Below are 114,731 nucleotides of genomic sequence, written 5' to 3' on the forward strand. Positions count from 1 at the left end.
TTGGAAGGACTATACGGACGTAGAGGATATGTTGGGAATATGTATATTGGATTTTAGGGGCAAATGTGAAGGAACAGGTTTTAAGGATTAAGACGGTCCCGTTGGTCTAAGTTGTGTGGGAATATTACGGAAGTAAGGATAATAAGACGTCATCTCCCCACCTGTTTGGATAGCAGTATAGTTGTAAATTTCGAGGACGAAATTTTTATTAGGGGGAAGAATTGTAACAGTCTGAATTTTCGATCCTTTTCCCGGGATCTATGAAATGAATATTTTGGCCAATGCACTTGTAGTGAAATCTCACCCGGAAATGCGCATTCACGGGATGCTAACCTTAGGGGGTAGGGCCGTTACGGGATTGAGTTCGCACGACCAAAGAACTCGACCTGGGTTCGACTTCGACCATATCGATTGACGAGGGAATGTTTTGAGCCAACCGAGACCGATCTATTTGATTGATCGTGTCCAAAGGGCACTAGTGACAGACCCTCGCAATTATATGACAACCGAGGTCGTCCCGGGTGGAGTAAACTTAAACGTGATTTGACTTAGTGTCGGTCACGGGTCGAGAGCGCGTAATTCCAGAGAGCCACCCGTTAGCCAGAGATAAGCTAAAGTTGCTATTGCTCGATTTTAGTCATTTCTTGGAATTCGGGCCCGGGAATCGAGAATTTTGAAAGTGACAATTTTGGACGGCCGATGACGTTTTTGGCTTGGCCAACCTTGGGGCCACCCATTTCTGCAAAAAAATGGATTTCGGTCCGGGGCCGGAAAAATTACGGTTTTGCCCCTGTGGGCACCGAGGCTGGATTCGGAGGCCGTTTGAGGTTATTTTTCGCGGCCAAGGTCATTTTGGGGTGGCCACGCACATTTAGAGTGGTTTTGGCCAAAAATTGGAATTTCGACAAAAATTGGAAAAATAATATTATTTTATTCCCGAGACTTTGACGTGGATTTTCGAGGGCTTGCGCGATGAATTTCGCGATTCCGACGCCATATTATGTTGGCCACGCATATATGGAACGCGTATGTGCAAAAATTGGAATTTCGGTTCGGGATCGGAAAATTACGAAAATGCCCCTAGGCCATTTTTGATTAATTCCGAAAATTGGATTTAATTTTGGGATTAACCAAGGTGAGTTAGGCTTAACTCAGGTCTGGTCAACCATGGTTAAGAGCAAATGACCATTCTACCCCTAAATTATTGGATTGGATCATTTTTGGGCCCTTGGATTAGGGGCAAAATTGTCCAATGGGCCTAGATTGTGACACTTGGATCCCACTAAGCTATCTTTGACCTATTTGACCAGACCCTCTCTCTCTCCTCTCGGCTATTTGGTTATTTTCCCCGTGCAAGTTCTTCTTCTTCTCCGTTTCTTGTTCTCGATTACGTTTACGCCATTTTCGAGATCTTGTTCACTTAGGAACATCACCGGCCGTCTTGCCCCACCAAGCCAACATCACCAGCAACCATTTCCACCTGCTGCAGCCACCACGGCCCGAGTTTTGTCCAAAACAGCCTTGTTTCTCCGTTTTCTCTTTCTCGTCCGCAAACAAGATCACGGAGCTCCGATCGCTGTTAATCGACACCCGGCCTGCCAGCCTCGCCGTACGTCGCCGTCCGGCGTAGTCCGTACGGTGTCCGCACGGTATCGTGTTCACCCGTCCGTACGGATCACATTGTTCACGCCGGACCGTCGGCGCGCCCATGGCTGTCACCGGCACCTCTCCGGCCACCGTCCTGACTGTCCCCGTACAGTGTCCGTACGGAGCTGTGCGTTCATCGCGTCCGTACGGGGACACTTGTTCACTCCCGTCCGTACATCGCCGGCGACGCTGCTGCCGCTGTCCCGGCCCGTTCCAGCCCCGTTCTGTCTCGCCTTTTGAGTAAGTGTTTTCCCCAAATGTCATTTAGGACCTCGGGTATTTCTAGGCTCGTTTGAAGTTCGGTTTAAGTGATTTTAGGGACTGTTTGCTGGCTGTGATATGCCGTGTGATGTGCTGTGAGTGGCTGTTCGATACGCAGTTAGTACCATTAGGACCGGCTCGTAATTTTATGAAAGTGCCGTGAAGAGCCGGGAGTGAGATATGGTGATTTTGAGGGCGAAAAAGACTGATTGATGGCTGTGATGTGTGGTTTTAGGTGCTGTGGGGTGCTGTTTGTCGTGTGGTTGGTACTGTTAGGTCCGGCCCGAGATTTTGTGAAATTGTCGTGAAGGGCCTGAACTGATTTGATAACGTTTGGGTGTGGAGAAATGCCAGTTTGTGTGTTGATCGTGTGTGTTGTGATATGACTGTGTGGTTGTGGCTGATTTGGGATTGTGCTTGGGCTGATTGTGGACTGGCCATGTGTCGTGTGTGTTTGGCCGTGAAGTGTGGTGGTGTGGTAGTGCATTCGCGTATTGTATTCGCGTGCCAACAATGTGTGATTGGGTGTTCGTGCGGTGTTTGTGTGACGAGGTTGTGTAAATGTGAAATGTGTGTGAAGTGTGTATGTTTGGCAGTGTGTTTGTGTGGTGGCGTGGCAAGTGTGGTTTGAGTGGAACGAGGATATGGAAATGTGGTTTGGTTGGAAAGGTCCGTCCTGAGGCGTGTACGTTTACGCGGGACGATGCCGTCCCTGACGAGGTGACGATGCCCGGCCCGACGGGGTGTCGATGCCTGACGTGGTCAGAAGACCGTTGGCCTGATGCGTTTTACGCGGGCGCGGTAGAAGGAAAGTGTGTGTAGGATTCCGTCCTGAGGCGTGTACGTTTACGCGGGACGATGCCGTCCCTGACGAGGTGACGATGCCCGGCCCGACGGGGTGACGATGCCTGACGAGGTCAGAAGACCGTTGGCCTGATGCGTTTTACGCGGGCGCGGTAGTGGTGGAAAGGTTGAGAATGAGTAGATTTGGCAAGACAAGCGAGAGGATTGTGGAAAGTGACGCATGGTGTGAGTAGCGTGCGAGTGTGTTTGTATCGCGTGATGTGATGCTTAATTATGGGGTAGAAACTGCTAGGCACGGTATGGGACGTGCCCAAGTGGTTTCTGTCTTATAATTGAGGCACGCGCGCGTCTGTGATTCCTTGCTGTGATGTGTTGGCTGTGTTATTGTCTAACGTGCAGGAACGTGCGTGATGGATTCCAGGTAGGGTCGCATGTGATTGTTAGTTTGGCCGATCGTTGTGTGTTATGTGTGTTTTCGTCTGGCGGTACGTGAGTGCCTACGTGGGGTTTGGGGTTGTACACTTATTGAGATTCGTCTCACGGTTGTATAACCGCCACTTTCAGACCCCCGGCCCTAAACCCGGGAAGTGCGCCTTTTCTTTTGGAAGTCCGGGAGCTGCTGTTGGTGCCAGTGGAGCGCAGTGAGTTCCGAGTTTCAAGCCAGAAATTGAAGCGGGATCGGACGAGGGCGATCCTTAGGTTTTTCCCTAGGATGTTTTAGGGGTTGTGTAAATCGGGTTGACCCATAGGGAAGTTAAGTTAACCGGACCTCGATCTTTTGTTTAAACGGTGACTGAGGATGTTAGTCTGTATTTATGTCTGGAATATGATGTTTGTATATTTGGTGTTGTATGAATATGTGGTTGCTTGGATTGTTCTGTTGTTCTACCCCGTTGTCGTCATTATTTGTCCGGGGTTTTATTATTCGCTTCCGCATGTGGCTCTGATGTTTGGGTTGGGTCGGCGACGTTCCTGGGACGTCGCATCATTTCGACCGGAGCAGGGGATGTCGCGAGCTCGATGGGGTTCGGGGCGTGACACTTCGTCTGTTCCTTTATTCAATGAAATGAAATTCTCTAATTGGAGTGAACAAGTCTAGTTTCACTTAGGTGTTCTGGATCTTGATTTAGCATTTCAAGTTGAAGAACTGATTTTTATCATTGATGAGAGTAGCGATGATGAAAGGTCTTTCCATAAACCTTGGGAAAGATCGAACAAATTAAGTTTAATGTTTATGTGAATGACAATTGCAAACAACTTAAGTAATGGACGTGGAGTCGTAGTCTGCTCCTAGTAGAGATTAAGCCATGAATGCATGTGTTGTATTGGAATAATAATATTGAGAGGTTTAGGGTTTTGTGATAGGGAAGAAGGAGGACGAGGACGAGGACATACTAAGTTAGATTGCAGTAATATTATGTGCCAGTTAATGCATGTGTTGTATTGGAATAAGTGACTTTCACTTTAATTTCAAGGGATAATTACCAAAAACATCGTAAACTTATTGCATTTATGTCACTTCAATCCTAAACTTTTTAATTTGAGCAATTAAATTCTAAACATTTTAATAATTTGCCAATATAGTTCATCTGGTCAATTTTGCCCAGAATTTGCAGATGTAAATGTAGATCATCCTGCGTGGCATGACCAACGCTGACATGAACAATTTTTTTTATTTTTTACTATTTTTCTATTTTTTATTAATATATTTTTATTTTTCCTTATGTTTATTATTTCTCTTTTTCCTTCTTTTCTTTTTTGTTTTTCACCATGGCTGGCAAGGGTCGCCGGAGCTCGTCGGCCGCTGGGTGAGGGCCGTGAAGTCCTCACCCAGCCACGAGCGAGGCCAGCCTCGCCGTCCATTGGTGAAGGCAGCCTCACCCACTGCTGGTGAAGCTCGCCCGCGACCGCTATGGCCTCCCCCAGATCTAGGCGAGGCCAGGCGAGGGTTGCCGACAGCCAGCGAGGGCTTCTTAGTCCTCACCCCGTGGCCGGCAAGCTCCAGCAACCCTTACCAGTCACAGTGAAAAACTAAAAAGAAAAGAAGGAAGAAAGAAAGAAAAGATAAAATAATCGAAACAATAATCAAAAAATATTTAAAAATTAAAAAAAAAATTGTTCACGTCAGTGCTGGCGTGCCATGTAGGACGGCTGGCATCCACGTGAGCGATTTCAAATCAAAATTGATCGGATGAATTACATTGGCAAATTGTCAAAATGTTTATGATTCGGTTGGTCAAATTAAACAGTTTAGGATTGAATTGACACATATGCTATAAGTTTATGACTTTTTTGGTAATTTTCTCTAGAATTAAATCCCATATACATGACAAGGACAATAGGGATAGTACTTCTCCCTAATCGTTAGGCTATCATTTATCATACAAAGATTATAGGATTAATACCATGAAAAATCCTAAACTGGTATATATATGGTAAATTTACCCTAAATTAATTTTTGACCACAAAAAATCCAAAACTGGTATACCTGTGATAATTTTACCCTCCGTTAGTTTTTGTTAAATTTTACCATCAAATTTTTGAGTTGGATGACACGTGACAGTTAATGGATGTACCAGTTTGGAGATTTACCAGGTGTATGGATTCGTAATTTTTCGTGGTATTAATTTAATTTAATGAAAGGTAAATTTATCACAAATGTACCAGTTTGGGGTTTTTGGTAATCAACAAATTAGTTTAGAGTAAATTTGTCATATGTGTACCAGTTTGAGGTTTTTTGTAGTGAAAAAATTAGTTTAGGTTAAATTTGTCACAAGCATACCAGTTTGGGGTTTTTCATAGTATCAACCCAAGATTATATTCATAGTTTCGTGAATGAAACTTGATAGTGGGAGAGTTTTAAAAATTGGGTATTATGATTCGAGTGAATATGATTATACAATCTTGAATGAATCTACAGTCGTGAAAGTTCGGTTGCCTCACATCTACATTTCTCATCATTTCTCTTGTTTATAAGAGTGAGCATGGTTTTAGGGTAGAACATGAGAACCTGACGGTAGGAATATGTAGGTTCCAGGTTCCAAGATATGCATGGTAGGTTCTAGGTTCAAAAAATTAAGGAATTTATTTCGACGAGTAGGTTCCAGGTTCCAGGTTCCAGAGTAGGTTCCAGGTTCTAAGTAGTGGAATCTGGAACTTGGAATCTGAAACATAAATAAGTTTGTTGTGTTTTTTCTTGGTCTACGTCTTCACGTGATTCTGCGATGTTTCTTAGCGCTAAATGATGAGTGTATAATCTGGAACCACTAGTCTGAGCTTTCATTTTATGACTTGTTAATATTTCATATTCTTCTTATATCTAAATATAAGTTATGGTCAGTGGATAATAGCAGCAAGTGGTGGTTATTAAATGTGATGATTCACTACAATTGTTCAATTACTAATATAGGCGGAGTTTAGGTAGACCCTAGAATCTGTGATAAGATAGGTTCCAAGTTCCAAAAAATGATGAATATATTCTCATGGGTAAGTTATAAGTGGACTGTACAGAACATAAAATCGCTTACCCCTAGTATCAATTCACGCAATGACTTCTCATTTTAATTGTGTTTATTTGAATCGTAATGCCAAGAAAACTAGTCTTTTATATTCTCTTTGGTGAATAACAAGCTTGTTCAATATTGTTACGCTCATTTTTGTTTTGTTTAACTAAAAATGAAATAAAATAGAAACAGAACCTGTTAAATCCTGAAATTTGTGACAGGGTAGGTTGTAAGTTCCAGGTTCCGACGAGTAGATTTTAGGTTCCAAAAAACGAGGAACTTGTACCCAAGGGTAGATTTCAGATTCCAGGTGGAACATATAAGGAACTTGGAACTGCTCATTCTTACTTGTTTATCTACAGGGTTGAGACGACGATCCTACTGCTCCAATTTCAAAATAAAAAGAAGAAGATTTCTTTAGCTACTATGACGTCCAAGACCCTATCCTCTCTCTCTCTCTCTCTCTCTCTCTCTCTCTCTCTCTCTCTCTCTCTCTATCTACAGGGTTGAGACGACGATCCTACTGCTCCAATTTCAAAATAAAAAGAAGAAGATTTCTTTAGCTACTATGACGTCCAAGACCCTCTCTCTCTCTCTCTCTCTCTCTCTCTCTCTCTCTCTCGTTGCAACTTATATAGGTAGTCGTATTGATTCGTTCTCAATATTAATTTATCTGATATGTTTCGTGTTTTCTTAATTAAATTTAATTAAATCTGTGTGTTTTCAAAGCTCTACAATTAATGATCCAAAAATTTAATATTTTTTACAAAATTAAAAAAACATATATCTAATTAAATTTAATTAAGAAAGTACAAATTACAAAACCTTAAAAATTTTATCATTTTAAAAAGTTAGGAACAAAGATTCGATTGATATAAGTACAAGTCTAGATATCCTTACGAAAACATTTAAACCGTGTTTGGTCGTCTAGATTTTTAATCGGGATATAATATGAAATGTACATAATTTCCCTTGTTATAAAATTTCTTACAGTTTATATAATTTAAGGAGATATAAGCGAGTAGCTCAAAGGGGGAAAAAATAAAATGAGGTGGTATACGAGCGTAATGTCAGAGATATTAAGCTAGTTTATCAAAATCCACGGAGAGGTGTGACTAAATTCATTTTGTAGTTCTTGAATTACATATTGTTTTTTTATGTATATATATATACATACATTAATTCAAAAAAAGAGCACACCAACTCTACCTTGAGTGACAATTCTGATTTAAACTTTTTTCTGTCTCATAAAAATCTTCAATTTTCACTTTAATCCAAAATTTGATCCAAATAATTTGAAAATTTCACATTATAGGGGTAGATATAGGACTCGAGTAAAATTTGATGCTCTTTATTGAGATAAAAAAAAGCTCGGGTCAGAATTGTCATTCAACGTTAAGTCGGTGTTTTTTTGAATTAGCCCTATAATATATATATATATATATATATATATATATATATATATATATGCGCGCGCGCGCGTATGTGTGTGTGTGTATGTAGTTATTTTCAATAGTATCTCGGGTCGGGCAGAGCTAATTCAGGCTTTTGGGCTCTCCGGCCCGGCCCAATTTGGCCACAAAACCCGGCGGACTCTGCAGAGCCATCAGAGCAGCGACGACCGGCGAACGCTTGGCGGCCCAGCCTCTCCTCTGAGCTGAAGCTTGCGGTAGCCGCCGTCTCGAAGGGTTTTAGCATCCGCCGAGGAAGTCGCCGGGTTTCTCTCTCTCTCGCTCTCTCTGATATCTACTATGTATGTGTTCGTGCGAGGATGTTCTTGGTCTTCTTCTTTGTTCCTGTCGGCGTTTTCGTCTGATGCCTGTTTTTATGCGGTGTTGCTGGATCCAGAGGCGAAGGGAAGGGGGAGAAGATGCAGCGGTCGCTGTCGGCGCTGGCTCGGCCGGCGCGTGGGTTTTGCACCAAGCCCGAGAAGATCGTCGCGTCCGTGCTGTTCGAGAGGTTGCCCGTCGTCGTCCCGAAGATGGACCCCGTGGTCTACGCATTTCAGGAGTTCTCGTGAGTCACTACACTTACTTTACTCTGTTTCGGAGCTAAGGGATGATGCTCGTAGTAGCAGAGCCATTTTGTCAACTGGGTAGTCTTTTGAATTCGTTTTCTTCTGAAAATGAAGTATTTTGGCGGAGGGTTGGTTCAGCTAAATGCTCCTTGCTTCTTTACTCGCAAATGAACTGATGGTCATCTCAATCGGCTCCAAGATTGGCGGGGATTTATTTCGAGACTAACATATTGAATTTTACCTTAGCACTTTGCAGCTACATTCCAATTTCTCATGATATGTAGCTTTAAGAGAGTGAAGATTCGACATTTCCTTATTCATTCTTACTTTAAGCTGAGAAAAAAATGGATTCACACGGCTCCTGGTGGATGCTAATTAGGGGTTTTCGCTTTTGGGACAAATTCGTTGGGAGACTTGAGTTTGGGGACCGGGGTCTGAATCAGTAAGATGGGCTGGTGACTGGAATGAAAAATGTTTGCTAATAATATGTGTCGGTTTTGCTTGTTTTTCATTTGTGCTTAGATTTCGTTGGTGTCAGCAGTATCGGAGGAGATACCCAGATGAGTTTCTAGACAAGTCTAATGCCAGGTACATTTCTTTATACATTGATTGAATCATTTCGACCTAGTGTTGTCTTGTTAGCAATTAGTTCTGGCTTGCTAGTTCCTGGTGTAATGGCAAATCGGCAATTGTTTCTCGTTACTTCCATTGACTTTAATCTGATGTGCACCTGTCTAAGTGAATTATTTTGACATTGTGCTTGTTGCTTGTCATTCATATGCCCCTTTTTTTTGGTACCTAAAGTCTTATCTGGGTTTGTGAAATCAACATCTTCGTCTATGTTATCCGTATAATGTCTCTGAGACCTAGCTTGGATAGTGTTAGTTGTCTGGTGAACTGACTTCTTGTTCGGTGTCTTTGGGCTTAAACTTCAAACCAATATGCTGATATCGTTAATCTTGTAAAACATTGCCTCCTCAACATGCATAAACTTTGAATGAATTAGTTCGAGGTATTTAGTCTTGGTGACAGTTGACGCACTTTCATTCGATATTTCTACTATTCATGTTTTTTTTAAGTATATAATTTTCTTTAGTGGTGCTTTTACATCGTTTAATTATAGTTTCAAAAGAAAATTACTGCAGAGGCTTGCTAAATAAATAAAGAAATATCTAAATGTTTGAGCAAGCTCAATCTACGGTTACAGAATTGCCCACACCCCCCTAATGAGGAGATGCTGTAAAGTAGAACTATGGTGAATACATGGAGCTGAAACTGTGGTCCAGTAATAATTGCATCAAATGCTACTGTTAAGAGAATTTCCAAATCCTCCTTTTTATTCATGGTCCCCTTAGAAGACTTAAGAGACTAGTCATTGACGCAAATTGTGATTATCTTGAACTCTGCGAGTGCCAATCTCTCTTGACCTATTTTATGTCATTTTGACCCCTCTCGTGAGGCTTGAAGCTAATCGGCATAAATTTATTTCGAAAGTTGAGTGGCAAGTTCTCTTTATCTATTATTTGTCTTTTTCAGTCTCTATTGTAAGGCCTGAAGCTAAATTGTCATGTACTTTCTTTTTTCCATTAATATGTGGGTTTGCTAACTGTTCAATGTTTTACCACATGATCACAGATAGTGGCCCGTTCTCTCTCTGGGTCATTTGATTTAATCATGGTTGTGGTAGCTGAATCGAACGCATTAGTTGCTTGGAAGATTACATTCTTATTTTTTCTTTTGTTTATCATTGCTCTCTCTCTCTCTCTCTCTCTCACATATTATTGAACGATCCATCAATTTTCAATTCACAAACTTTGTCCTCTTCTTTCAACTAGGGGAAAAGGTGATTACCAGATTGACTATGTACCATCTCCTCGGATCACTGAAGCTGACAAAACAAATGATAGAAAGTATGGAGATTCCTATGCGGTGCATGTTTGATGCTGTTACTGGTATTTGTTGGAGTAGAATAGTCCGTGTTGCTTTTCTTGGATATCTTTTATTTTGTTTCTTTGAGTGGCATTCCTCAATATTTGTCTCCAATTCTTTTGGGCCTTCTTTGCTTTTGTGGATCATGATAGACCTCTAAATTAATATCCCGTTTGGGATAGTCTACGCGTGGTACTAGGATTCCTATGTGAAACTCCTTTCTGCATTACAGCTGTGTAAAATGGAGATAAATACTCTTGTACAGGGGATTGTTTCTTTGATAATGAATTTATATATTGTGAACTACACAGGAATTGTCTGCATGAATTCTCGATTTGCTGGTTTTCTTCGGACATTGCAAACTCTTTGGTGATGAAAAACAAGCAAATATGTTCTGTTGTAAAAAAATGTGGTCCAATTTGGTCGTACTTAATGTTCTGTGATGAGAGGTTGGTATTGATAATAAGTTGAATATGACAAACAATGCGATGGGTGTTCCTTTTATTTCCAGATTGTGGGTTCATTAACTAGTTTGGATCTTATATTCTGAGATCAAAGAATGTTTACTGTTAGAATCAGTTATATGATGATATAATAGGCATTTTGGGATCTACTTATTTTGCATGCCCTCTTATGGCACGTGTCTGTTTAAATGTATAATAGGTCTTTACAAAGAGCGCTAGACAGGAGATTGTATCTTCTTCTTTATGGTAATGCGTACAGTTCTCCTGCTGGTGATCCCGCCTGGCATTTTCCTGAAAAGGTTTATGAAACTGAGGAGACATTGCGCAAGGTGGTGACCAAAATTTGCATCATCTACATTTCTTCCTCACTTATCTTCCCTTCTCTCACAGTGGCTCATTTCTCCAGTGTGCAGAGTCAGCACTGGAATCTGTCTTAGGAGATCTGTCACATACTTATTTTGTTGGAAATGCTCCTATGGGTCATACAGTCATACAGCGAACAGAAGATTCAGTGGAAGTGCCATCTCTTAAGGTATGACTTTAGTTCAGCAGACGAACAAGCACACGAATTTATCACAAAGGAATATCTATATGTATGTTATATAGTCCGTTTCTGCTGTAGAAATGATATACTGTCCTTGTTCTGGAAGAACTTGAAATAGAGATTACTTAGCCTTCGGTTTGCTGATTCTTCCATCTTTTTCAGAGATTCTTCTTTAAGTCTCAAGTTATTGCAACAAACAAGTTTAACATTCAGAAGTGCAAGGATTTTGTTTGGGTCACCAAGGATGAATTGCTGGAGTATTTCCCGGAGCAAGCCGAATTCCTCAATAAGATGATCATTAGCTGATGCAGTTCTATAGTCTCGTAGTTAAGCAAAATCCCTTTCAAGAGTATCTTCTCTGATTTATCTTACCCATCCTTATTTTTTATTTGAGCTGACGGACTGATGGTGTTGAAAAATAGGATATTCGGCTCCAGCGAGAGATTTTTGCTAGACATTTAGGATTTTGTTAAGTTTCCTGTTCACATTTAGTAACCTTTCGATCTGTTTATAGGGGGCCAAAATTCGTCAAGAGACGAGACGTGGCTAATGCTGTTTGATCTTGAGTTGAGCCTTGATCTGTCGAATAAAAGCATCAAAGATTTGTTGTTGTTGTTGTTGTTGTTTTTTGGCTGGGTAAGTAGTGAGTTTTATTGACTTCATAAACCAAAGCAGAGGATCTCTGCTAGAGAAAATGTTCAAAATGCGACAAATCTCGTATGGCATCAACCTCCAGCTCCTACAAATGGCTATTTGCTGAGGAAAACTGCACTCCAGGCAACCTTGAAGATGAGACAGGGAAGAAATTTGCCTTTTCCAAGTATTACATGCCCATTGCAACTCAGAATCCCAGTTGAGCAAGGCCTCTATATATCCCACATCTCCATCTTGCTCCAGACCTCCTTGGCAATTTACACTCCATAAACAATTGATTCTTTGATTCAACACCAGCAACCCACATCACATAAATATCGTTGACAGCAACCGCACACGAATATCATCCTATCCTTAGTTGAGAGCTTGTTCAAATAGCAAGCCAGCAAAATCAGTATACTGATCTGACCAAAAAAAAAACAAATCAGTATACTGCCAAAATACTCTGCTTGCTCTAGCTCTAAAAGAACTCCATGCTGTGTTGACTGAGAAATTGCTTTGAAGGAGTTTCCTTCCATAGCTCCCTAAATATCTGCTTGCTCTGCGTTAGGAGAAATAAGCCCACCAAATGCTGATTGAATCGATAACATATCATCTAATCTAGCAGCTGCTCAATTCCACCTTCCATCCTCAATAACTTCTGCTACTATAACTTGCAGAGATGAGCCCTAAGTATGGACAACTCTAGCAGAGAACCTATTGAGCAAGATAGCCCCACAGGATGCCCAGAATCAAACCATAGAAAGAAATCTTTGCCATCACCTACAACTTATGGTATCAAAGGGTTAATATCAGCTCTCAAGTTTAAGATTTTCACCCCAGATATAAGAGGAAGAAGTATTGATTTCTGCCAAAAGAGATTTCTAGTTCATACACCCTCTTTTGCACTTTCAGGTTCAGCTACGTTGTCGGACACTTGTTTTCGAATACTGAACTTCAATTATTCTAGTCTGTATCCTCAGGTATATTGATCCTCGAACGGGAAGATATTTGGTACAGAACTGTCAATTCGTATGGAAGAGAGTGTTGCACTAGCTTTTTGGTTTGTATTGGCTGTGTCCTGTTCTTTGTATCACCTCTTCTTCCGAGGTTAATCTGCAAACAAAACCTACTGCGTCGAGATAGTATGGTCGTAATGGGCATTTGAGCGCCTGCCACCGAATCAGACTTGCCTTGACAAGATGAATGGAGAAACTCAGTGCAGAAGAGCGACGACTAAATGATCTGTTTCTTGATTTGCTTTCTTGTTTCCTCTTCACCTGTTCTGATCTCTAAGTTCGAATAAGCTCCGAAAGATTGCACTCTTGCTGTACTAGCAAGAGTGCCAACCTGCTTTGTGCTTTGGGAGGATCCACACCACTCCCATGCCCGCTTGTGATATGTTTGAATCATCATTTCTGATCCATTTCTGCCATATATAACGCAAATTTGAAAGACGAGTTCAACCTCAAATTTTTCACGTAAAATTCAATGAAATCCTAGTCAAGTTATTGAGGTCAACTTTTATTAATCATTTTTAAATCATAGATAGAGTCATAATTCAAAAGTTAACAAAACAATCAAAGGGGCCACATCAAATGATTATTCGTTTCATTTTATTATATCGAATAGCTTCATGAGCTATTTTACCTGGGTTCGCATTAAGAACTCCTCAGCCAACCTCTGGTATCTTACAGACAAGGCCAAATTCATTAATCCAAACATATACTCGGTCACAGCAAAAATCGCCCTCAGGTTCTTTTCCCATTGGTATCAGCGTGCCCGTCACGTATGGATTGTCCTTCTCGATTGCCTTCTTTGCGTTATCTCCACTCTGTCCCATCAACTCGGGCCACTTGACTTTACCCCCTACAAGCACTGCAATCAATCCTTTGTCAACCTCGACCTCAGATTATGCCGTCGAAACTCAACTAGTATTGCATGCCTTGTCGTCTATGCATACTACTAAATTTCACATGCTCGAATATTCAAATAATTAACGGCTCAAATTATGAAAAGCATTGATGTAAATTAACAATATTGTATGCTAGAAATATAAATATAAAAATGAAAAAAAGGGACATAAGCCTTTTGGGGGCATACGAAGACAGCATTCGAGGGTAGTGCATCCGCGATCATCACAAGGTGGGTAATGGTGTTTTTTCTTATTTGTCTCCATGCTTCTGACCTTCTTTGTAATAAAGCAAGATGTAAATTGTATGAAGTGTTGTAGCAAGCACAACCCCTTTTTATACCCATTTTCGCATATTATACGCAATAAATACCTTGACTACTTTTATGAGATCTAAGAGAAAATCTGGCTATAATGACTCTCGTTGAATTTGATGAGATTCACCAGTTTTAATGATGCACAACACTTTATACACCCATTTTCGCATATTAGAGGAGTAAATGCTTTGACTACTTTTATGAGATCTAAGAGAAAATCTGGCTTTAATGGCTCTCGTTAAATTTTATGGCATTCGCCAGTTTTAATGATGCACAACCCTATATATATATATATCCATTTTCGCATATTATAGGCAGTAAATACTTTGACTACTTTTATGAGATGTGAGAAAAAATATGGCTTTGATGATTCTCGTTAAATTTGATGGGATTCACCAGTTTTAATGAGGCATACGGTGAACGGTGCATCCCCTCCTCTCATCCCAAAAATGCAAAACCACCAAAGACAAAGCATGGGGTCTTCAGTAATATGACAAGGGACCGATCAACCGGTCACAGGTACATGCATTTTTATATTAATCTTATGACGTGTTGGATAATTCAAAAACCAATAGTGAAATCTATGAAATCATTTCGGTGATCATAAAATCTTGTTAAAGTATTTAATGAGTTCTCTGGGTGAATGCAGAAGGAGTATCGCGTGATAAAGATCTTCTGCAAGTCTGTCCTATCTCAAGTGATCAAAACTAATGGAGATATCAAAGGGAAGTAATAGAACATTAGAAATTACTATGAAACTAGAAAAATCACGTGCCTTCGATTTGTCTTCTCTGCTTCATACATCTTATATTCTCCACTTAAAGTCTCTCGTCTCCACTGATGACAGACCCTGCATTCGCCAAGAACGACGTTCTAACCACCACGAGTGAAGTTTCGAGCATCATGAGCACAGTTTCTGCATCGGACGATCGGGGCTGGATTTTTTTTTGAAAAGAAAATTCTCTTTTTTTTTTTTAGGATGTAAAATCTTACTAATAATTGAGTTCTTCAGAAGAGATCTTGCTAAAATCTCGACGTGTCTTGGTATCACTCGTCTGCGAGACGTGATTTTTTGTTTTCGATTAAATAATATTATGTAGCAACAATTGGCCCTTCTTTCTCAAAGTAAAGAAAGCTTTCCGACCCGCAGCTCAACTGAAAAATTAAAGCGAAAAGGAAAGGGTCGAACGTAGCAATTCAACATATAAATTATCGATAGGCGAAACTGCGGCTTGTTTTCACTTCGTAGAACAACCTATAAAAAAATAATTTCATGAAAACAAATTAAGTGCAACAGAGGAAATTGCACCAACTGAAATAAACAAATCAATTTAATCGAAGAACGAAAAAGCAATGAACACAGGCCCGGCCCGGCCCGGCCCGGACCGGCCCGCAACCAAACAGGAGAAGAGCCCTAACCCCCTTTTTCCTTCTGTCCTCTGTTCTTTTCGGCGGTTTTAAAACGTCGTCAGAGAGAGAGAGGTGTTCGGACAAGCGCGCAGCAGAAGCACGCTTTCGCTCTCTCAAACTTCACACGGTCGCAAGCCGAACCCACAGGGAGAGAGAGAGAGAGAGACGGGCGAAGGGTGTCGCCGGCGAAGATGATTATCCCCGTCCGCTGCTTCACCTGCGGCAAGGTATTGCCGCTGTCCGTGGGACTTCGCGTTCGGTCCTCGTCCGCGAAATCTGTTGCCTTTCTTGTTTTTCGTGGGATGATTTTTTTTGCAAAGTTTTGTGTTTTTGACCGTCTATTTTGTATAGACCTTGAAGGGTTCTGTTGTCTGCTGTGATATGCTGGAGAGGTTATGTGCTTTCTTGTTTTTTGTGGGATGGTTTTACAAAGTTTGTGTTTTTGACGCTCTATTTTGTATAGACCTTTAAGGGTTCTGTTTTCTGCTGTGGTATATGCTCGAGTGGGTTATGCGCTTTCTTGTTTTTGTGGGATGGTTTTGCAAAGTATGTGTTTTTGACGCTCTATAATGTATAGACCTTTAAGGTTTCTGTTATGTTCTGTGATATGCTGGTGAGGTCACGTGCTTTCTTGTTTTTGTGTGATGGTTTTACTAAGTTTGTGTGCTTTCATTTTTTTGTGGGATGGTTTTGCAAAGTTTGTATTTTTGACGCTCTATATTGTATAGACCTTTAAGGGTTCTGTTTTCTGCTGTGATATATGCTCGAGTGGGTTATGTGCTTTCTTGTTTTTGTGGGATGGTTTTGCATAGTTTGGTTTTTGACGCTCTATATTGTATAGACCTTTAAGGTTTCTGTTAGGTGCTGTGATATGCTGGAGAGGTTACGTGCTTTCTTGTTTTTGTGGGATGGTTTTACGAAGTTTGTGTTTTTGACACTCTATTTTGCATAGACCTTGAAGGGTTCTGTTTTCTGCTGTGATATATACTCCAGTGGGTTATGTGCTTATGGTTGCTGCTGGTTTCAGGTGATTGGAAACAAGTGGGACCAGTATCTCGATCTCCTCCAGGCTGATTATCCGGAAGGGTGATGCTCTCATTCAATTTCGTTTTCTTTTGCTACTTTTTTTTATGTTATTGAAGCTAGAAAGTTTCATATTGTTGTGATTATTTGATTTTGATGGTACAATTTGTGAATATGTGATAGGAGAGCTATACATATTTTATATATAGTGAAAGCAGGAGCAGAGGTGATGCTTAGAACTTTTAGGAACTTTCTTCGTTAGGTTCTATGATCTGTCATGAATAAGCATGATGATTTAGTTTCCTTATGGTTGTTTCTTCGACAAGGTCGTCTGGATTTCACAGTGTTTGCCACTAGTTTTAGAACGGTAATAGATATGGTTAAGAGATTGAAGTAAGGAACTTTATTTGGTCAGAATGGCCATTTGTTGTTGGCACTCAGTAAAAATGCAGTTAGAAGTGGTTCAGAGTCCGGAGTGGGTGAGATTTCTCTATTTCTGGTTTCTAGATGTCTTTGCTTCTGTACAGACGGTTTTGTTCCTCGATTACGATACGAGTTTCGAATGCTTGTAGTGAATGCAGCAATAAATTTTGTGATGGATTTTCCAGTCTTGAAAGTTTGGTGTTTTGGCATGCAGAGATGCTCTTGATGCATTGGGATTGGTCCGGTATTGCTGTAGGCGAATGCTGATGACTCATGTTGACCTCATTGAGAAGCTTTTGAACTACAATAGTAATATCTCTCTCTCTCTCTCTCTCTCTCTCTCTCTCTCTCTCTCTCTCTCTCTCTCTCTCAGGCACATGCACACCCTCACACATTTGCATGTGTACAAACATAACTCTCTTGCTCACGCACTACATTCCAGAGGTTATGTGCATGATTTTTTCTGTGTTGCTTCTTAAGATGTTATATCTGTATGTATTTATATGTATCTTTTTCTGATTTGATGCAGCCTTGGAGAAGTCCGAAACCAGTTGACTTGGAATTACCAGTGAAGGATGTTCTGCACCATGTTGCTTTGGTATCTTCTAATTGAGCGATATCTCGACAACTATTCTATGAGGCGCATTAGAACTTTTAGTTGAGATGTAGATGTGGTGTTGACATATTCTGGACTGAGGTTTCATATGGTCTTGTGCTTTCTCCTATTGTTCTTTGAAGTGACACTTGGTGTACCATTTGGGTTATTTCCCTATTGTATAAATCCAGTCGCCCAAAGTATGTCCTCATTTTGATTTTTGTGTGGAAGCTTTAAAGTACCAAGAAGCAGAATATTGAGACACAATTTGTGGAATCAAGCAATCGTCCAAAGATTGCAGTCATTAAGGAGGAAATGAAGCATGCTTTATTATTTTGCTTGTAGTTTCAAGTGACGGTGATAGGTGCGTTATGTGGTGATTGATCTGTTTAGGAGTTTTTTTAAACTTCAGGTTGGAACAATTTGACTTGCAACATGCAAAATCCAAGAAGCTATTCCTTGATTGGAATTTCATGGTATCATTTAACTCTTGTGCCATGAACATCATCATCAACCAATCCATTATTTCTGGACAAAAAAGTTTGTAGTGTTGTGTCTCCTCTTGTAATGTATTTGGAATTTAAAGAAGCCTTTTAGAGAGCACCTTTGCGTGGTTATGTTCTTTGATAGGTGAAATGCCACAGGTTCCAATTTTCACTACCCAATAACTAATTTGGTACTAAAACAAGAAAGAGCCCTTAGACATGATGGATTTTTTAATAATTTTGTTGTTGAGCTTGCCTTTTATATCAGTTAAGCTAAAGTCAAAAGCAAAGCAGCTAAGCCTCTTCCTGCTTCTGAGTTCATTAGAGATAAAGAAGTCCCACTTCTTTCCTCCAATTAGGGGCCACTTGGTAGATAAGCAATTTTTTGGGACGATTTGGCTTGCAAGATCCAAGAAATCATGTGATGTGCTGTTGAATCAGCTGTTTGCTTTGGCTAGAATAGATCCTTACGGATACTGCATTTACATATGTATGACGTGTCACATTGCGCTGGTCGTCTAGTTCCACTAACTATTGTAATTTTGGTTGTGGATTTTTTAGCTTCTTTTGGGATCTGAAACTTGTGGAGAGCTTTTACTTTTTAGTTCTTTTACTCTTTGTCGAGACAGCCAGATGTACAATATTGAGACACCTTATCGACATAATAGCGTATGCATGTAACTGTGCACACTGCCTTTCAGTAATCTATGTCTCCTAGTACTTGGTATTCTCATTTGAAAGATGTCATTTTATGCATGTTTCTTAGAATTGATATTTTTCTGCTGCTTGGAGAGATGGTCTTCTGCCTCTGGTATGTTTTAGCATGTTCACAGTAGCAATCTCTTAGTTAATTGCTATTCTACTAGAATGAGTAGCTTTCATTTTCCCTGTCCAATAGAAGCCAATTGTGCCTATTCTTAGCTTCAAAGTTATCAGGTTCAACCACTTACCAAAGGAGAGTCAGTTGGACTCATGGTCGAGCGGTAGAAAAGAAAAGGAAATAATAATGTAAAGGTTGGGTTTTTTGGGATGGGTTTGTCCATTGGTTGATTTACTTAATCTTGGTGGACTCTGTATTGGATCTGAGGCTGCTGGCTTTGTAATGGCGCGCTTGTTTTTCTTTTATTGAGGTTGTTTTGGTGCTTCTGTTTCTGTGTTCTCTGTGGTTGTGAGATAGTTCGTTGGAAGGAGGTTAAGAGTGTTGTTCACTGAAAGTTTCAGATCGTTGGCGTTCTTTGTTCTTTGTCATTCTTTATAGCATAGCTGCGAATTTATTGCCTATCTAATTTAATCCCATGTTTTAGGATAAGATTTTGTCGTTGTAGCTTGACGTCATTTTTATGTGTTGCAAATGCAGACTAATTCAAAAGTTTGTATTTTTCGTTCCTTTTTATGAAGATTTTCTTGTACAGCAAATAATAGTAGTTTGCATGCATGGTATGTTCCCTGCTGCTATGGTCAATTGATCGTTTGACTAAACTATGCTTGCCTTGTCAAGCTGTTTGCTTTGCAAAGTCCTGCTTCTTCTGCCCTACAGTTTGCGTTTGTTTCTCACTTCTTGATGTTCATACGAGTCTTTATGATTTCCATCTTTCATTATATTCTTTCTTAGCTTGACTTCCAGTGTTTTCTGTCTATAAACTCTGGAGATGCGGGCACTGTGGTTTCTGGTGCTCAAGGAGTCATTCCTAATAATATCAGATAGCCAACTGCCCTTCATAGTTCTTCCGAAATTGAAACGGAATTTAATGCTTGTAGTCCTTTACTATATGGGCTGCAAGTTTGGCTTTTCTGTAACATTTTTCTGCATTAGAAGCAATGTCTCGTGTGCAGATAGAACTCTCTCCTCACGCCCAAGCGCAAACACTCAAACATGCACCCATCTATGCAGGCACACGATTGATATCTTGATATTGAATATACCGCCCTTCCCTTTTTAGCTTCCCCGCGTTTTAATTTTTGCAATTCACCTCCTGAATCTTAGAAATTGGTTAATGTTTTGGACCTCCGACCATGCGGCAGTATGATTTGTCTTATACGGATGTGCACATAAAAAAGGTAAAAGAATAGCTCAGAAATTTTTTGGATTAAGAACATGTGACTATAGTTCCAACAAGAATTTGATAGGAGTCAATGCCAAATGTACATCGGTATATACAGTTGTGAAATACATTTATCAGTAGTCTTTATATTTTTCCTCACATATATAAATAATATACGACCAAGTTGCCTCTCATAGCTATATACATGGTCAGATACGTGAGAAAGGTTGGAGTCAACACGGGGTCACTTTGTCACAAATTTCAGAAAGTCGGGGGGCAAATTGCAAAAATTGAGAGGCAAGATGTAATTCTCCTCTTGGTTGAGTCGCTAATTCACGAGATTAGCCTTGAGGAGAGTATGCACAACGGTCGCCACAGACATTTCAAACGGGACAAAATTTGGTTTCTCGTTGTTGTAGCACCTACGGCTACGAAGGTTGTCTACAGCAACAAACTAGATTTTGTGGCCGGAGGTTGTCTAAAGCCGACGGAAGGCAATTTCATCCCAGTCGGTTGTCTGTGGCGATGGAAATGTTTTCGTTGCCTTAACTTATAGGGACCAAAATGTTCTTCGTCATGAATTTTTGTCATTTTTAATTACTTTCTGATTTTGGTTTTTGATTTCCGATTTCACCTATAAATTTTGTCAAGAGAGAGTGTATTCCTCAAAGGCCTCTCATTTTCTCTCTAAACTTGGCTAGTTGGCCACAGTTAGTTCTCACTTTGCTCTCTAACCTTCACCCTCAGGCTCAAGAAAATTTGGGTAGGGAATTTCCTCCAAAGCCCACGTCCAAGCTCCCCTTCTATTTCTATTCGGTTTTGTATAGTTTTTGTGTCCGGTTTGCTGTCACTTTTGCTCTTCAATGTTCACTTTGAAGCTTAAGAGTATTTTCAGTAGAGAATGGCCAAGAAGTAGGGGTGAGCGGTTTCAGGTTCCTTACAGGTTCCACATGGAACCTGTAACCTACCCTCAGGTACAGATTTCCCATTTTTTGGAACCTAGAACTTACCCGTCGAAACCTGGAACCTAGAATCTACCCTGTCACAGGTTCCAGGGTTTAACAGGTTTTTTTTATTGCATTTTTAGTTAAACAAAACAAAATGAATGAAATAATATTGAACAAACTTGTCATTCATCAAAGAGAATACAAAAAACTAGTTTTCCTGGTATTATGGTTAAAATAAATATAACTGAAATGGGAAGTTATTGCATGAATCAATACTAGGGGTGAGTAGTTTCATGTTCCGTACAGATTCTACTCATGATAATAGGTTCCTCATTTTTTGGAACTTGGAATTTACCCTGTCACGGGTTCGAGGGTCAGTTCCAGAGTCTACTCAGGTTCTATCTGTATTATTAATTGAACAATTACAGTGAATCATCACCTTTAATAACCACCACTTGCTGTTATGATCCACTAACCACAACTTATATTTACACACGAAGAATATAAAATATTAACAAGTCATAAAATGAAAGTTCAGACTAGTGGGTCCAGATCATACACTCATCATCTAATACCATGAAATACCGCAGGATAACGAGAAGACAGGTTTCAGGTTTTAAGTTCCGCCTACCTAGAACCTGAAACTTACCCGTCAAAATAAATTCCTCAATTTTTAAAATCTAAAACTTATCCTGCATACTTTAAAATAAAAAACCTACAAATTCTCATTAATCCGGTTCTCAAATTTCGGGATTCTACTTGGAATCATGTTCACCCCCTGCCAAGAAGAGGCCACCAAAACTCACGCCCAAGCTCCCGTCTGCTCTTGCCAGCTGCTGCAGCTTTTGTGTCCATTTTTCTGACATCATTGTCACATTGGACGACCAGCTCGCGCTTATGCCCGTCGGTATTTCCTTCTTAGTTCCAGCTTGTATCCACCGGTTTTTGGGCTTGAATTGTCACCTCAAATCAGCCCCAATCACACTTCAATCAATCCCGAGTCAATCCAGCAGCTGCAGCCCTCTCCCCTCCACGTTTTCTCTTCACATTTCCAGCTGAAAATCAGCTGAGGTTGTCCTTGGTTGCATGCTGTTCACGCCTGCTCCAACTGCAGATTTTGGACCTATTTGGTGGCTGCGCATGACAACGATTCTGTGCCCGAGAACAGATTCTGCTAAAAAATGATTCTTTTTTATTCCGTGTCCGGAATTGATTCTGAATATTTTAAAGCGTTTATTAACGGCCCAAAATTCCATCCCTGTAATAGAAAAATAACAGAAATGCGTTTGGTAACGCCATAAAATTTCTTTTCATTAATAATATTTTTAAATATTTTAATATTTCTTTCTTTTTTTCTTTTCTTTTTTTTTCCTCCTTGGCCATGGCCTGCTCGCCGGCCATGACCGGTAAAATATTTTTTTATTAATAATATTTTTATTAAAAGTATTTTTTCTTTTTTTTTGCCATGGCCTGGTCGCCGGCCATGACCGTTAAAATATTATTTTTTTTAATAATTTTTTTATTAAAATTTTTTTTTAAAATATATATATATATATTTTTTTTTTTACCATGGCCTGGTTGCCGGCCATGGTCGGTAAAATATTTTTTTTATTAAAAATATACATTTTTATTTTTTTGGGCCATGGCTGGTAAAATAATTTTTTTATTAATAATATTTTTATTAAAAATATATATATATTTTTTGCCATGACCTGGTCGCCGGCCATGGCTGGTAAAATATTTTTATTAAAAATATATTTTTTTCTTTTTTTTGGCCATGGCCTGATCGTCGGCCATGGCCTGTAAAATATTTTTTTATTAAAATATTTTTATTAAAAATATACATTTTTATTTTTTTTGGCCATGGCCTGATCGCTGGCCATGGCCGGTTAAATATTTTTTTTATTAAAAATATATATTTTTTATTTTTTTGCCATGGCAAGTAAAATATTTTTTTATTAAAAATATATTTTTTCCTTTTTTTGGCCATGGCCTGATCGCCAGCCATGGCCGGTAAAATATTTTTTATTTTAATAATATTTTTTGTTAAAATATTTTATTCTCGTCAGATCCGGCGAGAGCGATCCTCAGGCCGGACATTAGAAGCTACATTAAAAATCAAGAAAAGGAAGAAGAAAAAAATTGATTCTCAAAATTGTTCCCAGAATCAAGAAGCTACTTTTTTTTAATTCTTGAAAACTGATTCTGTTGTGCCCAGAATCAAAAAATTAAACAAACGTATTTCTGTTCCCAAACTGATTTTGGGAACAAAAGAACAGAATCAAACACTGTTTGGCAAGTTGTCATGCGCAGCCTAATTTGGCCCACTTTCAACTCAAGTCTTCTAAGATGTATTAGGGGATGCGATCTCGAATTAATTGGCTAAAGTGGGGGGACAAAAATACAAAATATTTCCATGCAACGACCATCCAAAGGCGACAGAGAAACAGAATTTCCATGCTGAAAAATCCAGAAGAGATGTGGGTAAGCAACCCGAGCCAGTTGAAGGTGATCCAGAATTACTACACTGACTTGTATAAATCAGTAGGAGAGCGAAACTTGCAGCCTTTACTGGACATTTGCCCATGTTTGGTAACGGAAGAAATGAATCAAAGTCTAACTAAGAAAGTCACCATGGACGAAGTTAAAACTGTTGTTTCCCAGCTTGGAGCAGCAAAAGCGCCTGGCCCTGATGGTCTCAATGGTCAATTTTACCAACACTATTGGGAAACTCTTAAACAGAAGATTTTTGACGAGGTAGAGGAATTCTTTGCTTCAGGGAGGATGCAGCCAGGCTTAAACGAGACATACTTATCCCTTGTGCCAAAAGTTCAAAACCCAGAAAAGTTAGACCACTTCAGACCCATCAGCCTCTGCAACTTTTCCTTTAAGATAATTTCAAAAATCTTGGCAAACAGATTAAAACCATGGCTTCCAGTCTTGATTAAGGAGGAGCAAAGTGCCTTTGTGGGTGGTCGATTAATCCAAGATAATATAATGATTGTCCAAGAGATCCTTCACCAGCTAAGGATTCGGAAGAGGAAAAAACGATTTCAGGCGGTTCTTAAGTTAGACATGAGGAAAGCTTATGACCGAATTGAGTGGGACTTCTTGGAAGCAAGTCTAATGAAAATGGGGTTTGATGAGAGGTGGGTGAATTGGATAATGCAATGCGTGACAACATCTCTTAGTGTAAAGTTCAATGGTGAACCCCTTAATTTCTTCCAACCCACAAGGGGAATTAGGCAAGGGGATCCCCTTTCCCCTTATCTATTCATACTGGTTGCTAACTCCCTGTCTATCCTGATGTCAAAAGCGATAGAAGATGAAAGTATTAAAGGGATAAGGCTGAACAGCAGTTGCCCAATATTATCCCACTTGCTATTCGCTGATGATTCTATTTTTTTCCTAGATGGATCGGTGCTGGAATGCCAAAACTTGGCGAATATCTTGAATCAATATTGCTATGCAACTGGACAGGAGATTAATCTGAACAAATCAGGGATTTTCTTTAGTGCTGGCTGTCCGCAAAGGCTGAGAAGCAACATGGCGGAAGCCCTACGAGTCCCGGAAATTGCAAAAATAGGGAAATACCTTGGAATCCCATCTGATTGGGGAGCGTACAAGAAGCAAATGTTTGCTTGGATACTAGCTAGGGTAAATTCTAAATTAGAAGGATGGAAGGAAAATCTCATGTCAAGAGTGGCAAAGGAACTTCTCATTAAAGCTGTGGTTCAAGCCTTGCCTCAATACGCCATGTCGATCTTTAAAATTCCAGCTTCAATATGTCGTGCCATTGAACAGAAAATAGCTCAATTTTGGTGGAGAAGTAACGGTTCAAAATCTGGGCTACATTGGAAGAGGTGGGACGTGCTAAAAACAAGGAAAGATGACGGGGGCTTGGGGTTTAGAGACCTAATGTCCTTCAACAAGGCCATGTTTGGAAAGCAAGCTTGGAGATTAACCCAACAACCCACGACTTTATGGAGTAAACTCTTTAAGGGTCTCTATTTCCCTCGAAGGAACTTCATGCAGGCAGTAAAGGGCTTTTGACCTTCTTGGGGATGGCAGAGCCTTATTATAGGCAGAGACGCAATTGCTAATTCCATTATGTGGTCGGTGGGTACAGGAGAACGTATCCAAATCAGAGAAGATAAATGGTTAAAGAGGGGTATCATAGGAGGACCAGCGAACAGGCATGACCCTACAACTGTTTGTGAGCTGTTGAACAGAGAGGAAAATGCATGGAATGAGCAGGTGCTTCAGGGACTCTTTGGTGACCAAATAGCAAATGAAATACTAACAATCCCTCTGAGAACTGATATTTTAGAAGACAAAATTGTGTGGACAGGAACTAAATCAGGTGATTTTTCAGTGAAAAGTGCCTACCATGTCATCAGAACAGAAGCCTCAAAACTGAATAGCAATCAAACATCAACCTCTTTTCAGCCCCCACGGAAGCTATGGAACAGAATTTGGCATATGTTATCCCCCCCAAAAATTAAATCTTTTGTCTGGAGTTTTTGTCAAAATGCCCTTCCGACAAAGGACAACCTGTTTGGTAGAAGAATCATATCCGATCCATTGTGCCCGATCTGTCGAAGCCTCCCAGAGACTAGCGAGCATTTGTTTTTGCTTTGCCCTTGGACGAAGCCTATCTAGGAGAACCCAGCCCTGCAAATCAATATCCAAAGCCAAGGTTTGACCAGTGTAGAAGAGTGGCTGTTGAGTTTTGTAAGAAATCAAGGAAATTCACCGAAATTTGAACTGGTCTCGGGAGTCCTATGGCTTATCTGGAAGACACGAAACAACACCGTATTCCGAGCTCTCCGACCAGAATCGTCTAATATTGTCCAATCTGCCCAAACTCTGCTTGAAAATTATGCAAAATGGAATGACAGGCGAAATTTAACAAGGAATCAATGCGACAACCCCCGAGCTCCCAGTACGACGGATCAAGCATGGAAACCACTGACGAAGGACACTTTAAAAGTAAATATTGATGGAGCTTACTCTCCCAGCTCAAACGAAGGCGTTGTAGCCTGCATTGTGCGCAATACCGCCGGGTCCCTAATTGATGGATTTGCTAGATCGGTGAGGGCTGCATCGGCGTATCAGGCGGAAACTCTAGCTCTTGTCCATGCATTGCGCTTTCTCTCTCCTCGAAGAAGTTTTAAGCTGGAACTCAACTCCGACTGGTTGAGTTTAATCTCCTCTTTGAAGTCAGCTGATCAGCAAGGGTGGGAAGAGCGAGCACTAATCATCGAAGCTTCTCATCTGTTGTCTTGCTTTTCGGATATTAAAGTTGAGTTTTGTAATAGGGAGCAAAATAGAGCTGTGGATTGGGTTGTCAAAGCCCAATACACGAATTCTCTCCCTTCGAATTGGATAGCCAATCCCCCCGGAACTTTTTTGGACTTACTATGTTTAGATGCCCCTGCTACGGGCTTTGTTTCTTAAGTTATTAATAATAATACTTTGTGTTTCTAGACCAAAAAAAAAAAAAAAACTCAAGTCTTCTAGTTTATTTAGGATTGGATATGGCTGATTCTTAAGGGCTTAATGATGTTAAAAAAGGTGGGTTAATCGGGTAATTAGAGTAATGAAAATGGAAGATGTGCATCTGAGGTTTGGTAGGGGCATACTGCGCAGTCGCGCGGATTCGGCGACTACGCACTCGTTCGTCCAATTGAGCTGAAATGTTGTGGAGGATGAGTTAACATATCAGCGTAGCTTGTGTTAAAATTTCGCGCCAAACGGATATCGGGAAGCCCACTTTCAAAGCCCATACATCACCGGTTTTCATTCAGGAGCATCAACCGACATCAGCTTGGAAAAAGGAAAAACTAGGAAGCTTTGCTTAGAGCTAGCTCACGGGCCATATATCGTTGGAAAAAAAAACTCAGAGACGCTCGTCATGACACATGGTTTGCAATTTTCTAGGTTCATTTGGGCCTTTAATTTATCGGGGAAAGACAGGTCAAATTTGCCGGAGAGAAGATTGAGTCTAATTGTGACTCGGGGCAATCGTTGACCAAAATTTTAGCCATCAGGCCCGAGGTTCTAATACTGCAATGTCCCTTGCTTAAAAGTGTAGAAGAAACGCAGTGGAAAAAATGAACGTAGGATGACGTGATACAGACGTTTTCGATTAGAGGTCGAATTGCACCTAATTGGATCGCTAATCTTCACGAGACGCATGGATGGGCTACACGAAATGAACCATAGCTATTAATGAACTATCATGCTTATAGTATGCACATGCAGAAGGAACACGGCGAGAATAAGGAAAGCAGAGTCGCATATAAACTGACTGTTTTTTCACAGGGGTCAACTCTGCTGTTACGGGCGAACTTGATTCCTGAAATGATTTTCTTTGGAAAATACTCGCCCATCGGTGATTTAAGTGGGGGTTCGTGGCGGTGAGATGCTGCGCTAGCCCCCCCTCGAGGACTAGTCGGGCATCACCGCTGGTTTGAGCCCTAGCTCGCCGGCCGCGCGGACACCTCGGTTATCAAAAAAAAAAACTCGGCAGCGAAACTTAGGTGTCGAGAATTGTATAAGGGAAAATCGTGAACCGTCTCAATAAGCGCAGCATGCATTTCAAAAGTGCGTTCTTCAACCTGATCATAAGTTGCGCATTTCTCCACCCAAAGAACCCTTAACTCGTCGTATAATGCCTCGAAATGCACGTCTATATCCCTTCCAGGAGCATGAGGCCCGGGAATCAACATAATTACCATATTAAGGAGCGACTTCATGCACTTCGAAGGCGATAAGTCAAACAAAAATTGACGCCGACCACATAGGGGACATCGTGCTAAGCTTGACATACCACGAATCGACATGATTTAGAATTTTTGATTCTCTGCGAACTTTGGTGGATAAAACCTTTCCGGGAGCAAACGAATCGTAATGATTTTTGTATCCATTTTCAGTCGTCCTTTGATGTCTTGCACTGGATTTGTCCAAACTAGTCTTAACAACATAACGTTTTTCTCGGTACCTCCAATTAATTTTGGGCTTACTCTTATGAACCAATGACATATTTAGAGTTTGATACATAACAAATTGCCCATAATTTTTTGTAGACAAACGAACTAGTTCGATAATTAATATCCCCATTTTCATTGATTTTGTAAGAGTTAAAATCCTTTTAAGTTATTAGAATATCTAAACTTGTTTCTCCCCTTTGAATAGAGGATATAGCGATCAGTCTAAGCAGGAGACAATATTCTTTAATATTATTGATCATTCTATAATTTTAACAATCATTCCCTCTCAATTGGAAAAGTAAAAACCTCCTTAAAAAGAAATCAAGCTTTTGCTTCCTTGTTGCTCTTATATTGCTTTTCCTTTCTACGATTTTTCATGTCTGAGCTTGCATAATCTTCTTCAATATCATTTTCTTGGTTTGCGAGACGTGATCCAAATCCAAGATTCGCTTGATTTTGTGCATCTAATTCAAGATTATCTGGACTCATTTGCTTCTTGATTATTCTCTAATTCAATATTTCTTTAATTCGATAATTGAAAAAGATCCCTTTTGTTCTTTCCAGTCACGTTTTTACTTTCACTAACATTTTCATTAAAAAGCCTCAGTCGACATTTCCAACCTCGCGTTGCGTGCATCCGTGTCAAACCTAGGAAATTCTCTATTAAAATGTTTCCAAGCATCACTTTGAAGTTTTCCAATAGGACACTAATTCATAAAATGATTGTGATTCTTTTTATCAGATCGGAGGGTGCCGTTAAAATGTCGACGCACTTGAAGTAGAGTAGAAACCATTACTTCCATCATCTAGTTTTTTTTTTAATTATGGTTTTATTAGGATAGTTACAAAAAAAGTCCTAAAGATTTTGAATAAATGTCAATTCATTTCTAAATCCTTTAATCTGGCTAATCTAATCTTAAACCTTTTGACAATTTACCAATGTAGTCATTCCGGCCAATTTTGATTAGCACTAACATGGATAACTTTTTAAATTTTTTTAAAATGTTCTTTTCTTTTCTTTTTCCTTTCATTTTTTTCTTTTTCATATTTCCTCATTGTGGCTGGAGAGAGCTTGCAAGCCTTGACGTAGATTTGGCGAGGATTGCCGGTGACCCTTGCCGGCCACAATAAAGAAAAAAAGAAAAGAGACAAAAGGAATAGAAAAAAGAAATAAAAAAATACAAGATAAAAGAAAAAATTATTAAAAATAATAAAAAAAAGTCAAAGAAATGTTAAAGCAAATTACGAAAATTGTTTACGTCAGCAAAAGCCTTCCTACGTGGCACACTCGACGTCCACATCAGCAAATTTTCAGCAAAAGTTGAACAGAAAAACTAAAATGGTAAATTGTCAAAAGTTTATGACTAAATTGGCCAAAGTAAAAGGGTTATGATTGAATTGGCATTTGTTTAAAAGGTTTACAACTTTTTTGGTAATTTTCCCTAATTTTATCCTATTTGACCAAACATTGTATATGGAGGCTATATTGGACTTTTCGGTATTTATATGAAATTAAAATCCTGGCTTTATTTATACTGGTTTTTATGCACACATAACGCGAGCGCGATGAATTTTTATCCATTATGCAACATTAGAAGTTAATAACAAAATCCATAAGTTTAATTACATGGAGATTAAAAAAAAACTTGACATTATATTCACGTGTTATACAAATCCTAATCTAAAAATAAATCATTAAATGAATGTTTTCTATTTTTTTATAAATGAAAATAAAACTTATTTAGAATTAAAAATATAAAAGAATATAAGAGAAGCATTTCAATTTTCTCACAAAGAAGTGTAAAGATGGGTTTGCTTTTTGTTGTATATGCAAAATTAAATAATTTTATCAAGCACACTAATAGAAAACGGATAATTGATTTTTTTTTTGTTTTACCTTTTTGGTCCTTCTTCTTTGTTCAATTTTATATATTTTTCTCTTTGCTTAACAATTACAAAAATAAGTTTGGTAAGATTAAATGGAAAATATAAAAGTACGATAAGTGTCACTTTTGGAATAAATAAATACATGTGTTAATAGTAAGAGAGAACAGTGGAATCACGTAGCTGAGCGTGAACAAAAAGTGAAAGAAGAAAAAATGTTAAATTCTAAGTTGGAAAAATAACACATATGGTCCCTCAATTTTGGCATAATATGTAATATCATCCCAAAACTTTAAATTTGTTCAATGAGATGTTCAATGTAGTTATTTCCTTTCTTTTTTTGATTTGAGATGAATATCTTATACGGTTAATATCACGAAAAACCTCAAATTGGTACACTTGTGACAAATTTAGCTCAAATTAATTTTTTTACTACAAAAATCCAAACTGGTAAATCTGTGACAAATTTACCATAAACTAATTTTTTAACTATCAAAAACCCAAAACTGGTATATTTATGATAAATTTACCCTTCGTAATTAATACCACGAAAAACCAAAAACTGGTAAACATGTAACAAACGGAGGGTAAAACCCCAAACTGATACACCCGTCAACTGTCACCTGTTGTCCAACTCAGAAATTTGACGGTAAAATTTAAAGGAAACTAGTAGTGGGTAAAATTGTCACAAGTGTATCAGTTTTGAGTAAATTTATCATAAATGTACTAGTTTAAGATTTTTCGTAGTATTAATCCTACCTTTTTTACCAATAGTTCAAACTTAACAAATTCGAAGCTACGTCAGCAGATTCTATTAATTTGAATTAATAGAAGAATGATATTGAAAATCTTCACATGATCTAGAGACCAAATTGAATATTTACTGATAGTTCAGAGATCATATTGAATAAATTGAAAGGTGGAAGATGATAATGCATATTATATTAAAGTTTAGAGACTACTTGTATCATTTTGCCTTTAGTAATCTTTATGAACTGTTCAAGTTACTTTCCAGTTTCCCAGAAAGCAAGCATTTCTGAAGCCATGATCATTCCATAAGTCGCGATCAAACTCACAGTTCACGAGTCCTCTCGAAACCTAAAGTCCAAACACTTCCTCCTTCTCGCCGGTCGATTTCGCGAAGCTCAGGTAACGAAGCAAGTCACATCACCCAGTTGATGAGCAACCACTTAGTCTCGCATTCACTTTCTGGGTTGTCTTGCAAGTTCATCGTGTTTGATTTCCTCTGACTTCATACAACATCCGGCATTTAAGATGTCGCTCGTTAGACTGACTAGACATAGTTTTCTGTTCATCGACTGTGAAGAGAAGTTGCTCGATGTTTTTTTTTTTTTTGGGTTTTTATCTGTTTTTTGGGTAAGTACTGGCATGCTCGTTTGTAGGATGAATTGGTTAATGCTGGAGTTCGTAAAATCTTCTTGCTATGAGGCAATGATTTAGCGGGTATTGTGTTAGAAGTTGAAGTTAGAAATCGAAGTTATAAAAAATGAGAATAGTGCGGAAAAGAGGATCGTGAAATTTCTGTATATTATAATAAAGATAATATGGCGAGGATAATATCAATTATAATCAATCATAATCAAGAGAATTATATGCATGATCCAGAAAGATATGAAGAATCCAAGGAAATATCCTTATTATCTTTAACATAAGAAAATATCCTAGAGGAGTATTCTTCAACATTGAAGAAAAATTGGGAGGTGAATGTTGAGCGAATTGAATCAAAAGTTGCGTTTCTTCGCCTTTGAAAAGTAGGTGCAACGTGCAATTTCTTTGTCCGATTATACTGAACCACTGTAATTTCTTTCGAAACAGGATACCACTTTAATCCGTTCATTTGCCCTGGTTTCTAAGTAGGTGCATTTGCCTCTGTTGGTCTGATCCTGTTGTACAAGGAATTGTTGCTCTTACCTTCGGTTTTGTGTAACGAAAAATGTGATGGAGCCGGTGTAGCAATAATCTTTAGATATTTTCTTCATTTCGTATTTTTAAAGAATGTTTCAATGGTCCGTGCCGCATGAGCGTAAACTTAGGAGCCTTTTACTTTAGCTGGAGGGTGAATACATTCTTTGACTTAATGAATTGAAATGTGGTTAAACACAAGACTGTCTTCCAAATTCACGGTCTAGAAGCTCATGGAGATGTGTATTGAGTTTGGGCTCAAATACTCTGAAGTTCCAGAATTGTATACGATGCAGAACTTCTACTCAGTTTAGACTGTAGGAAGAAGCCAAGGTTGAATTCAGTGTTGAACTTTGAGGACATATTGTTCTTTTGCCTTTTCAGTTCTGTTTTGACGCACTATCTGTCTAAGTAGCTTGTGGTAAAGTCCAATATAAACGTGAAATGGGAAATTTTGGACTCTCTCCTTGGTCTCGATTATTTTCTCGTATGATGTTACTTACACATGTAGCATTCTATAGGTGTGGATTCACAGACTGCTTTCTCCTTGAGCAACTATTGGTCTTGTAGATATCATCGATGGCTGGATATAGTTCAGATGACGGTGATTATTATTCAGATGGTGGTTGGGGAGAGGAAGACAGCGGTGGCTATTGTTCAGATGATCGTTCAGAGCAGCAAGAATTCAGCGATTACGACAATGTTAGTGAATCCCATGAAGGGACCGGCAGGGAAGATAACCATGAAGCGCAGGATGATGATGAGGGCTCTTATGATGAAAATGAAGGCAAGTGCAAATCTATGTTCACTGTGGTCATCAGGAGCAGCACTGAATTTTTGCTTGCTATATGACTGCTTGAATTGAAGTTTTTCCTGTGTTGCTGTTCATATTTCGAGCTTCCATATTGACAGGAACGGAGTCAGAGGAATTGAATGATGAACTGGAACATCAAGTTGGGGGCTATGGGGCGCCAGGAAATGTGATTGTGAATCCGGGGCAGGATGGACCGCAACAAACTATGACTGGAAGCATTGGGAAGCAATCGGGAGTTGATGGAGGGCGACATCCCGTGACTAGCTATGAATGGAGTTCAAGGACCAGGCATCAGGATAAGCGAACTGGGGACTATGCGCGCGCGACCACGAAGCATACTTTCGCCAGTGGCAATACATTAAAGGAGAGATCCACGGGGAGAGTCGGATTCAAGGATGAGTACAAGCAGAGCACCACCGTCACGATCGGCAACAAGGGAGGCTACTCTGAGTATCACCGGGAAGAGAGGTTTCGGACCGTTGAGTTTGGGAAAAGCAGCGGCAACTGCAGTGGCAGCAGCATCTCAGGCCGACCAACAAGAAGAAATGAGGATCATAAATGACCTCATCTGATCCGCCGCTTTATCTAGTGATGTTTGAAGACTCGGTTTCTGCTTCTAGGGGTTAGTAACTAGACGTGCGATCTGTCTTACATATGCTTTAGTTTGTGAACTCGCCCATTTCACTTTTGGTTTGCTAAACTTCTGACCTTGCTTGTTGGGACTTTACAACAAGCCACGCGAGCCTATGTGAGAACTCGGAGAACCGGGGTGTTTGTTATTTGATCTCTCTTGTTGATTACTCTTGCCTTTTGGAGAGATGGATCTGAAGTTCGTGGCGATACAATCATAGAGCCAAAAGGTTTTTCTGAAATTCTGATCCTGAACATGTACCGCGAGCTTGTTCCTCGAATTGGGTGCTTCCGTTTGCCAGATTTTGTGATTTGCTCCTTCCGTTTGCCTGATTTTGGGGCTAATGGGCCCAATCATCATTAGGGTGGTTTTACTTTTGGACGATACCTTTTGACCCATCAATCTTGTTAGTTCAATGTCCGACCAAAAAAAAAAAAAATCTTGTTAGTTCAATGATCTAAGGTTCCTCTCCTTGAATTGTCATTTCCTTTTGTTTGAGACAACTAAGTAAATAGACTCTATTGATAATATTCCTAAAAAGCTCGCCTTGTCAATAGAAAGAGTAGCGTTCCCCGTAGGAGTGCATCTCGATAGTTGGATTCCTTCTCCATGCCAATCTTAATTCCTTTATGTCAGTCTCTATTTCCCTTAAGCAATCAGATAAGATATTGAATTTGTCTTGCTAGCCCCCTTTCTCCTCCTCTTTAGAAGTTATCTAATCCAGGCTTAGGTCGATAATACGCTACTAGAAAAAAAATTGTTTGAGAACAGGCAAGCACCTCTTTCTCTATAATAAGTATTCTTTGCATGTCTCTTAGTCAAATACCCTTGCTCCTATTCTCTTTTTCATTGCCTTAAGCCTTCAAAGGAAGAATTAGAACTCACGAATCTATGTGAAAAGAGGTTTTTCTCCTGGCTGACCTATGAGGAAATCTAATCCCAGGGTTAGTTCCTACTTTGAGGTTGGTTTATCAAAGACCTGCTTTTAGTGTGCCTCGTTATGGAGCTTTCATTTTTACTAGTTGACATGGTTTAATTCAAGTTGTCGAAAAGGAAGAATTTTCATTGTTTAGGTTGTCCTTATTTGTTCCCCAATTGGTAGTTTCAAACATTTTGGTCTCCAACTTGATAGTTATGATATGTAGTTAGGTTCGGCCCAGAAGACGGTAGCGTGCAACCATCAGGTAAGAGGTTTTCCCAGAAAGAAAATCCGACGGTTAGCCTCGCATGTACTAGGGAACATAGAACTTTATAATACAACGAAAAAAGAAAAAAAAAAACAAACAAAACTACTCAAATTCCCTCTGCAAAGTGCATATGGTGAGCGTAGTGCAAGTCTTCTGTTCTACTGTTTCAATTCTGATAAAGTTGTTCACTATTCTAGATATACCCAGTTGAAAACATAATTGTCATACATAAAATTGGCATTCATGTCGAGAATAAATAACTCATCATTAATATAAATACATGGAAAACAATCGAGCTTCATTAACATCATTGACGCCCGATAACTTGTGTTGACACTTCTAACATGTATCAACATGTTTCTACACATGAGTAATTTCACTTTGCATTGCACCTAGAGTGTCTTATTGAGTCAACTTTTTTTTTATATTCTATTATTCTTATCCCTAATATTGTTTTTCATTCTGTGATTATATTGATAGTTTAAAACTTTCAAAATATATATTATAAAGATAGAAACAGAAAATCCTTACCAAAAAAAAAAAGATAGAAATAGAAAATTCTCCAAATTGCATAGTTTATCGATATATACATAAATACGTGGAAAATTGTGGAGCTTCATTAATATCAAAATTGAGTAGAAAACTATGAAACCCAATTATGGATATTACGCGACGAAATGAGGAATTCGTCGCCTTAGGCTCGTTTATTTATATCAAAGCAATAAAAATTAATTTCGTGGTGTTTGCTTGGATCTAAGGCGACGAACCAACATTGCTTGTCACCCTTGCTCATTCCATAGGCAACGAAAAGAAAGTTCATCGCTATTGCTCAAACAAACAAGGATGAAATTTTACTTCCATTGCCTTCGGCCGTTACCATATTCGTGACCAAAACCCACTTTCGTCGCCATAGACATAACCTATGGCGACAACTTTCCACTTTCGTTGCCAAAGAACTGATCCGGTATACTCTAATGCAAACGAAGCTTAAATTTTATCGCCCTTGGTTGGAGCAATGGGATGGAATGTTAGTTTTGCTGCGCTTGATAAATTCCTGCCTTATCAAAGGTGACGAAAATAGAAATGGGTTGCTGTTTCTCAGTGTAACGGCAACGAGCTTTTGATTTTGTTTCGTCGCCGTTGATCAAGGCAACGCCGACGAAATAAAAATTTTGTCGCCTTAAGTCTATTCTGAAGCGACGAAACTGATATTTCGTCGCTATAGGGTGAATCAATAGCGACGAAATGCATGTTGTGTCGTCGCAGCTGGTCTATGTATGGCAACGAAGTTTGTGTTTCATCGCCATTGCTTGGCCCATGGTGACAAAGTCGGCTTTCGTCGCGGTACGGTGTCAACTCATAACCCCTGATTTCTTGTGAATGTTAGTAATTTCCTGAAATGCTTGGACGAAAATGTTGATATGGCATCCATGTCAGTGCCACATCAGGGACTAAAAGAAAAGAAAAAAAAAAACCCCAAAAATAAAATTGAAAAAAGTTAGAGAGAATCACCTCGAATTCTAATCTATTTGGATTATTCAAGTTTTGAGTGCCATGCAAGACACCGGCGTGAGTAAACATTATTCGAATGTGTTGAAGTATCGTCCCACATCGCTTAACAACAGATCCTCAATGCGCTTTATATTCATGTGGTCTCTCTTCACTTATCAGTTTGAACTTTTGAATGAAGGTGAGTTTAACTGGATAAGTTAACAGGCTCAAACTTTGACTTCCTCTTGGTGATCTCCTCTAGTGAAATCTGCTGCGCGCTCCCAACAATTTGGTATCAGAGCCGATAGTCGATTGGATTTGGCTATTTGGTGGATGAAGTTGGGCGTGTAATAATGCAAGCGGAAGGATACCTGGATTAAGGAGAGCAGACTTAACACTGAGCTCATACGTGAGGGCACATCATAAAATTGGCATGGTGTAGAGCAGTTAATATATCATAGTTGACCTATAACTCATCAATATAAACTTTTGGGCTATACTTTCTAACATAATATCAAAGCCAGTGCTCTCTTTTTGCGAATGTGCGTCCGCTCACCATTAGTCAAATTCCATGTGCTACTCATAATCCGGCTTGCATGTAGAGGGGGTGTCGAAGTATTGTCTCATATCGCTTGACAATTAGACATCGCTTGATAATGGGTCATAAATACTATTTATATTCATGTGGTCTCCCTCCATTTATTAGCTTAAGTTTTTGAGTGAAGGTGGATCCAACTAGATAGGTTAATAGGCTCAAACTTGGGCTCTCTTTTAGTGATCTCCCCAGGGGAAATGTATAGAGCTTCTGCCGCGCGCTCCCAATAATTCCAAGATAAGAATAATAATGCGGAAAATAGAAATATGAAATTTGTGTATATTTCGATATATCACAATAAAGACTACATCAACCTATTTATAGGCTTTATGAGATGACTATATAAGGTAATATATATATCAATCAAGATATGTATAATCAAAGTAGATATAAGCGCAATCTGAGAGATACAAAAAACCAACATAAATATTCTAATTACCTCTAATATAGGAAAATATCTTAGAGAATTATCCTACTTGTCTCTAACATCTTCTCTCAAACTCAAGCTAACTGGATAAAAATAAAAATCCAAAAAAAATGCTTAGATTGTAGATTTCAGGATCTGGCTCGTCTGAGAGCGGCGAGTCTGGTGGTGATGTTAATTCTTCAATATGAGCAGCGGAAGGTCATGAATCAAAGGTAAAATAGCAAGCAGCCGATACGGCTGGCTTTGTTGACAAAAATAGTAACTAGACGAGTGTGATCAATGCGGCTAGTGTCATAATAGCAAGCGACTTGATGCGGCTAGCTTTGCTTTCAAAATAGTTACCGAATGACATGGCTTGTGCAACTGGCGTCGTAATGACCAAGCTGATAATCAATATGAGAAATGTTATCATTTGCGCCCTAAGTGCCCACCTCCACATTTTTGCACACCCTGAGCAGCAAAGAACCGGCCATCCTCTAGTCCAAATGAGGCTAGAAATTGAGCTAAACAGAACTAGAAATGAACTTGAGCAAGAGAACTAAACTAGGAGAAAATGCTTAGCGCCCAAACTGGCCCCAATGCTTCTGACCAAAAAAAAAAAATACCGGCGCCAATGCTTGGTGAGCTCCAGCTGGAACGGCCTGAAGACGGGGCCTGCAACAGGCTGTAATTTCAAGGTAAAAAGCGGAAGCAATGACACATGGTTGCATTGTGGCAGCATTTACAGTTGACTAGACCCGAGAGAACCTGTTGCTATGTCAGCCAAGAACAGCTACTAGCTCAGTCCCAAGAAGCTGAACTGCTGCAGGTGCAGACACGGGCAGAGCAAAGTGGACTGATTTGACAGCAGTCGTGAGCTAGACATAGAGGGGAAATGCAGCTAGCTTTGTTGACTAACCAAGAGCTGTTTTGAAAGGACAAAACAAAAAAAGGACGTGCTGGCTACAGCAATTAAAAAAAAATTTAATACAAAAATTCTAAACTAATATATTTATAATAAATTTATTTTAAATTAATTTTTTAATCATAAAAAATTTTAAAATGCTATGCTTATGATAAATTTTATTCCCAATTAATATATATGTGACGAATTTATTTTTTATTAATTTTCGTTAAATTAAATTAGTATATTAAAAAATCACAAATCACCGTATCTCTAACAAAGAGAGGCTAACACTCCAAACCGATAACGCTCATCAATTGACATGTATCATCTAATTTAATAATTTAATAATAAAATTTAACGAAAATTAATAGAGAGTAAATTTATTAAAGATATACGAGTTTGAAATTTTTGATAATTAAAAAATTAATTTGGGAGGTATTTAGTTAAGTTTAGTCCTAAAGAAACGCCAGAGTAAAAAACCAGAGGGGGAGCGGTGGATTTCACGCGGGCAAGCAAATGGAGGGGCTGGAGACTTAAAGAGAGGAGAGGTTAGAGTAGAAAAAGGGGTGGTGGGATCTTGAAAGTGAAGAAGCTGTTTGAGTTCATCCATCTTCATTCACCAATTCAAGGTAGGACTCGGGCCCCGTTTTGTTAGTTCTGATGCCCGCTCGTTGTGTGACTGAGCGCAAAGCCGGAGTTCACTTGCCCCGGTCACAATGTTCGGCGTCCAATCTTTAAAGCTACGAATGTTTTTCTCTTTGAAAGTTATTCCCCCGTTCACTTTTGGAACCAAGCTTCTCTTTTTCTCTAGCCGCGAGCCTCACCTGATGTTGGCCTAAACTTCGTTGCTCGCTCCTGCTCATGTTCGCTTCGGCGTTTTTATGTGCCTTGGTTTGGACCTTGTGAAGTGCTTGGCCAACTCCTCATTAGCGCTCGATTAGATTGATTGTGTTAGTTTTTCTCGTCTGCTCCTGTTACTGCCATTGTGGGTAGTCTTCCGTCGCTTCCCCCCCCTTTGGTTTTCTTCCATCTAGCTACTCCCATTCAGGTGCACGAATGTCTCATTTTTTCAGTCGCGAGGATGATATTATCGTCGTCCAAGTGTTGTGCTGCGATAATCTTCTTGTCTTTCTCAAGCAAGCTGAACTGCTGGATGGTGTTTCTCTTCTTCTTCTCTCTGTATCTACTGGCATTGCACTAGGAGAACGTTTTGGCTGGTAAAAGTAAAGTGGGGAATTGAAAGAACACAGAAGGGGAAGAAGAAGACTGGGAGGAGTTTAGTCAACAGTGTAAAACTACAATTGGTGCTTGCTGGTCAGATTAGTTTAGTGCATTTGGTTCAGTTAGATTTAAGATTTAAGTCTTGCACGCCTTTAAATAAAAAATGGAAAAAAAGAAAATGATAAAAAAGTAGCTTTGCTTTGATTAGATGTCTTTTAGAGATCAAAGCTTGGTGCATGTTGTCTCTTTGAGTTTCGTTTAGCAGTTTATCTCTCAATGACTATGGTTTAGAGCTAGGCCTAGATTTAATTTTGAATTTAGGTCATGGGAATCCCCCTTTCCCCCACATTGTATCGGGTTATTTACTGTACTTCCAACATTTTTTTGCCTTTCATTACTATTTTTAACGTGTTGGTTGTGATTCCTCTGTTACTTTTGTGTTGTGATTTCGCTTATCTTAGTTGGATGGTTAAGTTACACTCTAGGATCGTTATCAACATAAAAAATATTATTTAAATAATATAAAATTGATTGTCGGATTTGGGCACGTTTATGACTGGGGGTTCTAGATTTGGAAGTGTTGATTTATGGTGGGTGTCAGAAGAAGATCGAAGACAAATGAATATCAGCGGAATTTATGGTGGGCTATCTTTGACTAGACCCTCCGCCATTAAATTCTTTCGTAAGGAAAAGGGGAGCTCTTGTTCCGTTTTTTGTCATAGAGGGTGAAGTTCTAACATTGTCAGATGGAGCAAAGACTTCATGGTCTCTGGCTCATTTAATGTTTGTGTTTGTTATCTTGTTGACATTTTGTCCTTCGGAAAGTAAGTGTGTGGGATGTTTTTCTTTATCATTAAATGTAGCGTGATTATTACGCTTTTATATAAAGATTTGAGATGAATGTTATATACGAATTGAATCTATTAAAAAATATTTTTAATAACAATTTCTTTGTCCAATTTGTGCGCTTATTATAAATTTCCATAATTGTCATTATTCTTTTTGGTTCCAACAAATATTGCATCGACCCTTAGCACACGAGAACCTTAGGATTCATAATTTGGTAAAAAAGATTGCGTGGACATCTTAGTTGTCAAATAATCAAGTCCATAGTGTGCAACCATCGAATAAGAGGTTTTCCCACAAAGAAAACCTATAAGTTAGCCTTGCATGAATTAGATTACGGAGAACTCTACACGACGTCTCGAAAAAGAATGATTCAGGCTACTCAAAATTCCCTTGCATGAGGTGCGCGTAGTCCTTGTGTTTGGTTCTAGTGGTTTTCTTAAATACTTAATATAGTCGTTCATTTTTCTAGATACACACAGCTGTGAACATAATTGTGATGCGTAAAATGGCATGCATGTCGAGAATGGACCATCGCAATCGCACCCTATCTCCCTTTTGAATCTTTCCTCATTTTCCCAGATTTTGTCTGAGTTACATAAAGGTTTCTGCGAAATATTAGCAAAATTAAAAAATTTAAATCTCCGGAAAATATTCCTCCTCTTTCATTCGAAATGACTTTCCTTTATCGATCTACTTTCTGGCATATTAAAAGCATGATATCTAACCTTTTATATTGGCCATTCACAGCCACGGTGCTTCATTTCCTGTCAAACCCTAGAGCCAAATACTCTTCTCCTGCGAGGCAAGTCACAGAAACAGGTAAGTTTCATTAATTCAAAGCCTCTTCTGAGATTTTGAGCGCAGCAGTAATCAATTTTTTCACTTCTTTATGCATACGTTCATGGCGATTGATTGAGCAGATGACTTAATGATGTGTGTTTTGGAGGATGATGATGAGCTAGTGTGGATGTGTTTGCTTGTTGGTCTTAATCCAGCGATACAATTTTAGGGTGCGTTTGCCTTGCAGAGAACTTCATGATGAAGGAAGACACGTTCCATGGAAATAATTTTCAAGGGAAACCGTTAGCTTTCATGGTTTAGGAAAAGTGCTTTTCTTCTTGTTAGAAGCGGAAATTTGTTTCCTGCCATTTAAGCCTGTTGTTTTCAGGAAATTATTTTCTGACTTTCCAGTAGAGGGAGACCACTTGTTTGGGTTGGATCATTCATATCTTCCTTGATTCATTCTATCGAACCTTTTAACGGATTAATTACTTTTAACCCGAAAATTCTGCAACCAGAATAGGTGTATTTTGAGTTGATACAAAATTTGATCTGCTTAATCAAATATGGATTGTTATTCACTTATGAATAGGTGACGTGGTAAAATTCGTGGGCGCTAGAATTTTTTGTCATGCTATAAATTTGATTTTGATAAAAAGAAATGTCATTCCCTCAATTTAATTTTCTAAGCTTTGGTAATAATAGGATGGATTCAGACTCAGAGGAATCAGGCTACGATGCACCGGTGCATTACATGACCGGGTTCGCGGTGGTGGAGCCGAGAAACGAATCCCCGAAGCAATTGGGAGTCAGCGCAGGGCGTTCGGCGAGCAGCTATGAGTGGACCTCGAGGGCCGGGCATCAGGACAAGCAGTCCGGGGACTACGCGCGCGCGACGACCAAGCAGACTTTCTCCAGCGGGGACACGATCAAGGAGAGGTCCACGGGGAGGGTCGGGTACAAGGATGAGTTCAAGGAGACGTCCACCGTCAGGGTCGGGAACAAGAGTGGCTACTCCGAGTATCAGGTCCAGGAGAGGCTCCGGACTGTCACGTACGGCGAGGGCAGCAGCGGGCGCAACGTCAATGGTCATAACAACAGCCTGACCCAAAAGAAGTACTGAGTATTCACCATGTGAGTACGATGGATCTAGTGCCGCTCTAGGAGTTTCTCGTGACATTTTCATTGAATAATCGGATACCGTCTTCGTTCATTTTGTAAGTCGTTGGATTGGCTGGTTCATTTGGGATTTCGAGACAGATTGTATGTGAACTTGTGGTCTTTGTTGCTTCTAGTTCTTTCCCCTTCTTTTAGACAGATTATCGTAGTAGTGACTAGCATTCCACTTCACATTTTGACACGGCCATGTATCATTCCATTACCGTTAACCCTAGGGATCCTTGCCTTGAAAGGTGGAGAGTAAAACCCTTTTGGGGCTCTCTCCTACGCGTTTTGTTTTGTGTCCCCGCGACTGAAACCCCTCGAGTCTCCTTGTTTCCTTCATATATTTGTCTTTTTTAGGATGAGGGAATACACCTTTGTGCTTTATATTTCGAGAATTTGGATGAAGCCTTTTAAGGACATACTTAGGTTCAATTTCGCTTCACATTTTGACATGGCCAAGTATCACTCGGGTTCTTAATAAGCTAATAAGACTAAGAAAATAGTCCCACCATGTCATGTGGCACTTCCACATATTACCAGCTCATCGGGAGATGGATGTGTGAGCAAGAGGGTCGTCACATTTTGGAGGGTGTCGGTTTGCTATTATTGATCACGTAACTATCATTTGGGAATTGGATAACTTGCTCTTCCAGTTCCAAAGGAGTTGGATCTGTTAAAATACTATATAGCTTTCGGAAGGTTTTTTAGTCTTAGTTTACGCTTAATTAAACAAAAAAACTTAATGATGATGGCCAATACACCTACGTAGGGAAAAGTACTAAAAATGTCTTAAACCTATTATATTGGTGTCAATTCAGTTCTAAATATTTTAAATGAGGCAATTTAGTTATAAACATTTTACGTTTGTGTCAATTGAGTCCATTCGGTCAATTTAGGATGGAAGTCATTAACGTGGACGCTGACCATCCTCTGTGGAACACCTGGCGATGGTCAGGGTGAGCCAGGCGAGTGTGGGCAAGGCCACCTCGCTAGGGCCTCGCCGGCCACTGGTGAAGGCGGCTTGGACCTCACTAGCCGCAGGCGAGACCATGGCCGACTTTGCCCATGGTTGGCTAGGCCTTGGCGAGGCTCGCCTCCACCTCGTTCAGTGGCCAGCGAGGGGGTCAGTGAGCTTTGGTGACCCTCGCCAGCCACAAAACCACAAAAAAATAAAATAAGGAAAAAGAAAAAATAAATTAATAAAAAATAAATTTTCTAAAAAAATAATAAAGAAAGATAGAATATTATTAAAAGTGTTCACCTTGGCACCGGCTATCCTAATGGCCATGCCATTTAGGATGGCTAATGTCCACATCAGCAATTTTAAGTCTAAACTAGCCGAATCGACTCAATTAGCACAAATGCAAAATGTTTATGACTAAATTAGCCCAATTGAAAGGTTTAGAACTGAATTGATACAAATGCAATAGGCTTAAGATTTTTTGGTACTTTGTGCACCTACATATTGATGCAATAAAGGTGCCTACAGTTTATCAGAATTAACAAATTGTGCTGTGTAAGTCCAATCATGCACATTTTCTATAATGTGTCTCATCTTATATCACTGACAAAACATATTTATGGGACATCATCATTCACTAACATGAATTGCAATCAGCGCAATCAATTTATCTCATTTTGTATCTTTTGAAACTAATGGTTATTACTATTTTTTTGTCTTGCCTTTCGAAATAATTCTTCCTATGCTATTGCTACTTGGACTTGACCTCGTCTCATAAGAATAGATCTGTATAAATATTAAGTTACTGAATTAATCTAAAAAACTCATTTCCCATTGGCATAAAATGCTCGCAATCTTTTACTAATTTCTCTTAGTTAGAGATTGCGACAAGGTAGATTTGGGAGGACCGATCCTATTTCAAACTCAAAACTAGTTTCTCCTATAACCGTCCCAAATCCCAATTGAGTTTCCAAAAAGGTATCTCGGTCACATCCTGCTTAAATATGTGGGAGCTTGGAAACTTTGCTAATTTACATTTTTTGAAATTTTTCGATAAATACGTATATCAACTCAAAAATCAAATATTACCGAAATAATTTAGTGCCTCACGATCTGACATCCGAAAACCGATCACATCGTTATAGGGTTTTGGACAAGTTAGAAACTCAATTTAACCCAATTCACTAGCATTCGTAATAACAGCACACAGCACAAAAGCTATAAAAAGGAAGGATTTCACGTCAAATTTCTTTGCAATAGGTTTTCAATATTGTTCTAAATGACAAGTTTTTGGTATCCTTGCATAAGGGCTGGAAGTCAATCTTGGAAATTCTTTTGTTCCGGTTCCCCAAATCCCATGATGTATTTCTTGTTGGTAGGTCGCATAGCAAAATTAAAATTCGTGACTTGTCATCCCTTTAATGCTTGATTATATTTGGCTTTTCCTAAAGAAAGGACACGCTCAGGCTCAAATAAGCTCGACTATGGTCACCTATTGTATTTAGGATATATAAAGAAAATGCCATTCGTCATCTTAAGAAATATTTGCTTAATCTTGAGATTCTCAAATTGAAATGATCTACATTGTAAGCAAACGCTTTGCCCTGGTATTTGGAGATAATCAAGAGTTATTAGAAATGGAACAAACAGGTCGAATTTGGTTTCGCAAGGTTTACCTGTAGTGTTTGTGATAGCAGAACTATAACTACCCATTCATCATTTCAAAGGTAATCGCTTGTCCTAACTTTTTCCAACACTGAAATTATTATGAATGCTGGCTGATCCATGCAAATGATTTAAAGAGATAAACACCCAAGTGCGGGGTGCTCCTTGACAGGGTTTGTCTGAGAAATGAATCCGTAGCACACAAATTGTGAAGACCCAAAGGGGTTGGCAACGGTCTATATGTATTGGGATAGAAAAATGAATTGCCTCTTGTCTTGGTCGGCAAGATTTGCCCCAATGGAAGCTGAATTATGTTCTGGAGCAGGCGCTTGATTTTCTCTAATGAAGATGACGTTCGGTGTGCTCCCTCAACTGCATCTAGCCGTCATCGGAGAGGAGGGTGGTTTACTCAATCTGGGTGAGCCACTTCATCCTGTACTTGGATTTGGGGTTCGGGGATTTGATGACGATAGCGTCAAACCAAAAGCATTAAAAATGCTCAAGGCTCTCTTTTACTTTTGGTAAAAATCTGAAACTTTTTTAAGACATGAAGGGCCACTCCTCAAGTTCACTCGCAAATTAAGGAGACTCTAGGTTCATAAATGCACTCTCGGAGACCTTGGTTTTGGGCGCCCATCGAGGTCAAGTACACTAAATTCCTACCCCTTTCCGTTCCGTTCATGTGTTGGTTTTGACTATAATCAGATCACATGCTTGATTCTCTAGATTTGTCTGCAAAATCCAAAAGCCATGCGGATGTGGATCATAGGATGTTCTAAAGGGTCGACATGAATCGAGAATTTCTGTTCTCGTTTCTCGATTTTATGGTTCGTTTTGTCATCCTGATTGGATCTAAAGTCCACTATGTTTTTTTATCCCATTTGCATAGATTCATCTAAGGATGAATTATGCTGTCTAATGGTTTTCCTTGGCATGTCAATATTGGATCGAGCATGTTTCCATCATGTTCGGCCCCTTCGATATATCTCGATCTAATCCACTTGTTTGTCTGCATGTTTTTCCATCGTCTAGCTTGTTTTCCTTGAATTTAGATACGTTTTTACATTAAATTAAGCACGATTGTCTTTAATTTGCATAGCTGACGGGTAACACAATAACATGGCCTTGTTAATCTTTGCTTGGTATAGCTCGAGTTCTTTCTTTTCCTCGCACTTTATTTCATTTACTTATTGATTGATTTAATATTAATAATTTGAACAATTATGCACGGACACTTAGATGGATGTTTGGAATAAAATTGAAAAAGATTGCATTGAAAGCGTTTCCGTAAAAGAGAAAAAGGTACCTATTATGGGCATTAGACAATTTCGGCGTAACCAAGTCTTTAGGTTCACGAATCTCTGATTTGTAGGAATAAGGCATGAATAGTTCATTAAAGATAGGTCAGGAATTGAATTGAGGATAGATATTCAACGACCAATCATCGCAAAGCATCAATCACCACATACACAAGCAATCAAGAAATCAAGATAGCATGAAGAGCACATCAAATTTTGAAAATAGGAAGATCGTTCATAATGCATTGACTTATAATAGATTATCTATAAAGTTTGAATTTGAAATTTGAATTATATTATATTTTTTAATTACAATATCACCTTTGATTATAGAAGCTTTCCATTCGTTATGGTAATCTTTTTTACTTTCTTTTTGCATCGGAGTCATCTCCATCATTCAATTTCAACTATCGAGCAAGCATGGCCCCCAAAATTCAATAAACTATCGTACAATTTTCTCGTGGTTTTCAATTATTTGCCCGCGTATCATTTAGTAATTTGAGTTACACAAAGTCATTGAGGCTTTTCAAGGAATATTGGAACTCAGTCTCTTTTGATTTGAAGTCAAATTTGATATCACCGATCGTCTTCGATCGGACTTCAATCATTGAAGCCATCGAATTTTTCAGCGACCGCAAATTGACAAAAATACGAGTAACACCCGGCTTGGTAGCTGGTAAAAACAAATAACAGCACTTGTTACGAAATTACGTCCATGTTTGCAAAATCCGTCATCGAAGGACACAAGAATAATGATGACTCTTTTAGCTAGTATAAGAATTATTTCAAGGGAAAAAAAAAGTAGAAAGACGATTTTGAATTTCCGACAAGAGTAGATAGGGTGGAGATATCGTTTATAATTGTTATGAGTGAACATGGTGGGTAACATACCAATATCGCGGCCTTTTTGCAAATCAAGTAGCCGATTGGGTAGCTAAGACCTGGACGCTTGAATTCCGTCCTCTCTTTATGGGTCACTCGTCCCCCCAACCTCTTTTTGATCTTTTATGTTTGGATGCCCATTGGTCGGGTTTTTTGTTTAAGAACTCTCGAGATTAAATAATAGGGTCAATATCACAAAAAATATTAAACTGGGACATTTGCGATAAATTTACCCAAAATTAATTTTTTTTATTAGCTAAAAACCCCAAACTGGTACATATGTGACAAATTTTATCATAAACTAATTTTTTGATCACCAAAAATCCCAAACTAGTACATTTATGACAAAATTACTCTCCGTTAGTTTATATTAAATTGAATTAACGCCACAAAAAATCATAAATTGGTACACTTGTCGTTTAAAACCCCAAACTGATACACTCATTAATTGCCGCATGTCATTCAACTAAGCCATTTGACGGTAAAATTTAACGGAGACTAATGAAGGGTAAATTTGTCACAGATGATCGGTTTAAGGTTTTTTGTAGTTAAAAAATTAATTTGTGGTAAATTTATTACAGATGTATACTTGCTTGAGATTTTTCGTGATATTAATCCAAAATAGCATGGACGAGGTTTTCGAGAAAAAAAAATGGGGGGTAAGAAAAGGGAAAATAAAGGAGGAGACAAAGAAAAAACAAAAAAAAAATCACAACCAGAGCTTCATTCAGCAGAAAGCACCGAGCCCAAGCGATTGCTCCTCCAGCAAACTTTGTCAAACCCCTGAGAAAGAAAAAGCTTCCGGCGGAGGAGGATGGCCATGGCGGCGAGGAGGTGCGTACTGTTCGCGGCATTGTCGCTGCTGGTGTTGGGATCTTCCCTGGGATCGTCTGCCGCAAGCCCCGAATCATCTTTCGTGAAGAAGACCATCTCCTCTCACCAGATCGTCATCTTCTCCAAGTCCTACTGCCCGTACGTACAAATCTCTCTCCCCCCTCCCTCTCTCTCTCTATCTCTATCTCTCTCTCGCTTGAGATTTCAGTTCTAGGAGCATAGACTGATTAGACCCACCCCCCGTGTGCGAAGTCATATCGTGCCTGATCTTGAAGCTACTTCAAGTATGTTGTGGGGAAGGCATGGTTTGATTGATGGGCATAGATGGAGTAATGGGTTATGTTCATCTTTAGCTTCCCTGATGCTGGTACTTGTGAATTGTGATTGGGTTTTGGGTTTTGGGTTTTGGGTGGTGGTCCCTGGCACGTTAATCACCGACCCTTGTTTCTTCGTCCACGGAAGTTTCAATCTTCAAGCTGAGAACCGGTTTAGATTCAACTTTGGATTTACGGGTGACGCGTGAAGCTCTAGGCTACATCGGCAGTGCAATAGGTATTCCTTTGTATGTGGGTAAATCCACGCGATTGATGCGGACATCGGATTTCGCTAGAATATGTGTGGAGGTTCCTCTTGATTCCCTGTTGGTTGATTCAGTTCCCCTTTTTTTCTTGAGGATGGCACTTCCTTTGAGTTAAACCTGAGTACTTATGGAAGCCTATCACTTGTAAGAGATGTAATGAGATTGGGCATGGTGAAGATTTTTGTTGAAAGAAGGAATTTGAGGTTGATTAGGATATCCAAAAGGCTCGTAATGCAGTTTCACAAGCTAAATCTACACATATTTCTGAACCTGTTGAAACTAGGCAAGCACTAAGCAGGGCGAGACATGTATGAAAAATGCCTTCTCCTGTTTGGATTCAAGTAATGATGCTGAGATGGTGAAAATGGTTGATCAAACAGTGCTTTGACCTTCCAAGAATAGGGTGTCATCTTCTGTTACCATGCTGATGTAACTGATCCTGTTCTAATTTCTGTCACCTCTAAGTTGGCATGTTCTACTGGAGAGTGGTATAAAGAATAGCTACTTACCTGCTGTAGTCTTATAGATTAAACATGAAATTTGTCCCTGTGCTTTTTAAATCTTTAAGTGACCAAGGCCCAGGGAAGGGAACACCGTAGTAGTAGTTTATGGTCTCTCTTGTTTAAAGTGAAGTTTCATGTGGTTATTGGCAATTATACTGAAACTTTGAACTTGTGAATTGCTCTGGGCGAGACTAGTTTAGGGAAATAAGATTAACATCTTTAACTGTATATTATTCTTGTTTCTTTTTCTTCTACCTGTAGTTGTAATTGCTGCGCTCGTAGTGAAGTTGTCTGTCGTGCCTGCTATCCCTTGTTATGTATGACAAATGCAATCAATCTTTCAATCTTCTTTTTCAGTCATATAGATGATATGAACTATAAACCAGAATATATTTGCTTATTCTTAAACTTTAAAAAAAAAAGTTGGACAAATCATGGGATGTCTCTTTTCCATTTGTGATAGGCAGCCTCCCATCAAAACCAGTAAATTGTTGTGGATGTGATGACCTCTTGGGAGGACCTTCAGATGTCATAGTATTATTGTTATCATATGATAGATTCAAGTGACTGCTTAGTTATCCATCACATTGACTGGGTTTAGTTCGATGCTTTTGCTGGATTGTCTTATGGACATATTAGAAAAACATCGGATTTGTAACACCTTTCATGGATAAATGCAGGTATTGCAGGAGGGCAAAGGCTGTATTCAAGGAATTGAACCAGACACCTCATGTTGTCGAGCTTGATGAGAGAGGTTTGTTTGCAAATTGCTAGTTCTTTGGTGATTTCTTCAGTGTTGGCAGGACAACTAAGTAGTGGCCTTTTGTCCCTAAAACAAGGATTATGCGAAGCTATTTACAAGAAAAGCAAAACGGGGTTGACTTATATATAAAGCCTAATGTTTTTACAACTGAAATAAAGTAGGCAAAATGATACAAACAGTCCTTGAACCTTGACCCAATGTGCAATTTGGTCCTTGAACTTTTAATTTGTTCAATGTAGTACTTGAACTTTAACCCAATGTGCAATGTGGTCCCTAAACTTTTAATTTGTTCAATATTATCCTTAAACTTTTGGTACATGTTCAATTCAGTCCTTGAACTATATGAAAATATTCAATGCAGTCCTTTCCATTAATTCAAGTTCAGGGACTACATTGAACATTTTCATATAGTTCAGGGACTAAATTGAACATATACCAAAAGTTCAGGGATAACATTGAACAAAATAAAAGTTCAGGGACCACATTGAACATTAGCCTAAAGTTCAGGGACTAGATTGAACAAATTAAAAGTTCAAGGACCAAATTGCACATTGGGTCAAAGTTCAGGGACTGTTTGTGTCATTATCCCAATAAAGTAACTGTAGGTTTGTCCAACCTTTCAATCCTCCAAAGCTTTTCTTGGCAGAAAACTTGTAGATCAAGCTTTCTACTGCAGCGTTGTAACTGAAATGTGGTTGAATATGTCAAAGTATGTCTTGTGAATAGTTAATTGGAGCTCACTTTATGTCCACAGATGATGGATGGAAAATTCAGGATGCCTTAAGTCAAAGAATAGGAAGGCGTACTGTACCCCAGGTGTTTATAAATGGGAAGCACATTGGAGGTTCCGATGGTAAATTGCTTATTTACCTTGTAAAGTGCTTTTTAATGATAACAGGTCAAACAAAGAATTTGAGCTTATTGTTGGTCATCATTGCAGATACAGTCGAAGCATATGAAAGTGGTGAATTAAGTAAGCTCCTTGGAATTGATGGAAAACAGGAGGAGGAACTATGAGGAATTGTATTGTCAATGGATAACTGAGCAATACTTCCAAGTAATTCTTCAAGTAAGCTTTCATATGAACAATGCATTGAAGTTTAATATTTTCTTTACAATTCATGTTTGCCAAGCAGTGTATATTCAATCATATGAGTAACGTGATCACGAATGATATGATGCAGTGCCTTTTGCAATTACAGTCATGACTAATGGTAGAACTATTAGCTTAATATCTAAATCAGGTCCTTATTTCAAACTGAGCAAACACATTTGTATTTAAATATATTAATGGTCTTACAGACATAGTTGAAAATGTACAAGATAACCATTCTATGATTTTACCTTTCCTCTCTTATGTTGCTCCATGTAAATGAATTCCCTGCAAATCCCCAGTTGAGAAGACCCATATCAAAGACAAAATTCCTATAGACCTCTCAGTTGAGCTACTTTCCTCTCAACGTCCTTTCATTCCATTACTCCATAACATGAGTTAGAAATATGTTATTATCACAGAGGCTCTTCCAAACACTTTCACCTCATTATTGATGTCTCTCCAAAATTATCTGGCAAATGTATGTATGGCAACGATTCTGTGCCCGAGAACTAATTCTGCTCAGAAAAGATTCTTTTTAATTCTGTGCCCGGGAACTGATTCTGAGTATTTGAAGGCGTTTGGTAATGGCCCAAAATTTCCATTCCTGAAATAGTAAAAGAACAAAAATGCGTTTGGTAACGGCATAAAATTTCTTTTTATTAATAATATTTTAAATATTTTAATATTTCTTTCTTTTTTTCTTTTCTTTTTTTCTTCTCCTCCTTGGCCATGGACGGTAAAATATTTTTTTATTAATAATACTTTTATTAAAAATAATTTTTTTTATTTTTTTTGGCCATGGCCGGTAAAATATTTTTTTATTAATAATTTTTTTTATTAAAAATATTTTATTATTGAAAATATTTTTTTCTTTTTTTTTGCCATGGCCTGGTCGCTGGCCATGGCCAGTAAAATATTTTTTTTATTAATAATAATTTTTATTAAAATATTTTAATAAAATATATTTTTTATTTATTTCGCCATGGCCTGTCGTTGGCCATGGCCGGCAAATTTTTTTTTATTAATAATATTTTTTTATTAAAATATTTTAATCTCGCCAAATACGGCGAGAGTGGACCTCGCGCCGGACATTAGAAGCTATATTAAAAACCAAGAAAAAGAAGAAGAAAAAAAAAACTGATTCTCATTTTTGTTCCCAGAATCAAGAAGCTACTTTTTTTTTATTCTTGATTCTGCTCCAAAACTGATTCTGGGCACAAATTTTTTGCGAATTTGTGCCCATAATCAAAAAATTAAACAAACGGATTTTTGTTCCCAAACTGATTCTGGGAATTAAAGAACAGAATCAAATACTATTTGGCAAGTTGCCATGCGCAACCTTAGAGTTAGAATGAATGTGGGCAGTTTTCCTGGAATAGTTCTGTTGGTTCATTGAGACGTCTCAACTAACTCAACTAACCAGACACGCCTGTCCGTTCTCTCTCAATGAACCCCCAAAGACTTTAATGGGCTAGAACCGGACAGAATTAGGAGAGTGAATGAGGGGGAAGAAAAAGTCTCAGAAACACAGATGAGCTTCGTACTTTTGTACAGTTCTTTAGATCCAAAAGTTTGTTTAGTTTAAAATTAAAAGAGTTTCCTGATTTAACAGCAGGAGTTGATTTAAAGGCACTAGCTACCTGCAAACTGCTTAAGAAGAATAAGTAGAAAGAAACTGTTGGCAATTTTAGCTTTGATATTTACTCATCCTACTATCATAAAGTTTACCAAACGCTATATGGGATTGAGAAGGGGTGTACTGTTGTATTCATTGCATTTGTTATATTTTTTTCTCACTGAGCATTGACTTCGTCGTTTGTTTTGAGGTTACTGTGAAGATTGACTAAACTGCACTGACGATCGTGTAATGTGATTATTTTTCTTGCAGTACTGGGCTTATTCTGCTGAGGATATGGATAAGTACACATGGCTCGAAATACATCGGCTCTTTGATTGTTCTATGTTCTAATTGTAGCAAGTGCTATATTATGTGAACTTTTTTTTTTTTATGGAACATTTTGGACTTCTAGGAAGTGACTTGCTCTTTTTGCAATTTCATCCCATCTATCTAAGGTGTTTCCTCTTTCAATCAGTTTGACCGCCCGTATGGTGGCTATATGCAACGGCGGCACCGTCATTGTCTTATTTTTATTTTGGTTCAAGCCTTAGGAAAACACGTCTATTAACTGTTTAGCTTCTTTCGACCAAAAAAAAAAAACCTGTTTAGCTTCTTTATAACATGTCAAATCCAAGAGCTTTTCACTCGTAATTCCCAAAAGTGGAATGTTTAAAAGAAAGAAACTTTAGTCCTTGATGATTCTGGTTGTGGTGACGGAGGTTTTGTTAGCGCGGTGGTTTGTCCTGGGTGGCAGCAATGTCAATGGGTTGTCGTTTCCGAACTGTTTGTAATAAGATCGCGTGACATGCTTCTCGTGACCGTTTCTTGTTCTTCCAAGACGCACCCTTGTCATCGTTGTTTGCGAAACAAAGCGGGCGCTTTTCTCATGAGTTTGGGGCGAGGGCCCTTTTTGTAGCGCGGTTTGTTCGCTGGCTATTCCATCTTGCAATCTGACCTTGTTAGCCGTTGGAGAAGCTCTTGATTTCTAAGAAAAATTACTCAACTTTTTCATGAAAAATTAGTTTGATCTATTGAATGTGTTAGTTTAAGTTTTAAGACAAAGCACGGAGAAGGGTCGGGCTTATGTGGATTTGTAGTTGAATAGAGTGCTTAACTGTCCCCTCATATTGTTCTCTTCTCATTGGCTGTTTCTTTAAATTTGGTAATACGACACTCCAGAAGTTGGATGCAGAAACTTGTTTTTTGGCAGTTCAGGCCTCAAAGTGGCTCTGCAAGTTGTTTCTTTATGTTGCAGGCAAGTCGAGGTTGGAGTATAAAAGGTCACCAACCGCTGTTCTGAGTCCGGTACTATAAATTATAATCTTGTTTGAGGATTTATCAATGCGAGATTAGATATGTGATGTTATTTATTTTGCAGGGCTCATCAGATTCTTGTCAATGTCCCATGACAAGTATGGCCAAATGAGACTTTGGGACTTGACAATGAAGGGTCACATGGTGATTCGTGATTAGTTTTATTCATTGTGTTTTCCAGACATCGAGGGGATCCGGCTTTGTTAGTTTCATTCATTTTTTTATGTTCTTTTTGGGTATAGATATGTAAATGTCATTAATCAGATGAAGTATAGAAGCTTAGGAGCATCCCAGCATTACAAACACAACTAATTGTGCAAGAATATGGAGGTAGGAAGCCTTCATATAGTTGCCAACAAAATATTTGCCTAGAAGGGTCTACAATTCAGGAAAAGTGAAGCCCTACCTCTTACAATTTTACGTATCCTAGCCAAAAGAAAATGCATCTCAATTGACTTATCGTGAAAATGCCTACGATTGCACTCCATCCAAATACAATACATGGTCGCTAAAAAGGATACCTTTAGGAGTCATGCTTCCAAATTCTTGCCCTTTGGGGCTTTTATCATCCAATGAAGTTCAAAATCCCATCCTCCTGAGGAATGCCGGATACCATTTTGTGCAAGGATACTTCGCCATATACTCCCTTTGTGGCTCTTATCATCCAATAAATTCTTGCCCTTTGTGTTTTATGTTATATCATTTAAAACCTTTTGAAGATCTACGTTGCTCAGAGTTACGAAAAAAGCTCACTGCTAAAGATGCAAAATAAATATTTTTACTTCGTCGTAGGCAACATAAGTAACAATTCAAAATAAGCAGAGCCATATGTCACTGTAAGATCTACACATTGATAGTCTAATTACTTCCTGCAAGGCACTAGAGTTGATAAAATAACATAAAATGCGTAACAAAGAAACACACATTCGTGAATCTAAATGACCTGAAACCAAGTCCTAGAGATCAAAACTCATTCAAATACAAATGAATTTCGGCTGACTGGCTTTCATGAAATTTTCTCTTGGAGTTTGGATTTAGGGATTTGAAGAAGAGGAAGAGGATGTTTTGGAAAGTGGCATGTGAGTGCCCTCTAGGATCTTGTTCGAGAAAACGGTTTCACTATAGATCCTTATTTGAAGTTTCTCAAGAAATTTGAAATGTTTTCACGATTTTTTATGCAGCCAGATGTGGGGCCCATCCGTACATTGTATAGCAACTTTGTCTTTTGGTCTAGATTAGGGGTGAGCAGTTCCACTTGGAACTTGAAATCTATATTCGGGTACAGGTTCCTCATTTTTTGGAACCTGGAACCTACCCGTCGGAACCTGAAACCTAGAACCTACCCTGTCAGAGGTTCCATGGTCAGTTCTAGGGTCCAACAGGTTCTTTTTTTTTGTTTCATGTTTAGTTAAACAAAACGAAAATGAAAGCAACAATACCGAACAAGCATATCATTCACCAAAGAGAATACAAAAAACTAATTTTCCTAGCATTATGGTTCAAATAAGTACAATTAAAATGCGAAGTCATTGCGTGAATTGATGCGCAACAAAATTCACGAGGGATTAGCATGTCGATCAAGACAATATCCATATTCAGGACCACAAACAAAATGAGAAGCAGGAAAAAGGAAAGAAAGATGAGCTTTTGGTCCTCAAACATTCATGAAAATTTGTTCTAAATTCTGACCACCTAAAATTAAAAAGAAATAACAATCATAGTTGATAATTTAATAATAGTTTTAAATTTAAAATTGAAGTGTCACGTATCGATTATTTGCAACTACAACTATAACTTTTTCTTTGTTCCTTCCACCATCCATTATCACCATGATTCTAACTATGCAACCATCAAGCTTAAGATGTTTCTTGAAAGAGTGAATAACGAAAACAATCAACCTCACTAAAAAACAAAAACTTCGTATATACATGACAATGAATACCCAAACATAACAAGTTAAGCAAAGTAATGAGCATGCGAATGGTGGGTACTCCAAAACCATAATAAATCAAAGGTCTAAACAAATCTTAGGAAATGTTCTACATGACAAGATAAGCAAAGCAATGAGTATGCAGACAGAGATGAAAATTTGAGAGCTAAGAAGTGAGAAGTGAGGAGTAGTAAGAAAATTAGAGATTTTAGATTTAGGGTTCCTGGTTCCCGTTTTCATTCTCGGTTCTCTATTTCTGTTCTTGGTTCCGGGTCCGGTTCTAGTTCCTATAGGAACCGGGAACCAAACCGAAACCAGTGGTTCCTAAAAAAATGGAACCGGAAATCGGAACCTCCCTCCCTAGAACCGGGAACCGATGGGTCAAGTTCTCCGATTCCCAGTTCTACCTTGGACCCGTGCTCACCCGTAATCCATATGACTTTGTACATAGTGAATCCCACATGACATTTAGATCTTAAATAAAAAGAAAATAAACTGGTCCTAGTCTGCACACATGACAACCGGTGAGTGGATTTGCAGAAAGCCTCATGCGGCGCTCAAGGAGCACCCGATATTTTCTCCTAGAAGACCATGTCTAATGAAATGCAAAGAAATTCCAAGGAATCCTAATTAACACGTGCAGTTCTTTAACTGAAGTTATTATCAGAAGAATTACGAAAGAGGTGCAATATTTATGAAAAATTAAATTCAACGGACTCATTCCACAATCACCGAACGAAATGCAATGAAGGTTCGTCTCTGTAGCTAACTGAGACTTGTCAAAAAGATGCAACGGCAATGACAAGTGAATTCCTCCGATCGAGTGAAAGGGGACCAAACCGGAGCCCCTTTAGTGGGACATTTTTAGAAGCAACAGAAAAACCTGCAGGCGCGACGTCGGAGAAGAGGCTGGACACACACAGACGACGGTGATGGAGACCAGCGAGGACTTCATCGAGACACTCATTTCTATGCAAGATGGAGAGAGAGAGAGAGAGAAGGAGGGTTAATTAGAACCGCTTTGGCATCGCAACATTCGTGCATGGGATATCTGAATTTTAAGTAGTATGGGTTGAAAATGAGTATGTTGCAGACCCGTTAAAACAGCTAGGCTTTGCTACTTTAATCTATAACTTCATGTCCTTCATACTTTAATAAACTTACATATGATTCAGTCCACTAAATATGAGTTAAAAAGTGGGTCTTGGGCTCATTTTGCCACATATAGTAATATCTTTAAAAAGTTGGTTAATTAAGAAAGGTTCCTTAGAAATGCAAATAAATGTTTGTAAATGATAAAAAAGTTGGCAAATTAAAAAAACAGATAAATGTCGTTAAGTAATTTAAATGAGAGTTGGAAACTCAACACTAGGCGGTTATTCGAAGAGAGAAAAGTTTGTAAGCCACACTAATGAAGTTGGTAATTTCTAAAAAGCATTAGTAAATATAAAGATTGCTAACTAAGACATACAATTTGGTAAGTCAACAAAATAGTTAATAAATTAAAAAAAAATCAATTAAATATTGGTAATTAACTCAAATAAGAGTTAGTATTCCAAAACCAGTTCATAAATTAATTTGACAAAAGTTGGGAAATCACCTTTATCTAGATTCGTAATTTCATATAAGAGTTACTAAGTTTGAAGGGCCGGTTTATTATGTAAATAACAGTCGATAAGTTAGTACAAAAATCATTAACTTGTAAATGATAATTAAATAGGTAATTGGATTTGGCAAGTTTTTAACAAATTACCTAAATAAAAAGTATCATCGGTCATTTTTTATCAACAGTTTTTTTGCATTCACCAACATTTACTGAAATTTACTAGTTCGGAAAAAGAATTTGTATTTCTTGGCAGGAAACAACAGGATTGTGCAGCCCAGGAAATTAGAGAAGGAGATTAAGGTTTTTAAAAATGAAAAGACATTATTTTTGCAGTTATAGAATCGAGTAGTTAGGTCTTCGTCGCAAATATTTTGGGTTGCAAATGAAATCTGGATCTGTATTCACATTCAAACATTAGGCTTAGTTGGTTTCGCGAAAAATATGATATTTATGGAAAATAAGAAAGTCATTTTAAAGGAAAATGACAATATTTTTCAGTGTTAGAACTGAAACTTAAAAATACACCGGAAGATATTTGTCATTGTTTAATAAGGAAAACTTACTTTTATTTTTCTAAAGAGACATGCACCATCCAAGTGCTAGTAACTTGGGTATGGGTAGTCTAGGAATCGGGCACGAGCACCTGATCCGGAGATCAACCTCTGTGGGGTAGCTTGCCAACAATAAACTCGGACTTGGGCACTAGTCTTGGGTCTATAGAAGTCGACTCGAGACCTAGTGTCTGTGCTTGACTCCAAGTCTCTCAAGCCAGGCCCCTTGAGGCTGATTTTGAGACATCGGTGGGTGCCCCTAGTCCCCAGCACGTGGGTGCCCCTGGTCCCCAGCACTTGGGACATGGTTCATGGAGGCCAAGGTCGAGCCGAGATCCATAGAGGCTAGGCCTAGAATCTTGGTGCCCGCTCAAGTACCCAGCACCCGGCCCTACGTCTATTTAGGCAGGCCACAACCCATGGAGGCCGAGCCCGAGATCCTGGTGCCTGTGCTTGGGTCCCGGCTCATGGGCTTGGGTCCATCGAGGATAGGCCTGAGACCTTGATGCCCATGCTCGGACTCTAGGTGTTTGGGCTCGGGTCTATGTGTATTGGAGCTAGGAGCTCGGTGCATGTGCTCGGTTCCCCAGTGCTCAGGCTAGGGTCCAGAGATGCCTGGCCCGTGACTATGGTGCCCAAACTCGAATCCCCCGATTCCTAGGCCCAAGTTTATTGAGGCCGGGCTCGTGACCCCAAGAGTGTTCCACGCTCGAGCCTGAAGACACGAGCTGGGCGTCAATGGACCTAAGCTAAGGCATCGGGGAACCAGGCACGGACAACGAGCCTAGCCTCCATGGACTTGGGCCATGCCTCAACGCACTTGGGCCCATGTGTCGGGGACTCGGGCACGAGCACTAAAGTCCTCAAGCGCCGAGCCTGGCTTAACTGGCCCAATGCCATTTAATGATAATTACTATATCAAGTATGTGAATAATATTTGGGAGTTTGTTTGCAATGGGTCACAGCGTGAATAAGCTAAAGTCAAGCAATGCGGCCCCCCCCTTTTTTCTTTCATTGACTTCCGAGGTCCTCCTTGTCCTTCACGCGTTTTGATCGGCTCTCTCCTTGATGAGTGATGTGAAGCTACACCGACACAGGCGATTTGTAGACGTCCATGCATGAATAGGGAGCAAATGTCGAATCGGTTCTTAATAGCGTTATCATTCAACAACGAGCTTTTGAAGTATCAAATAGATAGATTGAATCATTTAGAATTTTGACATTAGTTGAATTACAACCTTAAGCGTTTCACTTTCGCAAGTCATCTGTTCCGCAATTCTCGATATTCCCACAAAGAAGTGGAAAAGCTACCCAAATAATGGAGGAATGGGCCCATGTATAATCATAAGGTTCTGGAAAAGTTGGAGTCCATTGCGTACGAAATGATAAAGACGAACCGCGAATTCCAGAAACAAGTACCAGCATCACGTCGTGGATGAATAATTCCAAGGACAATAAATGAACGCAACATCGACCAATGACGAGCAAGTATTTCGGTTATCTAATACGTCAACTAGCCTCTATCGGGTCGTCCGATCTGATTAGCGAGATCCATATTGAATCCATTATTTTTAGTTTCGGTTTAGTATATATATGTTACACTCATGTATAATAATTTCACATTAGCAGTAGTAATCCATGAGCCAGAGGATGAAAGAAAAACTATATACAATTGATAATGATGTTCGATCCAAGTATGTTGGCATCATGCATATCCTTTTAGTGTGAAATCATATGGAATCTTCTCTTCATGAGAGGGGCGACTTAGGTGATAACTTTACCAATAACGAATGAATCAACACTTATATATATATGTTACACTCATGTATAATAATTTCACATTAGCAGTAGTAATCCATGAGCCAGAGGATGAAAGAAAAACTATATACAATTGATAATGATGTTCGATCCAAGTGTGCTGGCATCATGCATATCCTTTTAGTGTGAAATCATATGGAATCTTCTCTTCATGAGAGGGGCGACTTAGGTGATAACTTTACCAATAACGAATGAATCAACACTTATTTTTATCCAACAAACAAACTCTAGTATCCAGAAGATGCTATAGTTGGTCCTTTCTTTTTCTGCAATGTTTTCGATATTAGGTGCTGTTGTGAATATAGACAAGTGAATCAATAAAATAATCGGAAGGAAAGAAAGGAAATCGGACACTGTATTTACATAGTTCGATCTGAATATCGGAACCTACTTTTTATGGGGAGAGAGTAGTATGGAATTCCACTATAAAAACAAGAGATACAACGAAGATTACAATCACTTGAGCACTCAAACACTCTATCGGTATTTCTCAGCCCCTAATTACACCCAATAACTTATTCAGTATTTAACCCATCACAATTTCTAGTGACAACTTACTCAAGGAATTACACAAATTCTAATCACAAGAATTTAACTAGCTGGATCATTACAGGATGGAATTACAACAAGAAAGTTTCCCTACTCCGAGAGCTCCTACGTTTTGCTTGAGGATGCTCTAATTCTCTAGTCCTCTGTGCCCCTTTTATACACAATCAAGGGCCCATTCATATATCATATTTGTTGCCCAGCGAATCTCCACATTCGTTATAGCATGTGAGCAGATGAAGAAAGTCCATGAAAGTCAAACGTAGCCTGTGGCTCCCTCCATAATCATTTCTGGGCTCTTTCAATTATTGTATAGGTAGTGGGATTTCCATATTGTCTTATACGCATGCAGAGAAATAAATGCAAAATGAAATCCATGCGCAATTTTCTTCTTTTCACAATTGCATCTGAACATAGATGCAACCATGTGCAGCTGGACCGAAGAAAAAGTCCCATGGAATGGCGAAGTCGGCCAGTCTAATTTATTTTAGATTGAGTACTGTGTAATGGGCTCAAACTCGAAATATATTTTCAACAGGCGTTATTGAGATTCACTTGGCATTCAAATCTCAACAAAACCCATCCCAATAGAATCACCACCATTCCAGCTATTCACCGAAATTTCCTGGGAAAATCCAATTTTACTTGTGAAAGAGAAACAGGGAAAGGGCAAAACAAAAAAGGTTAATAATGAAGATGTATGGAGCAGCCCCATTGGTTGGCCCTAATAATTTCTCCTTCCAAACAAATGCATCGCGACCGCGATCATGGAGATAACATATGCCTCCACGAACTCTCTCGATCTCACGACCATCAATCACTCCCTGAACCAATCCTCTTCCTCCTTCTCCATGCCTCACTTCCCACCCTGTCAAGGTCATTTCCTGTAGCACCTGATTGCGTAGTCGGCGGCAGCGGCTCCTAGTTTGTCTAAACATTTTGCAACAGTTCAGATACTCCCATATCTTTACTTTTTTTTTTTGTCTTTTGTATGCGTGTGATAAGGCTCATCGATCAACTTACACAAGGTCAATAACCCATGCAATGTACAGCACTATCAATAATTATTTCGGGAATGATATTTCCTCAAGCTTTGAAGCTTCAATGACTACTTGTATCCACTACTGAATGTTGTAGGTAAGACATCTTGCATAATGGCATGAACGTCTAGTCTAGAAATGTAAGCTCCGCTACGTAATCATCATGCATTCACATGCAAGAGCCCAAAATACGATATGACTACCGGTCTTGACAAACCAAATAATAAATAAAAAATATATTTTTATTGATTATAAGTTATTTCCTGGAAATTAAGAGGAAAAAGGAACAAAAATAATTAAAGCAGAAAGGGAAGTGAGATGGCAATCACCAAATGGCCCCATGTCAAATTGAAGGGTTGGTCCGTGTGGGGCTCCTAAACTGAGTAAAAAAGACCCCTGGTAATTGGGGTCTGATCTGGGCCCCGTGATTGGAGAAAGTCTATAAGAACGTAGAAATGCACATATGAGAGCTAGAGTTGGAAACCCCGATCAGATAGCAAACGTCCTGCGGAAGCGCATTAACCATCATCAGCTCTTTCGATGGCTGCTTCTTCTTCGAATCCGAAAAGAAATTACCATGTGTTCCTAAGCTTCAGAGGCACGGATGTCCGCAACAACTTCCTCGGCCATCTTTATGCGGCTCTGGACCAGAAAGGAATACACACTTTCATGGACAGCAAGAAGCTCAGGAAAGGAGAGCAGATATCGCCGGCGCTTATGAAGGCGATCGAGGAATCGCGTGCCGCGATAATCATTTTTTCCGAGGACTATGCTTCCTCTCCGTGGTGCTTGGAAGAGTTGGCTAGAATTATGGAGTGCAAGGAGCAAAGAGACCTCAAGGTCTTTCCCGTGTTTTACAAAGTGAAACCCAGGGAAGTGAGAACACCAAGAAAGAGTTACAGAGAAGCTATGGATAAGCATGAGTCCAAGTTTGGGAAGGATCCAGAGAAAGTGAAGAGATGGGAGAAGGCTCTCTTTGATGCCGGCAGCTTGTCTGGGTGGAGTTTCCTTGAGGGGTAAGCATTTTTGTCCTTTTGATAAACACTATAATATCTCTTCTAAAGTCTCAATCTCATGCTTTGTTTTTATCTTGTTTTCTACCCTCCCCTTACTAGTTGCATGCGTGAATTTGAGGGGTGTGCGCTTACTGTGCCCACACCTTGAACGCATGTACTGTTCCCATTTGACGGATTGCCGGATCTGTCCCACAGTGCCCACCAGAGATCCAACCAAAACCTCCTCTCTCAGCTTGCATAGACCTGCAGCCAAACCACCATGGCGCGTTCACCATCGCCTCATTCCAGCCATCGTCTCTGGCCTTCGCCCGCCAGCACTGTAAGGCCGATCGCCTGGCCTTGTCTGGCCGGGTGCAAGGCCAATAGCCATTCCAGGCCAGTGGTTGGCTGTCTGGCCTGGTCTCCGGACCAGGCTCCTCCAACTCCGCCATGACGCCTTGTATTGTCCAACTGATCCTCCGGGGTCCCAAACCTTTCACAAACCTTTGCAAATATTTGCTCTTGCCAAAAATTTGAGACATCAACATCTTTCATGCCTCTAAACGTTGAATTTAGAAGCTAATTAGATATGTTATATAATTAATTCAATCACCCAAGAATAGAAAAGATACACTGCCACTTAGAAACTGATAGATATTGTCAAATTGATCTTTTGATTGAAGATACAAAGCGGAAATATACTAGACAGTCGACAAAAATTCGAATAACCAAAACTGCAAGCTAGCAGATTCTTTGAATTCGATTCTTGCTGTCTAGATAATGGAAATTTTGTTTTAGATTAAAAGTGCGGTTCATAGTACCCGAGTCGTCATTGTCTTTAGGCTTAGGTTCTTTATAATTTTTCCTTGTGCAGATGTTGGCGCAGGTTTACCCAAATGTGTTATTTCTTTTCATCTCATTTTTAGCTAATCTTCTTGTGAGATTTTCCTTGTGACGTTAGAGGTCGAATTCCTGCCATTACTCGGACATGCTAAAACATGTTTATCTTTCTTTTGGGTGCTTATCAGAGATGAAGCGGAGCTCATACAATACATCGTGAAGGAATTATCCATTCATCTAGAGCATACACCCTTACATGTCGCTAAGTATCCAGTCGGAATAGATTCTCAAGTTCAAACACTGATATCGTTGTCACAAAAAGAGTCAGGTGATAATGATGTTCTCATGATAGGTCTATGGGGACTTGGAGGCATAGGGAAGACAACGATTGCGAAAGCCTTATATAATGCTATTGAGAGACAATTCCAAGGTTCTAGCTTTTTGGCACGAGTTAGAGAAAGTTCGGACAAAGGCAATGGTCTTGTTGCGTTGCAAGAAAAACTTCTATCTGAGATCTTATCGCATAGACATTTAACGGTATATAGTGTCGACGGAGGAATTAATTTGATACGGGAAAGACTTTGTTGCAAAAAGGTTCTCTTAGTTCTTGATGATGTTGACCAGTTGGATCAACTGAATGCATTAGCTGGAGAAGGCCATTGGTTTGGCAAAGGAAGTAGAATTATTGTTACGTCAAGAGATAAACATTTGCTAAATTCTCATGGCATAAATTTTGTGTACGAAGTTAAGACTTTAGATGACAATGAAGCACTAGAGCTTTTTGGTCGGTATGCCTTTCCAAATAGCAAGAAAGTTGAAATAAGGAGGGATCTCATAGATAGAGCACTGCGTTATGCTAACGGCCTTCCGTTAGCCCTCGAAGTGTTGGGCTCATTCTTATTTGGAAGAAATGAACCTGCATGGGAAAGTACATTGCGTAAACTCTCCAAAAGTCCTGACAAAACTATCAAAGGAGTTCTCAAGACAAGCTTCGATGGGGTGAGGGATAATGAGAGGGAAATTTTCCTTGATATCGCTTGTTTCTTTAAGGGGAAAAGAATAGAAGATATCAAGGAAATTCTCGACAGCTGTGATTTTAACACAACTATAGGAATAGAAATTCTCGTGGAGAGGTCCTTGATAACATATGAGCATGGGTACCTGGAAATGCACGATTTGGTTCAGTCAATGGGTAAGGATATTGTTAATCAGGAATGTCCCGATGATCCTGGGAAACGCAGTAGATTATGGACTTTTGAAGATGTTCAAGACATTCTATTTGAAGATACGGTAAAAGTTGTTTTATGTCAATGTTGCTACATCTTAGTTTTTATATTACTCTAATTTGAACCGTCAATGTAAATCTCAACGGAAATTTTCTGTGACCATTGAATTTGCTCTGTTATGGATAGGGAACGACTGCAGTAAAGGCCATAGTATTGGACTCGCCCGAACCAGAAGAGATAACTATTAGTCCTCATGCTTTCACAAACACGAAAAGGTTGAGAATGCTCATTTTGCATGAAGTGCATATCTCTTCACAAGGTCCTGTACGTCTCCCTAATGAGCTAAGATGGCTTAAATGGGCCAATGCCCCGGATCTAGAATTTGGCCCTGGCCGAAAGAAACTTGTTGCAATTGATGTCCAGGGAAGTCCTATCAAACGGTTGGAAGGCAAGTTTATGGTAAGCCCTTGTGATGATTAGCTGTCCCTTTTATAGCTATAAGTATTTGCAGAACTTAATGATTGCGCTGTTATGTTTTTGCAGAATTTTGGAAGGTTGAAGTCCATAAATTTCTCGCGATGCGAGTCCCTTGCTAGTGTTCCTGACCTTTCAATGGCTCCAAATCTGGAGAGCTTGAATCTCGATTACTGCGAAAGCTTGGTGGAGGTTCACCAATCCGTCGGATACCTTGACAAGTTAAGGTTATTGTCACTAACATCGTGCTCTAATCTTAGTATCTTTCCCAGCAAACTCAAGACAAAATCTCTTCGACACCTTAGTCTCTCTGGTTGCTCTAAACTCGAGAAGTTCCCTGATATTTTGGGAAAGATGGAACATGTAGAAGAATTTCATCTGGGATGGACGGCTATTAAAGAGCTCCCTGCATCAATTGAAAATCTTGTCTCTTTGAAACGGATGCATTTATTTCGATGCGACAACCTTACAAGGCTTCCATTGAACATTTATAAGTTGCACAATCTCGAGGTTCTGAGTCTTCAACGATGCTTGAATTTAGTCATGTTTCCAAAGAACTTGGAGGATTCAACTAACCCCGATGACCATTTAAGATTCCCAAATCTATACAGTTTAGACATTACTGGCTGCAATCTATCGGAAGTAGACTTCCTTGAGAGTTTTCCCAAATTGAAATACCTATATCTTTCAGAAAACAAGTTTACTCATCTACCAACATGCATCAACAAATACGATAATTTGAAACGGTTGGATGTGGAGCGATGCCCGCAACTACAAGAGATTCCTCAGCTTCCATCAAATATGCATATCCTAAGAGCAAATGGTTGCAAATCTCTGCAGAAACTCCCCAATTTGTCGAGGCTCTCCTCCGACTACCTTAAAGTTGACTTGTCGTCATGCTGTGAATTATTCCGCAGAGGGGTCAAGATGGGTGATGTGCCATTACTCGAGGTCAGACTCTCTCTCTCTCTCTCTCGCACTCGCGCGCAAACACTTGATATGCGTACCATCTGTATGACAGGGACTCCCGAAGATGGGGGGTGTCGACGTTCGCCTGATTGGAGGAGAAATGCCAGAGTGGTTTCTCTACTGTAAAGAGGATTCCATATCTTTCATGGTTCCCCGAGACTTGTATGACAAGTTCTTGGGACTAGCGCTCTGCGTTGTTCTTGGCCTGGAGGAAGGAAAAATGGTCTATGCGTCATGCAACATCCAAATATTTGTTAATGGCCGAAGGGTGATTTCGCTAGAAGAGAATGTCTTTTATTCGTTGGAATCCGATAATGTGTGGCTTATATATTTCCCACGCCCTCAGCTGTTTGAAGTGGAGAAGCATCTGCGAAACGAAGAGAGCCTATTCCAAGTTTGCCTCAGACCATGGGGAGCAAGCATAAAAAAGTGGGGATTCCGTCTAATATGCGAGCAGCAGGAGGATGATATGAGGGTCGTGCTCCAACACCATCAGCCGATTGAAAACAAATTGGAAAGAGGCTCGGAAGAAGACAACTCGTACAATCTCTCTCCCTCTCTCTCGCTTTAACTTTACTGTGTTTCCTCGTTTGTAGTGTTTGGATTCCGACGAGTCCAGAGGAACAACGGCTGCCATTGTTTTTTTGCTTGTCCGGAGGTTCGCTCTTCGTGTTTTCCACTTCGATCACTGCGAATGCATGTTCTCCGTCCTGGAATCGATTGATTCTACTCGAATTAACTCTGTTGAGTCCTTCTACTTCGAGATTAGAGGGTTCGTCTGTCCATCGGTTACTGAATCCTTTCCCGTTCCATTCTGGTTTAGCTGGAGGGATCTGAGGATGAAATTGCTGAACCCTCGGTGCCGATACGTTCGGTTATCGGAAATCCTTCTATGCGGTTGTTTTCCCCATGCTATACCTGCTTCACAGCCGGTTATGGAGGTTAGAACTTTGGGAGAATGTCTGGATGGATGATGTTGGTATTCTGGGGATTCTTGATTAGTCGACCCTGATGAATGGACTGCTGTCTGATGTTTCTAGTTCATCCTCTCCTCAATTGTGTAACCATGAGCCTGTACTTATCAATTAATGTTGTTTGTTACTGTTAAAGTTTCTGGGCAAATTGTGGTTGATGGTTAGGCTCTTCGGTACAACTGTTTGTTTGATAGTCATATTCGAGCTACTGCAATTATGTTACGGGGAACAAATGGTTCGATTGATGGGCATAGATGGAATAATGACTTGTTTATCTTTAAATTCCCTGATGCTAGTACTTGTGATTGGGTTTAGGCTGGTGGTCCCTGGCACATTAATCACCAAACCTTAGTTCTTCGTTGATGGCCGTTCGATCTTTAATGTGAGAAGATGAGTTCTGTTCCAGTTTGCATTAAACTTTGGGTTTACAGATTGCAACTAACGACAAATGAAGCTCTAAGCTATACTGGCAGTGCAATAAGTATTACTTTGTAAGTGGATGAAAACACACAAATGATGTAGACATGGGATTTTGTTAGAATATGTGTAGAGGTTCCTCTTGTTTCCCTGTTGGTTGATTCAGTTCCTGTTGTTCTTGAGGAGGGCACTTCCTTTGAGTTAAACCTGAGTATTTATGGAAGCCTATCACTTGTAAGAGATGAAATGAGATTGGGCATGATGTTGACGTTTGTAGAAAGAAGAAAATTTGACATTGATTAAATAATTCACAAGGCTTGGAATGCTGTTTGGCGACCTAAATCTACACATATTTCTCAACCTGTTAGAACTAGGCAAGCACTAATCAGGGTGAGACATGTATGAAAAATGCTTTCTGCTGTTTGGATTCAAGTCACGACGCTGAGATGGTAAATGTGGTTGATCCATCAGTACTTAAACCTTCGAACAACAGGGTGTCATCTCCTGTTACATTATCCTGTTCTAACTTCTGTCACGTCTAAGTTGGCATGTTCCACTGGAGAGTGGTATAAAGAACAGCTAATTACCTAATGTAGTCTTACAGATTAAACATGAAATTGGTCCCTCTGCTTTTTAAATCTAAGGCCCAGGGAAAAGAATATCCTAGAGGTAGTTTATGACCTTTCTTGTTTAAAGAAGGTTCATGTAGTTATTTTGCAATCACTCTGAAATTTCGAACTTGTGGATTGCTTTGGGCGACACTAGTTCAGGGAAATAAGATTAACATCTTTAACTGCATTTCTTATTCGTGTTTCTTTTTCTTCTACCTGTTGTTGTAATGGCTGTGCTCACAGGAAAGTTGTCTTTCGTGCCTGCTATCCCATGTTATGTATTTATAGATAGATTGACAAATCCAATCAATCTGTAAATTCTTCTATTTCAGTCATATAGATGATATGAACCATAAACTAGAATATATTTTCTTTTTTGTAAAATTAAAAGGAAGTCGGACAAATCATGGGATGTCTCTTTTCCATTTGTGATATGCAGCCTCCCACTGAATCCAGTGTATTGTGGTAGATGTGATGACCTCTTGGGAGAAACTCCGGATGTCATAGTTTAATTGTTCTCATTTGATAGATTCAAGTAACTGCTTGCTTATTCATCCAACTGATTGGGTTTAGCTCGATGCTTTTGCTGGATTGTCTTCTTCTTTTCATGTTCAATGCAGCTAATGGACATAGTAGTCAGACATGGATCTGTAACACCTTTCATGGATAAATGCAGGTACTGCTCAGAAGAAGATAACTCAATAGACACCACAGAAGAAGATAGTCCAAGTGAAACAGATGCAGGGCAAAGCAAATCAACTTGAAAAAAGAAGAGAAGATTGTCTTAACCATGGCGGGACTATGGGTTGCACTCGTGCCAATCTATTATGAGGGTTGGCTTGCGAAGCATGCCCGTTGAATTGGTTCGTGGGTTGCTGAGGAAGTGAACTGGGTCATTTCGATTTCAATGCCTTTATCTTGTCCCCTTTTTCGGTCTCTACTAGAAGTTTTCTAACGTGTGCACCTTCAAGTAGAATTCGAAACCACTATCAGGTTTCACATCATGCTACTGATATGGTTGAGGAACTTTTTCCTCTCCTTCTTTATGATTTGTGATGCAGAGTGCATTAATCCAAAGTTATGTGGATTCTTGTTGAATGGCCATGGTCTCCCAAGTTGCTCTGTGAAATTTATCATATAGACCTCTGTTACCTGTCTTAATCCAATTAATGATGCCAATGCTTCATACTTTGAGATAGTAGTGTTGATCTAATTGTCTCAAAGGTCAAAAGTTCTATACAGGGAAGATTAGTTGATGTCTCTACTGTTGCTAGGCTGATTGCATTGGATGGGTACAAAGCCTTGTGTCACAACTGGTGGCTTCTTTGAACCCTAATGTTTGAGCTTGTAGCAGGTCGCTCACTGGTTTTTGTGCCATCGACAAAATTTATAGAGGGATGTTGATACCTAAATTTTTTGCCCTGGAGGACTCATCCGAGGGCTTGATTTAGATCAATAAATCGTACGGCTCATGAAAAAAGGGATTGTATTAATGTTGCAGGACACATAGATTGGTCCTGGAGTGGAAAATCAAGGCTTTATATTAATATTGTCCAATATGGATCAAGTTTGTGCACATTTGCTTTAACTATATGTTTATTATTACGAAGTGATTTTTATTGTTTGCGCACTTAAGCCTGGCCTTACGGATTTGCATGTTTAGGAATAAAAATCGAAAAAGATTGCATGAAATTAGCTTTTACGAAAAGAAAAAGGTAGCAATTTATGGTAGTTTGTTCACCATAACGTATTTAAGTGCCCGTGTCCAATGGTCTGGACCGTAGAGGTTAATTGAGCTCTCACGCTCTCCTAGGCTTCAAACTGGCTTGGTTAAAGGTTAGTGGCAATTCTGGTCCTGTTCAATTGATAATAGACGAAAATCTAAGTTGTTGTCGCTAGGGCTTGGAAGAATCCATGCGAAGTGTGAGTGCTGCCTCACATGAGGACTATTTGCGCCCGCCTAGCAATCCATTAGCTCTCTCAACTTTCACGTCAAGAGGATCGCCACAAGGCAAAAGGAAAAAAAAAGAGTAGATAGAATGGAATTTTACCATTGAACGGCATTATAACAAAGCCCCGTTCCCTCCCAGTTAACATTAATTGGACACATTACTCACAGTCTTCGCTGCGAAGTGCCTGACCATGTCCGTGTTGATTCTCAAGTTTCAGCTACAGTTTTGAGTTGCTCCCTGTTGAGAGGAACTCCAAAGTTTCATGGCTAAACATTGCTTGAATGACAAGTTACTAGGATTAGCTTTCTGTTCCGGATTCGGACCAGGAGGAGGAAAAGAGGTTGCCCCCAGTCCAGATCCTACCGCCACACATCAATGGCAAAGGGGGGGTGGGGGGGGGGGGGGGGAGTGTTGCAGAAGTCCTAAACCTTTTTTTAGTACCAATTAAGTCCTAAACCTTTTGTTTTGATGCTAATTCAGTCCTTCCGGCTAACTTTGGCCGGATTTTGCTGACGTGAACGCCGGCCAGCCGGTCACTGGAGCTGACGTGGACAATTTTAATAATATTTTAATATATCTTTTTCTTTTTTTTCTTTTATCGTCGGAGGGCCAACTGGTCAGAGCCCCGAGGCCGGCAAGGTCGACCTCGCCGGCCTCGGGCGAGCATCGCCGACCACTGGCGAGGCGGGACCTCGCCAGATTTGGTGAGGTCGTGTCTCGCCCAGCCGTCGGCGAGGTCGAGCCTCGCCGGATCTGGCAAGGTCGAGCCTCGCCGATGATTGGGCGAGGTCGACCTCGCCGGAATCGTGCCTCTGACCGGTCGCCGCTCCGGCGACCGGCTGGAGGAAGAGGAGAAGGAAAAAAAGAAAAGAAAAAAGAAAAAGAATGCAAAAAAAATATTAAAATATTATTAAAATTTGTCCACGACAGTTCCGGTGATCGGCCGCTAGCCAGCCGGAGTTTACGTCAGCAAAATCCGGCTAAAGTTAGCTGGAAGGACTGAATTGGCACTAAAAACAAAAGGTTTATGACTCAATTGGCATCAAAAAGAAGTTTAGGACTAAATTGGCATCATCTCAAAAGGTTTAGGACTTTTTCAACACTTTTCCCGCAAAAGGGGAGAGGGAGGGCTCTATATGCAGAATATGATCAGGTGAATTTTTCTGGTGATAGAGGTGATTGAGGACCGGTATTGTGTTGGTGAGGCCACATCTGCGACTAGGCGAGGAAAGGCCAATTAGCCATGCTTAGTCTCCAATTTTTCTCACAATCGGATCAAAGGTAAGCCCATAGTTCCTCCATTAGGGGGTTGGATTAGGGCGAAGATCTTGCCGGAAAATGACTTGCCGCTGTTGATATTGTGCCTTTCCAATGGGTGGGGACAAATGGGTCGGATCAGGTCGGGTCAATCGATCATATATTGGTTTGGACCGGATTGATCCATGTTCATTCTTTCATCCTAATTGGCTCATATTCAACCTATCCCGACCAAACCTATATACAAATCTACCGAAAATGGGTTTTATTTTGAATATCATAGAGTATTTAAAAATTGGATCTGAACGGTATTTATTCTCATATGCCTAGTGGCCCTAGCCTAAGCAGATGAGTTGTACATTTATTCAAGTCCTGGTGCCTTTTATTTAGAAGATGAAAATGTCCACGTCAACCCATAACATTATTTCTGACGCGAAAATTACCAAAAAAGTCCTAAATCTATTGCATTTTTATCAATTTAGTCCTAAATCTTTTAAGTTTGTCTATTAAGTTCTAAACCTTAACATATCTTGCCAATTGAGTCCTAAAACTTTACACTTTTTGTCAATTCAGTCTATCAGGCCAATTTTAGCTGGAAATCGCTGACGTGGATGTCGGCCGGCCACGAGGCCCTGACATGAACATTTTTAAATAATATTTTGAAATTTTTATGATTTTTTTTTTTCCTTTTCTCCGTTTTTTTTTTTTCGATTTTAGAGTTAGCCAGGGAGGGTGGCCGATCGACCCTCGCCGGCCATAGGCGAGGGCCGGCGACCTTCACCGGCTCTAGATGAGGGCTGTGACGGCCTCATCGGCCAAAGCGAGGGCGTGCTAGCCCTCGCCCAGATCTGGCGAGGGCCGCGACACCCTCGCCAGATCTGGCTAGGCGAGGGCTGGGTGGCCCTCGCCGGTTCTAAGGCAAGTGTGTCGCGGGCCCGAGAACTTGTATACTAGCGCTCTGCGTTGTTCTTAGCGTCGAGGAAGCAAAAGTGGGCGATGCGTCATGCGAGATCCAAATATTTGTTAATGGCCGAAGGGTGATTTGGCAATCGAATGACTTTTATTCGTTGGAATCCGATAATGTGTGGCTTATATATTTCCCACGCCCTCAGCTGTATGAAGTGGAGAAGCATCTGCGAGACGAATGGAGCCAATTCCAAGTTTGCCTCAGACCATCGGAAGCAAGCATAAAAAAGTGCGGATTCCGTCTAATATGCGAGCAGCAGGAGGATGATACGAGGGTCGTGCTCCAACACCATCAGCCGCTTGAAAACAAATTGGAAAGAGACTCGGAAGAAGAAAACTCGTACAATCTCTCTCCCTCTCTCTCGCTTGAACTTTACTGTGTTTCCTCGTTTGTAGTGTTTGGATTCCGACGAGTCCAGAGGAACAGCGGCTGCCATTGTTTTTGTGTTTGTCGGGAGCTTCGCTCTTCGTGTTTTTCACTTCGATTCCTGCGAATGCATGTTCTCCGTCCTGGAACCGATTGATTCTACTCGAATTAACTATGTTAAATCCTTCTACTTCAAGATTAGAGGGTTCGTCTGTTCATCGGTTACTGAATCCTTTCCCGTTCCATTCTGGTTTAGCTGGGGGGATCTGAGGATGAAATTGCTGAACCCTTGGTGCCGATACATTCGGTTATCGGAAATCCATCTATGCGGTTGTTTTCCCCATGCTATACCTGTTTGACAGCCGGTTATGGAGGTTATCCATATAGGCAAGCACTAACCAGGGTGAGACATGTATGAAAAATGCCTTCTGCTGTTTGGATTCAAATAATGACGCTGAGATGGTAAATGTGGTTGATCCGGCAGTGCTTAAACCTTCGAACAACAGGGTGTCATCTCCTGTTACATTATCCTGTTCTAACTTCTGTCACGTCTAAGTTGGCATGTTCCACTGGAGAGTGGTATAAAGAACAGCTAATTACCTAATGTAGTCTTACGGATTAAACACCTCTGCTTTTTAAATCTGAGGCCCGGGGAAAAGAACATGCTAGAGGTAATTTATGACCTTTCTTGTTTAAAGAAGGTTCATGTGGTTATTTTGCAATTACTCTGAAGTTTCGAACTTGTGAATTGCTTTGGGCAACACTAGTTCAGGGAAATAAGATTAACATCTTTAACTGCATTTTTTATTCTTGTTTCTTTTTCTTCTACCTGTAATTGTAATGGCTGCGCTCACAGGAAAGTTGTCTTTCGTGCCTGCCATCCCTTGTTATGTATTTATAGAGAGATCGACAAATCCAATCAATCTGTAAATTCTTCTATTTCAGTCATATAGATGATATGAACCATAAACCAGAATATATTTTCTTTTTTATAAAATTAAAAGAAAGTTGGACAAATCATGGGATGTCTCTTTTCCATTCGTGATATGCAGCCTCCCATTGAATCCAGTCTATTTTGGTAGATGTAATGACCTCTTGGACGGGATTGAGAAGGGGTGTACTGTCGTACTCTTTGCATTTATTATATTTTCTTCTCATTGAGAATTGACTTCCTCTTCTGTTTTGAGATTACTGTGGAAGCTTATGGGTGCGTTTGGTAACTTGCTAAATAGTGACTGATTTTATTATTTTGTTTTCGAAAACAAAAAAAGAGCGGAAATCCGTTTGGTAATTTTTTGTTACCGGTCACAAATTTGTTTTCAGAATCAGTTTTGGAACTAAATTAAGAAGCAAAAAAAAGTTGCTTCTTGATTCTGGGAACAAGAATTAGAAATAGAAGAGGATTTTTTTTTTCTTTCCTTCCTAGCTATGGCCAGTTCTTCTTCTTTCTTGGCCTATGACCGGTGATCGGCGAGGGCGTCGTGGCCCTTGCCGACCTTTTTCAGTCCTCGCCCGAGCCGGCGGGGTTCCAGTCCTCTCTAGATCCGGCGAGGGCGGCCCTCGCCTAGGCCGTGAGCCTCAACGGCGGCCCTCAACCTCCCCGGCAAGGGATGAAAAAGGCAAGTGGGGGCCGCCCTCGTCGGATCTGGCGAGGGCCGCCCTTGTCGGATCTGGCGAGGGAGGCGAGGGTCCAGCCCTTGCTAGATCCGGTGAGGGCGGCCCTCGCCCAAGCCGTGAGGTTCCAACCCTCGCCCTCATTGGCCAACCAGCCATGGCCGGCGACCCGGCCACGGCCAAGAAGGAGAAGAAGAAAAAAAGAAGAGAAAAAAAAGAGAAAGAAATATTAAAAAAATTATTAATAAAAAGAAATTTTGTGCAGTTACTAAACGCATTTCTGTTCTTTTTTCTATTCCAGGAATGAAAATTTTGGGTTGTTCCAAACGCCTTCAAATGCTTAGAAATTATTTTCGGGAACAGAATAAAAAAATCGTTTATGAGTAGAAATTATTTTCGGGAATAGAATGGTTACCAAACGCACCCTAAACTGCATTGATGATTGTGTAATGTGATTATTTTTCTTGCAGTACTAGGCTTATTCTGCTGAGGATATGGATAAGTACACATGGCTCGAAATACATCAGCTCTATGATTGTTCTATGTTAGAATTGTAGCAAGTGCTATATTATGTGAACTTTTTTTTTTGTTTTATGGAACATTTTGGACATTGGGTAGGGACTAGCTCTTTTTGCAATTGCATCCCGTCTAAGGTGTTTGCCCGTTTGGTGGTTATATGCAACAGTGACACACCATTATTGTCTTATTTTTACTTTGGTGCAGGCCTAAGGAAACACGACTATTAACTGTTTAGCTTCTTTGTAACATGTTAAATCCAAAGTGGGAGTGCTAAAAAGAAAAAAACTTTAGTCCTTGATGATTCTGGTTGCGGTGATGGAGGTTGTGTTAGCTCGGTGGTTTGTCCTGGGTGGAGGCAATGCAGATGGCAACAGTGGAGCGGACAATCGGCATGGAAGAAGGGTGATGATTATTGAGAGATTGTAGTGTTGGTGTGATGGTGAATAGATCCATTAAACCGGTGGGTTGAGTTTGATTTGAGTGGGTCGAAAATAGATTCGATTCAAATTATTTCATATAACCCATATTAATCCAATTTTATGTAATATGATTTTAGCAACCTATATCCGATCCGGTATCAAATCCATGTTCAACCAAATTTATAATACTAGAAAACATTCATATTTAATCCAATATATTAAAACTTATACTCACTCGTTTAATGCATTTTAAGCTCTTCACGTGAGTAGGCTATTTGGAGAGAATTTTATATCAAATTAAAAAAGAGAATTAACAAAATAAAATGATGTTAGTAAATAAAAAAAATGGTAAGAAAACTTAAAAAAATGAAAAGCTTATAAAAAAAATTAGACAATTATGCATGTGTTGTGACGAGCACTAATTAAAGAAGACGGAGATAGTGATGAAGTATGAGTCATAGATAATAATAATAATACAGGGTGGAACTAAATTAACAAAATTATCTAAATACAGTACAAATTTGCTCAATAATTTTCTCAATAGAATCCATCTTAGAACTGGAAAATACAGAAGAATTAGCCCCGAAGTGAATTATAAGATCAAAGCCTTCAGCAAGAAAATGAAAGTTGGTTCGTATTGCCAAGGTTACGTCAATACGACGAGACAAAAAAATATTGGGTATTTATTGAGTGACATATGGGATGTATGCAAATCCACTCATCATTTACCATGTGTGCACGGAGGCCTACTCATTTTTTTATTATTTAAGATGTAAATGCCAAGTGGAATCCATTTTGCACAAAGCTGGCTGGACCAAACGAAAAACTACCGCACACTATACTAATGTGCCTCACATCTGACTTCACAAAAAAATTGTGAAAACATTTCAAATTTCTTTTTCCTTTCCACAATCGACAATTACATCTCTCTCTCTCTCTCTCTCAAAACCCTAAATCCAAACTCCAAAAGAAAAATTTATTAAAATGATGCAATCGGCCACATCGTAATTGTAGCCATCTCAGTTGTAGTCGTGACAAGATGTCGTTCGGGGGATGTGGTTTGCAACCGTATCCATGATGGGTTGTGGTTTGCGAGTTGTTTGTAGTAAGATCGTGTGACATGCTTCTCATGACCATTTCTTGTGCTTCCATGACGCACCCTCGTCATTGTTGCTCGTGAAACAGAGCGGCCGTGCTTCTCACGAGTTATGGGGTGAGGTCACTCTCTTTAGCACCTTCGGTTTTGCTGGCTATTCCAACTTGCAATCTGACCTTGTTAGCCATGTGAGAAGCTCTTGATTTCTAAGGAAAATTAATTCATTTAATCATGAAAAATTAGTTTGATCTATTGATTGTGTTGAGATTCTTCAGGTTTAAGTTTTAAGATAAGGGACAGAGAAGGGCCGGGCTTATGTGAACTGTACCCTCATACTGTTCTCTTCACATTGGCTGTTTCTTTAAATTTGGTAATGCGACACTCCAGAAGTTGGATGCAGAAACTTTGTTTTTTGCAGTTCAGGCCTCAAAGTGGCTCTGCAGGTTGTCCCTTTGTGTCGTAGGCGAGTCGATGTTGGAGTATAACAGGCCATAAACGATAGTTCTGGGTCCTCTGGGTCCGGTACTCTAAATTATATTTTTGATTGAGGATTTATCAATACGAGATTAGGCATGTGATGCTATTTATTATGCAGGGCTCATCAGATTTTGGGATAATTATCCAAAAAGTCTTAAACTTATTGTACGACGGCCAATTTAATCCTAAACCTTTCAATTGTACCAATTTAGTGCTAAATCTTTTGACAAATTGCCAATTTAGTTCTAAACCTTTCAATTGTGTTAATTTAGTCCTAAAACTTTTGAAAATTCGCCAATTCAGTCTTAAACCTATTATTTGGATAATTGGCAGGAAGGACTACATTGGCAATTCGTCAAAATGTTTATGACTAAATTAGTAAATCGTCAAAATATTTAGGATTAAATTAGCCAGTCGTCAAAAAGTTTAGGAGTGATACGGCATAATTGAAAGGTTTATGATTGAATTGGCCACCGTATAATAGGTTTAAGACTTTTTAGGCAATTTTCCCTTATATTCTTGTCAATGTCCCATGACAAGTATGGCCAAATGAGACTCTGGTACTTGACAATGAAGGTCACATGGTGATTCGTGATTAGTTTTATTGATTGTGTTTTCGAGACGTCAAGGGGATCTCTCTCTGTTAGTTTCATTCATTGTGTTTTTTGTTATATCATTTAAACCTTTTGAAGATCTATGATGGTCAAAGCTGCGTAAAAATCGAAGAATCCCTCTAATTAGTCTGCGAGCTTGAAAATTTGGTTGCGAGATGTCGAAGAAGATTGGAGGAGGCGCAGGCTTGGAAAGTGTGAAAAAGAAAAGAACGACGAAAACGATGAAAGAAGAAAGAGGGAAAGTAAAAGGAGAAAAAGAAAGAAAGAAAAAAGCCCTAGACGAGAATGTCCCTGGCCATGTTTGGGAAAGTGGCATGTGAGTGCACTCTAGGAACTCGTTCGAGCAAATGGATTCACTATATGTCCTTATTTGAAGTTTCTCAAGAAATTTAGAATGTTTTCGCGATTTTTTTATGAAGTCAGATGATTTTGTGCATAATGAATCCCACTTGATATTTACATCTCAAATAAAAAGAAAATGAATTGGTATGAGTATGCACACACGACAACTGGTGAGTGGATTTTCATAGCCCCATGCGGCACTCAAGTAGCACCCAATATTTTCTCCTAGAAGACCATGTCCAATGAAATGCAAAGAAATTCCAAAGAATCCTAATTAACAAGTGCAGTTGTTTAACTGATTTTATTATCAACTGAATAACAAAAGAGGCGCAATATTTATGAAAAATTAAATTCAACGGACTCATTCCACAATTACCAAAACGAAAATGCAATGAAGGCTTGTCTCTAGAGCTTACCGACTCCTCGTCAAAAGATGCAAAGGCAAATGACAATTGAATTCCTCCTATCGAGTGAAAGGGGACCAAACCGGAGCCCCTTTAGTGGGACATTTTTAGAAGAAACAGAAAACCTGCAGGCGCGACGTCGGAGAAGAGGCTCGCTACACAAAGACGACGGTGATGGAGAAGTGGCGGTTCACCGGAGAGGCAAGGAGGTGGAGTTGAGGCTAGGGTTTTTGACCAACAAGGACTTCAATGAAACAACGGAGAGAGAAAGGAGGGTTAACTGGAGCCGTTTAGGCATAGCAACATTCGTGCATAGGATATTAGAATTTTGAGTAGCATGGGTTGAAAATGAGTGTGTTGCAGACCCGTTCAAAAAATTATACTTTGCTACTTTAATCTATAATTACATGTCTTTAAAACTTTAATAAACCCACATATGACTCAGCCCACTAAATATGAGATAAAAAATGGCTCTTGGTGCTTACGTCCGGTTCCTCAACGCTTGGGCTAGGGTCCTCGAAATAGACAAAAAAAGCCAGTCCAACCGAGCCAGTCTAGTCGAATAGGGCCGGTTCGATCGGGTCCACTACGCCTCAGATGTAGGGGACCGCTGACCGGACGAAATTCTAGCGATTTGTCAGCTGTTTCGTCCTACCAGAGGCTTCATTCTCTTCAGCTTGGATCCCTGCGTCTGTTTGCCTGAGGACCCGCCAAGGTGGTAGCTGGCCAAGCCTCGACCGGGGCTCGTTAAACCCAAACGTCGGTCGGAGCTTGGCCGGCAGACCCAGGCCAAACTTTGGCTTCGTTTAGCCCCTAATGACCGCCACAAGACTATCCTAAGCTAATTAAGTCACTATCCGACCAAATACTCGTTGGCGAAATCCAAAACCAAACCAGTCTCACTGAGGTTGGCGTGCATGAACAAAACGAGGGAACTTCGACCTATTTCAGGGCCCTGGCCAGCTTCGATGACCTCAACTCACCTCTAATGGCGATTTCTGTACTAGGAATGGGGTCAATATGGATCAGGATTTGCGCAAAACGACTGGGTGAGTCTCAGCCAACCTGCACAGAAAAATAGGGGACAACAGAGGTCGAGGAAGGCTTACCGATCAGGGCTGCTTACGGGGGATCGCCGGTTGATCTGCGGGCAATGGTGAGGCCGACTAGCTTCTTCTTCAGTCCCTGCAAGCACTCAGCTCTCCCTTTCCTCTCTATTTCTCTCCAAATCTCTCGGTCTCTCTTTTGCTCTGTTTTTTTCCAAAAAGCCGACCGTCTCTCTCTCTTCTTCGCTGGCTTATATAGTTGCCGTCGAGCACTTGCCTCTGCCCCTGTCTCGTCCATTTAATGCTCTGCGCTGACCTCTCTACTCCATTGACTTTGGTGGTCAATGTTGTGCGGTGGAGCAGCTTCTTCGAGTTGTCCCAAACGGCGGCCACTTGAGGAGAGAAGGAAAGAGGCCGGGCTGTGGGGGGAAAGAAGGAGCGGGTTGGGTTGGGCCAGCATCACCCATAAGGAAGGGAAAGAAAAGGGGAAGGGCTTGGTCCACGGGGGGAAAAAAGGAGAAAGCTGGGTTGGGCCGGCCTAGACCTAGCCTGATTCGATTTTTTTTTGCGATTTTTTTCTTCTTTTTTTTTTTATAAAATTTTTAAGATTTTTTTAAATAATTAAAAGAAGAAAAATACATTCTAATAATGCAAAATGCATCTAATGTCTATATGCAATGCAATTAACATTAAAAATATATATATATTTTTTAGGAATTATAAATTTTATTCCTAAATTTTACATAGTTAATTTTCGGAAAATTAATTAAAAAAATAGGTGTCAACAATATTGCTTGTTTTTTTAAGGGGGAAAGTATAGAATACATCAGGAAAATTCTTGACAGCTGTGATTTTGACACAACTATAGGAATAGAAATTCTGACGGAGAGGTCCTTGACAACATATGAGAATAGGATCCTGCAAATGCATGATTTGGTTCGGTCAATGAGTAAGGATATTGTTAATCAGGAATGCCCTGATGATCCTGGGAAACGCAGTAGATTATGGATTTTTGAAGATGTTCTGGACATTCTATGTGAAGATACGGTAAATGTCGTTTATGCCAATTTTGCTACTTCTCATATTTATAGTACATTGATTTGAACAGTCAATACAAATCTCATTGGAAATTTTCTATGACCACTGAATTTGCTCTGTCATGGATAGGGAACGAATGTAGTAAAGGCCATAGTATTGGACTCGCCCGAACCAGAAGAGATAACTATTAGCCTTGATGCTTTTACAAACATGAAAAGGTTGACAACACTCATTTTGTTTGAAGTGCATGTCTATTCACATGGTCCTGTACGTCTCCCTAACGAGCTAAGATGGCTTGAGTGGCCCAATGTCCCAAATCTAGAATTTGGCTCGTGTCCAAAGAAACTTGTTGGACTTGATGTCTAGAAAAATCATATCAAACAACTAGGAGGCAAACTTAAGGTAAGCCCTTGTGATGATTTACTTTCCCTTTTTATAGCTATAAATATTTGCAGAGCTTAATGACTGCATCGGTATGTTTTTGTAGAAGTTTAGAAACCTAAAGTTCATCAATTTCAGTAAATGCGAGTCCCTAACTAGTGTTCTCGACCTTTCATTGGTTCCAAATCTGGAGAGTTTGACTCTTTTTGTGTGCGAAAGCTTGGTGGAGGTTCACCAATCTGTTGGATATCTTGACAAGTTAAGGTTTTTGTCGCTAGAATATTGCTCTAATCTAAGTATCTTTCCCAACACACTCAAGACAAAATCTCTTCAAACCCTTATACTCTCCGGTTGCTCTAAACTTGAGAAGTTCCTTGATATTCTTGATTAGATGGAACATCTAGTAGAACTTCATCCGGAAGGGATGGCTGTTAAAGAACTCCCTGCATCAATTGTTCATCTTGTCTCTGTTAGGGAGATTAGTTTAGATAATAGCGAAAACCTCACAAGGCTTCCATCGAGCATTTATAAGTTGCATGATCTAGAGTCTCTTACTCTTCATGGCTGCTCAAATTTCGTCATGTTTCCAAGGAACTTGGAGGATTGAACTGATCGTGATGGCTATCTGGGATTCCAAAATCTATATAGGCTAAATCTTGGCTTCTGCAATCTATCAGAAGTAAAGTTCCTTGAGAGTTCTTCCAGTTTCCTAAATTGGAGTTCCTAAATCTTTCAGGAAACAAGTTTACTCATCTACCAACATGCATCAACAAATACATTGATTTGAGAATATTGTATGTTCATAATTGCCAGGAACTACAAGAAATTCCTTAGCTTCCGTCAATTACAGCACTAACAGCAAAAGGTTGCAATTCTTTGCAAAAACTCCCAGATTTGTCGATTATCTCCTCCGACTCCCTTAGCGTTGACTTGTCTTCATGTTGTGAATTATTTTGCAAAGGGGTCAAGATGGCTGATGTGTTATTACTCGAGGTTGGTCTCTCTCTCTCTCTCTCTCTCTCTCTCTCTCTCTCTCTCTCTCTCTCTCTCTCTCTCTCTCTCTCTCTCTCTCTCTCTCTCTCTCTCTCTCGCTCTCGCTCTCTCTCTCTCTCTCTCTCTCTCTAACTTTGTGTTAGGTTTAGAGAATTGGAATGGATGCATTTCTCATTAGGCACAAGCCACAAGGCCAATATATAGATACAAGAAAGGGTATAAGCGTAAATACACACAACCCTAAAATATACAATATAACCTAATATATACAATATATCTAACACCCCCCTCAAACTCAAGGTAGGTCAACCAAAGAGAGTTTGGAAAGAAGAGCAACAAAACGTTGTGATATAAGAGATTTGGTGAAGAAATCGGCAAGCTAAGCTGCAGAGGTTACAAAAGGGAGAGAAATGAAGCGTGCCTGAAGCTGATGATGCATTATGTGGCAATCGATGTCGATGTGCTTGGTACGCTCATGAAAGACCCGATTTGTAGCAATATGAATAGCACTCTTGTTATTGCAGTGAAAAGAAATGGGAGCAGAGGAGGCAACACCCAGATCAGCAAGGAGATCACGAAGCCAAACAATCTCAACTGTAGTGTCGGCCATAGCACGATACTCAGACTCAGTAGAGGAGCGAGACACAATAGGCTGCTTCTTGGCATGCCAAGAAATCAGAGAATCACCTAGAAAAACACAAAATCTAGTGATGAACTTGCGATTAGTAACATCTGCCACCCAGTCAACATCAGAGTAAGCACGAAGAGCAAGTAAGGAAGTCGATGGGAGAAAAACAGAGCGTGTCATAGTAACATGAAGATATCGGAGAATCCGGAGTATAGCAGCATAATGTACAGTGCGAGAAGTCGCTACAAACTAACTAACAAGATGAATATCATAGGCGATATTAGGATGAGTGGTCGTAAGATAGACAAGATTGCCAACAAGAGCCCGGTAGCGAGGGACAGCAGACAGAAGCTCACCATCATCTGGACGAAAATGTAAATGAAGTTCAATATGAGTAGCTATGGTACGATTATCATATAACTCAGCACGAGCAAGAATGTCAACGATGTACTTCTGCTGGGAGAGAAGAATACCACGTCGACTATGAGCAATCTCAATACTGAGAAAATAGCGTAAGTAACCCATATCCTTCATAGCAAACTGACGGTGAAGATGTTGCTTAGTATAAGCAATATGAGTAGAGTCATTCCCAGTAATAATCATATCATCAACATAGATAAGCAGAATAGTACAACCAGTAGAAGAAGTGTGAGTAGACATAAGATGATCATTTTCACTCTGAATAAAACCAGCTGACCGAACAACATTTGCAAAATGCTCAAACCAAGCTCGAGAAGCCTATTTGAGACCATAAAAGGCCCAACGAAGATGACAAACTTGACCAGGAGAATGAGCAAGATCGGGAGGGGGCTGCATATAAAGTTCCTCCTGAATGGCCCCATGAAGAAAATCATTCTTCACATCAAGCTGAAATAGAGACCAATTACGAATAGAGGCTACTGTAAGAAGAGTGAGAACGGAAGTCATTTTGGCAACATGAGCAAAGGTCTCCTCATAATCAATCCCATACTCCTGATCAAAACCATGTGCGACGAGATGAGCTTTATATCACTTAATACTTCCATCAGAGCGAGTCTTTATTCTGTAGATCCAGTGACAAGATATCAAGGACTTCCCTGGTGGAAGAGGCACAAGGTCCCACGTACCAGTGCGCTCAAGAGCAGACATACGATAATGTGACGGTTCCTGCAAAGTGTGGATAACAGCCATAAAAGAACCAAACTCATCAGAATAACTCGGGGCCGCCACATACCTAGCCGGAGGACAGCGATCCCGTAGAGGATCCCGTTGAGAGGATGGTGGGCGAGAATCGTCAAGAGACGTCGGAGTAGCAAGTGAAGTAGATGAAGGAGGAGACATAATAGGAGAATGTGGTGACACTGGGTCAGATAGATAAGACATAAGAGGAGGATCATGAGGTGAATCAAGAGGAAAATCAATAAAAACAGATAGAGATGACTGTGAAAAATTAGAAGAGGTGGAAAAAAACGATAGGTGCTCAAAAAATTGAACACTACGAGAGATATGAATACATTGTGAAGAGGGATCATAACACCTGTAGCCTTTATGCTTTATGCTGTAGCCTAAGAAAGCACACCGAATTGACTTGGCGGAGAGTTTGGTGTGCTCATGGACAGAAAGAAGCACATAACACGTGCAACCAAAAACACGAAGGTAGTGATAAGTGGTTGGTTTCGAGAAGAGACGTTGGTAAGGGGTGGCTTTGGAGAGGACAAGAGAAGGAAGTCGATTTATGAGATAGATTGCAGTAGAGAGTGCTTCAGCCCAAAATTCAGGGGGAACAGAATAAAACAATAGAAGAGCACGAGTAGTATCCAGAATATGATGGTATTTTCGCTTAGCAAGACCATTTTGAACAGGAGCACCAGGACAGGACAACTGAGGTAGGGTTCCCTGAGAAGTTAAGAAAGAACGAAAAGCTATAGAGAGATACTCCCTACCCGAATTAGAACAAAAGACTTTAATAGTTTTAAAGAATTCAGTAGAAATCATGATTGTAAAATTTTTATAGATAGAGAGAAATTCATCACGAGAACGCATAAAATAAACCCAGGTATAACGAGAATAATCATTGATAAACAATACATAATACTTAAAACCACTTCTAAAAATGTGGGGGGCAGAACCCCAAACATCTGAATGTGAGGTGCAAATTATTTAGCTAAAGGGCAACTAGTATAAGGACGCATAACAAATGATGGAACAGGCCCAAGTACACCCTGTTGACGCAGAAAAGACAAATGAGATGCAGATATATGACCCAGATGCTGGTGCCAACGGTCAAGGTCGAGGATGGCAAGAACAGGTTGAGGTGAGGGAAGCTGAAGATGCCGCATCGTATACAATCCTCCATGTCTACTACCCCTGCCAATCATCCGGCCACTCATACGAATCCTGCACAACACAAGAATCAGCGGTAAATGTCATAATATAACCCATATCAGCAAGTTGCCCAACAGATAAAAGATTAAGAGCTAAATTCGGTATATGCAACACATTAGGAACATAAAAACTGCCATGGATAGTAAGGTAGCCATGCATAGTGGCAGTAAGAGAGGATCTATCTACTGTAAAGAACCCTTCTGGATTTTTAAGTGCAGTTTGTTGAGGGAGATGCTGAGTAGAGGCAGTCATGTGGTGACCAAAACCAGAGTCAAGAATCCAGGAGGAATTATCACTTGAGGATTGCGCAGCATTTGCAGTAGCAATAGAGGAAGATGCACCAGAAGAACTAAGATGAAGCTGAGCTAAACTAGAAAGCTGAGCCTCAATAATAGCAAGACGGTCATCCGAAAATGAGGATGAAGTGGCACGGTCCATGGATGGAGAAGGGGCAGGTGCAACTGAGCACGAGGATCCATCAGAAAGATCACGCAACTTCTGAAAACATCGATCCTTGGAATGTCCATTTTGTTTACAGTAGTTACAAAAAGGACGTGAACCTCGTTGAGAAGAGGTACGCTGAGATGAGCGATGCTGGGAACCACGTTGAGAGGAATTGGATTGGAAAACAGGTTGTGTGGTGGCAAGTACTGCAGAGGGATCTAGAGATGGAGGAGCACCAAGAATTCATCGTCTAGTTCTTCGGCCTGAGGTTCCTTGATTGCATCAGAAAGAGATGGAGTAGGATAATGATAGAGAATCTGACTGCGAAGTCCCTCAAAATTTGGTGAGAGTTGCATCAAGAATTCGTAGAGACGACACTTGTTCTGATCTTCAAACTTAGATGCAACACAAGCAGTGCAACCAGCACACATGGGACATGCTGGACGAGCCAACACATCAAGTTGAGACCAAAGATACGTCATATAATTATAAAAATCACGAACAAATTGTGTGTCCTGGGTGGCGTGATGAAATTCCTGTAGAAGCTGATAAATACGAATAGAAGCTGTTTGTGTATACATCTTAGCAATCTGATCCCATAACTGTTTCGCACCAACAATTTGAGAAAATTACGGGCGAAGATCAGGGCTAATAGAACCAAATAAAATTGCCCATGCTTTCCAATCAGCAACATGCCAATACTTAATTTCAGAATGACGTTGAGCAATTTGATCAGCACTAGATCTGGGCTTAGCAGTATCAGACAAAGATGTAGGACAAGGTCGAGTACCATCAACATGCTCATATAAATCATGATAAACAAGAGCAGCCATCACAGAGGGTTTTCAAATAATATAATTGGAACCATCCAACTTAACATCAATGCGATCACTACTATCAGCCATGATTCTGAGATTGATAAATCAAAGCGAAAGCAAGAAGATATATGAGTGAAGAAGACAAAACCCGAGGTCGATCACGAGAATGAGGCGAAATACGAAACAGACCAGATCGATCGAGACAAAGTTGAAGGAGATCGGATCACGATGAAGACGTCGAACGGATCGCGAAGTCGGCTATGATGCCATGTTAGGTTTAGAGAATTGGAATGGATGCATTTTTCATTAGGCACAAGGCCAATATATAGATACAAGGAGGGGTATAAGCATAAATACATACAACCTTAAGATATAGAATATAACCTAATATATACAATATATCTAACACTTTGAATACCATCGGTATGACAGGAACTCCCGAAGATGAGATATGCCGACATTCTCCTAATTGGAGGAGAGATGCCAGGATGGTTTCTCCACTGTGAAGAGGCTCCAATATCTTTCTTGGCTCCCCAGGACTTATATGACAAGTTCTTTGGACTGGCACTCTGTTTTGTTCTTGGCCCAGAGGAAGGAAAAGTGGTCGATGCTTCTTTGGAGATCCGAATACTTGTCAATAGCCAAATGGTGATTTTTCAACCGATTGGTTTGGATTCATTGGAATCTGATCATATGAGCCTTTTCTATTACCCACGCACTGTGCTGAGTAACGTCAGGAACATAGATGAGCTTCTACGAAACGAATGGAGCCAATTCCAAGTTTGCCTCAGACCATCAAAAGCAAGCATAAAAAAGTGTGGATACCGTCTAATATGCGCACAACAGGAGGATGATCTGAGGGTTGTGCTCCAACACCATCAGCCGAGTGAAACAAATTGGATTCCCGAGGAAAGAGACTCAGAAGAAGACAACTCAATAGACACCACAGAAGAAGATAGTCCAAGTGAAACAGATGTAGAGGAAAGCAAATCACCTCAAAAAAGAAGAGAAGATTGTCTTAACTATGGCAGGACTATGGGTTGCACTCGCGCCAATCTATTACGAGTGTTGGCTTGCGAAGCATGCCTGTTGAATTGGTTCGCGAGTTGCTGAGGAAGTGAACTGGGTGATTTCGATTCCAATGCCTTTTGGTTTTCCCCTATTTCGGTCTCTACTTGAAGTTTTATAACGTGTGCACCTTCAATTAGAATTCCAAACCGCTATCAGGTTTCGCATCATCCTACTGACATGGTTGAGGAACTTTTCTTTTTCCTCTCCTTCTTTATGATTTGTGGTGTGGAGTGCATTAATCTAAAATTATGTGGATTGTTGTTGAATAGCCATGGTCTTCCAAGTTGCTCTGTGAAATTTCTCAGATAGACCTCTGTTACCTCTCTTAATCCAATTAATGATACCAATGCTTCATACTTTGAGATAGTAAGTTTTGCTGAATCTAATATAATCTGTATCCATAGGGAAGTGTTCATCAAATTGTCTAAAAGATCAAAAGGTCTATACAGGGAAGATAAGTAGATGTCTGCTGTTGCTAGGCAGATTGCATTGGATGGGTAAAAAGTCGTGTCATAACTGGTGGCTTCTTTAACTGTAATGTTTTGAGCTTGTAGCAGGTTGCTCACCGGTTTTGTGCCATTAACAAAATTTATAGAGGTATGTTAATACCTAAATTTTTTGCCTCAAAGGACTCATTCGAGGGCTTGATTTAGATTGATGAATCGTATGGTTCATGAAAATAGGGATTGTATTAATGTTGCGTGACACAGGGATCTATCCTGGAGCGTAACAAGGCTTTATATTAAAATTGTCCAATATCAATCGGGTTTTTGCGCATTTTTATTTTTTGCACACTTATACCCGGCCATAAGGATTTGCATGTTTAGGAATACAAATTGGAAAAGATTGCATGAAATTAGCTTTTACTAAAAGAAAAATGGTACCATTTTATGGGCATTAGTTTAATATTACGTAACCAAGTCTTCATATCCAACGCTCTAGATCGAAGAAGTAAAGTGAGCTCCACGCTTTCGTAGGCTCCCACCTGGTCTGGTAAAAGGTTAGTGGCAACTCTAGTGTCATTCAATCAATAATAGATGAAAATCTAAGTTGTTGTTGGTAGGGCATTGGAAGAATCCGTGCGAAGTGTAAGTGCCGCCTCGCATGAGGACTATGTGCGCCCGCCCAGCAATCCATTTGCTCTCTCAAGTTTCACATCGAGAGGGTCGACACAAGGCAAAGAAAAAAAAAGTAGATGGAATGGAATTTTACCATTGAACGGCCTTATAACAAAGCCCCATTCCCTCCCAGTTAACATTAATTGGACACATTACTTAGTTTTTGTAGCAAAGCGTCTCACCATGTCCATGTTGATTCTCAAGTTTCACCAAGAGTTTTAAGTTGCTCCCTCTTGAGGAGAACTCCACACTTTCATGGCTTTACATCACTTGAATGACAAGTTACTAGGATTAGCTTTCTGTTCCAGATTCGGACCGGAGGAGGAAAAGAGGTTGGTGCCGGTCCAGATCCTACTGCCACACATCAATGGCAAGAGGGGAGAGGGAGGGCTCTATATGCAGAATATGATCAGATGAGGTTTTCCGGTGATAGAGGTGATTGAGGACCGGGTATTGTGTTGGTGAGGCCACATCTGTGATTAGGCGAGGAAAGGCCAGTTAGCCGTGCTTAGTCTCCAATTTTTCTCACAATCGGATCAAAGGTAAGCCCATAGTTCCTCCATTAGGGGGTTGATTAGGGCGAAGATCTTGCCAGAAAATGACTTGCCGCTGTCGAAATTGTGCCTTTCCAATGGGTTGTGTCGGGTCGGGTCGATTGATCATATATTGATTTGGACCGGATTGATCCATGTTCATTCTTTCGTCCTAATTGGCTCATATTCAACCTACCCCGACCAAACCTATATCCAAATCTACCGAAATGGGCTTTATTTTGAATATAATAGAGTAATTAAAAATTAGATCTGAACGGTATTTATTCTCATATGCCTGGCCTAAGCAGATGAGTTGCACATTTATTCAAGTCCTGGTGCCTTTTATTTAGAAGATGAAAATGTCCACGTCATATTCGGGATTGGAAAGCATAACATCATTTCTGATGGTCCAATTTCAGATACGACCTAAGAAGTTGTAAACCCGAGTGGATTGTTTCGTAACGTAGACCAATGTGTCAATGGGTTCAACAAAGCACAAAATATTAGAGATAAGATTAACTTTTATGAAAAAGGAGCGAAATTATTTTAAAAATTGTGAAATTTCTGGCAAAACTGCTAGAAACTCGAAATATTTTGTTAAAACGTGATAACCAGAAAAATGATCGAACAAATATATACGCTCGGTTCTGACAATTTTCAAAATACCAAAACTGCGCACTCATTTCCTAATTTTAAAATTTTTTATGTGTTCTAATTAGAGTGATAGTTTTAGATTAAGATGGTTAATGGATACCTAACCTTGCGCCTCTTCTATTAATGTGCTACGGGCTCTTTAAAATTAGCATATAAGATTACAAATTTAAGAGACGTTGATAACAAGCAAACTGACCAATAAATCTAAGAATCGAAAAGCATTACGAACCGGTAGGTGCGGCGCAGGTCAGCACGAAAAAACTTTCATGTTTATCTTAATGATACCATTGTTAAATTTCTCGATTAAAGTCATTTTAGGAGGAGTTGGTCTTTTATATGTCATATGTGCATACCATATAAACTGCATAAGAAGTTCGCATCAAAAAACTTTTCCTCTTTAGCACATTTAATAATTTTAAGCCATATTACATTCATCTAGCATGCATTTAGGATTTACCATTACTAACCGTACTTGTAAGCTTTCAAGAAAGGTCGGACTAATTCAATGGTGGGGTAAGTAAGTCCCTTATAATGTTTTTACTTACCACACTTGTAAAGTGCGAAAGAAGTTGCTAACTTACTAAGTTATTGAAATGTTTAAGAAAATTCGTCATAGGGTTCGTATTTTACTAACCACACTCATAGAATTCAAAAGAAAATGATAATTTGCTTAAAATCAAATTTGGGCCAAAACAACATTAGTCTTATGTTTCATAATTTATCCACATCACCGCCACGTAGAAGAAAGAAAATATTAAAATAAGCCACGTTAGTGGTTTCCATTAGTAAGTTATACGGTATTGACTTTAGGATTCGATTTGACCAGACCAATTTAACAGCTTTTAGGACTTGATTACATTTTCTTATAAGTTTTAGAACTCAAATGCACTTTCATGACAAGTTTTAGGACTTCTAGTGAACATATCCCAAAAATGAAGCATGAAAACAAAAAAGAAGTTAGGCACCAGATCGGTTCTCGATTCCATATTCTAGGAGCCAGCTTTGATAGAGTAAGTTCTAGTTTCTTGGTCTATAATCTACCCACTTTAGAACAAATAACTCCTAATCACAACCTATTCAAGAAGAGGAGATCATGGAGGTTGTTCCGAGTCTAAGTCTAAATGTTGTCTCTGTGGAGACGGGTACAGTGTTAAACCCTGGAAGAAGTCTAGAGCGGTTTTGGTACATGTTTCGTGCAAGTTGGCCTGACACTAAGTGAGAAGGTGTTAGTGGAAGAGCTTGATAGTACCAAGGAGTAAGTTAATAATACATTGCTGGTGGTGGAATGGATGAAGGAGGGCATGTCTTTTTTGCTCGTTATCGGGAAGGAGCATCTATTGTGGATGTATCTATTTCTTTGGAGCTTAAGTAAATATGTCAAAATGGGCATAGACCGATTTCTTAATTCATATTTGATGGGTTGAATCATTGTATAAGTTAACTATATTCAGCAAATGAATTATAAACGGATTTAGAATAGCAAAACCCAAAATATATGGGTATTAAATGGGTTCATAATATACCCAAACCCAACCCGCCTTTGTGATTCTCTCTTCACATTCCATGAGAAAATAATGGACTCCTTGGATTGTTCTAAGTTCAGATAAGGCTTGGTGGGTTTGCAAGATGGGCTCGACTTCACCCTTATTAAAAATATCCAGACGGCTTCTTTTTTTTCCACATTATTTTTTATTTTTATTAATCTTGTAACTTTCGTCTTTTAGTTATTAGAGTATTTCTTTCATTAGTTGCATTTGACATTGTTATTTTTATATAAATTTTTTAATATTAGTTCTTGTCATTGCAATCCATGGTCAGCATAAATCATCTTCTTCAATACTTATGTTCCATTTAATTAAAATTTCAATTCCTCCACGTTATTTGTTGCAATAATTTTATAAACTAAGTACTAAAACTTTCTCTTATTCTTCATTATGAATCAATATGAAAATTGAAATTTATCCAATATTGAAAGCCAATTCTTTAGCATCTTATGGTCGAAGTAGCGATTTCATCCAAATAATATATACACATGAAGAGCTTAAAGTGAGTTAACTAAGTGGATACGGATTTTCTTAGGTTGAATTAAATATGGAAGTATTTTAGTAAATGAATTGGGTTGGGTCGGGTTGGGTATGAGTCATTACATTTTTATTGCATATAAATGGGTCAATTTGGGTCAAATCATTTTTTACCCAATCCAAATCCGACCCGACCCAACCATTTGGCGGCCCTAAGCCTAAGCCATCCAAAGTACCCGACGATGCTAGATCTACACCCTTCGGACATGGACCAGACCACCTACTCCCACCGCTGGAGGCTTTATAATAGGTGTAGGTACTATACCTGTAGTAGGAGATGAGGCCGGATGACCATCACCTTGCGATAAACAGCAGGATAAAGGCTGAGGGATATATTAAGTACGAAATGATGTTTCTTCGCCGCGAGCTTTTTGCCACAAGTGTCACCTTTTATGGTAAAGTGCATGAAAATGATGATAAATTATTTGTCTGTATGTATGCAAATGTTTAATCTACACAAAAACTGATCCAAACATGTTCCAACAATTCAAAGTAACTAGAATCGAGGAGATCCAAATGATAGATATCGGACTCATTTCCTTCTATAACTTCGGATTGAAGTGAAGCAAAAGACATATTGCTCGTTATGCAAGCTGGTGAACACACTTGTCGGATGTGGATCAAGATGATCCAAACCCTAACGAAGAAGAACAGGTGGATCCAACTATTTTCAAAAGTTTAGATATGGAAAACATTTTCCTAAAAATGGTTGTTTGGATTTCTTACAAAAATGAATGAGTAAAAAATATTTTCATCGTCCACGAAAATATTTAGACATAAATTATTATCGATAATGAAAACATGTTTCATTAACTAATTATTTCGAGCGATATAGGCAATTATTTTTAAGAAAATATTTTTCAAATCATTCATATTCCACGAAACAAATGAAGCCTTAGTTGAGATTTTGAGATATTTAACATGTACTATATTGAGTCTTTTTTCAGAGTTTGGGTTGATTAGTCACTACACGAAGACCTCAATAGCCAGTCATTTAAAGGCGGCTAAAAGAATTCTCTGCTGCATCAAACTTACATTGAATTTCGAATTGTATTACACCACTTCCAGTAGTTTCAAATTCGAAGGTTATAGGTACAGTGGTTGGGCCGAAGGTTTAAATTATAGAAAGAAGCACTACCTTCAGTGGCAGTGCTAAGTTACAATTTTAGTGGGTGGAATAAAGCGAGGGCATTTTATACATTATAAAGGTGATTATGTAGTTGTTTAGTTCCCTATAAGACATGGAATAATTGAGTACATAACCAAAACACATAACAGTATGTCAATACAATTTTATTCCATCAGCAATTGTGAAAATGATGATTGACAGCGACGAGTTTTTACATGTTAGTAGACCCATCAAATGGGTTGGTAGGGTCGGGTTTGGCTTGGATCGAAAATGGTCTGATCCTAATTGACTCGTTTTGACCAATTTCTATGCAATACAAATCTAGTGATCAATATCCGATCTAATTCATACCCGATCCATATTGCTAAAACACTTTCATATTTAACCAATCTAGGAAAATTAATACTCAACTAAGGTGGGAGCACAGAGTGAGCAAGCTCGAGATCGAGTGAGAGCGAGAGAGTGAAGAGAGAGTCATAGAAATGGATTAGCTCCAAGTGAGTTAAAAACCCATTTAATACCCATATTATTTTGAGTTTTACAATTCTAAACCCATTTATGACCCATTTATTGGATATAATTAACTCATATAACAACTCAGCCTATCAAATATGAGTTGATAAATAGGTCTATGACCCATTTTAACAGGTTTACATATCAGCAAGTGCATGGGTGTTTCTTTCTTCTTGCTATAAATTATCCTATCTCAAGATAATAAGATTCAAAGTAGAAAATTCTCTTTCATTGAACTATATGAGATGTATTAACGTGACTTGCTTAAACTTTAACAAAAGAAAGTAATCGGGGAGTTTAGACATGCTATGTAAAGTAATACCTTCAGCTTAAATCTTAGTATAATTTCTGTTGCACCCTCAAAAGCGACACTAAATAATTTTGTACCTGTGATTCTCTATGCATTTTAATTTTGAGACTTACAGTTAGTAAGTTGAGCAGTGCGGTCAATTAGTTGCTTTTAAAATTTTTTAATGTACATAAACATACAAACTAAAGGAAAAAAGGGTCAATGGGGTCAATCGACTCCACTGAGTTGGCCGTGGCACTGCCCCTGATTACCTTATCAACGGGTGAAACTGAATATTTAGCTGCCACATCATGTGTTTTTATGCTCTTTGGTTATGGAGTCTATCAAGAGAACTATAATTCCAGGACACATGGCCACAAAGATAAGTATAAACACCAAGTCTGCACTAACTTTGGTCCAGAATCTTGTGTTTCATGAACGAAGAAAGCACATTGACAGAAGGTTTCGTTTCCATCTTGTTTCATTTCCATGGGGGTTGCATTGCCAAGAAAGAAGTACAACTTCGGTACGTAAAACTGAAATGATCAATTTGCATAAATCTTTGTGAAGCCACTCAGGTAAGACATCCTTTAGAAACTTCCACATGATGATGCTTGGGGTCATGGGAAGACAAGTTTAGGGGGGGGAAACGTTGGAGGTTGAACTTGTTCTTTCAGTGTTCTTTTAGTTGATAAGCTACGTCTTGTGTTGATTTCGTCGAATCATTGTTAGACAATGATAATTATTTTGCAATTGATGATACACAAAGTATGTGTAATTAAGTTTTAGAGCGATGAAGCTTATGACTGTGTACCTAAAAGAAATGTAACCTTTGATTGAATTCCTGTGAATGGGGATTATGAATACAATTTGTAGGAGGGCAAGTAAAAATAAAGAGAACGCTCTTCCACTAGAATTAATACGAGGCTTCCTTCCTCCAACTTCCACTAGAAATGTAACCTTTTATTGGCTACTGTATGGAGGCTTCGTTCTTCCATCTTCTCACATAATTAGTCTCTTTGAAATGCTAAGGGTTTCCCCTAAGCCTCTGTACCTCATTTGATTAAAGATATTCACATATTTACACCAAAAAACAAAAATACGAGACTAGAGATTCCAACTTGACTAGGATGTACCTTTCATGAATGTATTCTCTAGCACAACTTGATTAGTGAAAAAAAAAAACTAATTAAACTCCATAACATATATAAGCTGTCTTCTTCGGCCTAAATCCAACATACTCGAGACCATCTTGAAACTTAGCACTGAGGATAAATTCCACTAATTTACAAGGTTTTACACAATGATATTGGAAGACAAAGTTCGCTAAATAACAAGAGCAAGCAGATCTCAAAGTCAAAAAATGTGAAGATCCATTTGTCAAAATTACATTAGTAATAAAGACATAACTATAATCCTAGGCATGGAGTTTATTTATCTACGTGGTTGCATCATATAGAAGAAAACAGAAGAACTATTTTCTGATACACAGAAAGAAAAGGAAATATCTACTAGTTTTGATTCCTTCGTGTCAATCCAATGATACAAGAACGTATAATGCGCATTATTGGAAAAAAGATGATCAAATGCACAGTAGTTTTCGCATAATCTAGGTCCGACAATAAGCCTAGAACCTGGATACACATTATTCATATGATATACAAGCATTGCTGTCTATAGCACCATAGTTTCCATGTCTTATTATGATTGAGAAATAAAACCTCATAAAAGTCTAGGTTTATACCCACTACTACATGTTATAGCCGAAACCATAATCTTGGGATATGCCCCCGCATAGGAGCGCTGAAGTTGAATCCCAAGAATAAGAGGATGCCGATTGCACATTGTACTCATCATCACACCACAAAGCCTGCAATGTGTCTCTCGAATTACTGTTCATGGCCTTGAAACAATCAAATTCATCTACCTGATTCTGCTGCGACATAGATCCATCAGATTTATTGTAGTTGAGAGAATCGTCCAGCTCAGTTTGGATTATGGGATCTGGGAGAAACTGTGCCCTATTTGGTTGATCAATCGAATTAACTCCGATGTCAGGTAACGAGACATAGTGGTCTGAAGACGAAACACAATTAGTCATGGAATTTACCAACTCATTGAAATCAGCATCACTGAAGCTGAGATTGGCAAAATCACTAGGAGCTGAATGAGTGGCAGCTGGTGAGGACTCGTATGTCTCGGCCTTTTGGCCATTTTTGGGTGATGAACTACTAGAGAGGGTAGGTTGCATTAGCAGATGAGGACTTTCATTCAAGATTTGAAGGCTTTGGGTCATCTTTTCATGCAAAAGAGGAGGCACTTTGGGCCAAAGTGCAGGATTGTTGTAGAAAGAGAAAGGGCTTTGAAGGTTCTGAAGCTGCATGTGGAGCTGAAGCCTCTCTAGGGCAGAATTGCTCAAGGACTGTGAACTTGTAGCATCATTGGAACTGCTTGCATCTCTTGAGGAAGATAAACGGTTCAAAGACTGCCTTCGCCTACCCAGAAGTTTTTTCTTCAATTTGGTGTTCCAGTAGTTCTTGATGTCATTATCGGTTCTGCCGGGCAATTGTGCTGCAATTATGGACCACCTGAAAAGTTGAAACAATTATCAGCTGACGGAACAATCATCTTCAAAGGTGAAAGAAAAGAAATAGGGATATTGTTTTTCCTACAAAACCTAGAGGTAAAAGAATCCTGCAATATATATATTGAACTGATGATCAATAGCTGGCGATAGCCTCAAGGATGAGCAAAAGGGACAAAGAGATGAGGGGTAAAACAAACATGTTCCTCAGCGGTTAGAATCCCAAACAACAAGATCAGCAATCGTGCTGAGAAATCAATTAGAAACTTTGTTCCAGAAAACCTATAGCAAAGCATCTCATTTCAACAACTCCAAATTAAAGTGACATCATTGGAGCAGTAAAATAGGACAACCAGTTGAAGACTGAGAGAAAGGGTTAAGGCTCAAAACTCCAAAAAGCACATGCAAGCACGAGAGAGAGAGAGAGAGAGAGAGAGAGACCTGCTTCCAATACTAATGTAAAGGCTGCAGATTAGGTTGTCTTCTTCCTCAGAGAACCCACCATGCTTGATGTTGGGTCTCAAGTAATTCAACCATCTCAATCTGCAACTCTTCCCACATCTGTTAAGGCCTACGTGAAAAAGATCTTGCATTTAACTTCTTGTTTCCATACAACCTTATGCCCTAGCGAATTAAACTGATCAACTTTAACATTTTACCAATTTTCTGAGGAAGAGCAATCCAGTTTCCTCCTGTGCCGTGCTTCTCGATATAATCCTTGAGTGTCGCATCCTCTTCAGCAGACCATGGTCCCCTCTTCACGTTGGCCTTGTCGCAACACGGAGCTCGACCCATATCCACCCGGAGATTTCTTCGTCTCTTCTTGTTTGATCAATTTGTTCTTGGAGACAAGGATGATTTGTTGATGAAGATCAATACAGATTAAAAACTTCTTCTTTGGATTGTTATAAGAAAGTGGAGGAGATATAACATGATATATAAGAAGGATGAGAGGTTGAATGGGATGTTCTTGAGGACAAAAAGTCTTCTACGAACCCTCACCCTCTCACTTTCCCTCACTGTTCAACGCTGTTTCTCTTCTAGGGTTTGTTCTACCCTCTCTCTCTCTCTCTCTCTCTCTCTCTCTCTCTCTCTCTCTCTCTCTCTCTCTACCTTTTTTGGAGTGGTTTTGAACTTTCCCTTCATGTTTATTTAATTCAATTATGCTATGTGATTAAACTGCATGCAACTAGAGAGAAAAAACAGATCACAGATTTCTTCATTGTGGGATTATTTTATTGCCCTACTTTATACGTTGGTCAATCAAGTTTTATGTAATGCCAAATGCACCGGTACTTCATGCTAAGAACCCTCCAATATCCTTCTGATTTGTCGTCATCGTCCTTTGAAATGTTCCGTTACCAAAAGTGCTGTACAGAATTTAAATAAGAAAAATAGCTGAGAATAATAGCACCAGTCTATAAAATTTAACCGTTTAACAAGAAATGGGATAGGCCTATATTTGGTTTATATATCCATTTACACTTTATCGTGTCACTCGGTAATCACTATTATAAACCGAAGGGATAATGACATAAACAATCCCTGAACTTTGGCCTCATGTGTAATGTAGTCTCTAAACTTTTTATTTGTTCAATGTAGTTTCCGAATTTTAGCCTAATGTTCAATGTGGTTCCTGAACTTTTAATATATTCTATGACCAAATATATATATATATTCAATGTAGTCCCTGAACTATATGAAAATGTTTAATATTATCCCCGAACTTGAATTAATGAAAGGACTACAATGAACATTTTCGCATAGTTCAGGGACTAAATTGAATATGTCCCAAAGTTCAAGGAGGATATTGAACAAATTAAAAGTTCAGGGACCGCAAAGTTTAGGGACCACATTGAACAAATTAAAAGTTCAAGGACCACATTGCACATTGGACCAAAGTTCAGGGACTGTTCGTGTCATTTTCCCTAAACCGAACTAATACGACCCAGTATTAATCTCAATAATTTATTGATTTTCAGTCAAAAATTTCAACAAACGAATGCCGTGATTTCTGTGTCATTAGCGTCACCTTTTGGACACGAACGTTGGCCTGTCATTCTTACATTCAAACATGAAACCCTAGGTTTTGCATTCGGAGCACGTTAACTGTTCTAAACCTTGCCAAGTCACAAGAACCTGATTACGTAAGGTCTGGTGGAAAAATTTAGCTTCAGAACGCGTTTAGTTGGATTTTTCTTGTTATTGTATCCTGTGATCAGATTTTTGCTGATTGGCGCTTTGGAAAGTAGGAAGATATCTTGGTTTACATTGGAAAAAGATCTTGTATATGTTCTTAGTAAGTGCGATGAAACTTCCTGAGGCATTCATAAGCTGAATAAGCCGCCATGAACATCTTCAGCTATCTCGTTTTTCTTTAATCGCAATCATCTACTTTGGTCTACATTTTGATTTTATACTTTGTTACGATTATGTCGTATTCTGCACACGACACAAATTATAATATAGAAAACACAGACTTCTGATTTAACTAATGTCGCGGTACTAATGCATGCAAATTGTACCGTCCATGTATTATGGTTGATAACGGAACTTGGATTCGACATCGAGCTAGAAATCATAGCCAAAGTACGGTCAATGAAAAATCTCCTCTCATATCAATAATATCATGAGAATAAATTAAAGGTTTCTTCGAATTTTCTAAGGTCTCTTGACACATGGTTCTTTTGCTATGGGGCATGTGTGCGATTCATCCGATTAAAAGCCTCCACAAGAAATCAAACCAAAATCAAAGCATAGAGAAAACGAATTAACACGATTAAAATCTATTTGCAAAATCACAGAAGCAAAGAAAAAGGGGAACTCACAAAAGAAATAAAGAAATCAAATAAAAAATTTTGGTACTATGTTGGCCAATAATTTTATATTTTGAAAAGTATAAACAAATTTCTAATTGACTTATTAACTAATTAATTAAGAAAGTATCACAAATGCATTTAAAAAATCACGAAAACAATCAAAATGAGAAACTCGCCAAAGAAAGAGAAAAATCGAAATAGAATATCGGGTACCCTGTTGGCTAATAAATTTATAATCTTCAAACAATCTATGAGAAAATGTCAAATAAAGCTATTCGTTATAACAAGGTTTTTCTTTTCCCATTTCAGGAGTAGGTGGTGAGTATTACCTGCATTGACACAAGTTAGCTCAGTTCATATGCCCTGTTAGTTGATATGGATCTCAAGTGGAGCTCGTCTCATATAATAATATAGGCTCACATGCATTGGATTCATTATAAGATTTTTCCTATTTCAATGGGGGCATCCATGAGTGCGCATGATAACCATTCTATTTCATAAATAGATTTCTGCCTATAAATATATTTCTCTATTTTTATTTCCTAGACGAATTTCTGAACAGAGATATGCGTTTGATAACGATACAAAATTTCTCTTTTCAAAACAGAAATTTGTTTGACAACGACACAAAAATTTCTCCCTCTTATGCTCTTTTCCATATATCGACGGGTGGCAGTGGTCGGTGGGGGGTGGAGGTGGCTGGCGGCATTCGGCGGTCAACTGGAGAGGGGTGGCGGTGGTCAGTGGGCAGCCTGCAGGGGGTGGCGGTGGCCGCGTATGGCAGACAGCAAGAGGCAAGGGCGAGCAATGAGAAGAGTTCTTATTTCACTCTTTGTTCCAGAAATAGAAAAGTACAAAGCTTTTACTTCTTATTTCTTTTCCAAACTTATTTCTGAACTAAAAATTTATTTAAAAAATAGAAAAATGAAATTACGTTACCAAACGGATTTCTATTCCAATCTTAGTCCCGGAAACAGAAAAATAGAAAAACAGAGAAACATAATGGTTATCATGAACGCCCCGGAAATATTGTTTCGCCAAGCTTATATTCTGCGTTAAGTTTACTAGCCAACGTGCAATATTGTCAATCAAGCGTGTGATTGGACATGACTAAATGAAGAAGGAATTGTCTGATGACATGGTGGAAATTCAAGCTGCTGTTTTTGAGATTATAGCTCCCAAGTTATTAGAATATGAAATTGTTTGGACTGAAGATCGTAAAGGTAAGTTTAGTAAGAGTAGAGCTAGCTTGTAGCGTACGAGGAAGAGCAGCAAGGGCAACTTGGAGGTACTAAGTTCATCCATGCCAAACCATTCTCTCTTTACCTCCGGCTTGGCTAATGAAAATAGATAGGGTCGTTTCCAGTGAAAGGAAATTGTACTTTCCAATGCGGACGCGATTAGAGTTACATGTGATTTTCTTTAAATACCTAATCCATCAATCAAAGGTGGACTAAATGGAGTTTTCTCCGATTGAAGATTGCGAAAAGCACGGTGCAAACGAATTGGCAAGCAGTAATAGAATGTCGGAATGGCTGTTGAGAATTAATTCTCCATTGCGACATTCAGCGGAGACCCAAGAGTATCGGTTTCTTAATTGCCGTACAGGCTTATTAAGATCCTGTTTTAAGTAAGATCACTATGTGACCTGTAAGATCGGATCATAAAATCTCCAACTATTGAAAAGTGCTAAAAAATATCACCCCACTTATTGTAAGTCATAAGAACAAATTAAACAAGTCCTTAATGGTACTACAAATCGGTCTAGCGTGGAAAAACTTCACTACCACTAGTTTAAATTACGTCATAGTTCCATAATGTCGTTTTCATATCAAACATTAAAAAAGATAACACGGCAATAAATAAAGAAAATTCGCTAGTGTGACATTAAAAGCACACAAAAAAATTACTAATAAGAAAATGTAGAATAAATTCTCAGATGTCATCTCGACATCTTGATTGAGATTGTAACCAGTCCCATCGACCTTACCCATAAAATTCATCATCAAAACCAAAAATCATCATTAGAAGTATAAAGAAATTTGTCGCTTAAGTCCTATTTGGAGTTTTGGGTTAAATATTCTTGGCTGGGCTTTACTAATTTATGACCAAAATTACTTTATTTTTGGGCTAATTTTGTGAACTAATGTTCAGGAATATAATCGTACGATCTTGACAAGCAATCCTACCACGATTTACCTCTAATCCGATGTTTGTACAATTGGCATCGTTTACAAATCGTCCATCGTACAATAAAAATCATGATTCGCACAACCATATACTAAAAGCTGGTCCTAAGTGCTTTCTATCAGCACTAATACATGTAATCGTTTCACCTAAACTTTTTGTACAATTGTTTCTTAATCTTGTTAACAAAAATATTTCAAATACGTAAGAAATTTTTGAAATGGTTTGAGATATTAGTTGTTTAATTTACATGAGGAATGTTGCTAATAACTTACTTTTCATGACAAAAATCACCACCTTCTTAGTTTGCGTCAAAAGTTTGGAAGTACATAGACGACTTGATAAACAACGAATTAGCATAGGGCTAGCAAGCAAAATTTTGGCACAAATACAATTAATCTACCACGTCAAGAAAATTAACAATACATGCACAATAGGTAAAGGTTAAATTAAGTGTGAATTTATATAATGACAGTGATTTTCGGCCAAAATTGACTTGAAGGACTACTTTGGAATTTCTTGCAAAGGTTTCCCACTAAATTGGTAAAATTGAAACGTTTATCACTGAATTGACATTCGTACAATAAATTGAGGACCAATCGGTAAAAAGGGTGAGTGCTACTCTCCCTCATGTGCGGTTACCATTTCGTCAATCTATCAATTTCAATGTATTAAGACAAACTTTGTGCGTGTAGCATTTTTTTTGTTGTTGCTACAATTAGATTCTGAATAATGATTTCACGTCTCAAGAAGTTGTATCTGATTATTGAATGGAAAATGAATGATATGGAAAATGTTGGTTTAAAAATGATCGTTTGTGTTGTTTACAGAAATAAATGAAGGAAAAATATTTTCCTCGTCCATAAAAAGAATTATACATAAATTATCATCGATAATGAAAACGTTTTTTATTGATTAATTATTTCAAGTAATGTAAATGATTTTTTTAGGAAAATATTATTTAAATTATTTATTTTTCACTAAATAAATATTATCTTAGTTTGAATTAAGAACTCGTGACAACTTAAATACAGGGCGGCTGACTAGGGATCTGGACATTTTGATTAGGGGCCTCCGTGGTCCCTATAGCTACCTGCATTGACTCTAGAGAACCAACGTAGGATTTGTGCTAATTGTTTCGTAACAAGCACGGAAAAACTAATGAAGAAAAAGACTCGTTGCATCGTCACAAGAGCGGGACCAACATCGTCACTAGTAACCTATGCAGCTACGATCGTTCGGAAAAGTGTTTTTGCGAATTTCAACGTCGTGGATTGATTGCTTCGAGGGTAAGCAGCCTTCGAAAAGTGGTGTTTCCCAAGTGGTCTCGGTTTGCTGTCGTAAGGGCACACCTATTGGATCATAATAAACTACTCGAATTCTCGCACGAAAAGACAGAATAGCTGTGCCGGAAACTCTCGAGAAAAGTGTCTCTCCTTCCCCGCGCGCACGACAAAGGTCAATGCCGCCCCCAACAAACCCATCAGATTCGGCGATCAGCGGAATTGACCTGGTTCTTATCCCCCACCTCCCATGCGTGTGAAGTGAGATCATGGCCATGCATGAGAGGACCCGCACACGGTGATGGACAGAGCATTGGGACGCGCAATAAAAACCCGATATCTTCATTCGAAAAATTGACTAAAAGAGCCCAATTTCATTTAAAAATTTAAGCAAATAAGTCGTTGGCTAATTAAAATATATTAAATGCTTCACGTCACATCTAGATGTGGGATTTCTTTCGCCTAACAACCTCACACGCGCACCTTAACAAATTCACTCCTCACGTGTGAGCCATTTGCGTTGTGCCAACTCCCCCTCAATCTAGGTATCTTTTTGCACCCACATTATTCTAACTAGAAAATTTCCACCTTGGTCCAACCAAGTTTGGGAAATGAGGGGACACCATTCACCACCTTGATTAGGGAGTTACATCTGAGATTTTCCTTCCTTGAGATAATCACCATACACCGATATAGATTGAGAGTGAGCTACTAATCACCCATTGGCTTTTGATATTACTTGTTGGGTTTGTCGATCTCCAAGAAAGAGCCCAAGCTCGAGCTTATCAGTATGTCTTATTGGACCCACATTCACTCAAAACTTTAATCAAAAAGTTATGGTCTAGTTATGTATAGTAAATGCTCCACATAACATCATCATATGGGATGTCTTTCGCCAAACACTTTCACATGTGCACCTTAACTCATAGAAACTTTGATTGAGAGAGCGAGAAAAAAGAAGTTTTGCAATACCCTAGCTCAAAGGGACAGACAAAGTTTGCACGAAATTTTTTTAGACTATGGCATTTAAATTTAAACGAACCCAGCATCGGGAGGTAGAGGAGGCAACGACCCTTGCCGGCCCCTAATCCGTCATTAACCATGCAGGAGAAACAATTTTCCATATTAAATACATTACGCATCAAAAATCAAATTTGAGTTAGTGTGTAAAGTTAATTGTTTTTTCCAAGGGCATAGTAACTATTAAAAATGCTTCATTTCCTTCAGAATTGTCAACCATGCGTTGGCTAAGCATGCTTTTTTTCCATGCTTGGAGAGTGACTTTTCGCGAGATGCGAGCAGTTGACATGTCGCAAAAAGTCTCTCTCGTGATTTAGGTTGCAAAGGACGACCAAAGAGAGAGCCGTCGCTGATGGCATCACAAAGTTTGACCTCGGCATCTTGATTACCGTAACGGAGTTGGTCGTGACGGTTCTTGTTTCGAGCACTGATGGCTTTAATTAGTGGGAAAAGCTATCGAATCTGTTAGTGCTCGAGCTCTACATTCACGTAGGTACATGAGCGTAGCGACAATGTAACAAGCACAATCCGAGAATAATGTCAATTGGGGGTTTGAGAGTCTACTTAGGAAGTCAATGATCAGGGACAAAGCCCCCCACATACATCGACCAATTTGGATCTTTCGTACTCTCGATTGAGTAGTTACCGGTAGTTGAGTGAGTCCTTATGAAGAGTCGTTTTTGTGGGTAAATCATCTCGATTGGTGCATAGAGGAAGGTGCTAGAGAATTCAAAATTTGATGCTCAACTTAGTTCAATAGAAGTTGGTAGATTTTTCAAGCGGCACACGTGTTTGTCCTTCTCGTTGAACGTGTGGGTTCGAATCATCACCGCTGGTGACATTCTTTTGGGATCACCTTGGAGCATAGATGTGATTGTTTTCGGCGATTGCCCAATGTGTGTGGAATAAGGAAATTGTCACACCCGGTGAGAATTAGGTAAGTGCTCAAAGAAGGCCCGAACTCTTCCATTGATGTAAAAGAAAAAAAGATGTAGGTTAGTTCATTGCATACCGACTTTGTGTGCATATAATGAGATAACCCAATAAATATTTGAGCAGCTATACTCTTTCAAAGATGGGATTTTGAAGCACATGCACTCGCATTCCTGTTTATATACATTATAGAAGTTCATTCATCATGGATTCGGATTCACATGACCATACATACTTCTACCCCCACACATGATCCTGTCTATGCCAATGTTCATGTGCCATGGACCGTGATTCTCTCGTATTCCTGTACTCTTGTGGGTGGTGCTCAGGGTTATCGGATGAAGAATGAGGACGCAAATGAAGGGATGAAATGCAACTAGGTTGTGGGAGTGGTGTCAGGATGGTTAGTGATAAGAGTTCTAGGATAGAACGAATATATCTTAGGAGCTTTGTGTTAGAAATTAAACCAAATTTGTTGATACTTGTTTTTTTGTGAGTCTATTCGTATTTTCATATTTTGATTTTTCGTGTTTTTAGGTGCTAATTATAGTTTGAGCTCAAAAGAGGAAAGTTTCCTAAGTCAATTAGATTTCCTATTATGAATAGGTTTCCTAATTGAATGGTTTCCTAATCGGAGTAGGTTTCCTAATTAGAATAGGTTTCCTAGAAAGAGGTTTCCTATTTCGAATCAAACTATGGCCTATATATAGTCTATTTCTCTTGTAATTGAGACATGTAATAGAAAGGCGCGAATTGCGATCGTTTTACCTTCAAAAATTTCTTCCATCAAATCAATATTGTTGCCGCGCCTCTGATGCTCAACAAATTGGTATTAGAGCTTACGGTTCGTGATCATGGCCTCAACGAACAATCAGCTTCCTCTTCAATACCCTCGTCTTACCAAAGAAAATTATGGTAACTGGGCTGTTAGAATGAAAGCTCTACTCGGCGCCTACGGTGTGTGGGAACTTGTTAACACTGGCTATGATGAGCCAGAGGATGAAGCCACGTTGAACCAGAACCAGAGGAATGCCTTGGAGAAGGTTCGAACGAAAGATCAATATGCCCTGTCGATCATCTATCAAGCGTTAGATGATTCCATGTTCGAAAAAGTTTCGAACGCCACTACCGCTAAAGAGGCATGGGAGATTCTTCAAAACACACACCAAGGAGTTCAAAAAGTTCAGAAGATTTGCCTTCAAACCTTGAGAGGCGAATTCGAGGTAATTCATATGAAAGAATCGGAATCGATTGCTGATTATTTCACGAGAATTTTGGCAATTGTTAATCAGATGAAAAGAAACGGAGAAGACATTTCCGATGTTCGTGTTGTTGAGAAAATTCTTCGGTCCTTAGACAAGAAGTATGATCATATTGTGGTTGCAATCGAAGAATCCAAAAACTTGGATGTCATGACGGTCGATGAACTTATGGGTTCATTACAAGCCCATGAAGAAAGGTTTAGAAAGAAAAAGATTGAACCGGTGGAGGAAGTTCTCCAAACGCAATTGACCATTCGAGATGAGAAGGAGCAAAGAAGAGATTCCGTAAAAAATCGCGGGACAAATCAAGATCTTGATCGAGGTCGTGGCCGAGGTCACTTTCGAGGAAGAGGTCATGGACGAAGTAGAGGAGATCTTGCTCGAAGTGATGGAGGATACCAGTACCAAAGAGGTGTTTGTGGAAGAGGAAAGAACTCGACAAGCCAATGGTACGATAAATCTAAAATCCGATGTTATCATTGCAATAAACTTGGCCATTATGCTTCTAACTACTGAAACAAAGAAAGTAGCAGAGCAGACGAAAAGGCGAACTTGGTGAATGATGCTGATCAAGTTCTCTTATTGGCATTCAAAGAATATGAAGAAGGTCAAACCGATACGTAGTATTTGGATACCGGCGCAAGCAATCACATGTGCGGGAGAAAGGAGATGTTTGCCGAGTTAGATGAGACAATTAAATGGACTGTCTCATTCGGTGATAACTCTAAAATTCTTGTTGAAGGGAAATGTACAATTTTGATTCGCTTAAAGAATTGTGCACGTCAGTTTATTACTAATGTTTATTATGTTCCAAAAATGTCAAGCAATATATTGAGTTTGGGACAACTTTTGGAGAAAGGTTATACTGTTCATATGACAGATCTTAATCTTATGTTGAGAGATCGGAATAATAAACTGATTGCAAATGTGAAGATGTCGAAGAACATGATGTTTATTCTTAATATAAAGAGTGAGATGTCTCGATGTCTAAAGGCGTGCGTAGATGATCCTTCATGGTTGTGGCATTTGAGGTTCGGCCATCTCAATTTTGGCAGACTCAATTTGCTTTCTCACAAGAAAATGGTTTATGGCTTACCACATATTGATCATCCCGATCAATTATGTGAAGGGTGTGTTATTGGCAAGCATTCCAAAACTAGCTTTCCAAAAGAGGCGACTTATCGAGCGAAGAAGCCGCTTGAGTTGATTCATTCTGATTTGTGTGGCCCGATTAATCCTCACTCATATGGTAATCATCGATATTTTGTTACTTTTATTGATGATTTTACTCGAAAAATTTGGGTGTATTTTTTGAAAGAAAATACAGAAGTGTTTGATACTTTCAAACAATTTAAGAACCTGGCTAAAAAGGAAAGCGGCTATTTTATCAATGCTTTGAGGACTAATCGTGGTGGAGAATTCACCTCAGCCATATTCAACAAATTCTGTGAAAATCATGGTATTCGGCGTTTCTTGACGGCCCCGTATTCTCCTCAACAAAATGGTGTGGCTGAACGAAAAAATAGAACCATTCTTGATATGGTTCGAAGCATGTTGAAGAGCAAAAATTTGTCAAAGGAACTTTGGGCTGAAACTGTTTTGTGTGCCGTCTATTTTCAAAATAGATGTCCCACATATGGACTTGAAGGCATAACTCCACAAGAGGCATGGACCGGGAGAACACCAAGTGTTTCGCACTTGAGAATTTTCGGGAGCATTGCCTATGCTCATGTCCTAGACCAAAAAAGATTGAAACTTGAAGATAAGAGCAAAAAGCTCATCTTTATCGGGTATGACTCATCATCCAAAGCCTATCGATTATTTGACCCTAACACTTTGAAAGTGTATATAAGTAGAGATGTCAAGTTCAATGAAGATGGAATGTGGGAAGAAAATCTAAAAGAAGAAGCGAATGTTCGTGGTGATTCCGATCAAACGGAGTTGAAGCATCAACCTTCGCCTTCTTCTCCAACATCTTCTTCAAGTTCATCAACACCATCATCTTCAAATAGTATCGATGAACCGCTATTGCCAAGAGCGAGAAGATTGTTTGAAATTTACGAAGCTACCGAAGAGTTTCATCTTATATGTATTCTTGCAGATTATGAACCACTTGCTTATGATGATGCGGCCAAAGAAGAAAAGTGGAGGAAAGCCATGAACGAAGAAATTGAAGCCATCGAGAAAAATCAAACATGGGAGCTTGCTAATCTTCCGAAGGACAAGAAATCAATTGGTGTTAAATGGGTGTACAAGGCCAAGAAGAATGAGAAAGGTGAAGTAACAAGGTACAAAGCTAGATTAATCGCGAAGGGGTACAAGCAAAAAGCCGGAATCGACTATGATGAAGTTTTTGTCCCTGTCATCCGCATGGAAACGATTAAATTGATTATTTCCATTGCTGCTCAAAATAATTGGCGGATTTATCAAATGGATGTCAAATTAGTATTTTTGAATGGCATCCTTGAAGAAGAAATTTATATTGAACAACCCGAGGGGCTTGTTGTGAAAGGTTATGAAAACAAAGTGCTGAGGTTGAAGAAAGCTCTATATGGGCTTAAACAAGCATCGAGAGCGTGGAATTCCAGAATTGATGCATATTTCAAGGCGAATGAATTTTCTCAATGTCCATACGAGCATACACTCTATTTGAAGCAAGAAAAAGGTGATATTCTGCTCGCCTGTTTATATGTTGATGATCTTGTTTTTACAGGAAATAATTCGACAATGATTGATGCTTTTAAGGCATCGATGGTGAAAGAATTTGAGATGACCGATAATGGTCTCGTGAATTATTTCCTTGGTATCGAAGTGAAGCAAAGTGCCGATGGGATTTTTATTTCTCAAAAAGGATATGCAGAAAATATCCTTGAAAAATTCAATATGAAGAACTGTATGCCGGTCAATACACCAATGGAGTGCGGAACCAAGCTTTCGAAGTTTGATGATGGTGCTGATGTTGATTCGACATATTATAGAAGCTTGATTGGGAGTTTGAGATACTTGATATGCACGAGACCGGATATTATGTATAGTGTTGGAATTGTGAGTCGATATATGGAGAAGCCGAAATCATCTCATCTTAAAGCTGCAAAGAGAATACTTTGGTACGTCAAAGGTACTCTTTCTCATGGCTTACACTATTATTGCTCTGAATCTTTCAAACTTAGAGCTTATTCGGATAGTGATTATGGTGGAGATATCGACGATCGAAAAAGCACCACCGGATTTGTATTTTTCTTGTGCGACACTGCTTTCACGTGATCATCAAAGAAGCAATCAAGTATTACTCTATTGACATGTGAAGCTAAATATGTAGCTGCATCTTCATGTATTTGTCATGCAATATAGTTGAGAAGACTACTCAAAGATATTCTTATGGAGCAGAAGAAAGCAACAGAGATTTTTGTTGATAATGTTTCTACTATTGCTTTGGCGAAAAATCCAGTTTTTCATGAACGAAGTAAACATATCGATGTTCGATATCACTTCATCCGAGAACAGGTTAAAGAGAATGAAGTTGAATTATTGCATGTGAAGACCGGAGATCAAGTAGCAGATATTTTTACTAAACCTCTCAAGATCGATGCTTTTCGAAAGTTCAAGAGCCTGCTTGGAATGATTGATGGAAGAGAATTTGGTTTAGGGGGGAGTGTTAGAAATTAAACCAAATTTGTTGATACTTATTTTTTTGTGAGTCTATTAGTATTTTCATGTTTTGATTTTTCGTGTTTTTAGGTGCTAATTATAGTTTGAGCCCGAAAGAGGAAAGTTTCCTAAGTCAATTAGATTTCCTATTTTGAATAGGTTTCCTAATTGAATGGTTTCCTAATCGGAGTAGGTTTCCTAATTAGAATAGGTTTCCTAGAAAGAGGTTTCCTATTTCGAATCAAATTATGGCCTATATATAATCTATTTCTCTTGTAATTGAGACATGTAATAAAAAGGCGCGAATTGCGATCGTTTCACCTTCAAAAATTTCTTCCATCAAATCAATATTGTTGCCGCGCCTCTAACGCTCAACACTTTGAAAGCGGATTGACTTCCCGTGTACAAACTGATCAGGAGCTGAGGCTGCTCTCTTGATGAGGCCATAGCAGGCCGAAATTAGTTGTCGTACCTAAATAAGATATGTGTGTCTCGTTCGATGGATTAGACGCCCGAGCTTTGCTGGGCGTGGTATGATCCAATACGAGGAAGCTATTTGCCTTATTGTTCTTTAGAAAGGTTAATGAACGAGGGCTGGCCTGGTGTGAACGATGCATCAGGCATCGTACGAGCTATTCCACGACCAAAGAACTACCGGGCTTTGACACATGCATACCAATTTTAATCATATGAATTCATACAACTCTTTCTCACGCACACTAACAAAAGAGCATAAGCACACATACTTATGCTCATGAAAAGAAAGGAAGAAAATGGTTTTAAATGGCCGGAGAGAGAATGATTTAATGAATTAGCTTTAACATTAGAGAAATCAACCCCCAAGATGGGCACAATTGGTTGGGGTATTGAAGTATCTCCGGTTTAGAAATCAAAGGTTATCCGTTGGAAATAGACAAATTGAGTGTAAACTGCTCTGATTTAGGGTTATATGCATAGGTCAAATGCTTGAATTTAAGCGATTCATGGGGCTTGCAGGGTATTCAATAGCCCAGGAAGTCAAGTCTCCACACTATGCCCCTGGATTATAAAAGAAACGGGTTAATACCACGAAAAACCCTAAACTGGTACACTTGTAACATATTTATCCCAAATTATTTTTTTGACCATAAAAAACCCCAAACTGGTACACCTGTGACAATTTTACCCCGAATATACCACAAAAAACCCTAAACTGGTACACATGTGACAATTTTACCCCGAACTAATTTTTAATATTATTATTTTTTATTTTTTTTGAATTTTTTCTTTTTTCTTTTCGTTTTTTTTCTTTCACCTTCAACCTCCGGCGGGCCGCCGGTCCGCGACCGCCGAGGCGGAAGCCGGCGAGGGCGGCCCTCGCGCGCCGGGCGAGGGCCGCCTCGCCAGATCCGGGAGGGCAACCTCGCCAGACGGGCGAGGGCCGCTCGCCGCCGGCCGAGCGGCCTCGCCTCGCGCGGGCGAGCCGTCCCCGCTCGCCTGTGGCAAGGGCGACCCTCGCTCGCATCGGACGAGGGCCGTCCTCGCCGCCCAGGGCGAGTGGCGACCTCGCCCGACGCAGCGAGGGTCGCCCTCGCCAGATCCGGCGAGGGTCGCCCGAGCAGACGCTGGCGAGGGCGGCCCTCGCCGGCTCCGCCTCTGGCCGATCGCCGGCTCCGCCTCTGGCCGGTCGCCGGACCGGCGACCGGCCAGAGTTTGAAAATGAAAAAAAAGAAAAGAAAAGAATAAAAAATAAATAAAAATTCGAAAAAAATAATAAAAAAATAATATTAAAATCTTAATTCAGGGTAAAATTGTCACATATGTACCAGTTTGGAGTTTTTTGTGGTAAGTTAAGGGTAAAATTGCCACAGGTGTACCAGTTTGGGATTTTTGGTGGTCAAAAAAATAGTTCGGGGTAAAATTGTCACAGGTGTACCAGTTTGGGGTTTTTTATGGTCAAAAAATTAGTTTGGGGTAAATGTGTCACAAGTGCACCAGTTTAGGGTTTTTCGTAGTATTAACCCTAAAAGAAACTGTGAAATTTACATTCAAATCAAAATATGAGATCTTCGTGGGACTAGTTTATAATATAAGTATTATTTAATTGACCATTATATTGTAACGTATGTTGCAATTTATCTTAACAGAAGCCTTGGGCGGGAATGAAATTTTTTTAGGCAAATTTTTAAGGTTGAATTCGAATGAGTTTGCTCGTATATTGTGGATCTGAATCTGAAGTTTTGTCTATTCTAATAGATGTGCATCGTATTCACACGTTCATAGCACATCCATGTCACATACATGGACTGAGATAGGGCTTAAGGAAAGCCCAATTAACCTTTGATTAAAAGTGGTTTTCAAAGGCCCAAGATATGCTGGGAATGTGCTTTCCACAAATCTGTTTATATAGACATTCAGTACAAATAATACGAATTCTTTGTTTTTTGTGATATATTGAAGACCCTATACATGTAAATACTTTAATTTATATGGAGCATTACTTGTATGAACACATATTACACACAAAGCTCAGAGATTTGCACTAAGGAAAACTGGAACACGAGATAATAGACTGATCAATTTATCAAAAAATATCGAAGGCGCAAAATTTTTTTCCCTTAATATAATTTACTAAAATATCAGAAATTTCGCTACATCAATTACCAAATCTCAATGGAAAATCCTGATTGTTGATTCTTTTCATGAAAACATCAAGTAATTTTCTCATTTTCGACGACAAGGTAGGCACATTGTATTATAACTAGCTATAAAATTACCCAAAAACAAGCTTATTTGGGGAGGACACTCATAGTATGCCATGTGTCATGTTGGCAGTGGATAACCACCATCACTATCGCATATTTATGCTTAAGGAAAAGACTCGAGACTTTTCCCACCTTTAACTCTATTTCCCTATTTCTCAAGATATTGCTTTCAGTCCTAAGAAAAAATCTAATCACAACAACGACCAAATTGCCCCTCTTTAGAAATTCCAAGCCTCCGAGCTTTCATCATGCATAAACCCCTCGCCTTTCCACCACCCACCGTCGTCTGCCAACGTTGAACCCCATCCTCACATAGACCGTTGACCCCCTGCCCCCGTGTTCACGCTTGGCTCTCTCTCTCTCTCTCTCTCTCTCTCTCAAAGACCATTGACCCCCTGCCCCTATGTTCACGCTTGGCTCTCTCTCATCCCTCTGTAAACAATTGTGCCCCCTCTCTCTCTCTCTCTCTCCTGGCCACATTAGTGTCTCGTGACCTAGATCTGAGGTCACGTATCGCAATGGACAACCTCAATCCAAGTCATCCATAATTTTATTGTAGCTCGCAACCTTGATTGAAGATTGTCAGTTGCCATGGACGACCTTGCCCCACAACCTCCATTTGAAATTAGGGGCCGCCGAGGTCATTCATGGCTTGAAGGAGGCCAGCAGCCTCAGATCAACGCCAATGTTGTTGTTATGCAACTTGGGTCAAGGCCTGTCAATGTTGCTATTACGCAACTCAGGTAGAGAGAGAGATATATATATATTTTTAATTTTTTTTTCAAGTGTTCAAACTGTCATTTCAATTACTTCCCATGATACACATTACTTGCCCCATGTCATGCGTATTGAATAAGACGTCATTTTCTAAAACAATGAGCATGGCTACCATTTAAAGTCATCAGTGGGGCCATTAGCAAGATTTCATTTCAAAACTCTTGCACATTTTGCATGGACAAATCCCATCCCATGCCAAACAAGAGATATTACCGGTATATGTCCAATAAAATCTCCATGTACCATCACTTAAAGACTTTTGATAAATCAAGATATCTCGTGAAATCTTAAGTGAGAATGCATTGAGCATGACAAATTTCAAGATTGACTCCTTGGTATGAATTAGTCCGGATGATTGAGGTTCAACTACGGTTATTGACTTTTTTCTTTATCAGTCTGTATGGAAAAAAGAAAAAAAGTAAAAAGTTGCTTGGAAAAGAAACTTCAAAAGAAAGAAAAGATGTTTAATGGCTTTCTTCTTCCTACTCTTACAATATTTCAAAAAAAAAAGAACTTGAAAGGTAGACCCGTGTAATTTCCCAGAAAGATTCAGATAAATGACAACATAACCCTCAAAATCTTGTTTTGAAGACCCACGTACGTCTTCACTTTTCAAGCAAATTCCCTTATTTGTAACTCAACCGCAATGTATTCAACTTAAAAATTAACATATTTGGTAAAATCATCCCCCTCTTCTTTTCCGAGCCAATCTGTACAGAAACCTTAAGGCATTTGAAGTGCGATACTTTAAAAAAAAAATTACCACCTAGAAGAATTCCCTCCACACCTAACATCAAAAGTGCACTAGAAATCTTAAATATTTGCACATAATGCAATTGAGTCCCAATTATTTGGTGAGCACAATCAAACCATCAACCTTTGCAAAAAGTAAAATCAAGTCTTTTCCATGGAGAATGCCCAAACTTGCCTAGATAGCACTCAAAGCCTTTGTGGCAACCTTTAATATCACTTCTTAATATAGGTTTGGGACTGTATGACTGGAAAAATTACCAAAAAGTCCCAAACCTATTGCAATTGTACTAATTCAGTACAAAATATTTTTTTCTATCAATTGAGTCATAAACCTTATACATTTGTGTCAATTCAATCCGTTTAGTCAGTTTTGGCCGGCCGGCACTGATGTGGACACCAGCCGTCCTACGTGGTGCAGCTGGAACTGGCATGGACAATTTTTAATATTTTTTTATTAATTTCTTATTTTATATTCTTTTTCCCTTTTTTTTTTATTCTCTTTATCTTCATCCTCTAGCCGGTCGCTGAGCAAGAGGCAAGAGCTGGCTAGGTCAGCCCTGCCAGTTGCTAGCAAGGGTGAGCCTTGCCCGCCCCTGGCGAGGCCAAACTCGCCGGCCCTCGCCTTTGGCCAGTAGCTAAGTTGCGGCGACCGGCTAGAGGATGAAGATGAAGGGAGAAAAAACAAATAGAAAGAAAAAATAAAAAGGGAAAAATAAAATAAAATAAAATCGAAAAAATATGAAAATATTATTCATGTTAGCGCCGCTCGCCAATTTAGTCTATCAAATCGGCCAAAATTTGCCAGATGGACTAAATTGGCGTAAAATGCAAAAGATTTAGGACTCAATTGGCAAAAAAAAAAGTTTAGAACTGAATTGGCACAATTGTAATAGATTTATAACTGTTTTGGTAATTATCCCCTTTATGACTTGATTACACCCGCATAATGGTTTAAGACTCAATTATACTTTTCCATTTTCATAGGACCTTATTGCAGCAACTGGAAGGTTCGACACTTGATTACAGTTCGTACATAAGATGAAGATTTTTGGAACAATTTCCCCCAACACATAACTATGGCATTTTTAAAAAAAGTAAACATTGCATGCCGAAGCATTGCATTATACTTTAGGGAAGGTTAATCCGCTATAACAACCTATTAAATTAGAACACTTTATGTGAATAAGAACAAACGCATGGTTGGATTAAATTTAACATTGCGTTACAAACTCGTTGAAAAATCAGAATTATTATGCAACCTCATTATGATTAGGATCGACCAAAGTCTTTTTTTAAATTTTCAGAAGACAAATTTAATTTTAGCGTGGAAGTTCCTCCATTTGGACCTGAATATTCAACCCAATTAGCAAGTTTACGCATCCTTTCTTCCTGAATTAAGCTTACTATGCTGGAGTGCACGTCAAATTTCATAATTCCATGAAAAGAATATATATTTAGTCAAAATCTAACCCAGCAGCTGCAAGTTCGAGTAGATTGAAAGTTATGCTGGATGAGTTGACAAGGACGACGACCCATAACCTTATCCAATCACCAAACGTGACGGGCGCTTCAAAGAAACTAAGAAACAAATATCGTACCTTAGTCTCCAAATTCTTGCATTATTTCTATTCATTTATTAACGAGCAATGCAACTCTAGAATCATGGATCCATACCGTGATTAGCAATACACTTTGGATTGACCAATAATGTGCACATCTCAATAGGCACATCAATGTCGCGGATAAAATGGAGAATACACATCAATTTACAGACTGCGTGTTGGTATTATTGATGAGTGTGAAATTTTTAGGGCTGATCATCACAAAAAAAAGTCCATAAAGACCATGACTTTCCATGAACCATTGTAACGCGTACTGATCCAAAAATCAAAACACGAGAAACCCCTAAAGACCATGACTTCTCGATGTGTAGTCATGATCTGATGGTGCAAAGTCAACGCACAAAACCCCGAAGACCTTGACTTCTTCACACTTGAATTGCACACTCGACAAGGACCTCGACTTCCCGATGGAGGTGTACAAGTTCCATTCATACATGCACGCTGGTTTAAATTCTAATTGAATCATAAAACCACGAAATGTAGAGATTCGCATGAGCAGAATATTCTACTAGTTAGAAAATTACTGCCATGACATTCAAAATCCAATCACTTATGGGTTGATATATAAATTTTGACGACCCATTTGGATATCAATATCTAATGAATGGACTATCTATTTGGATGGCACTGTTAGCACCTCGCTGCCCCTGTTCCGATC

The 114,731-nt window shown here is 39.3% G+C and overlaps 7 protein-coding genes, 1 non-coding gene and 2 pseudogenes across 13 annotated transcripts; 9 read left to right on the forward strand and 1 right to left on the reverse strand.

Moving 5' to 3' along the window:
* The first annotated feature begins 7,801 nt into the window (after nt 1–7,801).
* On the forward strand, nt 7,802–11,780 carry LOC115679414 (54S ribosomal protein L17, mitochondrial). Of its 2 annotated transcripts, none has more exons than XM_056310430.1 (7): nt 7,802–7,932; nt 8,064–8,231; nt 8,755–8,820; nt 10,068–10,142; nt 10,825–10,954; nt 11,032–11,157; nt 11,332–11,780. In XM_056310430.1, the coding sequence occupies exons 2-7, from the start codon at nt 8,086–8,088 to the stop codon at nt 11,473–11,475; spliced, it is 687 nt and encodes a 228-aa protein (XP_056166405.1). In that variant the 5' UTR covers nt 7,802–7,932; nt 8,064–8,085; the 3' UTR covers nt 11,476–11,780. The 2 variants fall into 2 exon arrangements, with proteins under 2 accessions (XP_056166405.1, XP_056166404.1); XM_056310429.1 differs by having other exon boundaries at nt 7,817–7,968.
* Nucleotides 11,781–15,488: 3,708 nt separating this feature from the next.
* LOC115679309 (DNA-directed RNA polymerases II, IV and V subunit 10) lies at nt 15,489–17,685 on the forward strand. The gene is made up of 4 exons (XM_030602905.2): nt 15,489–15,668; nt 16,469–16,527; nt 17,102–17,196; nt 17,417–17,685. The coding sequence occupies exons 1-4, from the start codon at nt 15,633–15,635 to the stop codon at nt 17,440–17,442; spliced, it is 216 nt and encodes a 71-aa protein (XP_030458765.1). The 5' UTR covers nt 15,489–15,632; the 3' UTR covers nt 17,443–17,685.
* A 1,977-nt stretch (nt 17,686–19,662) lies between these two features.
* Nucleotides 19,663–19,769, forward strand: LOC115679417 (small nucleolar RNA snoR98). The gene has a single exon (XR_004005500.1). It is a non-coding gene; the product is annotated as a small nucleolar RNA snoR98 (small nucleolar RNA).
* Nucleotides 19,770–30,855: 11,086 nt separating this feature from the next.
* LOC115679330 (uncharacterized) lies at nt 30,856–33,391 on the forward strand. Its single transcript, XM_056310895.1, has 3 exons — nt 30,856–30,984; nt 32,329–32,545; nt 32,671–33,391. Exons 2-3 carry the CDS (start codon nt 32,338–32,340, stop codon nt 33,132–33,134), a joined length of 672 nt encoding a protein of 223 aa, XP_056166870.1. The 5' UTR covers nt 30,856–30,984; nt 32,329–32,337; the 3' UTR covers nt 33,135–33,391.
* Nucleotides 33,392–40,586: 7,195 nt separating this feature from the next.
* On the forward strand, nt 40,587–41,926 carry LOC115679404 (uncharacterized). Its single transcript, XM_030602992.2, has 2 exons — nt 40,587–40,678; nt 41,345–41,926. Exon 2 carries the CDS (start codon nt 41,346–41,348, stop codon nt 41,760–41,762), a length of 417 nt encoding a protein of 138 aa, XP_030458852.1. The 5' UTR covers nt 40,587–40,678; nt 41,345; the 3' UTR covers nt 41,763–41,926.
* A 5,395-nt stretch (nt 41,927–47,321) lies between these two features.
* LOC115679335 (glutaredoxin-C4) lies at nt 47,322–74,082 on the forward strand. 3 transcript variants are annotated; one of them, XR_008816391.1, is made up of 5 exons: nt 47,322–47,581; nt 49,207–49,280; nt 50,044–50,142; nt 50,230–50,358; nt 73,941–74,082. XR_008816391.1 is itself a non-coding variant. In XM_030602931.2 (5 exons), the coding sequence occupies exons 1-4, from the start codon at nt 47,424–47,426 to the stop codon at nt 50,304–50,306; spliced, it is 408 nt and encodes a 135-aa protein (XP_030458791.1). In that variant the 5' UTR covers nt 47,322–47,423; the 3' UTR covers nt 50,307–50,346; nt 52,274–52,477. The 3 variants fall into 3 exon arrangements, 1 of the variants encoding a protein (XP_030458791.1); XM_030602931.2 differs by lacking the exon at nt 73,941–74,082 and adding an exon at nt 52,274–52,477 and having other exon boundaries at nt 50,230–50,346; XR_004005492.2 differs by lacking the exon at nt 73,941–74,082 and adding an exon at nt 52,274–52,477 and having other exon boundaries at nt 47,323–47,581.
* LOC115679334 (disease resistance protein Roq1-like) lies at nt 61,309–68,412 on the forward strand. 3 transcript variants are annotated; one of them, XM_030602928.2, is made up of 6 exons: nt 61,309–61,824; nt 62,832–63,933; nt 64,056–64,328; nt 64,413–65,294; nt 65,365–65,852; nt 67,991–68,412. In XM_030602928.2, the coding sequence occupies exons 1-6, from the start codon at nt 61,349–61,351 to the stop codon at nt 68,076–68,078; spliced, it is 3,309 nt and encodes a 1,102-aa protein (XP_030458788.2). In that variant the 5' UTR covers nt 61,309–61,348; the 3' UTR covers nt 68,079–68,412. The 3 variants fall into 3 exon arrangements, with proteins under 3 accessions (XP_030458788.2, XP_030458790.1, XP_056166651.1); XM_030602930.2 differs by having other exon boundaries at nt 67,935–68,065; XM_056310676.1 differs by lacking the exon at nt 67,991–68,412 and adding an exon at nt 66,136–66,472.
* Nucleotides 74,083–74,304: 222 nt separating the features above from the next.
* Nucleotides 74,305–80,210, forward strand: LOC130137887 (disease resistance protein RPS6-like; annotated as a pseudogene).
* A 176-nt stretch (nt 80,211–80,386) lies between these two features.
* Nucleotides 80,387–86,166, forward strand: LOC130137888 (uncharacterized; annotated as a pseudogene).
* Nucleotides 86,167–93,980: 7,814 nt separating this feature from the next.
* On the reverse strand, nt 93,981–95,820 carry LOC115679328 (transcription factor MYB36-like). The gene is made up of 3 exons (XM_030602926.2): nt 95,685–95,820; nt 95,467–95,596; nt 93,981–95,029 (listed from the first exon to the last, which is right to left on the reverse strand). The coding sequence occupies exons 1-3, from the start codon at nt 95,818–95,820 to the stop codon at nt 94,192–94,194; spliced, it is 1,104 nt and encodes a 367-aa protein (XP_030458786.1). The 3' UTR covers nt 93,981–94,191.
* Between the last annotated feature and the right edge of the window lie 18,911 nt (nt 95,821–114,731).

The sequence above is a fragment of the Syzygium oleosum genome, unplaced genomic scaffold, assembly GCF_021117445.2.
Source record: "Syzygium oleosum isolate NSW1041296 unplaced genomic scaffold, Sole_v2.1 Sole_v2.04, whole genome shotgun sequence".
Lineage (NCBI taxonomy): Eukaryota > Viridiplantae > Streptophyta > Magnoliopsida > Myrtales > Myrtaceae > Syzygium > Syzygium oleosum.

Excerpts from the sequence above, each read along its gene's own strand:
- LOC115679414 (XM_056310430.1), top strand. The coding sequence starts at position 8,086 with ATGCAGCGGTCGCTGTCGGCGCTGGCTCGGCCGGCGCGTGGGTTTTGC. Across the intron at positions 10,955-11,031 it reads CTGAGGAGACATTGCGCAAG|TGTGCAGAGTCAGCACTGGA; the intron begins GTGGTGACCAAA and ends TCATTTCTCCAG. Across the intron at positions 11,158-11,331 it reads TGGAAGTGCCATCTCTTAAG|AGATTCTTCTTTAAGTCTCA; the intron begins GTATGACTTTAG and ends CATCTTTTTCAG.
- LOC115679309 (XM_030602905.2), top strand. The coding sequence starts at position 15,633 with ATGATTATCCCCGTCCGCTGCTTCACCTGCGGCAAG. Across the intron at positions 15,669-16,468 it reads GCTGCTTCACCTGCGGCAAG|GTGATTGGAAACAAGTGGGA; the intron begins GTATTGCCGCTG and ends TGCTGGTTTCAG. Across the intron at positions 17,197-17,416 it reads GAAGCTTTTGAACTACAATA|CCTTGGAGAAGTCCGAAACC; the intron begins GTAATATCTCTC and ends GATTTGATGCAG.
- LOC115679330 (XM_056310895.1), top strand. The coding sequence starts at position 32,338 with ATGGCTGGATATAGTTCAGATGACGGTGATTATTATTCAGATGGTGGT. Across the intron at positions 32,546-32,670 it reads CTCTTATGATGAAAATGAAG|GAACGGAGTCAGAGGAATTG; the intron begins GCAAGTGCAAAT and ends CCATATTGACAG.
- LOC115679404 (XM_030602992.2), top strand. The coding sequence starts at position 41,346 with ATGGATTCAGACTCAGAGGAATCAGGCTACGATGCACCGGTGCATTAC.
- LOC115679335 (XM_030602931.2), top strand. The coding sequence starts at position 47,424 with ATGGCCATGGCGGCGAGGAGGTGCGTACTGTTCGCGGCATTGTCGCTG. Across the intron at positions 47,582-49,206 it reads TTCTCCAAGTCCTACTGCCC|GTATTGCAGGAGGGCAAAGG; the intron begins GTACGTACAAAT and ends GGATAAATGCAG. Across the intron at positions 49,281-50,043 it reads TGTCGAGCTTGATGAGAGAG|ATGATGGATGGAAAATTCAG; the intron begins GTTTGTTTGCAA and ends TTATGTCCACAG.
- LOC115679334 (XM_056310676.1), top strand. The coding sequence starts at position 61,349 with ATGGCTGCTTCTTCTTCGAATCCGAAAAGAAATTACCATGTGTTCCTA. Across the intron at positions 63,934-64,055 it reads ACATTCTATTTGAAGATACG|GGAACGACTGCAGTAAAGGC; the intron begins GTAAAAGTTGTT and ends TGTTATGGATAG. Across the intron at positions 64,329-64,412 it reads GGTTGGAAGGCAAGTTTATG|AATTTTGGAAGGTTGAAGTC; the intron begins GTAAGCCCTTGT and ends ATGTTTTTGCAG.
- LOC115679328 (XM_030602926.2), bottom strand. The coding sequence starts at position 95,820 with ATGGGTCGAGCTCCGTGTTGCGACAAGGCCAACGTGAAGAGGGGACCA. Across the intron at positions 95,597-95,684 it reads TGCTCTTCCTCAGAAAATTG|GCCTTAACAGATGTGGGAAG; the intron begins GTAAAATGTTAA and ends TTTTTCACGTAG. Across the intron at positions 95,030-95,466 it reads TACATTAGTATTGGAAGCAG|GTGGTCCATAATTGCAGCAC; the intron begins GTCTCTCTCTCT and ends TCAACTTTTCAG.